The sequence below is a fragment of the Plectropomus leopardus genome, chromosome 17 (genome assembly GCF_026936395.1).
Source record: "Plectropomus leopardus strain MGB_pleo_1.0 chromosome 17, ASM2693639v1, whole genome shotgun sequence".
Lineage (NCBI taxonomy): Eukaryota > Metazoa > Chordata > Actinopteri > Perciformes > Serranidae > Plectropomus > Plectropomus leopardus.
The window spans coordinates 29848504-29992682 of NC_142192.1; the positions used below are offsets into that span (position 1 = coordinate 29848504).

At 38.2% G+C, this 144179-nt stretch overlaps 7 protein-coding genes and 3 pseudogenes across 11 annotated transcripts; 4 read left to right on the forward strand and 6 right to left on the reverse strand.

Annotated features, from left to right (window-relative positions):
• Positions 1-8060: 8060 nt before the first annotated feature.
• LOC148186709 (Ig kappa-b4 chain C region pseudogene) lies at positions 8061-8598 on the reverse strand (annotated as a pseudogene).
• Positions 8599-14229: 5631 nt separating this feature from the next.
• Positions 14230-14805, reverse strand: LOC148186710 (Ig kappa-b4 chain C region pseudogene; annotated as a pseudogene).
• An 8361-nt stretch (positions 14806-23166) lies between these two features.
• On the reverse strand, positions 23167-23570 carry LOC148186711 (Ig kappa-b4 chain C region pseudogene; annotated as a pseudogene).
• On the reverse strand, positions 23526-38327 carry LOC121957814 (major histocompatibility complex class I-related protein 1-like). 5 transcript variants are annotated; one of them, XM_088090298.1, is made up of 11 exons: positions 38199-38327; positions 36768-37037; positions 36158-36436; positions 34812-35114; positions 32365-32631; positions 30601-30879; positions 29289-29591; positions 28413-28523; positions 28100-28117; positions 27936-27987; positions 23526-23641 (listed from the first exon to the last, which is right to left on the reverse strand). In XM_088090298.1, the coding sequence occupies exons 1-10, from the start codon at positions 38245-38247 to the stop codon at positions 27941-27943; spliced, it is 1926 nt and encodes a 641-aa protein (XP_087946424.1). In that variant the 5' UTR covers positions 38248-38327; the 3' UTR covers positions 23526-23641; positions 27936-27940. The 5 variants fall into 5 exon arrangements, with proteins under 5 accessions (XP_087946424.1, XP_087946419.1, XP_087946420.1 ...); XM_088090293.1 differs by lacking the exons at positions 34812-35114; positions 36158-36436; positions 36768-37037; positions 38199-38327 and adding an exon at positions 32788-34285; XM_088090294.1 differs by lacking the exons at positions 23526-23641; positions 34812-35114; positions 36158-36436; positions 36768-37037; positions 38199-38327 and adding exons at positions 24953-25808; positions 32788-34285.
• A 3994-nt stretch (positions 38328-42321) lies between these two features.
• On the reverse strand, positions 42322-54792 carry LOC121958127 (uncharacterized). Its single transcript, XM_088090760.1, has 15 exons — positions 54607-54792; positions 53683-53949; positions 52889-53164; positions 51607-51936; positions 50798-50899; positions 50568-50585; positions 50370-50407; positions 47051-47148; positions 46835-46914; positions 45994-46260; positions 45197-45475; positions 44554-44856; positions 43538-43639; positions 42746-42763; positions 42322-42585 (listed from the first exon to the last, which is right to left on the reverse strand). The coding sequence occupies exons 1-15, from the start codon at positions 54653-54655 to the stop codon at positions 42542-42544; spliced, it is 2271 nt and encodes a 756-aa protein (XP_087946886.1). The 5' UTR covers positions 54656-54792; the 3' UTR covers positions 42322-42541.
• Positions 54793-58584: 3792 nt separating this feature from the next.
• Positions 58585-69304, forward strand: LOC121958227 (uncharacterized). Its single transcript, XM_088090375.1, has 6 exons — positions 58585-58887; positions 61239-61367; positions 62909-63088; positions 63200-63387; positions 64368-64483; positions 67570-69304. Exons 1-6 carry the CDS (start codon positions 58779-58781, stop codon positions 67748-67750), a joined length of 903 nt encoding a protein of 300 aa, XP_087946501.1. The 5' UTR covers positions 58585-58778; the 3' UTR covers positions 67751-69304.
• A 4796-nt stretch (positions 69305-74100) lies between these two features.
• Positions 74101-85925, forward strand: gnb3b (guanine nucleotide binding protein (G protein), beta polypeptide 3b). Its single transcript, XM_088090286.1, has 9 exons — positions 74101-74298; positions 77744-77861; positions 79612-79757; positions 80612-80675; positions 81441-81597; positions 81710-81776; positions 82994-83195; positions 83561-83777; positions 84888-85925. Exons 2-9 carry the CDS (start codon positions 77793-77795, stop codon positions 84992-84994), a joined length of 1029 nt encoding a protein of 342 aa, XP_087946412.1. The 5' UTR covers positions 74101-74298; positions 77744-77792; the 3' UTR covers positions 84995-85925.
• A 2328-nt stretch (positions 85926-88253) lies between these two features.
• On the forward strand, positions 88254-95856 carry LOC121958271 (triosephosphate isomerase). The gene is made up of 7 exons (XM_042507158.2): positions 88254-88535; positions 89887-90010; positions 90695-90794; positions 91001-91118; positions 91875-91960; positions 93653-93740; positions 94844-95856. The coding sequence occupies exons 1-7, from the start codon at positions 88424-88426 to the stop codon at positions 94960-94962; spliced, it is 747 nt and encodes a 248-aa protein (XP_042363092.2). The 5' UTR covers positions 88254-88423; the 3' UTR covers positions 94963-95856.
• Positions 95857-96783: 927 nt separating this feature from the next.
• LOC121958204 (gamma-enolase) lies at positions 96784-119877 on the reverse strand. The gene is made up of 13 exons (XM_042507075.2): positions 119742-119877; positions 108273-108358; positions 107044-107139; positions 106618-106676; positions 105718-105787; positions 104353-104486; positions 103992-104083; positions 103736-103866; positions 102723-102920; positions 102436-102637; positions 100252-100360; positions 99904-99962; positions 96784-97817 (listed from the first exon to the last, which is right to left on the reverse strand). Exons 2-13 carry the CDS (start codon positions 108355-108357, stop codon positions 97748-97750), a joined length of 1305 nt encoding a protein of 434 aa, XP_042363009.1. The 5' UTR covers position 108358; positions 119742-119877; the 3' UTR covers positions 96784-97747.
• Positions 119878-125168: 5291 nt separating this feature from the next.
• LOC121957557 (cell division control protein 42 homolog) lies at positions 125169-142123 on the forward strand. The gene is made up of 6 exons (XM_042506186.2): positions 125169-125268; positions 128557-128661; positions 135081-135153; positions 136090-136199; positions 136929-137126; positions 138314-142123. Exons 2-6 carry the CDS (start codon positions 128557-128559, stop codon positions 138401-138403), a joined length of 576 nt encoding a protein of 191 aa, XP_042362120.1. The 5' UTR covers positions 125169-125268; the 3' UTR covers positions 138404-142123.
• The last annotated feature ends 2056 nt before the right edge of the window (positions 142124-144179 follow it).

Genomic DNA, 144179 nt, shown 5'->3' on the forward strand with positions numbered 1-144179 from the left:
CATCAATATGGAATGTCAAGGGTGTTGATTATAAATACAGAAACAGTTTTTGTGATAAACCCAGTTTAAATAAAGTTTGACTTACTTCCAACATCCAGTCTGGTTCCTCCACCAAAAGTCAACCACAGTGATACAAAGTCATTGAGCCGCCGTACAAAAACCTCTGACTGCAGAGAGACACGGCTCTCTGACTTTGACACAAACAAACTCACCAGAATTCGTTTCTGTGTGGATGTATGATAAAATTCAAACTGAGAAAAACACAGCACTACAGATTTCCAGAATGTATTGTTTGAAAATGTATTTTTATTTAAAATGAAAATTAAAATAACTGAAATTGGACTGCAGAGATTACAAGGTACAAGGTAACTTCATTGTCATTTTTCTTCAATGTAGTTTAGGAAGAAATGAAATTCAAGGTGATCCTAAATCCTGCTACATCTTGTGGCGTCGAAGGAGGAGTCGAAGAGTTTCACAGCCCGGGAAAAGAAGCTGCTCTGTAGTCTGGTGGTTCTGCAGCAGAAACTGTATCTTTTTCCAGACTGTGTCTGGGGTGGCTGCTGTCTGTCAGTATCTTTTGGGCTCTGTGCAGTAACCTCACTTCACCGAGGTCACTGATGCTCTGGAGATGGGAATCTGTGATGTTCTGGGCAGTTTTAATCCCCCGCTGTAGAGCCTTCCTGTCCTTGACAATGCACGGACCATGCCAGCTGGTGATGTTTCCAGTCAGTATGCTTTCTATTGCATATATAAGCACACCAATTAAACAGAATATGCAGCATACAGAAACAATAGTGCAAATGGGAAAATAGCAGCAAATAAACTCTATAAATGATACAAGAAAGCAAAGCCTACAAAATAAAATTTCGGAAAAAATCAAAAATTCTGATGCAGATCTATGTTAAATGTCTCTGTGGCACAGAGAACAAAAAACTTCCTTTATATGACAAGAAAGACAAAATCAAACATTTAGAAGCAAAACTGGGCAAGAGGCCCATGTTGTTTCCAATTGGTCCTGCAAATTTCTAATCAGTATTGACAGATTCACTGATAAACAGCCTCATCAGAGTAATCCAAGTCCCTGTTGGAGTCAGTCAGAGCATTTCCATAGAGAGCCACTTTGCATCAGCAGCTCCATGCTCCAGTGCTCTGGGAGAGTTTATAGTCCTGAGAGTTGAGCTCTGGATGACTGACAGCTGTCCTTCATGACAACAGAAGACACAGAAATGGTCCTCATCAAAAACATGACTTTGACCTGCGTCCTCATCTGGACTCTCCTCTGCTGCTGCTTCACAGGTAAAGTCCAGAGAATCAAACTCCTCTCCTCTATGAACATCCGTCCCTCTGAAATGAAGCCGACAAAACCATGACGCTGCTTTATGTTTCTGTCTCTGTGTCCTCAGAGTCCAGAGGTCAGGTCACAGTGACTCAGCCTGGAGCAGTGAGATCTGCTGTGGGAGGCTCCGTCTCCATCACATGTAGGACCAGTCCGGATGTTTATAGCTCTAACCTTTTAGCCTGGTACCAACAGAGAGACGGAGAAACTCCTAAACTCCTCATTTACTATGCCAGCACTCGAGCATCAGGGATCCCAGATCGTTTTACGGGCAGAGGATCAAACTCTGACTTCACTCTGACCATCAGTGGAGTTCAGACTGAAGATGCAGCAGTTTATTACTGTCAGAGTTTTCATGTCATCAACAGTCAGTGGGTGTTCACACAGTGAAAAAGCGTCGTACAAAAACCTCCCTCAGTCAGACTGAACAGAAACTGAAGTGACAGCTGCAGCTGGAAGCTACTGCAGAGACTGATACACTTCACTGAGGACACACACACACACACACACACACACACACACACACGGTATATGTAGCATGCATTCATATCATCAAATAAAAAAAAAAACTATTTTATTATCTGACAACATCTTATAATACACCACAAAATCCACTTCTCTTCCTTCGGTAAATAATCAGAAGGTTGTTTAATTTGTCTGGCATCTCTTAATCCCAATTTCAGTTAGGAATCAGCAGTCAAATAAACTCAGAGAAAGTAATCTAAGCCAAGTTTTTTGCCTTCCCTAAAAGAAATGAAAGGTCATTTCAAAGTTTTGAATAATCTTTCCTTATTTCTGCCTTCATAAATACCTACAAAACTGTTCCTGTCTTTCCTAAAATTCACCTCTTCTTTGATATTACATCTGTCTTTTCTCTGTCAGACAGGCTCTTTTAATAACGTATTAATCAGTATTTGGTACTAATAAAAACACCTGCCTTCATATATAAATATTCAAAGGTTTTGGGGCCTTTTATATAATTTATTGTGGAATCTGTTGTCAACCAAAACAATATATAAACCTTGGTTTGTCATATTTCACAGTTCAAAAAAAAAAACGGACCCCAGAGCTTTAATGTGAAAACAAGCAGGCAACAAAAACTGAAGGAACGGACGCAAACAGAAACAAGTACAGGAGAAAAAATGGACTAGAGACAAAGCAGATGATGTGAGGAACATGAGAGACAAGAGACACCAGCTTCAAATGCAGATGATGTGACACTGCAAAAGAGAAAACACACACAGACTAAAGACACAAAGGGAGGAGGGTGTTAACGAGGGACAGGGGACAGCAAGGCTAATGAGGGACAGGTGAACCAAATCAGGACAGAAAACAAACTACAAACAAATCTAGCTGCTTGACATGGTTACTTATTCAAAGGTTTGTTTAAGAAGTCTAAAAAATGTTCAATACAACATAATTTTTAACAGCTTGGACATCAAAAAAAGACCATACTATGTAAACGTGTCGGTCCATGCTGTCAGCACTGAGGTTAAACAGCATGATATGTTGAGGACAGCTACAGCTCACTGACTCTGTGTGTTTGCATATGTGTCCTGCCTCTCTGCTCCCAGACGTTAAGAGGACAGTGTTGATCAGTGTCTGTCCAGACCTTTCAGAGACACTGAGACGCCGGCAGCACAATGATGATGTCACTGAGTCTACTGCTGGTCACCCTGGGGCTCCTTGTTCAGGGTGAGACTCTCTTCTGAAAACTTTGCTTCAGGATGCAACCAGGTTCACCTCAGTGATGTTCTGCTATGATGGAGAGACACTGAAACAAGCAGCAGTTACCTTCTTCCATCTATTCTCCGTGTTCAAGAAATGATGCTCTTCTGTTTGGATGTTGATCATCTTTCTCCTGTTTTTTATATTTTCCAGGTTCATCAGGAGAAATCATCCTGACTCAGTCTCCTGGATCTCAGTCTGCTGTAGCAGGACAGACTGTCTCTATCACATGTAAAGCCAGTACACTTATAGGTGATGACATTAACTGGTACCAACAGAAAGATGGAGAACCTCCTAAACTCCTGATTTATGATACTACAGAGCGGCAGTCTGGAGTTCCAGATCGTTTTAGTGCAACGGCACATCAGACTGACTTCACTTTGGTCATCAGAGGAGTTCAGACTGAAGATGCTGGAGTTTATTACTGTCAGCAGCATAACAGCTTCCCGTTCACACAGTGAAACAACGCTGTACAAAAACCTCCCTCAGCTAAAGAGGAACTGATCTGCTTCAACAGCTGCACACAATCTAAAAAAAAACTACATCTTATGACCAAAGAATATTTCATAATTACACCTAATTGTAATATTTTGCAGTGAAAAATGAAAACATGACAGAAACGATTAAAATCTTATTAACAATCTTCTCAGTCAAAATGTTACAAATCCACAGTCAAAGTTTGATTTCAACTGTTTTTAAAAATACGAGTTAATGCGGATGAGCATACATCAAATATTTTTTAATTTTTAGTTGTTTCTTGGGGTGTTAGGACATTCTTCTTCTCGTATATCTTAAAAACATGAACAATGTTGAACTGTATCAATAAATTTATACTAAGTTGTGCCAAATTTTCAATCCAGTTGTAAACATTAACATATGAGGTCTCTACTTTTTTCACCTTTTTATTTTGCCTGTCTGCTTGAGGTTTTGCAAAAACACATACATTTGAGTATTTTGGAAATAAAATTTCAGTTAAAAATGTTTAAGGTTGCTTTAATGTCATATTCCATTAAATGGATTATAGGATTGTTTTTGTACTGCTCTGCAACAACACTCAGGCTGTTGCAGTTGCATTAAATGTCTTTTTTTGTTTTTAAGATGATTTTTTTTGGTGCTTTATTGCCTTTAATAGACAGGACAGTTTAAGAGTGAAAGAGGGAGAGAGAGAAGGGGAGACATGCAGCAAAAGGCCAAGGCCTGAATCGAGCCCAAGGCCACCGCCGCGAGGTTACAACCTCTGCATATGGGGCGCTGCTCTCTCCACTGAGCCTCCAAACGCCCCATTAAATGTCAGTTGATGAATGTCACATGAAATTCACTCATCCTTTTTGCTTGCATAAATTCCACCTACTTTATTACACCAATGTCAAATAAGACGTGATGTATTGACAGAGAAATGGTTTTGATTTGTTTTGTTTTGTTTTACAAAATTGCATCCAACACATAAAAAATGTTGTCATGACACTAGCTTAATTTAATATCTGTGGATGTTAACAAGAATAAAATGTATGTTCAGGTCATTAAAGACTTTGTAGTTTTCAGCTTCATTATGAGCAAGAAAATATCAAGTCCCTGTTGGAGTCAGTCAGAGCATTTCCATAGAGAGCCACTTTGCATCAGCAGCTCCATGCTCCAGTGCTCTGGGAGAGTTTATAGTCCTGAGAGTTGAACTCTGGATGACTGACAGCTGTCCTTCATGACAACAGAAGACACAGAAATGGTCCTCATCAAAAACATGACTTTGACCTGCGTCCTCATCTGGACTCTCCTCTGCTGCTGCTTCACAGGTAAAGTCCAGAGAATCAAACTCCTCTCCTCTATGAACATCCGTCCCTCTGAAATGAAGCCGACAAAACCATGACGCTGCTTTATGTTTCTGTCTCTGTGTCCTCAGAGTCCAGAGGTCAGGTCACAGTGACTCAGCCTGGAGCAGTGAGATCTGCTGTGGGAGGCTCCGTCTCCATCACATGTAGGACCAGTCAGGATGTTTATGTGTGGAACAGCTACCATCTTTTAGCCTGGTACCAACAGAGAGACGGAGAAACTCCTAAACTCCTCATTTACTATGCCAGCACTCGAGCATCAGGGATCCCAGATCGTTTTACAGGCAGAGGATCAAACTCTGACTTCACTCTGACCATCAGTGGAGTTCAGACTGAAGATGCAGCAGTTTATTACTGTCAGAGTTTTCATGTCATCAACAGTCAGTATGTGTTCACACAGTGAAAAAGCGTCGTACAAAAACCTCCCTCAGTCAGACTGAACAGAAACTGAAGTGACAACTGCAGCTGGAAGCTACTGCAGAGACTGATACACTTCACTGAGGACACACACACACACACACACACACACAGTATATGTAGCATGCATTCATATCATCAAATAAAAAAAAAAACTATTTTATTATCTGACAACATCTTATAATACACCACAAAATAATCAGAAGGTTGTTTAATTTGTCTGGCATCTCTTAATCCCAATTTCAATTAGGAATCAGCAGTCAAATAAACTCAGAGAAAGTAATCTAAGCCAAGTTTTTTGCCTTCCCTAAAAGAAATGAAAGGTCATTTCAAAGTTTTGAATAATCTTTCCTTATTTCTGCCTTCATAAATACCTACAAAACTGTTCCTGTCTTTCCTAAAATTCACCTCTTCTTTGATATTACATCTGTCTTTTCTCTGTCAGACAGGCTCTTTTAATAATGTATTAATCAGTATTTGGTACTAATAAAACACCTGCCTTCATATATAAATATTCAAAGGTTTTGGGGCCTTTTATATAATTTATTGTGGAATCTGTTGTTGCAAAGAGACAAGAGACACCAGCTTCAAATGCAGATGATGTGACACTGCAAAAGAGAAAACACACACAGACTAAAGACACAAAGGGAGGAGGGTGTTAATGAGGGACAGGGGACAGCAAGGCTAATGAGGGACAGGTGAACCAAATCAGGACAGAAAACAAACTACAAACAAATCTAGCTGCTTGACATGGTTACTTATTCAAAGGTTTGTTTAAGAAGTCTAAAAAATGTTCAATACAACATAATTTTTAACAGCTTGGACATCAAAAAAAGACCATACTATGTAAACGTGTCGGTCCATGCTGTCAGCACTGAGGTTAAACAGCATGATATGTTGAGGACAGCTACAGCTCACTGACTCTGTGTGTTTGCATATGTGTCCTGCCTCTCTGCTCCCAGACGTTAAGAGGACAGTGTTGATCAGTGTCTGTCCAGACCTTTCAGAGACACTGAGACGCCGGCAGCACAATGATGATGTCACTGAGTCTACTGCTGGTCACCCTGGGGCTCCTTGTTCAGGGTGAGACTCTCTTCTGAAAACTTTGCTTCAGGATGCAACCAGGTTCACCTCAGTGATGTTCTGCTATGATGGAGAGACACTGAAACAAGCAGCAGTTACCTTCTTCCATCTATTCTCCGTGTTCAAGAAATGATGCTCTTCTGTTTGGATGTTGATCATCTTTCTCCTGTTTTTGATATTTTCCAGGTTCATCAGGAGAAATCATCCTGACTCAGTCTCCCGGATCTCAGTCTGCCGTAGCAGGACAGACTGTCTCTATCACATGTAAAGCCAGTACAAGTATAAGTAGCAACCTTCACTGGTACTTTCAGAAATCTGGAGAATCTCCCAAACTTTTGATTCGTTATGCTACAACTCGTCATTCTGGAGTTTCAGAGCGTTTCAGTGGGACAGGCTCTGGGACTGACTTCACTCTGACCATCAGAGGAGTTCAGACTGAAGACGAAGGAGATTATTATTGTCTGCAGAGGCACAGCTTGCCGTTCACACAGTGAAACAACGTCGTACAAAAACCTCCTCAGCTGGAGAGGAACTGATCTGACTTAACGGCTGCAATGAAACGGCAACACGAGACACATGGATATCAACAAAGTGCAAAACAAAAAGAAGTAGAGCAAAACTGTAACACAATCATACACAGTCATTCACATATAAAGTAATATATAATTTTATTGAAAGTTTTCTTCAGACAGAGTTTGAAACAGTTCATTCAAAGTCACCTGTGATGACTGTTTTTGTGTAAATGAGATACATACTCAAGCAGTAAGACAAGGTTATATTATTAGATATGGCTTCATGTTAAAACAAAATAATTAATACAATTATTTAAAAAATCTTTCTTTTGATTCTTTAAAAAAACATTTCTATAGTCGTTCAGCAACCTTACTAAGTTTTAAATTAAATGAAACAATTCTAAAGAAAAAAGTAACAATAATAATTCAACTTGTTACGATAAAATATTTAAAGTTATTTAATGAAACACGCCAAGAGGTTTCCAACAAACTAAGACTTTTTTCATAAATGCATAAAAACAGAAAGTTGTGCAGGAAGATAAAAGTGTTTCAGTCAGTATTATTTATCTCAGATTGCTTCATGTACAGTCAAAGTTCCTACATGAAGACTTTGCAAAATGTGACACCATGTTTTATCTTATTATTTTTTTTTATATTATTTATTTGTATAGATTTTTTACTGTGAAACCCTGAAATACCTTTCATTTACATATTTGTAGTTGTATTCACAAGATTGAGCATATTTCTTGATGAAGAAAGATATTCACAAAAAAGGCTCCTCATGTAAATCTGCAAAAGTGACATTAAGACTTTGATTTAAATATTTTATATCAGCTTATGCTGATGATACTCTGCAATTTCTTTCTAATCCCTCAAGCTGTATTAAGTATTTTTTTATAACACAGTTCAAAATAATGTAATCAAAGTGTCCCTGTTTCATTGATCCGGTTAGACCTTGGCTGCATCAGGACATTACTGTTAATAGGAGACACTGTCAGGAGAGCCTGACAGAGTTAGTGGATATGTGACATGATGTGATTCTGGAGTTCATGAATAAAATCGTCACCAGTGGGGAGACAATCTAACACTGATATGGGTTTTCATCTTGAACCTCTAAACACATGAGAGAGGGGATCTGTTGCAATAAAAAATATCCACACATTTATTTCACTTGACTTATGTTTTATTATACAGCATATAAGCATTATGACAACAATAAAAACATGACTATTTCTAATTGAAAACTGTTGTTAAGTGAGATGATAGAAAGAGAGACAGAGTGCAGATTGAGAGCAGTACAGTAGCAGAGTAAAACCAGTAGCAGAGTCCCAGTGAGTCAGGTCAGGACTAGGAACACTGGTCTCTCCTCAGTGTCTGAGAGAGTGGAGTCTGGGAGCCCTGGGTGGCCTCACAGGTCACAGAGCCCACCTTCCTCCACTGGTCTGCAGAGAGCCTCAGGGTGCTGCTCCAGCTGTAGCGGCCGTCCTTCTCCAGCACCCCGGGGCTCCTGCTCTCCTCCCAGCTGCTGCTGCTGCTGCTGCTGCTGCTGCTGCTGCCGTCCACCTTCCAGGACAGACTCCAGTCTGAGGGGAAGCCCTTGTTGGCCAGACACATGAGCGTGGCCTTCCCCTGCTCCAGCTCCTCACTGGAGGGGGGCAGCACCGTCAGGGAGGGACGGACGTCACCTAGGAGACAGCAATCAGCTTAGAGGACAGGGACCACACGGCTGTCAGTCGACCAGCAGACACTTGGACACATTTACTGTGTGAGAGCTGATTTAGTCCTTTAAGGAGTTTCTGTCAGATGGTTTTTCTGCTCCAGCAGTCACTCACTCACACATTGTTTCACTTCCCTTTAAGAAGCCTCTCATGCAAACCAGCACAGAGAGAATCATCATACAGAGCCACCCGAAATATATCAAACTACTCTGGAAATAAAATCTCAAAATTTAGACCAGTTTTCAAACTTTCTCATCCAAAACCTTAAACTCAATGTAACTTATCATGAACATATCTAGTGGAAACATAAATACATAAAATGAACTGATTACAATCAAAAAATCTTCATGCACTTTTCAATCACCATCAAAGATTTTTGAAATTTGAAACATTTAACACAATTGAAAGATTTTGCAGATTTCCAAATACCCATTTTGTTTTCACTCTGTTCAACTGAATTGGAATAACTGATTCATTCTGAATTTGTTTTAAAAACATTCATCATTTTGGTGCAAAATTGTAATTTGATCTTGAAAACATCAACAACAGGTTCACAGTTTTATCTCTTTGTACAACTAAAGCTTTTTAAATTGAAGTATCGTGAAAATTCGTGAAGAATCATTTGCTAAAGCTGCAGTGAGATTGCCTCCATGGTAACAGAGGAGAAATAAAAGCAGAAATATAAAAAAAAAAAAAAAATCCCAAGATAATTTAATATACTGAAGATATTACAAATTGAAATTTAAATCCTTCAAATATGTTATTTAATATTTGTGAAGAAACTTACTTCCAACATCCAGTCTGGTTCCTCCACCAAAAGTCCACCACAGTGATACAAAGTCATTGAGCCGCCGTACAAAAACCTCTGACTGCAGAGAGACACGGCTCTCTGACTTTGACACACTGAACTTAAACTACAAAACCTTCAAGGTGAAACTTTACCATGAAAGTTGGAGATAATTATTTATTATCTTACTGAGAATTTTTTTTTCATTTCAATGACATTTTGATTTTCTATTTCAAAGGCAATTATTGACTTTAAGTGCAAAATATTTCTGTAAAATTCTGCATAATTATGGAATGTCAAGGGTGTTGATTATAAATACAGAAACAGTTTTTGTGATAAACCCAGTTTAAATAAAGTTTGACTTACTTCCAACATCCAGTCTGGTTCCTCCACCAAAAGTCCACCACAGTGATACAAAGTCATTGAGCCGCCGTACAAAAACCTCTGACTGCAGAGAGACACGGCTCTCTGACTTTGACACAAACAAACTCACCAGAATTCGTTTCTGTGTGGATGTATGATAAAATTCAAACTGAAAAAAACACAGTACTACAGATTTCCAGAATGTATTGTTTGAAAATGTATTTTTATTTAAAATGAAAATTAAAATAACTGAAATTGGACTGCAGAGATTACAAGGTACAAGGTAACTTCATTGTCACTTTTCTTCAATGTAGTTTAGGAAGAAATGAAATTCAAGGTGATCCTAAATCCTGCTACATCTTGTGGCGTCGAAGGAGGAGTCGAAGAGTTTCACAGCCCGGGAAAAGAAGCTGCTCTGTAGTCTGGTGGTTCTGCAGCAGAAACTGTATCTTTTTCCAGACTGTGTCTGGGGTGGCTGCTGTCTGTCAGTATCTTTTGGGCTCTGTGCAGTAACCTTACTTCACCGAGGTCACTGATGCTCTGGAGATGGGAATCTGTGATGTTCTGGGCAGTTTTAATCCCCCGCTGTAGAGCCTTCCTGTCCTTGACAATGCACGGACCATGCCAGCTGGTGATGTTTCCAGTCAGTATGCTTTCTATTGCATATATAAGCACACCAATTAAACAGAATATGAAGCATACAGAAACAATAGTGCAAATGGGAAAATAGCAGCAAATAAACTCTATAAACAATACAAGAAAGCAAAGCCTACAAAATAAAATTTAAAAAAAAATCAAAAATTATGATGCAGATCTATGTTAAATGTCTCTGTGGCACAGAGAACAAAAAACTTCCTTTATATGTTCCAGTTGGCTGTTGAAAGATAAAATCAAACTTTTGGAAGCAAAACTTGGCAAGAGACCCATGTTGTTTCTGATTGGTCCTGCAAATTTCTAATCAGTATTGACAGATTCACTGATAAACAGCCTCATCAGAGTAATCCAAGTCCCTGTTGGAGTCAGTCAGAGCATTTCCATAGAGAGCCACTTTGCATCAGCAGCTCCATGCTCCAGTGCTCTGGGAGAGTTTATAGTCCTGAGAGTTGAACTCTGGATGACTGACAGCTGTCCTTCATGACAACAGAAGACACAGAAATGGTCCTCATCAAAAACATGACTTTGACCTGCGTCCTCATTTGGACTCTCCTCTGCTGCTGCTTCACAGGTAAAGTCCAGAGAATCAAACTCCTCTCCTCTATGAACATCCGTCCCTCTGAAATGAAGCCGACAAAACCATGGCGCTGCTTTATGTTTCTGTCTCTGTGTCCTCAGAGTCCAGAGGTCAGGTCACAGTGACTCAGCGTGGAGCAGTGAGATCTGCTGTGGGAGGCTCCGTCCCCATCACATGTAGGACCAGTCAGAATGTTTATAGCTCTAACCGTTTAGCCTGGTACCAACAGAGAGACGGAGAAACTCCTAAACTGCTCATTTACGAGGCCAGCACTCGAGCATCAGGGATCCCAGATCGTTTTTCAGGCAGAGGATCAAACTCTGACTTCACTCTGACCATCAGTGGAGTTCAGACTGAAGATGCAGCAGTTTATTACTGTCAGAGTTTTCATGTCATCAACAGTCAGTGGCTGTTCACACAGTGAAAAAGCGTCGTACAAAAACCTCCCTCAGTCAGACTGAACAGAAACTGAAGTGACAACTGCAGCTGGAAGCTACTGCAGAGACTGATACACTTCACTGAGGACACACACACACACACACACACACACACACACACACACACACACAGTATATGTAGCATGCATTCATATCATCAAAAAATAAAAAACAACTACATCTACATCTTATAATAAACCACAAAATCCACTTCTCTTCCTTGGTAAATAATCAGAAGGTTGTTTAATTTGTCTGGCATCTCTTAATCCCAATTTCAATTAGGAATCAGCAGTCAAATAAACTCAGAGAAAGTAATCTAAGCCAAGTTTTTTGCCTTCCCTAAAAGAAATGAAAGGTCATTTCAAAGTTTTGAATAATCTTTCCTTATTTCTGCCTTCATAAATACCTACAAAACTGTTCCTGTCTTTCCTAAAATTCCCCTCTTCTTTGATATTACATCTGTCTTTTCTCTGTCAGACAGGCTCTTTTAATAATGTATTAATCATTATTTGGTACTAATAAAAACACCTGCCTTCATATATAAATATTCAAAGGTTTTGGGGCCTTTTATATAATTTATTGTGGAATCTGTTGTTGCAAAGAGACAAGAGACACCAGCTTCAAATGCAGATGATGTGACACTGAAAAAGAGAAAACACACACAGACTAAAGACACAAAGGGAGGAGGGTGTTAACGAGGGACAGGGGACAGCAAGGCTAATGAGGGACAGGTGAACCAAATCAGGACAGAAAAACAACTACAAACAAATCTAGCTGCTTGACATGGTTACTTATTCAAAGGTTTGTTTAAGAAGTCTAAAAAATGTTCAATACAACATAATTTTTAACAGCTTGGACATCAAAAAAAGACCATACTATGTAAACGTGTCGGTCCATGCTGTCAGCACTGAGGTTAAACAGCATGATATGTTGAGGACAGCTACAGCTCACTGACTCTGTGTGTTTGCATATGTGTCCTGCCTCTCTGCTCCCAGACGTTAAGAGGACAGTGTTGATCAGTGTCTGTCCAGACCTTTCAGAGACACTGAGACGCCGGCAGCACAATGATGATGTCACTGAGTCTACTGCTGGTCACCCTGGGGCTCCTTGTTCAGGGTGAGACTCTCTTCTGAAAACTTTGCTTCAGGATGCAACCAGGTTCACCTCAGTGATGTTCTGCTATGATGGAGAGACACTGAAACAAGCAGCAGTTACCTTCTTCCATCTATTCTCCGTGTTCAAGAAATGATGCTCTTCTGTTTGGATGTTGATCATCTTTCTCCTGTTTTTTATATTTTCCAGGTTCATCAGGAGAAATCATCCTGACTCAGTCTCCTGGATCTCAGTCTGCTGTAGCAGGACAGACTGTCTCTATCACATGTAAAGCCAGTACAAGTATAAGTAGCAACCTTCACTGGTACTTTCAGAAATCTGGAGAATCTCCCAAACTTTTGATTCGTTATGCTACAACTCGTCATTCTGGAGTTTCAGAGCGTTTCAGTGGGACAGGCTCTGGGACTGACTTCACTCTGACCATCAGAGGAGTTCAGACTGAAGACGAAGGAGACTATTATTGTCTGCAGAGGCACAGCTTGCCGTTCACACAGTGAAACAACGTTGTACAAAAACCTCCTCAGCTGGAGAGGAACTGATCTGACTTAACGGCTGCAATGAAACGGCAACACGAGACACATGGATATTGACAAAGTGCAAAACGAAAAGAAGTACAGCAAAACTGTAACACAATCATACACAGTCATTCACATATAAAGTAATATATAATTTTATTGAAAGTTTTCTTCAGACAGAGTTTGAAACAGTTCATTCAAAGTCACCTGTGATGACTGTTTTTGTGTAAATGAGATACATACTCAAGCAGTAAGACAAGGTTATATTATTAGATATGGCTTCATGTTAAAACAAAATAATTAATACAATTATAAAAAAATGACATTTCTTTCTTTTGATTCTTTAAAAATCATTTTTATAGTCGTTCAGCAAACTTACTAAGTTTTAAGTTAAATGAAATAATTCTAAATAAAAAAGTAACAATAATAATTCAACTTGTTACGTTAAAATATTTAAAGTTATTTAATGAAACACACCAAGAGGTTTCCAACAAACTAAGACTTTTTTCATTAATGCATAAAAACAGAAAGTTGTGCAGGAAGATAAAAGTGTTTCAGTCAGTATTATTTATCTCAGATTGCTTCATGTACACTCAAAGTTCCTACATGAAGACTTTGCAAAATGTGACACCATGTTTTATCTTATTATTATTTTTTGTATTATTTATTTGTATAGATTTTTTACTGTGAAACCCTGAAATACTTTTCATTTACATATTTGTAGATGTATTCACAAGATTGAGCATATTTCTTGATGAAGAAAGATATTCACAAAAAAGGCTCCTCATGTAAATCTGCAAAAGTGACATTAATACTTAGATTTAAAAATTTTATATCATCTTATACTGATGATACTCTGCAATTTCTTTCTAATCCCTCAAGCTGTATTAAGTATTTTTTTTATAACACAGTTCAAAATAATGTAATCAAAGTGTCCCTGTTTCATTGATCCAGTTAGACCTTGGCTGCATCAGGACATTACTGTTAATAGGAGACACTGTCAGGAGAGCCTGACAGAGTTAGTGGATATGTGACATGATGTGATTCTGGAGTTCATGAATAAAATCGTCACCAGTGGGGAGACAATCTAACACTGATATGGGTTTTCATCTTGAACCTCTAAACACATGAGAGAGGGGATCTGTTGCAATAAAAATATCCACACATTTATTTCACTTGACTTATGTTTTATTATACAGCATATAAGCATTATGACAACAATAAAAACATGACTATTTCTAATTGAAAACTGTTGTTAAGTGAGATGATAGAAAGAGAGACAGAGTGCAGATTGAGAGCAGTAGCAGAGTAAAACCAGTAGCAGAGTCCCAGTGAGTCAGGTCAGGACTAGGAACACTGGTCTCTCCTCAGTGTCTGAGAGAGTGGAGTCTGGGAGCCCTGGGTGGCCTCACAGGTCACAGAGCCCACCTTCCTCCACTGGTCTGCAGAGAGCCTCAGGGTGCTGCTCCAGCTGTAGCGGCCGTCCTTCTCCAGCACCCCGGGGCTCCTGCTCTCCTCCCAGCTGCTGCTGCTGCTGCTGCTGCTGCTGCCGTCCACCTTCCAGGACAGACTCCAGTCTGAGGGGAAGCCCTTGTTGGCCAGACACATGAGCGTGGCCTTCCCCTGCTCCAGCTCCTCACTGGAGGGGGGCAGCACCGTCAGGGAGGGACGGACGTCACCTAGGAGACAGCAATCAGCTTAGAGGACAGGGACCACACGGCTGTCAGTCGACCAGCAGACACTTGGACACATTTACTGTGTGAGAGCTGATTTAGTCCTTTAAGGAGTTTCTGTCAGATGGTTTTTCTGCTCCCGCAGTCACTCACTCACACATTGTTTCACTTCCCTTTAAGAAGCCTCTCATGCAAACCAGCACAGAGAGAATCATCATACAGAGCCACCCGAAATATATCAAACTACTCTGGAAATAAAATCCCAAAATTTAGACCAATTTTCAAACTTTCTCATCCAAAACCTTAAACTGAACGTAACTTATCATTAACATATCTAGTGAAAACATAAATACAGAAAATGAACTGATTACAATCAAAAAATCTTCATGCACTTTTCAATCACCATCAAAGATTTTTGAAATTTGAAACATTTAACACAATTAAAAGATTTTGCAGATTTTCAAATTACCATATTGTCTTCACTCTGTTCAATTTTATTTGAATAATTGATTCTTTAGGAAATTTGTTTGAAAAAAACATCAATCATTTTAGTGCAAAATTGTAATCTAATCTCGGAAAACATTTTATGAAAAAGGTTTGCGGTTTTATCTTTTTAAAGTTTTTTTTTTTTTTAATTCTAGTATTGTGAAAAATTCGTAAAGAATCATTCGCTAAAGCTGCTGTGAGATTACCTCCATGGTAAAAGAGGAGAAATAAAAACATTAAAAAAAAACCAAGAGAAATAATTTAATGTACTGAAGATATTTTCCAATTCAAATTTAAATACTTCAAATCTGTTATTTAATATTTGTGAAGAAACTTACTTCCAACATCCAGTCTGGTTCCTCCACCAAAAGTCCACCACAGTGATACAAAGTCATTGAGCCGCCGTACAAAAACCTCTGACTGCAGAGAGACACGGCTCTCTGACTTTGACACAAACAAACTCACCAGAATTCGTTTCTGTGTGGATGTATGATAAAATTCAAACTGAGAAAAACACAGTACTACAGATTTCCAGAATGTATTGTTTGAAAATGTATTTTTATTTAAAATGAAAATTAAAATAATTGAAATTGGACTGCAGAGGTTACAAGGTACAAGGTAACTTCATTGTCACTTTTCTTCAATGTAGTTTAGGAAGAAATGAAATTCAAGGTGATCCTAAATCCTGCTACATCTTGTGGCGTCGAAGGAGGAGTCGAAGAGTTTCACAGCCCGGGAAAAGAAGCTGCTCTGTAGTCTGGTGGTTCTGCAGCAGAAACTGTATCTTTTTCCAGACTGTGTCTGGGGTGGCTGCTGTCTGTCAGTATCTTTTGGGCTCTGTGCAGTAACCTCACTTCACCGAGGTCACTGATGCTCTGGAGATGGGAATCTGTGATGTTCTGGGCAGTTTTAATCCCCCGCTGTAGAGCCTTCCTGTCCTTGACAATGCACGGACCATGTCAGCTGGTGATGTTTCCAGTCAGTATGCTTTCTATTGCATATATAAGCACACCAATTAAACAGAATATGAAGCATACAGAAACAATAGTGCAAATGGGAAAATAGCAGAAAATAAACTCTATAAATGATACAAGAAAGCAAAGCCTACAAAATAAAATTTAAAAAAAAAATCAAAAATTGTGATGCAGATCTATGTTAAATGTCTCTGTGGCACAGAGAACAAAAAACTTCCTTTATATGACAAGAAAGACAAAATCAAACATTTAGAAGCAAAACTGGGCAAGAGGCCCATGTTGTTTCTAATTGGTCCTGCAAATTTCTAATCAGTATTGACAGATTCACTGATAAACAGCCTCATCAGAGTAATCCAAGTCCCTGTTGGAGTCAGTCAGAGCATTTCCATAGAGAGCCACTTTGCATCAGCAGCTCCATGCTCCAGTGCTCTGGGAGAGTTTATAGTCCTGAGAGTTGAACTCTGGATGACTGACAGCTGTCCTTCATGACAACAGAAGACACAGAAATGGTCCTCATCAAAAACATGACTTTGACCTGCGTCCTCATCTGGACTCTCCTCTGCTGCTGCTTCACAGGTAAAGTCCAGAGAATCAAACTCCTCTCCTCTATGAACATCCGTCCGTCTGAAATGAAGCCGACAAAACCATGACGCTGCTTTATGTTTCTGTCTCTGTGTCCTCAGAGTCCAGAGGTCAGGTCACAGTGACTCAGCGTGGAGCAGTGAGATCTGCTGTGGGAGGCTCCGTCCCCATCACATGTAGGACCAGTCAGGATGTTCATGTGTGGAGCAACAACCATCTTTTAGCCTGGTACCAACAGAGAGACGGAGAAACTCCTAAACTGCTCATTTACGATGCCAGCACTCGAGCATCAGGGATCCCAGATCGTTTTACAGGCAGAGGATCAAACTCTGACTTCACTCTGACCATCAGTGGAGTTCAGACTGAAGATGCAGCAGTTTATTACTGTCAGAGTGAACATTATATCAACAGTCAGCATGTGTTCACACAGTGAAAAAGCGTCGTACAAAAACCTCCCTCAGTCAGACTGAACAGAAACTGAAGTGACAGCTGCAGCTGGAAGCTACTGCAGAGAGTGATACACTTCACTGACACACACACACACACACACACACACACGTATATGTAGCATGCATGCATATCATCAAATAAAAAAAAAAAACAACTATTTTATTATCTGACAACATCTTATAATACACCACAAAATCCACTTCTCTTCCTTCGGTAAATAATCAGAAGGTTGTTTAATTTGTCTGGCATCTCTTAATCCCAATTTCAATTAGGAATCAGCAGTCAAATAAACTCAGAGAAAGTAATCTAAGCCAAGTTTTTGCCTTCCTAAAAGAAATGAAAGGTCATTTCAAAGTTTTGAATAATCTTTCCTTATTTCTGCCTTCATAAATACCTACGAAACTGTTCCTGTCTTTCCTAAAATTCACCTCTTCTTTGATATTACATCTGTCTTTTCTCTGTCAGACAGGCTCTTTTAATAATGTATTAATCATTATTTGGTACTAATAAAAACACCTGCCTTCATATATAAATATTCAAAGGTTTTGGGGCCTTTTATATAATTTATTGTGGAATCTGTTGTCAACCAAAACAATGTATAAACCTTGGTTTGTCATATTTCACAGTTACAAAAAAGACAGACCCCAGAGCTTTAATGTGAAAACAAGCAGGCAACAAAAACTGAAGGAACGGACGCAAACAGAAACAAGTACAGGAGAAAAAATGAACTAGAGACAAAGCAGATGATGTGAGGAACATGAGAGACAAGAGACACCAGCTTCAAATGCAGATGATGTGACACTGCAAAAGAGAAAACACACACAGACTAAAGACACAAAGGGAGGAGGGTGTTAACGAGGGACAGGGGACAGCAAGGCTAATGAGGGACAGGTGAACCAAATCAGGACAGAAACACACAAAGACAGGAAGTTAAACAGGACATGACACATGAGGAGTGACTTTCAAGATAAAACATAAATCACATTACAAACAAACTTAGGTACTTGACATAGTTAGGTATTCAAAAGTTTGCTTAAGAAGTCTAAAAAATGTTCAATGTCACATAATTTTAAACTGCTTGGACATCAAAAAAAGCTGTTTCAACAGCTGCACAGACGCTAAAAAAACTACCTCATATGAAGAAAATATACTTTATAACTTCATCTTATTGTAACATTTTACACTAAAAAACAAAACATGAGGGAAAAAAAATATTATTTTAACAACAGTCTTCTTAGTCAAAATTTTACTAATGTTCAAGTTCAAAAGTTAAAAATGATCACTTTAATGTCGTTTCCATTAAGCCGATGAAAGGATTTTTTTTTGTAATGCTCCACAACTACATTCAGCCTTTGTAGATCCATTAAAAGTCATTTTAACATGAACTTTGCTCATACTTTTTACCCGCATTAATACTACCTACTTTATTACACCAATATTAAATAAAGATATGGTGTATTGACAGAAATATTTTTTTATTTTGTTTAGTTTTACAAAACTGCATCCAACACATAAAAATGTTGTCATGACACTCTAGTGTAATTTAATTTTTGGTAGATGTTTGCTAGAATAAAATGTATGTTCAGGTCATTAAAGACTTTGTAGTTTTCAGCTTCATTATGAGCAAGAAAATATCAAGTCCCTGTTGGAGTCAGTCAGAGCATTTCCATAGAGAGCCACTTTGCATCAGCAGCTCCATGCTCCAGTGCTCTGGGAGAGTTTATAGTCCTGAGAGTTGAACTCTGGATGACTGACAGCTGTCCTTCATGACAACAGAAGACACAGAAATGGTCCTCATCAAAAACATGACTTTGACCTGCGTCCTCATCTGGACTCTCCTCTGCTGCTGCTTCACAGGTAAAGTCCAGAGAATCAAACTCCTCTCCTCTATGAACATCCGTCCCTCTGAAATGAAGCCGACAAAACCATGACGCTGCTTTATGTTTCTGTCTCTGTGTCCTCAGAGTCCAGAGGTCAGGTCACAGTGACTCAGCCTGGAGCAGTGAGATCTGCTGTGGGAGGCTCCGTCTCCATCACATGTAGGACCAGTCAGGATGTTCTTGTGTGGAGCAACTACCATCTTTTAGCCTGGTACCAACAGAGAGACGGAGAAACTCCTAAACTCCTCATTTACTATGCCAGCACTCGAGCATCAGGGTGTCCAGATCGTTTTACAGGCAGAGGATCAAACTCTGACTTCACTCTGACCATCAGTGGAGTTCAGACTGAAGATGCAGCAGTTTATTACTGTCAGAGTCGTCATGATATCAACAGTCAAGCTGTGTTCACACAGTGAAAAAGCGTCGTACAAAAACCTCCCTCAGTCAGACTGAACAGAAACTGAAGTGACAGCTGCAGCTGGAAGCTACTGCAGAGACTGATACACTTCACTGAGGACACACACACACACACACACACACACACACAAATATAAATTCTTTACAAAACTGGGACAAAAGACACACTTCAGAATTGTTTCTGTCAATAAGGTGAAATCAAATGAAATTGATAACTGTCACCTGTTTTCTTGAGCTGTGTTGAGGTGTCTCTACAAGCTATTTAACCCCTGAAATTTGGGCAAACTGGTGTGATCTCTGTTGAAAACCACGAGGAAAAAGGCAATGAGCAACTTGGCAAGAAATGTCCAGCAAACTGGAAGAACTTCAGAAAAGGTGACAAGAAAATTACCTGAAAATTACTTTTGAGAAAGAGGAAACTTTTAAAAACTCGAGGGGAAACTCTCCAGAAAATTGTATGTATAATTACTGTAACCATTTATTTTAAGTTCATCACTTCACAAAATCTTTTTCATGTTTTTAGGAACTTTTTGGGGGAAATTTTCTTTTTTTTTTTCTTTTAATTTATTGTTTTTACTAATTTCCTGCAAATTGATGGGTCAAATCCTGTAAAGTTGCTCATTGCTTTCCATATTTGTGAATGGAGTCAAACCAATATGTTTCATTTTTTAGGGTTTGGGGCCTCTCAGAACATTTATTGTACAATCTGTGATCCAACAAAAAAAAAAAAAAAACTCTCACATGTCACATTTCACAATTCAGAACTGAAGGAACATGATGCAGAAAACCAGGAAGGTAAAGTCAGCAAACGTTTCAATGTAAAAACAAGCACACAATGAAAACTGAAGGAACAGGCCAAATAAAATAAAGTAAAGGGAAAATAAAACTAAACTAGAGACAAAGCAGATGATGTGAGGAACATGAGAGACAAGAGACACCAGCTTCAAATGCAGATGATGTGACACTGAAAAGAGAAAACACACACAGACTAAAGACACAAAGGGAGGAGGGTGTTAACGAGGGACAGGGGACAGCAAGGCTAATGAGGGACAGGTGAACCAAATCAGGACAGAAACACACAAAGACAGGAAGTTAAACAGGACATGACACATGAGGAGTGACTATCAAAATCAAACATAAATCACATTACAAACAAACTTAGGTACTTGACATAGTTAGGTATTCAAAAGTTTGCTTAAGAAGTCTAAAAAATGTTCAATATCACAAAATTTTAAACTGCTTGGACATCAAAAAAAGCTGTTTCAACAGCTGCACAGACGCTAAAAAAACTACCTCATATGAAGAAAATATACTTTAAAACTGCATCTTATTGTAACATTTTACACTTAAAAAACAAAACGAGGGAAAAAAATATTATTTTATTAACAGTTTTCTTCGTCAAAATGTTACTAAACCAAAGTCTGAGTTTGATTTCATCTGTTTTTAAACATACAGGTTAATGCAGATGAGCATACATCAACTTTTCTTTTTAAATTTTACTTGTTTCTGGGGGTGTTACCACATTCTTCTTTTAATCTATCTTAAAAACATGAACAATGTTGAACTGTATCAATACATTCATACTCAGTTGTGACAAATTAATTTATAATGTTAGGAGACATTTTCATTCCAGTTTCTGGTAAAATTTTACCATCCAGTTGTAAACATTAATATATGAGGTCTCTACTTTTTTCACCTTTTTGTTTTGCCTGTCTGCTTGAGGTTTTGCAAAAACACATGGATATGAATATTTTATGAATAATGTTCAAGTTCAAAAGTTAAAAATGATCACTTTAATGTTGTATTTCATTAAACCGATGATATTTTTTTAGATAGATTTTTTTGTAATGCTCCACAACTACATTCAGCCTTTGTAGATCCATTAAAAGTAATTTTAACATGAACTTCGCTCATCCTTTTTGCCCACATTAATACTACCTACTTTATTACACCAATATTAAATAAAGATATGGTGTATTGACAGAAATATCTTTTTAATTTGTTTTGTTTTACAAAATTGCATCCAACACATAAAAAATGTTGTCATGACACTCTAGTGTAACTTAATTTTGGTAGATGTTTGCCAGAATAAAATGTATGTTCAGGTCATTAAAGACTCTAGTTTTCAGCTTCATTATGAGCAAGAAAATATCAAGTCCCTGTTGGAGTCAGTCAGAGCATTTCCATAGAGAGCCACTTTGCATCAGCAGCTCCATGCTCCAGTGCTCTGGGAGAGTTTATAGTCCTGAGAGTTGAACTCTGGATGACTGACAGCTGTCCTTCATGACAACAGAAGACACAGAAATGGTCCTCATCAAAAACATGACTTTGACCTGCGTCCTCATCTGGACTCTCCTCTGCTGCTGCTTCACAGGTAAAGTCCAGAGAATCAAACTCCTCTCCTCTATGAACATCCGTCCCTCTGAAATGAAGCCAACAAAACCATGACGCTGCTTTATGTTTCTGTCTCTGTGTCCTCAGAGTCCAGAGGTCAGGTCACAGTGACTCAGTCTGGAGCAGTGAGATCTGCTGTGGGAGACTCCGTCTCCATCACATGTAGGACCAGTCATAGTGTAGAGGATGGAGAGGATCTATCCTGGTACCAACAGAGAGACGGAGAAACTCCTAAACCCCTCATTTACTGGGCTAGCACTCGAGAATCAGGGATCCCAGATCGTTTTTCAGGCAGAGGATCAAACTCTGACTTCACTCTGACCATCAGTGGAGTTCAGACTGAAGATGCAGCAGTTTACTACTGTATGGGTGAATTTTATGTGAACAGTCAGTGGCTGTTCACACAGTGAAAAAGCGTCGTACAAAAACCTCCCTCAGTCAGACTGAACAGAAACTGAAGTGACAGCTGCAGCTGGAAGCTACTGCAGAGACTGATACACTTCACTGAGGACACACACACACACACACACACGCACATTTAATGAGTTAATTTTAAACACTAAAGAGTTCACACAATATACCTTTACTATCAATACACATCCAGAGAAAGGGGCCACAAGAGATGCTCAACAGAGATTAAAATTGTTGCCATTATACATAATAAATGAAATAAGGTCACAGTGTGGCGTATCTGACAAATGTTATATATAGCCCTCTACAATTTTTTAAATGTTTATTGACAGAAACCATGACTTATCCGATGAATTGGTAATTGTTATTGACTCTTTCAGCAAGTCTTTTGGAGAATAATTGCTCAAAGATTTTACTTATTTTTGGAAAATAACAGGTGCATAATTTTGCATATCCCTGTATGTGGATGACATGCTGCTTCATATGTTGAATTCTAAAAATCGCTTTGCAACTTTTTTTCGGTCTTTTTCAATATTTGGGATGATTCCAAATTAATTCTTCTTAGATATGAGAAATACTGAAAATCAGAATTGAATGATAACAGATATTTAAGTGATTTTCTTTTAAAATGGTCTAAGTGTGTGAATTATAATCAAGTTCACAGATAAAACTATAGCACAACATTTTTCTCAGTCAAAATATATTGAAAACAATTAACTGACTTGGATTGACTTTGCGCACAACTGTTTATTGTGTTTCTAAACATAAACAGTAAATGGAAAAGCTGATAGAGTATAAAACATGATGCATTCACAACAATCTCATAGAAAGTGCTAATTTGATAAAATCTTTATTATTTCGATATCTTTGAACCATCAACATTAAGACAAGCAAAGAAGAGAGACTAAGACAGTGTTACAGAGTGCAGATTGAGAGCAGTAGCAGAGTAAAACCAGTAGCAGAGTCCCAGTCAGTCTGGTCAGGACTGGGAACACTGGTCTCTCCTCAGTGTCTGAGAGAGTGGAGTCTGGGAGCCCTGGGTGGCCTCACAGGTCACAGAGCCCACCTTCCTCCACTGGTCTGCAGAGAGCCTCAGGGTGCTGCTCCAGCTGTAGCGGCCGTCCTTCTCCAGCACCCCGGGGCTCCTGCTCTCCTCCCAGCTGCTGCTGCTGCTGCTGCTGCCGTCCACCTTCCAGGACAGACTCCAGTCTGAGGGGAAGCCCTTGTTGGCCAGACACATGAGCGTGGCCTTCCCCTGCTCCAGCTCCTCACTGGAGGGGGGCAGCACCGTCAGGGAGGGACGGACGTCACCTAGGAGACAGCAATCAGCTTAGAGGACAGGGACCACACGGCTGTCAGTCGACCAGCAGACACTTGGACACATTTACTGTGTGAGAGCTGATTTAGTCCTTTAAGGAGTTTCTGTCAGATGGTTTTTCTGCTCCAGCAGTCACTCACTCACACATTGTTTCACTTCCCTTTAAGAAGCCTTTCATGCAAACCAGCACAGAGAGAATCATCATACAGAGCCACCCGAAATATATCAAACTACTCTGGAATTAAAATGTCAAAATTTAGACCAATTTTCAAACTTTCTCATCCAAAACCTTAAACTGAATGTAACTTACCATTAACATATCTCATGGAAACATAAATACAGAAAATGAACTGATTACAATCAAAAAATCTTCATGCGGTTTTCAATCACCATCAAAGATTTTTGAAATATGAAACATTTAACATCATTAAAAGATTTTGCAGATTTTCAAATACCCATTTTGTTTTCACTCTGTTCAATTTTACTTGAATAATTGATTCTTTAGGAAATTTGTTTGAAAAAAACATCAATCATTTTAGTGCAAAATTGTCATCTAATCCTGGAAAACAATTTTTGAAAAAGGTTTGCAGTTTTATCTCTTTTCATAGTTAAAGCTTTTTAAATTCCAGTATTGTGAAAATTTTGAATGACACATTGGGTAAAGCTGCTGTGAGACTGCCTCCATGGTAAAAGAGGAGAAATAAAAACACAAATGAAAAAAAATAAACAAGATAATTTAACGTACTGAAGATATTACAAATTGGAATTTAAATACTTCAAATATGTTATTTAATATTTGTGAAGAAACTTACTTCCAACATCCAGTCTGGTTCCTCCACCGAACGTGTACCACAGTGATACAAAGTCATTGAGCCGCCGTACAAAAACCTCTGACTGCAGAGAGACACGGCTCTCTGACTTTGACACACTGAACTTAAACTACAAAAACTTCAAGATGCAACTTTATCATGAAAGTTGGAGATAATTATTTATTATCTTACTGAGAATTTTTTTTTCATTTCAATGACATTTTGATTTTCTATTTCAAAGGCAATCATTGACTTTAAGTGCAAAATATTTCTGTAAAATTATGCATCAATGTGGAAAGTGCTTAAAATAAATAAAGAAAAATAGTTCTTGTAATAAAACAGTTTTCTAAAAATTAGACTTACTTCCAACATCCAGTCTGGTTCCTCCACCGAACGTGTTCCACAGTGATACAAAGTCATTGAGCCGCCGTACAAAAACCTCTGACTGCAGAGAGACACGGCTCTCTGACTTTGACACAAACAAACTCAAACACATTCTTGGTTGATCTGGTTTTGTAAAACTTAGTGGACATTTTTAAAATTCACATGTGCCGATTCACAAACCGTGAACAAAGTTTATTATTGTTTTATTTATTTTAACATTTACTAAGTGAAATTTATTGTGAATGCATGTTTAAGGTAAGATGTTTAAATTTTTATTTAGAATTAAATTATATCAATTACTTTCTCATAATTAATTTCAATTAGACAAAGTAGATTTGAGTTGAGTTGAGTGCCTTAACTGTTCAGTAGAAATTTGTCTTGAGCTTCTAAAGTAGAGTAAAGGTACATCGATGCACATAACACAGCACATGACTGAAAACACACAGAATAAATACAATACAATATAAAGTAGTGCAGATGGGCAGGCAGCAGCAATATAAGTTTTCTGAGTAATACAAAAGAACAAATCTTAGTAAATATGTTTTCTCTGATCCAGTCATTTTCTGCTTTATGCCTGTACGGCAAAGGCAATAAAAGACTTCTTGTATATGTTCCCTTTGGACCCAAAATCAAACATGAACCAAATGTTGTCAGATAATCTTTCCTTTTTTAATGAACAGAGAACAGGAGCAGAGTAAAACCAGTAGCAGAGTCTCAGAGAATAATTTCCATAGAGAGCCACTTTGCATCAGCAGCTCCATGCTCCAGTGCTCTGGGAGAGTTTATAGTCCTGAGAGTTGAACTCTGGATGACTGATAGCTGTCCTTCATGACAACAGAAGACACAGAAATGGTCCTCATCAAAAACATGACTTTGACCTGCGTCCTCATCTGGACTCTCCTCTGCTGCTGCTTCACAGGTAAAGTCCAGAGAATCAAACTCCTCTCCTCTATGAACATCCGTCCCTCTGAAATGAAGCCGACAAAACCATGACGCTGCTTTATGTTTCTGTCTCTGTGTCCTCAGAGTCCAGAGGTCAGGTCACAGTGACTCAGTCTGGAGCAGTGAGATCTGCTGTGGGATGCTCTGTCTCCATCACATGTAGGACCAGTCAGGATATTTATGGTGGGAACTACTTTCACTGGTACCAACAGAGAGACGGAGAAGCCCCTAAAATGCTTATTTCTTATACCAGCACTCGAGTATCAGGGATTCCAGATCGTTTTTCAGGCAGAGGATCAAACTCTGACTTCACTCTGACCATCAGTGGAGTTCAGACTGAAGATGCAGCAGTTTATTACTGTCTGAGTGGTCATTATATCGGCAGTCAGTGGCTGTTCACACAGTGAAAAAGCGTCGTACAAAAACCTCCCTCAGTCAGACTGAACAGAAACTGAAGTGACAGCTGCAGCTGGAAGCTACTGCAGAGACTGATACACTTCACTGACACACACACACACACACACACACACACAAACACACACAACCACGCAAACCAATTGTTGGTTAAAACTAGATCATTCAGTCGATCCTTTGTGAAAAAATGGAATATATTTCAATACAGACATAATGAAAATGTTTACAGATATAGATGACTACTGTTTTTGTTGAATCCCTGATTGCAGCACAGATCTTTAAGAAAGAAATTAAAGTTTAAAATTTTTTTTTTTAATTTCTTGGTGTGTAAATGGATTCACACTAGACCAGTCTAATAGATAAGCTTCAGCGGGAGCCTGTCAAGAAAAATTAATAATTACAAAAACTGAATAAGAGATTAGATGCTTATTAGTGTTTAAACTAGACATCACTAACCATTATTTTGCAAGTAATTTGTCCGTTTCTGGACTTTATTCAAATGCTGTTTTGAGGTCCCTGCTTATCTCTATTTTATGTTACTTTAGACTTATATTCCAGTACATTTAAAAGGTAAACATATTTATATTTTTATATTTTTAACTTGCATACTACATTCATAAATTGCATTGTAGCATAAGGCACAGTGTTATATCTTACACACTTTACACACTCAGCACATTATCCATATTATAATTTCATTGTTCACATATTAGTGCTAATTGTCTATTACTGTATTTCTCACCTTATATTTTTACACACTTACATACTCAGCATACTAAACATACTGTATTTTAAATATTAAAATATTCACATACTGTGCTGCTTGTTTATTCTCACTGTATTTCCTTTTCCACTTTCTATTTTTATATACTTGTGCTGGTACTTATTTCTCTTTGCAATAATTCTCTAGTGCCGGAGCAACTGTAATGAACCACAATAAAGTATTTTTGATTCTGATACAGGTTGCACAAAAACATAACTCAGATTGAGGTCCAAACAAGTCAAAATATCCATTTTTTCACAATACTTTACTGTAAAAAGTAGTGAAACATAGCTCCATCTTTACTAATTCATCACTGGTAGTTACACTGATACATTAAAATTTATTCAGGTAGTTTCTACAGGTAGTTTTCTTTTTGAAAATTTAGGCTAATTTCTGATAATACATCTAGACTTGACTCCTACTTTACTCAAGTAGGGTTTTGAATCCAGGAGTTGAACTTGTAAAATGGTATTTTTACATTGTTGTGTTTGTACTTTGTGTCCTGATGCTGTCAGATTGGATTGAGTGGTAATGTAATAGACTATAGAGGCATTTAAGTTGCCTGTATTACTTAGTTTGTCTTTGGTTGCACTCTCCACAGAAATAAGACAGTGTTTTCAGCATGTTGGGGTTTCAGTGGGTTTTTTCCTCTCCTGTGCTCCTGTGCTGCCTCTCTCTTATTTACCCACCTGCACACCTGCGCTGCATCAGCCTCGTTAGTCCTTCCCTCACTTTTTCCCAGTCAGTCAGCTCCCTGCCTGCTCAGCTGCCTTATTCTCCTCCCCCAAACTTCTCTGCTCTTTTCTTCACCTTCACTTGATTTGCTTGTCAGACTACGTATTTTGATGTTTAAGAGGCTTATGCAGTTCCATCTGCTCCCACTGGGCTTATTGGGTCACACGCAGATATGCAAAATGTCTTTGTGAATTCTGAAACTTGCACATTATGTCATAGTTGAGCCAAAGACAAACTCACTTTCTTCAGTCAGATGCTGAAGTGTTGTCCGATGACGATGAAGAGTCTGAAACTAGAAACAGAAAATTAAATGAAATTTAATTGTAAAATGATAAGCCATAGCAGGTACATTAAATTTATAAAGATTAAAAAGTATATTTTAAATAAAAAAGAAGAAAACTCACTGTTTGCAGGTCTGAATCCTGAAATACACGAGATTGCAGTATTTAATGTTAAAGAAAGAAAGAAAGAAAGAAAGAAAGAAAGAAAGAAAGAAAGAAGGAAGGAAACAAAGAAAACACTTTTGCATTTTTTGAAGAATTCACCTATAAATTTCATACATTTTTTTGGCAGTAAAGTTACTGAACATTAGCCACCTCATACATTTTTTTTAACCTTTCAGAATAAATGCATTTTTTGTTTGGTTTTTGTTTCACATCTTGTCCTTGAGTTGAACCTGCATGTTATATCCAGCAGTACAGTAAAAAAATTTCTCACCATTTTTGTTCCTTCTCCACACAAAGAGTCCCGTGATGCAGAGTGCCACCACCAGCAGCAGTCCTGCAACAACTCCGAAAACAGGACCAGCAGGAACCTGTGTGGGAGAAACTGGAACCACAACAGAACATTCACACGTTGAGTCTTCTTCATTAAACATGAGAAGAACAAATCTGTGTGCAAACTCTTAACATGTGTTCCACCGTTCATCAGTATGTTGGTAGCTTTGATATTTTTTTAGTGCTTGTGTAAATACATGAGTACTACTTGTCATTATTAGAAATTTTAATTCGTATTGTGCTTTGTTATGTTCAGTTTTGGGCCCAAGCTCGATTGAATTTACACTGTAAAAATAGGCCTATATTATATTACATTTTATAGATAACAAATGTATCTTTTTTCATTTTAAAATATGTATGCAGTGATCCATGGTGATGCAGCCCATAGATTATGATTACCATGCTTTGCTGCATGTTACATACATGTTACGCGCTGTCAATCTATGATTGTCTGGCATTCATGAACACCTGTCCACAGATAAATGCGAGTTTTCCGCTGCGTTCCTGAATCTGGTGTAGGTTCTTAGGACCAAGGTGTTTTGTGTGCTAATCTAGTGACAGATTTACTTAAATTTCATGAATTTATCTTTTTTTTACAATACAGTATACAGACTTTGATGAGTACAATATTATCAGAACTGCTGTAAATAATGGCCAGAACCATGAGAGGAGATCATTCAGTCATCCTGTTAGCAAAAGGATGGGGACTGAGATTTAAAATTTGAGCGTTTAAATCCAGGTCTAGCTTTAGACAACAAATAACTCAAACAAACAGGTGAGTATGTTGAACTTCCATTACTTCTGATGTCAGTCTTACCCCAGTTGGTCCTGATTACTGCTTTGTCCAGTGTGGCGATGATGTCTTCCTTCACACCAGAGAGATGAAACACACAATCGTACCTCCTCCAGTCTTCAGGTGCGACCGAAGAAACGTTCAGGTCAACGCTCATCTGGAAGGATCCATCGTGGTTGGGGAGGATCTCTCCGAGGTCCACGTCCTCGTGAATCTCCTCTCCGTCTTTCCTCCAGAACACCATGGCTCTGTCGGGGTAGAAACCTGTAGCGTGGCAGCTGACTGGAGAGGAGGGAAACTTCTGGAGGAGAGACACTGAGGGGAGGTCTGGAGACAGGGAAGAAGTAGACACAATAGGACAGAGAGGGTGAGAGACAGAGAAAGGGGATGTAGATGAAAGGTAAACATGGTAAAAGAGGAGTCAAGAAATGCAAAGATGAGAGGATAAAGAATCGAGAAAAGAGAGTGAGAATAACAATAACAGAATGCTAATGTCATGTTGATGTTTTGCAGTTATGCTACAAAACGTTCTCATCCAAAGTCGTGACGTGTTGCCACTTTAACAGTGGACTTCTACACATTCATGCACGTCTTGATATCCTTCTGCGTCTGCTTTTGACATCCTGGGACGGTGCTGCTGTGATGTCAACGCAAGCACATGGTGGGATTATGCTGCATGTCATTATGTTTAGGCAACAAAAGCACAGAGCAACCACCGCCACGACATCAACAAATGCATATTCTGACACAGATGGTTAGGTTTAGGCAAAGGGAACATGGTAAGGTGTTGGAAAAAATGGGAAGTTCAGATGGGAAGTGAAAGTCCGCATGAAATTCGGGGGTTTTTTGGATCCAACCACTGCCCTCCCACAAGCCCAACAGGGACATTCAAGTTCCTTATTTTATGTTGTTAACTGCAGCATTTCACCCTGACCTTGATGAAACATCGGCGGGCCAAAGATTTTACAATTCATTCTTTGTGTACCGTGAAGGTGCACAACAAATTGCAATTACAATGAATCAAACAGTTGTAGAGATATTTCAGTTTGTACCAAAATGAAGGACCAACCAAATGACTGATAAACTGCATTGCCCTTAAACTGACCTCACTCGTGTTTACAGTGCCCCTGCTATCACAGATATGGAGAGGAATATCAGAAACATGCCAGTCTCTACTGATCGGTGAAGGCTAAGTAAATTCTGAGCACCACAGGAAACGGTAAAAAAGAAGATAGTGTCAGACTGATTGGAGTGATAACACAATGACAGTTGAGTTAGGGCAGACTGTATGAACAGTGTTGTGTCCATGAAACTACATCAGGTCATGTGAACTTACCCTTTCTCAGCAGAGAGCTCTTGCCATAGGTCAAGTACATCTTCAGCCACTCAGGTAAAACTTGAGTCAGTGCATGCTCGCTGTATTTTAATGTACTTTTGTCAGCGTTCCATCTCAGTTTGGTGATGACAGCCTGTGGTTTCGGAGCGATCCATGTCAGTGTCTTCAGGTCCAATGCTAGGAAGTCTTCTCCATCATAACCAAACTGCATGAAACCATTAACCTCTCCAGTCTCATCGTCCCACTCACAGCCACTCATCTCCTGTAAAACATGAACACCTGAGAGACAGAGACATCATTTTGATTAACAACGATGGACAGAGGTCATCTGCAGTGGAACAATGATCACTAAAAATGCAATACTATCCTCCCAGTCATTTTGTGTTGTCATGTTATCTGATTAAAATCAGATAATTGGTGCACTTTCTCTTTATATGGGTGATGGAACCCAGTTTTTATCATATTTTGGTGTTTTATCTTTATTCACAACACATGACAGAAGTCCTAAATGATTTATGCCCTTTTGTTTTTGTACTTCCTCCTCATGACATTGTTATTTCTCCATCCATCTTAAGCTGTTTTTTTTCTTCAGCAGGGTTATTATCAGTGGTAGAATACACTAATACTATTTTACATCACACCAGTGTAGATTACTCCGTACTATATTTTGGTGCTGAGCCACCGACTGATTTATAGAATAGCAGCAAGTTTTAAAATCAATTCTCTGAGTAACAGGAAGCCAGTGTGGGGATTTTAGAGCTGGACTAATGTGATCACATTTCCTGGTTTTTGTCAGGGCCCTTAGCAGCAGCATCCAAAATAAACAGAAGTTGCCTGACAGCTTGTTTTGAAAGGCCTATGAACAGACAGTTGCAGTAATCTCACCTATTAAAAATAAAGGCAATGGTGGCCCTTTCAATGTCTTGATTTGAAAGTAGAGTATAACATGTACACGCGGATGTTCAGCACCCCAGTCCAATTATCTGACAGGTCAACCAGTGTTTCCCACAGAATTTTCGGACACTTTGGTGTCCTGTGGTCACACTCTAATATCTAACGGTTTTTTTGCGGGTCCATGAAAGCAGCACAGCAGGTGGAGTTTCTTTTATCTCCATGGCAGCACAATTTCACTTGTGGGGTGAATAATTGATCTGTTGATACGTCCACAGCTGATCACATCGATAGGTTTTTGTAAGTGAAAGAGAGTTTTAGGCCAAGCAGAGTATACGGTTTAGTTTAACTTTTAATGCACCTGACGTTCGACTGCTCCTCTCTGCCACTACTGCTATAAATAACCCAACCGTGTTTTAATATCGCTCCTAATTAACAATCCAGCTCCATTAAGACTATGGCGGCACAAATTAGACTTTGGCGGCCAGCCACAGTTATTAATGGGAAACACTGGGTCAACAAAAGATAACTTTTCTTTTTCCAAAGCAAGGGTCGAAAAGACAGAGGGTATCTCTGCTGAACAGACTGTATATCCGCCTGAGGCAAATTTGTGATATATGATCATGGGCAATATAAATAAATTTGACTTGAAATGAGGGATATACTCCTGCTTTTGCTCCTCCTGTGCTGTGATGATATTTTTTCTATCAATAGATGTTTTAAATTCTGTTATTTCAGGATGTGAATCAGTGTTGTGTTTGCCAGGCCCAGCAAAAAGGCGTAACCAGCAGCTGGTTCATGGGAGCTGACTGTGGCTGCTGTAAGCATTGCAGGTTGAAAGAGGATTAAAATATAACAAAATATATACTGTACCTCCACTTTGGTTGAAGCGTTGCTTGAAACTGTTAATCATGGCTTTAAGACCGACAGGCCCAATCTCAAAACACCTTCGAGAGTACCACTCCAACTGCTGAGGATTGTCTTCGAATACTTTTTGCATCCAGTCCTGTTTTGGCTCGATGTGTTTGTTGCTGTCACAGTAACTCATCAGAAGTTCATCAACGACTGCAACAGCTGTAAGCTCTGGGAAGTTTGGGACTCCAGCAGATACAGTCACAAAAAACTTCAGAGTGTGTTTCACTGCAGGACAGGCAAGGATTTCACACTTAGTATAGATATACACACATATTCATCATTATACTCTAAGAAAAAGTGAAACTAAATGCAGCAGCAAATTACAAGGGTTAGTGGAAAATGAAGCATGGCCCAAAGTTATGTTTTAAAATGTTATCTTACCTGAAGAAGAAAAATGACAAAAGAGAAGCAATAAAGGTAACTTTTTCATCTTGTTTGGATTAAGATATGTGGGTTAAGAACTGAGCTGTTTTAACCTTTTGTCCTCTGGGCTTTTGCCTGGCAGTGAGAGGTGGGAGTGTCTCTGATTTCACACTGCCTGCATGACCAGCATGTGACCTTTGAGGAAACAGCTGTTTTTGTTTCCGCTGCCGATGTTAACGAGTTAGAGCAGCCACTCTGCCTGTGTGCGCAGCACTGGTCAGGCCTACCTCAGCTGCGTATCAGCCGCGGTACAGCAGAAACACACTGTTATGATAATTATATTGACTCTACACCACCTTTCACTGCAGTTTCAATGTTTTTGTCTGTCCCAGAAAAGAGGAAATACAAATACATCTCTTTTACTAATACTTTCCTGCTGCCATTTCAAAATAAAAGCCCTCCAACAACATCTCTGTTGACAGAACCCCAGCAGTTGTTAACACAAGGCACTTTATTGTGAAAACATTAACTCATTTAAAGTGCTTTATAGAAACAGGACATACTTGATTGCATCAAAGTAAAATGAGTGATAAAATAAAGATCCATAAAAAAATAAGACATTTGTAAAATAGAATTAAAGCATCATTGAAATTTGGGATGTAAATTATTCTTTTACATCAAACATTTAAATATCAAAATACTTCTTCATTTTATTGCAGGAAGCCCTCTCTTAGTCTCCTTTAGTTATAGCTGAAATATGACAAATGTACTTTGTTATCCCCCACTGAGTATGATGCCCTCTTCTGTTTACTTGAAATGAAAAATAAATCCCTTCATCCTTCTGTTTAGACCCTACTCCATTTACTTTATCTCTTCTCTACCACACCATTGTTGTTTAGTCACATTCTCATAACCATAGACTGTATATAAAGATGGACAACATCACAGTTCCCCCAAAGTGTAGCTTTTCAATCTTGATCGCCCCCTGGTGTCTGGCTGCAGTATAGGTCATAAAGCCTGCTACTTTATCTTAGTTAATGTGACATAAAACTAAAAAAGTACACCCAAATACATTTTTCTCCAAATACGTTTTTCTGTCACTGAAGGTAGGTTGTTTAAGTGTTTCCTTTTAAGTCTGGTTTTAATGAGTTACACTACACATTTACACATAAGGGGATTTTTTTCCATCGTGATTGCCATTTCTTACGCTCGCATTGGTTGAACGGGTGTGTTTTGGTGGGAACTCCCCCACCGCAGATATCAGTACTACGCAGAATCCAGCTCTCAATGACATCAACCTTGCAAGATGCCATCCTGTATCTCTGATATTTTAAACTCACCTCAGCGTAGAGGGGCTAAGTGTGGGCGTGTCGTCCATCTTTATATACAGTCTATGATCATGACGCAGAGGCTCTGAGTCTCACAGCAGTGACTGGTGGTTGCGTCATGGGATGCACGGAACTGATGTCTGTTGTAGTTCAATTCAGATGCAACCTGAATAAAATCATCAACTAAAAGACCAAAATTAAATTAACGGAAAGCCAGTTAAGCAGCTCTTCTTTTTGTAAACGATAATTCCAGTGACAACGATCAGGATGAGTGCAACCATTGCAGCAGTGATGGGGACAGTCATGTCACGGGGCGTCTCTGTTGAACAAAAAAAGAAAAAAAGAAGAGATCAGTACAGATAAAACGGGTCAGAACAGAAGTACATCGAGCCATCCTATGTTTCATTCATACGTACATGTGGGTTTGTTAATTTGAACTAAAACTGACTTGAAGTTGAGTCAACCCTTTGAAACCTGAGCAAACTTGAATTCTTTAAAAAACATGGGAAGAAAGCAATGCAACAAGCAAAGAAAGCATAATGTTTTTTCCATGACTATTTAAAACATATATCACAAATGAACTTTACAGTAAATTTTACTCCAAATGTTAAAAAAATATTTTTATATACTGTCCGCAGACACAGAAAACTAAAGGACTGCTAAACTAAATGCATCTTTCTCATATACAAATGTCACTTCTGATGTCAGTCTTACCCCAGTTGGTCCTGATCAAAGCTTTGTCCAGTTTGGTGACGATGTCATCTTTCACACCAGAGAGATGAAACACACAGTCGTACCTCCTCCAGTCTTCAGGTGTGACTGATGAAACGTTCAGATCAACACTCATCTGGAAGGATCCATCGTGGTTGGGGAGGATCTCTCCGAGGTCCACGTCCTCGTGAATCTCCTCTCCGTCTTTCCTCCAGAACATGACGGCTCTGTTGGGGTAGAAACCTGTAGCGTGGCAGCTGACGGGAGAGGATGGAGACTTCTGGAGGAGAGACACTGAGGGGAGGGCTAGAAAAAGAAGAAAAGTGGGAGAGAGAGGGATAGAAATGATATAGGGAGCAAAAGAAAGGACGGGGTAGAAACAGGATTCAAACAAAGAGTAATCCACAAATAAAAAGATTGCCCTGTAGCACACTAGTGGTCAAAGACCTACAGGGTTCCTTACAGCGAGCTCACAACACGTTCTCATCCCAAGTCATCACAAATTGCCGATTTGCAGTGAACTTTCATAGCTGTCAATCATGGCGTTAAATCCCCTTTTTGTATAATTTAATAACTCATTAAAACCAAACTTATCATAAAAATGATCACTTGAACAAACATCTTGGGGATGAGAACTACCTTCAGTGACAGAAACCATCTTTGGGAAAATTATATGGCGTGTACTTTGAGTTTTTACTTTGGCCTATGTCCCATTAACAAACATGGTGGGGTGGGTCTTATGACCTATACTGCAGACGGACACCAGGGCACGATACAGATGGAAAAGTTACACTTTGGGGGAGCTGTCAGGTAGTCCATTTTTATCCACAGTCTATGGTCCAGCCATGTTCTCAGATGGCGCCATCCAGTGAAGAATCACATGGATGCTTTTGGTTGAAATCAGTGCAAAGGTAGCAGATTTAACAACTCTGGAATAAGAACAAGCTGGAACTCAAGACACAACAGATCAGTTAAATTAATAACACGTTAACAACATGTACGGGCCCATACAACAATCTCATCAGCTTAAAAAACATACGACCGTGCTGCATAACAACCAATTTGCCACACAGTCACCATGTTGTCTGTAAAGAAACAGAGAAGGAAAGTACCGCATATCAAAGGAACTCACAGTCAGAGAGAAAGAATCTGACATTTCCTTTTATCGTTTGCAGCCAAGCAGTGAGTCACAGTGTCAATATTCAGAGGAACTACAGTGTGAAACACTGCAACTGTGATAACTGCCTGAAAGCATGATGAACGTACATTGGCTGTCACAGTCTCAAATTCATTCTGAGTAAACTTTATCAACATTGTTGTGTCCATAAAACAGCGTTATGTAATTATACCTGTTCTCAGCAGAGTGTTCTTGCCAAAGGCCAAATACTTCTTCAGCCACTCAGGACAAATTTGCATGAGGTAAATCTCATTGTATATTATTCTAGATCTCTCAGCATCCCATAACAGTTTGGTGAGGACAGCCTGTGGTTTCGGAGCGATCCATGTCAGTGTCTTCAGGTCCAATGCTAGGAAGTCTTCTCCATCATAACCGTACTGACTGAAACCATTAACCTCTCCGGTCTCGTCGTCCCACTCACAGCCATACATCTCCTGTAAAACGTGGACACCTGAGAGACAGAGACAGACAATTTAATTGATGCTGTACAGATAATATCTGCAATGGAAAGATGATCTGAAGCATATTGTGCATTGAGTGTGGGCGGAGGCCATAGCTGTTTTGAAACCATTAACCCAGGAGGTCTTAGATCACAAGGCTGTAACAACGGCCATCCTTGAACCTCTCTCAGTGCGAGACGTTGGACCACCGTTTTAGAGCCATGACCAAACATATCACCATGTCGTGTTTGTCATCTGTTGTCTGGGAAAACCCAAAATTATACATGTACATAAGACACAGAAGAGTTAAGTAAAACAAAAAGTGAAATATGACATACATACCTCCACTTTGGTTAAAACGCTGCTTCAAGTTTTCCATTTTGGCTCTGAAACGATGAGGCTGAATCTGAAAACACTGTCCATTGTGCCACTCGAAATGCTGAGGATCCTTTTCAAATAAATGTTTCACCCAGTCCTGTTTGGGTTCTGCTATCTTTTTGTTTATGTCGCAGTAAGCTGCCGGAAGTTCATCAACCATAGCAGCGCCCATGAACTCGGAAAAGTTCGGGACTCCAGAAGATGCGGTTAGGAAAAACTTCAGGGAGTGTCTCGCTGCAGGACAGACGAGGTTATCCATTCAGTTTAAATACACACACATCATCAGATTTAAGGGTGTGATCTAAGTGGAAAACTAATTTTATTAACAAAAAACAAAAAACTAGAATTATCACCTTGCAGTTGTATTCCTATATAGACAATGAATATTATTATGGAAATGAGAAACTACGCAAACATTTTGGAAATCCACATAAAAAGCTTAAAAATTGTCAAGTGTACCTATCATGGTGGAGCGTGGAGTGTAATTCAAACACAGTAAAAGGAGAAACATGTTGGAAAACTCAGCTCCAAGGGGCTCCATTTTCTATTTCTTAATGAAAATAAGTTTTAACTGAATTTCGTTTATACTGTCAATACAGTGCCAGAGTGCATAAAAAAACAAGTAGATCTCACCAAAAAAGTAGTGACAGAGGAGGATTTCACTGACCCCCAGACAGAGGATCGTCCTTAGATCACACCTCTGTTTACCCCTGGTAATTACATAAGGGGGGCCCTGTATAGTATCCCTGCCACAGGGTTTAATGCGATTTAAATTTTTATTTTTAATATATCTGCAATATTATGAAAGACATTTTTAAGTTCATTTTTACATACTATGTTACATATAAACATAGAAAAAATGTATTTTATTTTACTTTTGCACCTCACTGTGCATATTTTGCTTTATTGCACAACCCTTTTTGTTTTTGGGCCAAGTTTAGTCATTTACATGGTGGTCTGAACTGTGCCATCATATCATCATATATTACCTTAAATAAACATAACTTTCTTTTAAAAGGTGTCTGTCGAGTTTTTTTCTGTGATAACTTTGTATTTAAAAGCCTCTGTTGTTTGTATTACTTGTTGCTGTATTTTGCTGTATAAAATATTTTTGTTATGATCATCTATTTCATGAAGGTAACATCTGAAAATGTTGAAAAATGTAAAGCCTTTATAGCTTTGTGCCTGTTCAGCTGCGCCTCCTCCCACCTTTGGAATCATAATTCCACCCTGCTCATCGTTGGTTTGATGTTTTCAGTCTGATTTGTTGAAAGACATCAGGCTCATCAGCTGACATAAAAGTGAAACTAAGTGCAAACAAGTGTGTGTACCAGAGCTACAGAGTGGGCAAAAAGCAGAGTTTATGGAAAGTTTACATTTTAAATGTGAACTCACCTTGAGATGAAACATGACAAAAGAGAAGCAACAAAAGTAACTTTTTCATCTTGTTTTGATAAAGACGTGTGAGTAAAAGATTCGTCTGGTTCAGCTGTGTTGTCCTTGCAGTGGAAAGTGGGTGTGTCTCTGTTAAGACTCAACTCCTGACTGTGCAACTTTATTTTTGGAATGTGTGGGGGTGGGGAAAATCTCCTGTTTCGTTATATATACATATAAGGAAAAAGCATGATTAATGTCTTTGGATACCCTTTTGAGAAAAAGAACAGTAACCTCCCCCAACATCTCAAAAGAAGTCAATTCAACTCAATTTTATTTATAGAGACCATTAAAAATAAAAAATACAGTAAAGAACTCTTATTAGTATTAAATCAAAAATCATAGTTAAAAGCTGTTTCTTTTCACCTCATTCTTATTTTTACAGCGCATGGTTCAAGAAACTAAGTAATGCCATATGTTAAAGAGCAGCATTTAAATTCCGGCAAATGTCACTAATGATTAATTTTGTATGTAACAGAGCTTTAACGTGATAGTTTTGTGTTCAGCCTCCACCCTCATGTGTCATACATTTACTCAGGTGATTTTGTTACAAAACATCATTATAAAAGGAATTAAACAGCCAAGCAGGCAAAATTCTTGTCTCATTTATGGTCTGAAAGGCAGAGGGGGAGCAGGATGAATAAATCGAAGAGTGGGAAACACTGGGTTACTGTATGAAGCGCATGCATATGCAGGTGGTCACCCGGTGCAGCCCATTTTCACAACAAACTCGTCAAATAGCGCCTTTCTGTTAGTGCTTTTGACGTACGAATGTGACGCCAAAAGCCATCTTCGCAGTGCGAATAGACGGCATCAGATGAGAACGCTGTCAGACACAGCCAGTGGCACTGTAATTGTACTCTAATGGATGTTGGGAAGGCTTTATCTGTGTCCACATGCATGTGCACTTGAGAAAGCGGCAACTAGATAGCATGAATGTGATGATGCCAGACTTTGTATAGGTGTGTGAGTTTTTCTACACTTTACCATCCATCGTGGTTGTGTAGGATCTCTCCGTCTTTCCTCCAGAACATCACGGCTCTGTCGGGGTAGAAACCTGTAGCGTGGCAGCTGACTGGAGAGAAGGGAGACTTCTGGAGGAGAGACACTGAGGGGAGGTCTGAAGACTTACAAAATACAGTTTTAGATTTATTAAGTCACCTAATGGTGGAGGGAGAAGTTATAGTTGGGATGTTATGTTTAAAAATAAAATTAAATTTACATCACGCTGAGACTAACTGGAAACAGGCTGTCAAATTTGTCATATCCCTTGGTAGGCTTGGGTGCTATTACCATATTACAGTATACCAGGATATGAAGAAATCTTGAAGGCACAGTTTCCAAAATACAGGTGCTATTTTTTCTATTAAAGTCATTGTATGTAGTGCACAGCATGCACCACCAAGGCGCAGTCTCTGGTCTTTACTGGTGCAAATTGTGTTCCTTATTGTAGAGTGTTACATAATAATGGACATAGATACCTTAACGTCACCTTGTGGACTCCAATTTTGATGCCTCGAATTTGGCATTGTGGCCATCACCATTTTAAGCTGTTTTTATCGAAAGCTTTTGGTAAAGTACCTTTGTAACCAAAAGTAACACCTATGAAGAGGTACCTAGACCCGAGATCTGTGTATCATTTTCAGCACACAGGGAAGTACTGCTGTATATATATCTAATCCCCTATCTATGTCATTCTCCATCCACCTTTTTTTTAAATGATGTGACATTTTGGTAAAATTTGAAGGAACAGACAAAACATTTGTTACATGTGAATACTTGTGAAAATCAGACTTGAGTGATAACAGATAATTGGATGATTTTTGAATAAAATGGTCTAAATGTGGCTATTGTTAACAGAGGTCCTTAAAGAAGATAAAAATGAAGCCAATCAAAGAACATTTTACCCAGACACGACTTTGCACATGAATATTAATAATGTTTCTAAATGTATATATTATATAGCAACTCTTAAAACGTTATACATTGATAATAGTCTCATAAAGACTGCTGATTTGGTTAAATCTTTATTATTTTTAAAATTTTTAAAACCATCAACAACGAAGAAGCAAGCAATAAAGAGACTTTTTCACAATGCAGACTGAGAACAGGAGCAGAGTAAAACCAGTAGCAGAGTCTCAGAGAATAATTTCCATAGAGAGCCACTTTGCATCAGCAGCTCCATGCTCCAGTGCTCTGGGAGAGTTTATAGTCCTGAGAGTTGAACTCTGGATGACTGACAGCTGTCCTTCATGACAACAGAAGACACAGAAATGGTCCTCATCAAAAACATGACTTTGACCTGCGTCCTCATCTGGACTCTCCTCTGCTGCTGCTTCACAGGTAAAGTCCAGAGAATCAAACTCCTCTCCTCTATGAACATCCGTCCCTCTGAAATGAAGCCGACAAAACCATGACGCTGCTTTATGTTTCTGTCTCTGTGTCCTCAGAGTCCAGAGGTCAGGTCACAGTGACTCAGCCTGGAGCAGTGAGATCTGCTGTGGGAGGCTCCGTCTCCATCACATGTAGGACCAGTCAGGATGTTTATGTGTGGAACAACAACCATTATTTAGCCTGGTACCAACAGAGAGACGGAGAAACTCCTAAACTCCTCATTTACCAGGCCAGCACTCGAGTATCAGGGATCCCAGATCGTTTTACAGGCAGAGGATCAAACTCTGACTTCACTCTGACCATCAGTGGAGTTCAGACTGAAGATGCAGCAGTTTATTACTGTCAGAGTTATCATTATATCAACAGTCAGAGTGTGTTCACACAGTGAAAAAGTGTCGTACAAAAACCTCCCTCAGTCAGACTGAACAGAAACTGAAGTGACAGCTGCAGCTGGAAGCTACTGCAGAGACTGATACACTTCACTGAGGACACACACACACACACACACACATATATATACAGCATGTCTGGTATCATCTTATTTATACCATCTAAAAAAAATCTGATATGCCGATGACACCCTATTCTACAAGACAAAATCTTCATCCTTTCTTTTAGCTATCAGTGAGATCAGATTGTCTGGCTATTCTCAGTCACAACTGAATTGTACATGAAGTATTTTGTTTGGAATCCACCTTTCTCTTAAATGAAATAAAATAATTCAAACGAAATAATCCCACTACATGAAAGAATCGAAAGGTAATTTAGAAATTTGGATGCGTGTTTCCTCATCTCTTACTTGGTAGACATCTACAAAACTCATTACATCTGATTTTCCATAAAACAAAAAACTAGCTTGCATTTAGTGTAATGACGCAGGTTTGGCATTCACAAATGAAATCTGGAATAAAGACTGAATTTACCTGTATGGGTCACTTTACCCTTGCACTGATTTTTATTCTATTCTTTCAAAATATCAGGTGTATTTTAATTTCTTTTGTTTGTTCTTTTCCTTCAAATAATATATATCTGCACCTAACCTTTAACTTCAAGCATTTTTAGGTCCTTTACAAATTACATTTTTATAACTGAATAATATTGTGTATCTGACTACCAAAATTAAGTTTTTTAACCTACCAGACCATGTTGGATGAGTTGGTGCAGATAGGTGTGGAGAAACTGAAAAGGGAACAGAGATAACCTTCTGCACCACTAATGTTGGTGGTAGTTTCACTCTGTTGAACATATGAAGCTCATTTTTACCATCATGTCACTGGAGTTTTTCAGCTATTTAATGATGACGTCTTCTGGTTCAAAAGTAACATTGCACTCGATCAGGGCAAGCACTGATAACCACAGCAGCAGGACAGCTTTACATAAGACCAGAACTTGTAGAGTTTGAATATGAATACACATCCAGGGCTAATAACTGTAGCTGTTGGTGCTCAACAAAAAATGACAGAGTGTGAGTAGACAATAGCTGTGTCCGAAATTGTCCCCTATCACAGATATAGTGCACTATATAGTGTGTTTGCCATTTTGTAGTGGTGTCCGAATTCCCTGCAGTTAATTTCATCCACTATATAGTGCACAATAAAATTTGAGTGTACATACGATGTACACTACATTAAACTCCCGTCAACCACAATGCAATGCAGTCGTGTATTTCTGGGGAAAAAAAATTCCAACTCAGTGTCCGAAATCTTGTTTTGTTATTCTCTATATACTGCACTATTTAACACACACTACACAGTGAACAGTGAGTGAATAAATGAGGGGACAGTTTCAGTTTTTCAGTGAACTTTCCCTGTGTGGCATCTTGTGTAACTGGAGGTGTGAATACTTCTCGTCATAAAATTTAATGTTTTGATGTCGTGCATGATGTCACTGCGTGCAGGATGGTGCTTTTGTCAGACATTAAGTCTCACAGAGAGCTCAGAGCTGTCGCGTGGAGCTGTAAGGACAGAAACACACTGTTAGTCTTCTCATCCTGCATTAGACTACATCAGCTCACACTGAAAAGCTTCACCTACACAACTAAATTAAAACTCTTTTTAATCTTTCAGAGTGAGAGTCAGATCAGAGACATTTGAATAAAGATGAGCTCTACTCACGAGTTGGAGTGCGATTGGCTGAAATTAAAAGAAAAGAGAAATTTCAGTTGTTACATTTTCAAATGCCAGAAAATTTACATTCTCATTCTCTTTCATGTAAAATGATGGATAAAATCTTTGTATTTGTTTTTGTATTTTTAGATCTCTTTATATTTTGTGTTTTTCTATAGACTTACCCTGCGTACCCACCAAACGCGATGAAAATTATTTCATCGAGCCCGCCCAAACAACAACATTTCTTCCGCCATTTCATTCTCTCGTTGACCATGCCTGAGATAACCACGATCGCTGCACTGTACCTGCTCTGGAGAAGTTCCCAGCGTCGTCTGCGGGCTAGGCGCCGACGTCGGTTCTGGGTGCATGCTACCCTACGGAGGCGGCGTCACTGTCGTACAGCTCTGGGTGAGCGGTGACGGCGATGATAAGCTGCTCCTCCATTGTTTCTGGCGGTTTGATTAGATTTTGCGAGGGAACACCAGGACGTCCATACGTCAGCACGTTGATGACGATCTCAACGCTGATAGGCTGTCGCGGCGCGTCTTCACGCCTTTCAACTCGAGTGTTGGACGCGAGACGTTGGACGCGAGGCGAAATTCGCGTCCAACGCGCCGCGCAATCGCGTCCATCACGTCGCCCGGCAAAATGACGCGTCAAATCGCGTCTTTGCATTGACTTTGTATGTAATCTTGAGGCGCGATCATTTTTCATCGCGTTTGGTGGGTACACGGGCTAAAATTATACTCTTTTACAGTCTGTATAAGAGCATCAGCTCAGCTCCCCTGAGTCTCTCACCTTTCTTCTTTTTGTAAACAGTAAATCCAACAGCAGCAATGACGACAGCAGCAAGAACAACCACTGCAGCAGTAATTGGGACAGTTTTGTCACTGGGATCCTCTGCTCAAAGACAAACAACAACAAAAAAATGTTCACAGTGTGCAGATGACACAGTTTAGAACCAACGTAAATTCATCCATTTGAACATCACATACAGGGAGTGAACACAGCAAAATACATAATACAACAATGTGTGAGTGCAGAAATACACAGAATTTAAACTGTACAAGTCAGAGATTTGTGGAGGCCATCCACAGCCCCTCCCATTCACCCTGTAAGTACTCTCAAGCTCCATATATCACATTGTTACCAGCAGTGTTATTACCTGAAGCCGTGCGTGCACATTGCATGAGGACGCAGTTGGTGCCCCTCAGCCGTCTGATGCTGTATGATAACAGCGCCACCAGTTTTGCCCAGGTGCATTGTAATCTGACACCGTCCAGCAGCATTCCAGGTGGATGCAGAAGATGACTTTTAGTGTCATGCTGAGGTTGCAAATTCTGCCACTTTTGCAGTGTTTTCAGGGTAAAATCATCGTGCCAAAAGCCACCTTGCTTAAAGAGCAGGCGGGATGGCTGTTGGTTGGGTTTCAAAAACCCTGGACTTTCATGTGGGAGTCCAATGGTTGTTTCCTTTCTGAATGTGTTGGGTTTTTTTCTACACTGTAACATGTGCCTCTTTGCCCTAATCCTAACCATCCATAACAGCATGTGCATTCAGTTTAAGTGACAAGAAAGTGACAACAACAAAAAACAACTCACCTTTGTCTTTTGTAGACGCCACAAGCAAAGAAAGCATAATGTTTTTTCCATGACTATTTAAAACATATATCACAAATGAACTTTACAGTAAATTTTACTCCAAAGGTTAAAAAAATATCTTTATATACTGTCCGCAGACACATAAAACTAAAGGACTATTAAACTAAATGCATCTTTCTCATATACGAATGTCACTTCTGATGTCAGTCTTACCCCAGTTGGTCCTGATCAAAGCTTTGTCCAGTTTAGTGACGATGTCATCTTTCACACCAGAGAGATGAAACACACAGTCGTACCTCCTCCAGTCTTCAGGTGTGACTGATGAAACGTTCAGGTCAATGCTCATCTGGAAGGATCCATCGTGGTTGGGGAGGATCTCTCCGAGGTCCACGTCCTCATGAATCTCCTCTCCGTCTTTCCTCCAGAACATGACGGCTCTGTTGGGGAAGAAACCTGTAGCGTGGCAGCTGACTGGAGAGGAGGGAGACTTCTGGAGGAGAGACACTGAGGGGAGGTCTGAAGAGTTACAAAATACAGTTTTAGAATTATTAAGTCACCTAATGGTGACGGGAGAAGTTATAGCTGGGATGTTATGTTAAAAAATAAAATTAAATTAAATTTACATCATGCTGAGACGAACTAGAAACAGGCTGTCAAATTTGTCATATCCCTTGGGTTTGGGTGCTATTACCATATAACAGTAAACCAGGATATGAAGAAATCTTGAAGGCACAGCTCAAACCCTTTGCAACATGTGATTAATGATCAAAGAATGATCTAATTAAAGTTAAAAACATAAGACATAAGACACTTCACTTCATCGTCATTCAGAAAGCATCCGATTATGGGACTCTACCTTTTCTTTGCAGAAGATTCTTTCCATAGTTCAAAGACGTCTTCAGCCAAGCAACATACTCAGTCTTGAGGTGTCTTGTCCAAAACTCAGTAATAACTAAATTTTCATTCCACTCTTGTTTAATGATTTCAGCCTGCGGTTTCTCAGCGATCCATGACTTTGTCTCCCCGTCAAATGTGAGGAAGTTCTCTCCATTATAACCATAAAGGTCATACAAATGTACCTTTTCAGTTTCATCATCCCAATCACAACCTGCAATCTGCTGGGTAATTTGAACACCTGAGAGAGACAGAGACTGCAGTGAGATTCAAGCACACTCAGCTCGGGTTGATAACACAACTTTAGAAAGAATATTCTGTCATCACCTAATTATTGGACTAAACCGATGCTTTATTAGCACTCCATTTTCAGTAGCTTTGTTTTTGTGCAGATAAACTATCAGTGAGTGAGGCACCCTGCAGCTCCAACAACATGTTTAAATGATCACCAGGAAACATCCTCCAACAACCATGAACGTTTGTACAGAATTTTAATAATTCATCCAATAGATTTTGCAGTATGTCAGTCTTATGTAACCAATCATGTTCATCTTTTAGCTTTAGTTATAAAACTGTTGTATTACTTTGGTTTGGACTGAAGAGTAATTCTGATCTAATCTAACGGGAAAACAAATGATCCAGTAAAAATAATTACTCACTGAGGCTATGTTCAGACTGCAGGCTAATATGATTTGTTTCTTAAATCAGATCCTGAAGACAGACTGTCTGCACTGTCATTGCACTTTTCCTGTAACTTACCTCCAGATTGGTTCGATTGCTGTTTGAAACTGTCAGATACAGCTTTGAGGAGTGGCTGATGATCACGGTTGTCCTTATTCAATCTTTCCCAGAGTTGTGGTTCTTCTTTCATCAGTTTTCTTACCCAGTCTTGCCTGGGTTCAGGTGTTTCCATACTGCTGTTGTAGTAACCAATAATCACTTCCTCAGTTTCTGCCATGGCCATATAATCTGGGATGTTTGGGACTCCAGAAGACACCACGAAATAAAATCTCAGGGAGCGTTCCACTGTAGCACAAACAATTAATGAACTTATTATTTGTACATTATTTTTTAATAGTTTTCTGAAAGCCAAGAGAATATTTTTTTCATGAACCATGTGCCAACACTAGAAAACTATTCAATCGCCCAGTTTCTCATAGTTTTACTGTAGATTTGTGCCTACAAAAGCAACTATATTTGGCTGTCACCTTTCAAAAACGCTGTAAAAGGTAGTAATGACAGTTAACTACACACTTTAAAATGGTATTCCTGAAATTTGAACTCACCTGCACGTATACAGCAGTTACATGTGCTGTTCACGCAAAATATTTTCACAGTTTTAGTGTATAAATAGCCTACAGTTACAAAATCTAATGAATACATTTATCATGTCATTGTGCATCATTTTGATTAATCCATTTAATTTAGCCAAATCTGACTGAATACATCATCCAGGCTGTCTTTAGCTCGTGCAATTATTTCAATTCACTTGACAGCTGACACACAAGTATCTCTGAAAATATACAGTACCTATAAAATATATGCAGTACAAAAGCAAAGTATATCTATTTTTTTATCTTTACATGTATCATGACCTTACCTGCGGATGCAGCGTGACAGAAGAGGAGCAGCATCATCAGCGTCTTCATCTTGTTTGGAGAGAAGAGTGGTGCCGTGTGTCTGAGGAAAGTCAGTTTACCTTTCAGTCAATCAAAAGATCTTTGTTGGTTCTGGTTAAACTCCCTGAATATTTGAGATGTTTTGTATCTGTAAGTTACTTTCTGCAATGAACCATAACAGATTCAACTTAACTGACACAGTTGTTGTTAACAGTATTAGAGCATATTTCTGCAGTGCGTTCAAAAGAGACTTTTTCCTGTCTCTGGTTCCGTGTTGTAATTTGAGCCTCTGTTCCTATGTTTTGTTTTTTTTTTATGCAACAAATCATGAATCACACAAGACTTTGTCCTAGTGGACATGATGCAATATTTCCCCTGAAGTGCTAATAATAAAAACTTTATTTATAAAATCAGTGAATACAAAGTGCTTTACAAAAAATAATTATTTTTTAATGCATTCATTACAATCCCAGAACTGTGGAATTATAAAGGTCTGTGAAATTACACACAAACAAAAGTTTCTTAAGTTAGTGGGTACCGTTATCTCACACTGTGTCACAGCCTTCCTTGTAAAAACAAAACCAGAAAAAAATACAACCCAACCTGCTTAACCTACTTTTTAAGGTACATTGTGCTTCCTTATAGATTGTAAGATAAAATACTTTCAAATAAAAAACTTAAATTAAGTAGTGATCCTGAAGGAAAATCTGCAGAAGGTTTCATTGGAAATCCGCAGGCACAGAGTTCATGTGGGCCAAAAGATGATGCAGCTGTCTTGGCCTTCCCATGGAAAATAGATTACTCATCAGAAGAGCAAACAGGTCATGTATGTTTTAAGTGTGTAAAGTGCTAGACCCGAGATCTGTGTAGCGTTTTCAGCACACAGGGAAGTGCTGCTGTATATATCTATGTCATTCTCCATCTAATTTTTTTTTAAATGATGTGACATTTTGGTAAAATTTGAAGGAACAGACAAAACATTTGTGACATGTGAATACTTGTGAAAATCAGACTTGAGTGATAACAGATAATTGGATGATTTTTGAATAAAATGGTCTAAATGTGGCCATTGTTAACAGAGGTCCTTAAAGAAGATAAAAATGAAGACTATCAAAGAACATTTTACCCAGACACGACTTTGCACATGAATATTAATAATGTTTCTAAATGTATATATTATATAGCAAATCTTAAAACGTTATACATTGATAATAGTCTCATGAAGACTGCTGATTTGGTTAAATCTTTATTATTTTTAAAATTTTTAAAACCATCAACAACGAAGAAGCAAGCAATAAAGAGACTTTTTCACAATGCAGACTGAGAACAGGAGCAGAGTAAAACCAGTAGCAGAGTCTCAGAGAATAATTTCCATAGAGAGCCACTTTGCATCAGCAGCTCCATGCTCCAGTGCTCTGGGAGAGTTTATAGTCCTGAGAGTTGAACTCTGGATGACTGACAGCTGTCCTTCATGACAACAGAAGACACAGAAATGGTCCTCATCAAAAACATGACTTTGACCTGTGTCCTCATCTGGACTCTCCTCTGCTGCTGCTTCACAGGTAAAGTCCAGAGAATCAAACTCCTCTCCTCTATGAACATCCGTCCCTCTGAAATGAAGCCGACAAAACCATGACGCTGCTTTATGTTTCTGTCTCTGTGTCCTCAGAGTCCAGAGGTCAGGTCACAGTGACTCAGTCTGGAGCAGTGAGATCTGCTGTGGGAGGCTCCGTCTCCATCACATGTAGGACCAGTCATGATGTTTATGTGTGGGGCAACAACCATGATTTATCCTGGTACCAACAGAGAGACGGAGAAACTCCTAAACTGCTCATTTACTTTACTAGCACTCGAGCATCAGGGATCCCAGATCGTTTTACAGGCAGAGGATCAAACTCTGACTTCACTCTGACCATCAGTGGAGTTCAGACTGAAGATGCAGCAGTTTACTACTGTACGTTTGAACATTACATCAACAATCAGTGGCTGTTCACACAGTGAAAAAGCATCGTACAAAAACCTCCCTCAGTCAGACTGAACAGAAACTGAAGTGACAGCTGCAGCTGGAAGCTACTGCAGAGACTGATACACTTCACTGAGGACACACACACACACACACATATATATACAGCATGTCTGGTATCATCTTATTTATACTATCTAAAAAAAATCTGATATGCCGATGACACCCTATTCTACAAGACAAAATCTTCATCCTTTCTTTTAGCTATCAGCGAGATCAGATTGTCTGGCTATTCTCAGTCACAACTGAATTGTACATGAAGTATTTTGTTTGGAGTCCACCTTTCTCTTTAGTGAAATAAAATAATTCAAACAAAATAATTCCACTACGTAAAAGAATCGAAAGGTAATTTAGAAATTTGGATGCGTGTTTCCTCATCTCTTACTTGGTAGACATCTACAAAACTCATTACATCTGATTTTCCATAAAACAAAAAACTAGTTTGCATTTAGTGTAATGACGCAGGTTTGGCATTCACAAATGAAATCTGGAATAAAGACTGAATTTACCTGTATGGGTCACTTTACCCTTGCACTGATTTTTATTCTATTCTTTCAAAATATCAGGCGTATTTTAATTTCTTTTGTTTGTTCTTTTCCTTAAAATAATATATATCTCCACCTAACCTTTAACTTCAAGCATTTTTAGGTCCTTTACAAATGACATTTTTATAACTGAATAATATTGTGTATCTGACTGCCAAAATTAAGTTTTTTAACCTACCAGACCATGTTGGATGAGTTGGTGCAGATAGGTGTGGAGAAACTGAAAAAGGGAACAGAGATAACCTTCTGCACCACTAATGTTGGTGGTAGTTTCACTCTGTTGAACATATGAAGCTCATTTTTACCATCATGTCACTGGAGTTTTTCAGCTATTTAATGATGACATCTTCTGGTTCAAAGTAACATTGCACTCGATCAGGGCAAGCTCTGATAACCACAGCAGCAGGACAGCTTTACATAAGACCAGAACTTGTAGAGTTTGAATATGAATACACATCCAGGGCTAATAACTGTAGCTATTGGTGCTCAACAAAAATGACAGAGTGTGAGTAGACAATAGCTGTGTCCAAAATTGTCCCCTATCACAGATATAGTGCACTATATAGTGTGTTTGCCATTTTGTAGTGGTGTCCGAATTCCCTGCAGTTAATTTCATCCACTATATAGTGCATGAATAAATTTGAGTGTACATATGATGTACACTACATTAAACTCCCGTCAACCACAATGCAATGCAGTCGTGTATTTCTGGGGAAAAAAAATTTAGTGTCCGAAATCTCGTTTGGGTTCCCTATATACTGCACTATTTAATACACACTACATAGTGAACAGTGAGTGAATAAATGAGGGGACAGTTTCAGTTTTTCAGTGAACTTTCCCTGTGTGGCATCTTGTGTAACTGGAGGTGTGAATACTTCTCGTCATAACATTTAGTGTTTTGATGTCGTGCATGATGTCACTGCGTGCAGGATGGTGCTTTTGTCAGACATTCAGTCTCACAGAGAGCTCAGAGCTGTCGAGTGGAGCTGTAAAGTCAGAAACACACTGTTAGTCTTCTCATCCTGCATTAGACTACATCAGCTCACACTGAAAAGCTTCACCTACACAACTAAATTAAAACTCTTTTTCATCTTTCAGAGTGAGAGTCAGATCAGAGACATTAGAATAAAGATGAGCTCTACTCACGAGTTGGAGTGCGATTGGCTGAAATTAAAAGAAAAGAGAAATTTCACTTGTTACATTTTCAAATGCCAGAAAATTTACATTCTCATTCTCTTTCATGTCAAGTGATGGATAAAATCTTTGTATTTTTGTATTTTTAGATCTCTTTATATTTTGTGTTTTTCTATAGACTTAAATTACACTCTTTTACAGTCTGTATAAGAGCATCAGCTCAGCTCCCCTGAGTCTCTCACCTTTTTTCTTTTTGTAAACAGTAAATCCAACAGCAGCAATGACGACAGCAGCAAGAACAACCACTGCAGCAGTAATTGGGACAGTTTTGTCACTGGGATCCTCTGCTCAAAGACAAACAACAACAACAAAAAAAAAATGTTCACAGTGTGCAGATGACACAGTTTAGAACCAACGTAAATTCATCCATTTGAACATCACATACAGGGAGTGAACACAGCAAAATACATAATACAACAATGTGTGAGTGCAGAAATACACAGAATTTAAACTGTACAAGTCAGAGATTTGTGGAGGCCATCCACAGCCCCTCCCATTCACCCTGTAAGTACTCTCGAGCTCCATATATCACGTTGTTACCAGCAGTGTTTTTACCTGAAGCCGTGCGTGCACATTGCATGAGGACGCAGTTGGTGCCCCTCAGCCGTCTGATGCTGTATGATAACAGCGCCACCAGTTTTGCCCAGGTGCATTGTAATCTGACACCGTCCAGCAGCATTCCAGGTGGATGCAGAAGATGACTTTTAGTGTCATGCTGAGGTTGCAAATTCTGCCACTTTTGCAGTGTTTTCAGGGTAAAATCATGATGCCAAAAGCCACCTTGCTTAAAGAGCAGGCGGGATCGCTGTTGGTTGGGTTTCAAAAACCCTGGACTTTCATGTGGGAGTCCGATGGTTGTTTCCTTTCTGAATGTGTTGGGTTTTTTTCTACACCGTAACATGTGCCTCTTTGCCCTAATCCTAACCATCCATAACAGCATGTGCATTCAGTTTAAGTGACAAGAAAGTGACAACAACAAAAAACAACTCACCTTTGTCTTTTGTAGACGCCATTTTTCCCCAGTTGGTCCTGATCACTGCTTTGTCCAGTTTAGTGACGATGTCATCTTTCACACCAGAGAGATGAAACACACAGTCGTACCTCCTCCAGTCTTCAGGTGTGACTGATGAAACGTTCAGGTCAATGCTCATCTGGAAGGATCCATCGTGGTTGGGGAGGATCTCTCCGAGGTCCACGTCCTCATGAATCTCCTCTCTGTCTTTCCTCCAGAACATGACGGCTCTGTTGGGGAAGAAACCTGTAGCGTGGCAGCTGACTGGAGAGGAGGGAGACTTCTGGAGGAGAGACACTGAGGGGAGGTCTGAAGAGTTACAAAATACAGTTTTAGAATTATTAAGTCACTTAATGGTGAAGGGAGAAGTTATGTAAGTATGTCGTAAGTTGGGATGTTATGTTAAAAAATTAAATTAAATTAAATTTACATCATGCTGAGACGAACTAGAAACAGGCTGTCAAATTTGTCATATCCCTTGGTAGGCTTGGGTGCTATTACCATATAACAGTAAACCAGGATATGAAGAAGTCTTGAAGGCACAATTTCCAAAATACAGGTGCTATTTTTTCTATTAAACTCATTGTATGTAGTGCACAGCATGCACCACCAAGGCACAGTCTCTGGTCTTTACTGGTGGAACAAGAAGCTGAGCTGAAAGACACCAAGACACCTTGTGGTGGAGGAAGTTAAAGGACTGTAAACAGCCGGCAGCTAGCTGGCAGAAAGAGACTGTGGGGAATAACAGCAGGTTTTTTGCCTGTAACTTGGTGAATTAAGGATTTATTTCAACCAAACTGGAGCTGGTGGTTGCTGGAGCATTGGACTTACTAACTAGACTACTGGCGAGAGAGGGTGAGTTTTATTTTGTACTTTACTTCTTTTGGTGAAAGAAGTTGAACTCATAAGGTGTACAGATGAATTATCTGTTAAAGATGAAAAAAAGGTGTAAAAATATTATTTTTGTGAACATTTAATTGGTTTTTATTGCTTATTTCGTGTAAATGACGCACACTATTATTGTCATATACCCTGTGAGATTTCCGGAAAGTAATTAATATTAAATACCATGCAAGCCCACCCCTCAGCATCTGATAGCGACACACAGAGCACCCTTTATAGCATCTGTGTGACACACTGCTCAAACCCTTTGCAACATGTGATTAATGATCAAAGAATGATCTAATTGAAGTTAAAAACATAAAACATAAGACACTTCACTTCATCGTCATTCAGAAAGCATCCGATCATGGGACTCTACCTTTTCTTTGCAGATTCTTTCCATAGTTCAAAAACATCTTCAGCCGAGCAACACATTCTTTGTTGAGGTGTCTTGTCCAAGACTCAATATAAATTGTATTTTCATTCCACTCTTGTTTAATGATTTCAGCCTGCGGTTTCTCAGCAATCCATGACTTTGTCTCGCCGTCAAATGTGAGGAAGTTCTCTCCATTATAACCATAAAGGTTATACAAATGTACCTTTTCAGTTTCATCATCCCAATCACAACCTATAATCTGCTGGGTAATTTGAACACCTGAGAGAGACAGAGACTGCAGTGAGATTCAAGCACACTCAGCTGGGGTTGATAACACAACTTTAGCAAGAATACTCTGTCATCGCCTAATTATTGGACTAAACCGATGCTTTATTAGCACTCCATTTTCAGTAGCTTTGTTTTTGTGCAGATAAACTATCAGTGAGTGATGCACCCTGCAGCTCCAACAACATGTTTAAATGATCACCAGGAAACATCCTCCAACAACCATGAACGTTTGTACAGAATTTTAATAATTCATCCAATAGATTTTGCAGTATGTCAGTCTTATGTAACCAATCATGTTCATCTTTTAGCTTTAGTTATAAAACTGTTGTATTACTTTGGTTTGGACTGAAGAGTAATTCTGATCTAATCTAACGGGAAAATAAATGATCCAGTAAAAATAATTACTCACTGAGGCTATGTTCAGACTGCAGGCTAATATGATTTGTTTCTTAAATCAGATCCTGAAGACAGACTGTCTGCACTGTCATTGCACTTTTCCTGTAACTTACCTCCAGATTGGTTCGATTGCTGTTTGAAACTGTCAGAAAAAGCTTTGAGGAGTGGCTGATAATCACGGGTGTCCTTACTCAATCTTTCCCAGAGTTGTGGTTCTTCTTTCATCAGTTTTCTCGCCCAGTCTTGCCTGGGTTCAGCTGTTTCCATACTGCTGTTGTAGTAACGAATAATTACCTCCTCAGTTTCTGACATGGCCATATAATCTGGGATGTTTGGGACTCCAGAAGACACCATGATATAAAATCTCAGGGAGCGTTCCACTGTAGCACAAACAGGATATAACTGATATAAATTACTTCTTCTTTTTTTTTTCACATTATTCAGTTTGAGTAGTTCTCTGTAAGCCAAGAGAATTTTTTTCTTCCACCAGAAAAATGTGTGCTAACCCGATGTCTTTTAGTTTTATTGTAAATTTGTGCCTGTATGTAACTGTCTTTGGCTGTCACCTATCAAAAACGTTGTAAAAGGTAGTAATGACAGTTAGCTACACACTTTAAAATGGTATTCCTGAAATTTGAACTCACCTGCATGTACACAGCAGTTACATGTGCACTTTTGAAAGAAACATTTTGAAAAACATTTTGAAGGTTTTAGGGTGTAAATAGTCGACAGTTACTATCAATGAGAACAACTAATGAATATATTTATATTGCTGTTGTATATCCTTTATATTTATCCATTTAATTTAGCCACATTTGACTGAATACATAATCTAGGCTGTATTTAGCTCATGCTCTTGTATTTCACTTGACAGCTGACACACAAGTATCTCTGGACACATACAGTACCCTGCGGTACATTTGCCACAATTACAGCCATACCAGTAAAGCAAAGTATACATTTATATGTATATGTATATATATATATATATATATATATATATATATGTATAATCTTTGCCTGTATCATGACCTTACCTGCGGATGCAGTGTGACAGAAGAGGAGCAGCATCGTCAGCGTCTTCATCTTGTTTGGAGAGCAGAGTGGTGCCGTGTGTCTGAGAAAAGTCAGTTTTCGGCAGTTTCGTTTACATTCTCTGCATATTTCAGGTGTGTTCACCTGTAAGCCACTCCCCGAAAATGAACGATTACAGACTTCACTGCCACAATTGTTATTAATAGAATTAGAGCATAATTTCTCTGCAGTGCGTTCAACAGAGACTTTTTTCTTTTTCTGCTTCCGTGTTGTAATTTTATCCTCTGTTTCTTTTTGTTTTTTTACTTAAGCAACATATCATGAATCACACGAGACTTTGGCCCATTGACATGATGCAATTCTTCCCCTGAAGAGCTAATAACAAAAACTTTATTTATAAAACACTGTCATCAAAAGTCATCAGTGAATACAAAGTGCTTTACAAAAGGCAATGTCTGCAGCACAGCAGTACTTTACCAGATAACGATTACTTTTTAATATTTTCATTACAATCCAGAACTGTAGATCATAAAGGTCTGTCAAATTACACACAAACAAAAGTTGTTTTAGTTGGTGTGTACTTTTGTTTATCTCTCTCTCAATGACAAAGCGCCCTGTGTTAAAACAAAACAAAAAAAACTTGCTTAACCTGCTTTTTAAAAAATCTACATTGTACTTCCTCATAGATTATAAAAGAGTAGATAAATATTTTTTTTTTTAATGTAGCAAGAAAGGAACATCTTCATTTACTGCTGATGAGGAGACTCAAATAGAGTCTGTGGATATTGTTTTTACAGTTTTCAGTAGTGATCCTGAATGAAAATCTGCAGAGTATTTATTGAAGTATCCGTCAGTGCACCAGTGTGGGTCTGACATCTCATGGAAAATAGATTACTCATCGCAAGAATAAACAGGCTGTGAATGTTTTATTCGTGTAAAGTGCTCATAATTGCCCCAAAAATTAAAAAAAAATAATACTTCTAGTGTAGCAAATGTCTAGTCACACTACTCTTGGATTTCTGGCTATGTTTGTAGATCAAACAAACAGATATAATGTTAACCATTTTTGCCTCCTTAGTTCAGCATGATGGGACAAAACCTAGTACGAGGAACGATTCAGAACACACTGAATGGATTATATATCTCATATGGCCTGGAAACGCTTTGGGACCAACATGTTTTTGTGTTAATTTTCTCCAAACGAAGTTTAAACTGACACAAAGTTTGGTTGAAATTGATATATATTTTTTAAATGCTTAATGATGCATTTGTTACTAAAAGTGTTATCTGAGAAAGACCATAAAAACAGATCAAATACTCAAAGTTGTCATACTGACATTTAAGGTATGCTTGATGGATTCATGTCATTAAGCGTATGACGAGTAGAGAAGGAACAACACACGAACAAACATGAGAAACTTCCAAACATGTAGGCTGCAAAACATACTTCTTTAAATAAATGTCTGAGGGGCACCATGAAACGACATTTTCCAGGGGTATTGGTGCATAAATTATGGCTATAGTGCCTTTCTCTCTGTGAGTGTATGCAGCAGTTTGATTTACACACTTTACTGCATAATGAATGTCAGCAATAGCCCTTTAAATTCAGAGCCAACCAAGACATCTAAGTAACCTATTTGTGCAAGCTGAAAGTGTAGCACACCATAACACAGCTCAAAGTCCAAATGAAACAGGCTTTCAAGAGTACATAACTTCAGTGTTGTGGTGTATTTACATGTGAAATAGGATAGGCGGGGGGGGATATACTGTTGGAAGGAAATTTATTTAATCATTGCAAAGTGGGCACGTCATTACAGAGACATACCAACAGTGTAATGCTGATGGGATAGTACTATCGTCAGGGAAACAAAGTTAGTGACTGAATTCATTGTAAAATACCTGACAAATTATCTGTTTCTTTGAGGTAATTTTCTGTTGTTTAGACTCTTTTGTATTATGTGTGTCCTTGTGATTGTTTTGTATCTTCCTCTAGTTGTTTGGGTCTCTTCAAGGTAATTTTTAGTTTTTATAGTCATTTGGGATCTTTGTGAGGTTTTTTTGTCACTTTGTAGTTGTATTTGTTGTCATTTGGGTCTCCTTTTTATGTCTTTTTGGTCACTTTGTGGTCATTTTGTTACTACAGGTTTTTGTGAGTACACATTTTTTAGTGTTTTGTGTCTCTATGTATTCATTTTGGATGTTTTTTAGATCATTTGATCCTTTTGTTTCTATTTTGGTCACTTCTTATCCATTGTGTGTCTCCTTGTGGATGTTATGTTTTTTTTAATTGTTTAGGTCTCTTTCAGGTAATTTTGTGTAGGTACGGTCGATTTGTAGTCACTGTGTGTCTTCATGTAGTCTCTGTGTCATTTTTTGTCTCCTTGTAGTTATTTTATGTCTCCTTGTGGTTGTTTTCAGTCTTTTTGGATTTGTTTTGGTGTCTTTGAGGTAACTGTCTCTTGTCTACTTGTGGCTGTTTTATGTGTTTTTGTATTTGTTTGGGTCTTTCTGCAGTTCATTTACACGTTCTTTGTGGGTTTTTTTTTTTTATTTTTTATGGTTGTCTTGATTCTCTTCCTGGTCAGTTTGTGTTCATTTGAGTGACATTTTGCAAGTGAAGGAAAGGGAGGCCTCTGATACTGTTCCCAGAAGCCACATCCGGTAATCCATCAATGCATTCAGGAGACACTGTGACTTGTCCTGACAAGCACTGACAGACGAACACGAAATACTTTTGACCCACAAGTACTGGAAAGTGTTACACATTTTCCCATAGATCCCTCTAAAAGCTCACAGGACAGCAGGAGTCTGGCAGGGGTTTCATAGTGTGGCATAGTAAACATCAGAGTGCTTTGTCAAGACCAGCACAGCGAGACCAGAAAACAGACAAGTCTACCTTCAAAATAAAAGCCCTTATTTGTTTTACTATAATTTAACTCAGTTCAATTTTATTTATAAAGCCCACAAATCACATATTATCTCAGGGTTTTACAGTATATGACATCCCTCAGTTCTCCAACTCTCACCATGGATAAGGAAAAACTCCCCTCAAAAGACCCTTATGGGAAAGAATTACTAACTTTGACAAGCGACGAAAAAATACTTTCTTTTCTGCAGTCTTAAATGAAAAGTCTGTATTCTCCATGAAAACTAGTGTGTTTTGAATACAGGTATAGTGTGTTTGTATATTAATATCCATATTTGTTTTGGTTTGTGTTAAATAATTGTGGGAAACAACCATGGGCGGATTAGGGGACAATGGGCCCACCTCTACATAGGAGCAAGACACAGACCTTGTGGTGCTTTTGCCGCTTTTTCATTTAATATTTTGAGTCTTTTTATGATACCTTTGTGTCTGTATGTCATTTTGTGTCTTCTTGTGGGGTTTTTGTGTCTCATTATGTGTCTCATTGAGGGCATTTTGTGGGTTTTTTGGGGGGTAATTTTGTCTTGCTTTGTCTTTGTGGCTGATAGGCATAACTCTGTGTCTTGTCATTTTGTGCCTTCTTGTGGGTCTTCTGCACCTCACTGAATTAATTTAGTGTCTCTTATGGGTATTTTTTTCTTTTTTTGTTGATTTTGTGTTTCTTTGTGATTGCTTTGTTTCTCTTAATTCTGTGTCACTTTGGCTTAATTTTGTCTTTTAGTTGTGTTATGTCCCTCTTGGACATTTGTGTATTTTTGTGATAATTTTGTTTTCATAAGGACTTTTTGTGTCATTTTTGGTCATTCCATGTCTCTTTTGGTTGGTGTGTGTCTTTGTGGTTAATTGTGTCTCTTTTTAGTCATTTTTGTTGTATAGTTATAGTTGTGATTTCCATCCACTGTGTTTTCTTTAAGGATGAGTTTGTTATTTCGTTAGAATAACTTCTGCACTTATGGGGCTTTTATTTAGAAACATGTGACTGGAATGACTCTTCTCTAGGCTGCTTGACTATTGACTGTGAGACCGAAATGCCATTCAATAGTCAGTAAATTCATTGGAGAAGAGTGGGAGGATCCCTGTTTGGACTCAGGCCGGACCGCGGAGTGGATCAGGGACGGTTTATAAACAGAAGAAACAGAGATAAGGGCGCACGGGCTGACAGACTGCAGTTTGCACTGCATGTAGCTCGCTTTAAATCCACACTGAAACTCTCTAAACTTTTAAAATTTAAACTTCCCCACCGCTGTAATGACGACCACCGGGAGCTCTCCGCCCTACGAGGGGATGTACTCCAAACTTATAGACGACGAGGGCGCATATGACAAGCTGAACAGCAGGCCAGATGTGGGACTCAACGGTAAGAACTTTACATTATGCAGCTGGTTTGGACATATTTTGCCCGGACTGTATAATTTTAATAATCTCTTGTGAACACAGTTACCGTGGGAAATAGTAAATAGCCTATTTAGGTTGCAATCAGTAGTATTTTATAAATCACGCATTATTTGCTTATTTTGATGGCTGCCTGAAAATAATGACTCTTTTCATTCGGGAAAAGTCTGAAAACTATTTGCCCTGTTAATGGATCAATTGTTTGGTCTGTTTATATCAGAAAATAGTGTAATTGTACTCAAGTATTTGAGCATTTTTTTGTTAAGTAACATAAAACACAGATATTGATGTAGTAAAAATAGATCAGCTCTTTATTAAGATAAACTGTAGATTTGCAAAATATGTATTTTTTTTTTCATTTCATTGTGCTATTCATTTTTGTTTGTTTGTTTGTTTTCTGTTTTTTGGGGGTTTTTTTTGCAGAACAGTTGATAATATATTATTTTAGAAACTTAGTTTATTTTATGTATCTTTTTTTGCTAAACCTAGACTAACTAACTAACCAACTATTTTCCCTTGAAAATGACAGTTAATATGTTTTTTTTTTAATCAATTAATTAAACACTAGATCAAAATATATGACAGTCCCGCCCCCCCCCCCCACCCCAAAAACCAACAAAAAAACAAAACAAAAACAAAACCACGAAAAGCACAAAAAACCCACAAAATTAAATAACTACAAATGAAAGACTCCTACTGACAGACTACCAACATCATTACCAGTGGTAATAGTTTCTTGAATCTGTGTGGGAATAAATCTTTTCTGCGTCACATCCAAACAAGTCAAAGCACTTTCCCTCAAGGCTGTTTGCTTGATTTGATAAACGCAGTGCACGCAAGTTTCCCACATCCCAGAAACTGCTCCAACATGTTCGTTTTTCACATGTCTGAACAGAGCAGACTAGATTCCTTTGTGTCATTCATCTGTAAGTATTGAGGCATTGTATAAAACTATAACACAGAAAATAAATGAATCATTATAAAAAATTATGTCAACAGCTAATTTCATGTACCACAGCAGTTTCAGTTCCTGTAATGTTACAATACAGGAGTACAGTCATGTGTAGTAAAAAGTACAGGGATCACTGGAGAACATTTGTGTTTCTAAAATTTCACATCCATGATTAAGCAGTGGGAAAAGAAAAGTGTTAAAAGCAGATTAAAGATAAGTTAGGGGGGATAAATGTATATCATCTGCATAAAAATGGACATTGAAGTACTGATTAGTACATAATGTTATTTATATATAAATAGCTGATCCTTGATGTTGCAATGTTGCAATCTCAACAATTCATGCAAAATCATTCAGTCCCTGTGAATTCTATGCAGCCTTGCATCTCGGCAAGTTTGAATCATATTTGCCCAATAATGGTAGTTAAGTGTAAGTTTCACCAGTCATAGCAGTCCCCAGCATAACGTCACCAAACTTCTTGTTTCTGGTCAAAAATGTGCAACACTAACATTTCACATTAACTGATAAAAATGACTGCTAAAGACCATGCAAGGCAATGCCTTGATGTCCTGCACATAAGTTGGGGTAAACTGTTTTTCACCATGTTCAGAGTTATGGTGAAACACAAACAAAAGTCATCATTTGACAAACACTTCTCCACATCAAAAGTGAGTATTTGAGTTTATTTTCAGAGGTACAAGTTGCCTTCAATCTTTGATTAAATTATGCTAATAAAATTGCAAATATTTTTGGCAATTTTCACTTGCATCTGCAATTTTATTCCAAAAACATCACAAAACACAGCAACATGCATATTTATTCTTTAGAAAAGCTGGAGTGAAATCAATTTAGGCCTATAACAATCCCAAAAGAACATCAGCAAAAATCCTGGAGGGACTGTGTAACGCAAATAATAATGGACCAAGAATAGACCCCTGTGTAACCCCATTACTGATGCAAAGAGGACTTAACACCATCAGCTGCAGGTGCAAAACCCTGTGGATTTAAACAAGTTATTTTGTGTTTTATTACTTTTAACTTTATATTTGTATGAATAACAATGTGTTACTGTTTTGTTCAAAAAGCTTAATTTTAATATTCTCATTTAATGAGCTCAACATTGTAGTATTTAGCTTGAGGTTTTTAGGCACAAGCTTACTGACAAATGGCCTTTCACATAGAAAATATTTAAAATAAATCTGTTGTCAATTTAAAAAGAGCTGTACAGTGTTTAGTCAAAGTATTGACCAAGATAAGTTGGGGTGTTCTTAGTACAACGAAAATGTGCAGTATCAGTATGCAGTATACAGAAAACTTGGTTTATGATCTTAATCTTAACCATCTTGTCTTCTTTCTCTCTCCAGCTCACCCAGTATCACCAGTTAGACTGATCATCAGGCCGAGCGGCCCCGGGCCCTACCGCCTCGCCACCATCTGCCTGGCAACGCTGTGTGCCGTCCTTCTCATCTCCGTCATAGCCGTCGCTGCACACTGTGAGTACAGAAACTGATAAACACGACAGAAGACAATTTTCATTCAGTCATTTCTGTGTTAGGTTGTAAAAGTTTGTGTGTTTTTTTCTATTTGAATGCTAATAATCAAATAATCTGTTATTATTATCATTTGGAGATATTGAGTGAAGTCTTAAAAGTATGTGTATTCTGTTCTTTCTGCTGACCCCAAACATTTCAGGCAACAAAACAGGAACAAATGAAATAAATATGTGAGTAAGTGACAGTGTTTTGTTTTTTTTTAAAAATGCCAAATTAACAGTTTCAAGTAAAAAAAAGAAAAGAGGATCTAGTGGCTTGAGCCTTGCAACACCAACTTTTTTAGACAAACAATTTGAGAGGAATTTGTTTGCCTTATTTTTTGGTTCACATAGTGTGTACCAAAAAAGGCAAAATAGGCAAAGTGAAAATAAGATTGAAGAGATAATTTTAAATCAGACAAATGAACACATTTAAGATAGAAGTTCATTAAAAAAATATATACATACACATATAATTTTGTACATTTAGATAATTATCATGATTTTAGAATCTGCAATCAAAATGCAACTCTTTTAAGAGAAAAGTGCAGTGCAGATGATGTGATGATGTCTACTGTGTGGTAGGTGTTAGAACAAATGTGCATTCAACTGTACCTCATACAAGATCTGTGTCATTTATTATTTTGTTTGGTGTTTTGTTACATCCTTTCCAAAAAAAAACCAACCTAAAACAATATATAATAAACAGTATACTGGTAGGGGAACCACTGGTATACTGCTGCAACCCTAGTTGCAATATTGACACTATTTGACAACCTGAGACTAAACAATCAAGCACCTTTCAACATGGCTCAGTTTTAGATCTTTCTCAATACTTTGTCAACATTTTTTTCTACATTCAAGACAAGCTGACCTTAGCAGGTGAAAGTTTCTTAATATTGTCATCCTCCCCAGGCAGCCTCTGCAAGTGTTTACACCGGGTTTCCCACAAATTCAGTTATTTGTGGTTGGGTGCCACAAATAGATTTACTAGCACTAACTGAATATACATACCATGCAATTATTCATTGCACAGCAGAGCATACTGTTGTCACAGATGGAGCAGCAGAACACCAGGTGCAGTGAAAGTGAAACTTAACCATTTATGGTGCTGGGTGTACTGGGTCACTCTGCACTCAGCCTTTCCTGTCATCCACTGATGCTCAATTATCCACGTCACGACTCAACTGCCTCTGAGCAGTCAGAGCAGACTGGGCTTTTTTTTGTAGGGGGCCTAAAGAGACAAAAGAGTGATAAAATGGAGCGTCTCAAACAGCGGGTTAATACAAGTGTTCCAGCAGAGAAAACTGTGAGGAAAATAAGGTGTTTTTGAACATTAAGCATGTAAATATGTTGTAATAGAAATCCACATGTTGCATCTTACTCTTGGTGTCAGCCTGAACTTTTATACTTGTCTTTTTCCCAAGATGTTCATCCTTAATATTTTTTAACTGATCATGTTACTGTATTAAATTACGTAGTCCTCTTCCATATGTTTTACAGATAAGAACAAACCTCAGGGCGGTGGCGAAGTGACGTCAGAGGTGCATAAACAGACGCAAGGTGCAAATATTTCGGTTCTGACTGCCTCTATCAACAAACTGCAGCAGGAGAAAAACCAGCTGCAGAAAGAGAAGGACGACCTGCTCGCCAAACTGGCTAAGGTCAAGATGGCCACTAAAGGTAGTCGGCTCCATATTGATCACCAAGTGTCAACTTTTATCATCTTCTACTTCATCAGAGTGAAGTGTGTGTTTGAGCAAGAATGACAGTGTTCTTTCTGCATGTTATCAGCTCCTGAGGTGATCAAGTCAACGACCAAATCGACGACGGCGGCCCCCATCATCTGCCCTGCAGACTGGCATCTCTTCAACAACAGCTGTTACTTCATCTCCAGAAACTCAAGGGACTGGCCGGAGAGCCAGTCGTTCTGCCAGAGCCAAGGAGGTTACCTGGCTATCATCCTCACAGCCGAGGAGCAGGTACAGAACGATTAGCTGCTTGGTCGCAACATGACAATCTCAATACTGACATGTGTCCCGTTTGTGTCTGTTAGAGTTCATTTTGAGTGAATGTCTTCGAGAAGAAAGAGTGGCAAAGAGTCCTGTCTTACGCCTGGCACACAACTTAGAGCAACTGGCATTGCTAGTTTAAGACCAATGCAGGTTTAATTGCCGCGGCCATGTTGTGTAAAAAGCAAATGTATTTGAGCCCATCTATGACTCATTGGTGTGTAGGTCTTAAAATGAGGTGTGGTCAGGTGAATTGTTGGCACATTGCTATTTTACAGGGCAGTAGAAAGTGGTTGCACCGCTTACCAACAAAAACCTGGTCTAAAATCACAATAGCACAGTATATTCCTGCTATTAAAAGGGGACATTTTTTAGATAGTAAGATGCACCTACACAGGCGGATTCTACAAAAGAGAACACAGTGCTTGTTACACTAACAGGGAGGCTCATAATTTTGTTTATTGGTGAAATAATACACTGTTAAAAAGGAAAATATGAATGAATTTTTTAAAATGTGAACATAGCAGAGGTCAGAGCAGAGCTGCTGTCCAACTCAACATTAAGAGAGATGCTGTGCAAATTTACACATAAAGAGCAGCGTCATTTCATTGGATACGTCAAAAGCTAAAAGTTTAGTTCTGTTTCTTTTGTTAAGTTTCCAACTACAGTTTTTAATTTTGCTGCTTAAAAGTCCCACATTTGTTGCAGCGACTTTACTTCTTTAACTGTAATTACCTACAGAAAAGTTACGTGTGTTAGCCGATTAATTGCTTGACCGAAAAGTTGGGCTTTTGCAGAATCGTCCAGTATCAACATCCTGTCTTGTGATAGGGTTGCGATGAAAATCAGGCACTGAGCTGTCTCTCTATTGTACGAAAAACAATCAGTGATAAATTATTTCCTTGAATATACTTTAACTTGTGTTTTGTTGTGTGTGTGTTTCCGCTCAGACGTTTCTGTGGAATCTTCTTCCCAGAGGCCACTGGAACGCCTACTGGTTTGGGATCACTGACGAGCACACAGAGGATCAGTGGAAGTGGGTGGATGGCACCCCGCTGGTTGGCGGGTAGGTTTACTTCTTTCACAACTCTTCTGACTCCTGACAGTTCAGAAGTAAACTGCTACGACAGCTGAAGTTATGACGTCATGCTTTTTTTTCATTTCACAGCTTCTGTTCCTCAACAATCTCTTATTCAGCATTTCTGTCATTCGTCACTTTAAAAAAAGGAAGCGTGTGTACAGATTAACATCCACTAAAGCAGATGCTATTAGAACTCGTAACCCTTTTGAACAAGTTCAACAGTTAATTTGAGTCTTAGGCCATTGTAACTCTTCCCAAATGTAAAGAAAAGCTGCACTTTCAAAGCTGTGGTAGAGAGGGGAAGGAAGGGAAGAAAAGAGGAAAAGGAAGAGGAAAAGGGGAAAAAAAGGAAGGGGGAAGAAAGACAGAGAGGAAGAAAGGGGGAAAAGAGGGGGAAAGTAAGGAAAGAAAAAAGAAAAAAAAAAAAAACTGTTCATGTCTACCTCCTCTCAGTCGCACCTTATCAGTGAACTCTATGTTCCTTTATTACTGTAAAATTGTACATACAGACATTTTTTATTCTTATTGTATTTTTGTCTATAACAGTCACACACGCCACACAACATACATACACACAGCATACACGCAGACATACGCACACGCATACAGACAGACACACACACACATCTTACAATACACACACATGCACAGACAAACATACACACCACATGTACACACACACGCCACACGGACTTTCAAGCTGTGAAATTGTTTTTAAGCACAATTACCTCCTTTACATGCACCTTATTATTATTATTATTATATTATTATTATACTTTATTCACCTATATACTGTATATACACAAATATTTAAATTATCTTTATTTTGATTTCTATTTTTTCTCTCCTTCTTACTTTCATCTTTACCTTATTGCTTGTCATGCTGCTCTGTGTGCCTTGAATTGCCCCCTGGGGACAAATAAAGTTTTTTTGATTTGATTTGATTTGATTTGATTTGAGGGGAGAACTAGTCAGCATGTTTGTAGATTGTTTTCTTGTCACTTTTTTGGTTTGATATACAGAAGAACCTTTTAAAATGTTTTGAAAAAGATATCACACTGATAACGATTATTAACAATCCCAATTCCTCAGCCGCCGAAAAGTACTTAATTAACTTGATTATTATTTTAGCAAAATAAAATAAGCATAAATGATTCGGCTTTAAATACAACCACCCCCTTTTATATTTTTTAAGATATTGTTTAGATCACAGAGCAAACAAGGGTCAATTTTTTCTCCCCTTATCCTCCCAACCCAACCCGGGAGACCATAACAGAAATGAAAGCACTAATGAAAATCACACGAACGGCAAAAATCAATAGAAGTACTATTGAAACAATAAATTGGCGAAATCAGTTAGTGTATTTAGACTTTTCAGTTTTCATCAACTTGTTTAGCAGACCTCATACTTTTCCACAGCTTTTATAATGAAAATATAAATACATACATATATGCATACTCCATTTAATAAATGCAATTAATAAAGATACATTTAGAAAAAAAGAAAAAAAAAATTTAATCATTATAACTTGGTCTTGCCTATATCCATAAAATTCACCAAAGTCCTAATCAACTGTCTAGTTGTTATCTCTGTTTCCAGTCCAGAAATTATGTTCATTAATGGCCGCTAAAACAAATAAACAAAAAAAAATAAATTGAAGCTACCTCGAGCTACTTTAAAATGCAAAACATAAAAAACCCTAAAATAAACTTAAGTTTCTCAATCAGTATTTATTATGACAAACTTAACAAAGTATTCGAAAAGACGACACAGGACATAAAATGCAACTTTGAAGGAAATCGAGTCAGCAGCTTTGATACAAGTAAGAAAGGAAGTTCATTTCTGCCCAAACTGAGTTCACTCCTCGGACTCCAGACTGTCTGTGAAACACACATGCTTCGACAAACACCCACACAAAGATTTACTGACCATTGGACCTCCGTTGAACACTGACCTCTTGCATACCGTCAGACTTTGGCACAGGTTTTGGCCTGCACAGTGACGGTCGCTGGACTGGTTTACACTGAACAGATAAGAGTCAGGTGGCCAGAGGGAAGATGCAGCCAGCGGAGGGAGAGGAAGGGACTTAGACGAGAAGAACGGACACTGTAAAGTGCAAAATTTAACTCGATACTTCCCGTTTTATTGGAAAGTCTTCTCTGGGATGCAGAATATTTTCGGGAGGGAAGGAAGCAAATAAAGATTGCTTAATTTCCTGGAAAAGCATACTTCTACATAACTATTGTTGGTTTGAAACCAATGTGATCCTTATTTTTAGCCACTCTAGGTCATAAGTCAAACAGCCAGGAAACGCACACAGAAAACCTTTCTCATCTCAGATTTGGGGAAGAAACTGTGTGCAAACATTAACGGTATCTTTCTGAAAGGTTTCACATGTTCCAGATGTGAGATAGCAGCTGGAGGGAGGCCAGGATTGCGTCCCCCTGCTCTCACTGCAAACAGCAGCTCTTAGCAGTGTTATATAAGAGCTGTTAACCGGCACTGCAGGCAACCCTGACCTCTGACCTCTGACGAAAAAAAAAAAATCAGAGCCGAAGGGGGGAACTTTGTGGAATGAAAGTCTTTTATTTAAAATGCAACATGATCTTTGAAGTTTGTCCTAATATTTTGTCCACAGTGTCTTTTTTTTCTCTTAAGTTCCCCTTTTGTGCCAACTCAGCAGATTTTCTAATAATCATCTGATTTCTCTTCCTTCTTTGGAAAATGACTAAACTTTTGTCATTCCTCTTTTGCCCCTCACATTCCTTCTCTTCCTCTTTTCCTGCTGAGATGTTCCTTTTTTTCCCCTCATGTTTTTCTGGCTCGGCTCTGCTCACATGTTGCTCAGTGATTTAACCTTTAACCACTTTTTACACCGTCTGCAACTTTTGTGTTTATTTCCGGACAGAAATCAGTCGAATTAGTTTTAATTTTTTCTCATTGGTACTGCCTGGAAGTGAACTCTCCAGCATGAGCCGCATGAATATGAACATAATAACTCCTAAGTGTTAATGTTTATGGATGACTGCATATTGTATTTTTTCTCTTGCTGTCTTTTTACTAACTGTAGTTTTTGGGAGGTTGGCGAGCCCAACAACCACATCAACGAGGACTGTGGCTACATTGTGAAAACTCAAGTGTTGGAGCGAGTGCCGATTCGGAGCTGGTACGACGCCCCCTGCACCATGTACTGGCCCTTCATCTGTGAGAAAGAGATGGGCCCTGGACACAGCACCGCATTACCGCACTGACACGTCAGCTCTACTTATCGTCTGAGGGAAAACCAGCGGAACAAAACAACCAGTCTGTCGTTTGTCAGCTGCCTGAACGGCTGTTTTTTCTCCAAAAACCTGGAACTGAGGATGTTGACATTTCGCAAGTATAATTTAACCTTGCATTTAAATTCCCACATTACCTAAATCTGATATATGATATAAATTCATGTTTTATAGGATGAAAATGAAATATTTTATGTCTTCAAATGAACACATGGCATTTATGATAAAAGCATGAACACTGAACAAACATGTTTAAAGTTTTGTGTTAAAATGGGTTTACAGTCGTATGAAGAAAATGTAAGGTGACTGTACTCTGCAGCAGTTACTATACTTTTATTTTTGTGACTTTTTAACACGTTTTAGCCTTCAGATAGTTTGTAACTTTTTGCCACTGACTGTATGTTTGATATTTATGATTTATCTAGAGACATTTAAAATTAATGTCTCTGGATATATCATAAAAATAATAAAATAAAACAAATGGGGAAAAAAATGACATTTAAATAATATTAGATCACGCAACCCCACACTTTTCTATTATAGCTGTTAAAAAAAAACTAACAAAAAAAAACTTGAATATTGTGTAAGATTATGAAGTCATGCAGTTGTTTGCAAGTAGAATCTGGAAAAGAATTAATGAAATCACTTATTCACCCCAAAACATAGATTAAAGCTGAATTGGTGCAACATGCAGGTTATATACCAAGAAATATCTTATAAATAAGGACATTCTTGGTCTAATTTAATACAAAGTACAACTTATTGTTAGTGTACCAGAAAATAAAGTGCAACCAGTGTTGACAGAATAATGAGATTAATCCAACTTTACAAAGTGAAGCAAGCAGTTTTTTAGGTTAAAAAAATAAATCTCTGTCTTCATTTATAATGATGCAATAATCCTCCGAAAAGACACATTAATGAAAGATACGACAATGAAAACAAACGTTTTGAAGGAAATGCGAAAATCTATCATATATCACCAACTATCAGAACTATCAGGATATAATTTAAATGTTCATTTAAAATCAGCTAATTATAAATCATCTGTGTAGAGAGAATCTGTGCTGAGCTGGACGTCAGAAGCTGAAGCTTTGACTGTGGTGCTTCTACAGCTTTATGTTACCAAAGGTGTTGTTGTATGTATATCTGTGCCTTAAATCACATAAATAACATCACATTTTTATTTTTCATGATTCTGTTTTGTTTTTTTCCTTTTTTTGTTTTACATAGATCAGGGATTCAAGATTACTGTTAATGTTTTCTTTTTTTTTCTGTACATGTGAAGGAGGCTTTTTAGCAGTGAATAGTGTTGATAATTGAAAATAGAATTCTATTTTTACTATAATGCAAATGTCATGATGTTAATTATGTGTTACGTACTGTGTTTACTTCAGTGAGAATGGTCAGTTTGATGCACTTTTAATTGTCAAAGTTTTCATACCTTTTTGAACTGCAGGATAAATCAAATATTTTAAATCACACAGAAATCTTGTAAATAAATAATAAAGGTGATTGATTTCTTCTTTACTTTGTATCGTACTTGTACCAGTTTTCTTTATACCTCATTATGTATTTTATCCACTTAATTTTTTTTTCAACTTGTCTTTTTTATGTTGTGTTGGTTCTACTTTTTAAATAATTTATTTTTTCTTTATCTTAATTATTGTCAGTTTTGTACTATTATTATTTTGTGTATTATTAGTATTATTTTAGTTATTTATTCATTTAGTTGTTTGTTGTTTTTGTCGTTATTGAGGTTCCCCAGCAGGTGGCACCACCAACACAAGCAACATACAGTCAATCTGTATGCGATCTATACTAGAGTCTGCAGAACATATTTTAAGATATCAGAGTGGATGAGCAACTAAGGTTTATTTTCTTAAACTCTTCATAATGAATACATTCTTAGATGAGAAAGATTCAGTTTTGGTCTATGAAGGTAGAAAAGAGACCTTTTATGTATAAAGAAACGCTATTTTATTTTATATTAGATCCCAGTTTCCACAGGTTAAGTTAAAGACTTTTTAATGCACTCAATGGATGTATTTCTCTCAAATTTTGGTCACAAATTTGTCAAAATCTGTGTTTAGGAGCACTTTTCCAACATAACCCATGCACCTGACAGGTGAGGCAGGCCAAGGTGCGAATTAACAGCATCGTTACTCCTCAGGTGTGCGCTGGGATGGTCACAATAAAAGGCCACTCTAAACACAACGTCACAGGTGGAGCACTGCGGGAATGTCAATGCCAAAAACCAGAGCTGCTGCCCTTGAACTTACATCGTACATCCAACAGGCCTCACAACCACACAACCACACAACCACACAACGGACCTTCACATCCAGCAACAAAACAAACATTAGTAAAAGGTGACAAAAAATTACCTGAAAATTAGCTGGCAGGCATTATATATTACCAAAAAACTAGGGAGAATGTCAAGAAAACTGTATTCATAATTCCTTTAATTATAAATTTAAAACTACTTCAAAGAAAAATCTATATTTATCACTTTCATAAGGACTTTTTGTTTGTTTTTTGGTCATTCCTTTTTTCTTTCTTTATTTTTGTTCAGTTTCTTATCCCCCACTTCTCGTGTTTTTAAAAGAAATCAAGTCAATTTCCTAAAATGACATCATCAAGGGAAAAAAAAGAAACAATGAACAAACAAAGAAACAAAAAAATGACAAATTCAAAGGCAAAAGTGCAGAATGGCACCCAGAAATATTACAGTGCATGTTTTGTTATGCTTTGGTGGCTGTGGGACAAAAAAAAAATTTAATTTGAATGGGTTTCAATGGTGCATTTTTTGCACTTAATAGTATAAATTTATCAGTTTTGTTTACACAGTGTATTTTGGATTTATGTTGGAGCTCAGCTGGAAATTCCAACACGTAGTTGTGCTAAAATGTATGCCATATGCATGAACACAGCCAAAATTATATATATAAAAAAAAGATAAAGAATGAAAAGTGTGTAAAAATGTCCCTTAAGGATGATGCTTTATTTCTATTTTTTATGTTGTTTATGCTTTTTTCTTTTCTTTTGGGGGTCCTGAAATTGAAAATATGCTCCTGTTTTGATAAGTTGACGGGACATTTTTACCCGCTGTTAGCAGCCGGCGTGTTTCTCCTTCCCTCTTTCTCTCACTAAGTGTCGGCCTGTAATCCGGGTTAACGAACTGTGACAGAAGAGGCCTAGCTGACTTCCTGATAACTCCCCGTGGTAACGAGCTCAGGAGGCAAGAAGGAGTACAAACCGTGCACACAACCAAACTCCCCTCCACCTTTGGCTTCGTCATTAAGGGACGCTCTTAGCCCACTTTGACAGCAAGACGGGATGACATGAAAGACAGAATGTAGGTCTTTCAGTCCATAGAGGACGAGATGAAACCTCAGAGGGGGATTTATATGTGAGGGCCACATAAGACTCCATATGTAAAATGCATTAAAGAAAATGCAGCTGGTCCAATCAAAAAGGAACAACAGCAATTACAAAAAAAAGAGCTATCATTCTGGAGGCTATATGATGAAAAAACCTGCTCATGTACGTGATTCTACGATTTCGTCATGGGTAACCACTTGATAATCATCCAACCAAGTCTCCTGAAGAAAATCTTGGCATTGCAGGTTTCTGCAATCCATGGAATATTGTACATTTACATCAAAAACTAACACTTTTAGTGGACATAGATGAGCAGCGCAAACATCCCAAGATTGTTAAAATTGCAGCCTTTCTTTGCAGCTGCTGCACTCTTGCTCAATACTCGACCAAATTTCTAAATTTGTTGTTCCTGTAAACACAACAACTGGAAAACTAAGCTTTCTGGTTAAAGAGAGCATACGTAATGGACTCTGCTGGCATTAAGTCTGTTCATTTGACTTACGGATAAACCACACGGCAAACCAGGGCTGCGTAACAGTGATGCCGCCATATGATGTCACCAGGCTAGGGCTAGAAAACCTGCTGCATCAATTACTAAAAAAAGACGCAGTGCGAGGTGAGGCTTAATCTAAAAGTCCCCATTAGTGGAGGCCATCAAACATCACTGATGATCTCAGCGTAATACATGAAGGTACATGGTGGATTAGCAGGACGTTCAGCCAATGAGGACAAGATTTGTGTCTCAGAGCTGCAGTGTAGTAACTGGGCTACATTACCTGAGCCTGAGAGGTTAAAATTTCACACGTGAAGCAGACAAACAGCCACACCATCAAGAGAGCTCATCAGACAATTTCAGTTTTCTCTCTGAAAGTTCAATTCTTGGCTAAGGACCATGCTGGAGGTTTTAATGTCCTGACAAGCACAAACACAAAGCTGCAGAAACCCCTCTGTTCTTTGTATCACTTGACCTTGATGTGATTTGCTCAGCGAATGTCATTACACCCAAGGTTTCTAACCTGGCTTAAAATTAAATCCATTATTGTAAAAATACCGGTGTCTTTGAATAAAACATACATTTTTACCATATGTGCAGACAACACTGCTGGCTGCTGGAAAGACAGGAACTCGTCGATACAGAACATGTTTGGTGCATAAAAAGCAGCTGTAAAAAAGAGTGATAGGTTGCTACAAAACACGCAACTGGGGCATAAAAAGCTGTTGGAAAACAGTTACATTTCACTACAAACCCCCTATGTTTGGTGCTCAAAGTACATGCTGATCTATTAGAAATTGGTTGCTACAAAGAGCTCTAACAATATTGTGCCTAAAAACACAGTGACAGGTCGCTACAAAACAAGTTTGGTGCCTAAAAAGCTGTTGGAAAAAAGTGATGGGTTGCTTCAAACCCACATCTGGAGCCCTAAAACGCAGCTGGAAAAAGACTGACGGGTCGCTACAGAACATTAGTTAGTGCCTGAAAAGCCACTGAAAAGATAGCAATTACTTTCTAAATCACACCTAACTTTTCTGTTTGCTGGTCTTTAACAGTGGTCTGCATCTGGGCAGCTGTCCTAGGTGTCACTGTATCCACCTCCAGTTAATTACGTCAGCTCATGCATCACTTGCCTGTAGCAACATCGCATATGAAACATGAATTTGTGGTTTTCAGAAATGTACAAGGCCAACATTTTCTGCTGCTGTCTGGGCTGGTCTGGTCTGGTGTACAACGTTTCGCCTGATTATTACTCATACAGAGTTTCTTACCACCCAGCTTTCCAAAGAAAAGCCACAAGTCAGATTACAGGATGTCAAAGTGGGGCGGACCAAACGAGATCATCTCTCATTGTTGACCAATACCTGCTCTCCTTCCTGTAATGCTCAACCAAAGACCTACCTTCTGTCCCGCCTCACTGTCAGCATCCAAATATATCTCGCCTCCTGCGTGTGATCATTTCATTTGCCCATTCTGGAGAAGAAATTATGTCCAAAGTGCACATGATATGGTTTGTAAAGTTTAAAAAACACACTTCTTGAAGTTCAGCTATCTTTAAACTCTGAATTCTTTGTTTAAGGAGGAGTGGCTACGTTCCTTTAACAGCTACACCTCATTGATTTAGGCAAAACTCTGCATTTGACTCTTGATCCACTTGTTGTCCCGGCCTTCGCGGTGTGTCAGGTGTGACGCACGTTTAGCCTGACCTGCTCTAATTCCCTAACGAGATTGGCTGTCCCCGGATATCCCATTAGACCCTGATTAACCGGGCTCAGCTCATTAGCTCTGAAAAACCAATTCACCCATGTCAACCTCCGCCCCAGACTCCCCATCCCTGCACCCGGACTGAAAACATGCAGCGCTATGCCATGAATCTGAGTACAATGTCACCTCCTGGTTGTCATAGGAAACCGGTGATCTTAAAAAATAAAATAAACCAAAGAAAAGAAAAGAAAGTTTCATATCTATGAATAAGAGGATGCAAGTGAGGAATTACAAGTTGCTGGACTTAATTTTACTTTTTTAAATTTAGTTTACTATCGTTGCACCTAAAACTTGTGGTTAATGGCACAAAAGTATATTCTTTCATTTTTAACTATGTGCATGCCCATTGAGTCACTTTCCCTTCATTCAGTGCCTAACTTCCAGGCGCATCAGGTGTAATTTCTCTACAAACCTCCTCAATCATTTGTCGCCTCTCCAATATTCTCACATTTCATCTCCACCTGTTCCCTTTCTCTCCCTGCCACCTCCTTGCATTTCCTCACCTGCCCGTCTTTTGACCTCATAACCTCATTTTTGCCCTGCAATCGGTTTACCCACCTTCCTCTCGCCATGCTCCCTCTCCCTGTCTCTCTCTCCCTCTCCTTCCCTCTCTATTTCCATCTTTGAGCTTTATCCCTTCATCCCTTATCTCCTTCATCCCCTCCAATCCTCATCTGTTCTTCACCGTGGAGGAAGGGAGAGAGAAAGAGAGAGTTTCTCACAAGTAAGCTGCTAGCAGTCTGCCGGGGGAGAGCGTCCGAGGAGCCAGCGAGCAGGTTGTGCACCGGGGGATTGTGGGATCTAAAAAAGCTCGAAGGGCCGGAGGTGTCTGGAACCAGGACCTGCAGGAGAAGAAAAGGGACCACGTTGTGTGTGGAAACAGGTGAGTTTCATCTTTTATGCTTCTGTTCAGCTCTTTAGGTGCTTCTTCTTCTGCAGGTGGATATTTGGAGCTGTAGCAAAAAAATGCTCTGAAGCTTACTTTATTTTGTGAGGTTTTAAATGAAGGATTTTGCTTTTGTGGAAATTTAAAAAAACAAGATGTGGAGTTTTGTTTTTATATGCAAGATAGAAAATAAATGAAAAGGCTGTGTACATCAGAGGATTCATTGCTCATGGCCTCCTGCAGCTGCAACGCGTGCAGTGATTTCCAATGATTTTGGAGAAACTTTCTTCCAGTGTTTCCTTCTGGGTTTTTTTTTTTTATCAAATTTAGTGGCAAATTTTAATGCAAGAAGATGTCTGTGTTTTTTAAAGGCATCCTGAAGCCCTGATTTCTTAAGAATCATTTCCTTGTACATTTACGTCCAAAGTAATGATTCCTTAAACCATTTGAAGGTGATCTTTGGATTGTAGAGAAGCTGCCAAAGAGGATTGGTGCCTCAGGTGCGGCATCAGTAAGCTGGAGGCTGATCTATCGCACAAAAACTCATGCAGCTCATCTGCAGAATTCTGCACTGCAGATTTGCTTGTGCAAACAGGGCTTTGTTTCTCACCAAAATGCTTTCTTTTGATTGTTTTTGGAACACTGTTTTAGTATCTTTAGAAAATGGTTTCACCCAAGAGTAGAAACAGTTACATGTGAGAGCGCAAAGGCACCATAACTGCTGTTAACTAAGACACAGGGATGGAGGAGTAGCTGATTTTTGACTATAAAAGACCCTCCACATCTCCCACCATCCACGACGCCCTCCCTCTCTCTCTGATCCCGAGGTAAAGAGCAGTCAGTAATCGGATGACAGGAGATTTGACCGGTAAAGCTTCCCTTAAGATCTCCTGCCTGGGATTTAAAGCCGTGTAGCAACCCACCCTAACTCACTGGCACCACCAGCCCCTCCCATATCCTCCACCCTCCGTCCCACTTCCTGTCGCAGACTCAAGCTGCTACCTGTGCTGCACGTAGGCCACATCCTGAACCAACGCTTATACTAGGGCCGCAGCGTTTTGTTCATTCTTCCATTAATCGAATAAGTATTTAGTCTACGAAATGTCAGTGGTTAGTTACCAAATGCCCATCACAAAGTAAATTTGCTTGTTTTGCCCTCTTAACACTTATGTAAAATGATATAAAAAGTAAGGAAAAAGCTGCAAATTCTCACATTTGAGAAGCTAGAACTTGGGAATGTTTGGCATTTCAGCTTAAGTAATATCTATAAATAATTACATCAGTACTGTTTTGTTTTCTCATCTTTTCATCAATTTCTTTTAAAATATTTAATTTTTTCTGACTTGTCCCCACAAACTGCAGTGTTGCATCACTTACTGGTGCACATTAGTGCTATATAAACTGTAGTAATACGAGCAAGAGTCGAAGCTGTTGCATCGAGCATTTATAGCAACAAATGGTTAAAAGTTCCTAGTTAATTTTCTGTAACATACAGAATTTGTTCTTTGATTTTGTCACCCATGCCTTCCCTGCAGCCTTTCAAATTGTCATGCAATCAAGTTTTATAGAATTAAACTAAAGTTCCTGTTTAACATTAACAATTATATTTCCCTCTCTTGTGCAGCTTTATGCTCTTATTTTTTAAGAGATTTCTCCTGAGGTTGTTGAGCTTAAATGAGTCAGACGTCAGTATCCCATTACAGAGTATTAAGCACATACACTGAACTTCTGCACGCAGGGCTTGAAATTAAAAGGATGTGTCAAAGTAAAGTAACCAGTCAGGTAGAAAAGACAACAAGGACATTTCAAACAAGGAGTAAATTTTACATTAGATATTAGAAATACAGACATTTGACCCTTTATTCCTTGACTGTGATGTTGCTGGAGACTGTTATAGTGGAAAACTGTGTATATTGCTCCGTGTATGGTACTTCATGAATTAGTTTTTAGATAAAAGTTGAATTTAGTCTTGAAAATTCTGAACAAAATGTTTTAAATGTATACTGATTCTCTTGAGGATGCTCATAAACTTACTTGAATTTAAGAAATGTCAGAGACAGTTAATTAAAAAAAAAATCTACTCTAATCTCTGCTGATGAGAAATGTACTGATAAATTTCAGGAAGTGCTCTTAAATCACACTTTATGATGACACTCATTGATAAATAGTTAATTGAATGTATATTGAACTCAGTGTACTACATCATAGTTACTATTAACAAACAATGAAACAATAAGTAATTATGTTTATTAATTATTAGTGATGTGAAACTGTGTGTTACTTTAACAGTATATTACTTCACACATCATATTTTATGAATGATATTAAGTATTTGTTATTGTTAATAAAGGAAAGATTGCACAAAGAATATCAAAGTATATTTCACCTCCATACATAAAGTATGTAAGGGAATGTAGGAGAAACAAGACTGGAAAGAGAAGAAAAGACTATTTTATGAAGGAAAGAAACAAACCAAGTTTAGACTTTTCTCATGGTAAAAAAATGACATAATAATGGCCACTTAAATATTGTTTACAGATGTACTACACAGTATTTATTAACCGTTAACAAGGTAAGGTCATATTCAGCTGTTTTAAACCGTACAAATACCCCAAACAGTTTATATAATGTTAAGGCTAATATCTGCAACAATAAAAAAATGGCATAAATTACGGCACTACCAATAATAAATTAACATTATTAATTACTATTGTTATTTAGTTAGTTTCAGTTAATGAAGTCTAAACTAGGTTTGCTTCTTTCCTTTTTAAAATGTGATCTCTTCTTCTTTTCCAATCCTGTTTCTCTGACATTCTCCTACATGCTTTATGCATGTCAGGTAAACTTCTCCATCTCCTACATGCTTTAATATCCTATGTGCAATCTTTCCTAACAGCTTTTCTCTGTCTTTTATTTCTTTTGTTATTTGTCTTCTCTTTCAAGCCCTGTTTCACCTTTATTCTCCCACATACTTTATGATTTTTTTTCCTACATAGTTGTGCAATTTTTCATTTTGGCCTTTTTTTTTTAACCACGAATACGAATATGAATTTTTTTTCTCACTTTGCTCTTTCTATCTCTGTATATCACTTTTTCTCCTTTTCCTTTGCTGAATAGCTCAACCAGTATGAGAGTTAAAGGTATTACAACTTTGGTTTAGGGTGAGGGATTAAACCTGTCAGGTACATGTCTAATCTTTGCTCTAGACTTGATGGTGTAACAGCAACTCAAGTGTCCCAGATCAAGGAATCCGGGTCAGTGAGTGATGCACAGGTTGGTCAGTGGATCAGTGTTTACCCGTTACCTGTAGTGCAGGAGTTTGACAGCGGTGAACTGACATCCTAAATTCCTTCAGGAGTTGTTGTGCTGACATGCTGATACTTTACACAACTAACATTTTTTGTCCCTTTTTCTTCCTTTCTCTTTTTTCTGTCTTCTTCAGAGTGACAGTTTCTTCTTTCCATCAGTAACATCCCTTCGCAACCGTTGCCATGGCAGCTGAGAAAGCTGAAATGGATGCACTGAAAAAGGAGTGCGATGGCCTCCGCGCACAGATTGAGGTGAGCGACTTCCTGTGAAACACACAGTTCCTGAAGTTAAAATCTGTGGAAGTGGAAGGTTATTAAAATCTCTGGAAGCATCTTGATGCTCGATTACACAAAATGTTACAGTTGCCGGCTTGTGAAAACTGCATATCTCCAAAAACAGCCCTGTTTTCGCCTATCTAACAATGCACTTTTCGTTTTCTATCAGTTTTACGATAGTGACAATATATATAATATATATAAACATCACAATAAACAGCCTGGTACAAAAAAATGCTTTTGGTCTCTTCAGCTAATGTCAGCATCCATGACAACTGTGTAGGGCTGATTTTTTTTTTATAACTCACCCATTTACATTTTAATAAGGCCCAAAGTTGTGCATATTTAAGGATGGGGCTGCTTGAGTGGCAGACTGTCTGCAAGTCGTACCTACCGGTCGCCAGCGTCTGTGAGTTAGATCCAGCTCTCGATCCCAAATATCACCACTTCTGGCAATAAAACAAGATGACAACAGTCTGAAACCAATGTGTGATGTCACGGTAACTACATATATTATTTATACGGTTTATAGGCAGCACAACTGCTGTCTGTGATCCGGTTTCTCTGCAGCGATTGCTCACTGTCTATTGCTTGTCTTTTGACCCTGACATGTTAGGCCTTTGCTCCACCCCGAGGCTGACGAGGGCCCTTTACTTCTGCGCTATCCTAAGTTATAAAGAACCAGGCAACAAACACATGTAGTCAGGAGGTGTGGGAAAAACATCAATACAACATAGTATCACAATATCTTGTGAATACTTGTTATGAATTTTTGTATGTTGTATTAATTCACAGGTGCGATAATATCGATATTTTTTATGTTGACACATCATTTGAATTTAATTTATAGAAATTATTAAATTACAAATGCCAATGAAACTTTGGGTATCCTACGAGAACAATAAAATCAATCCATTTTTGTCAGTCCACTTTATACATTTTGCTGCAGTGAAAATAACTTTCTTACTGGATAAAACAGATCTTTACAAAGTTTTTCTTGGGGGACACAATTTTCAGTTGAAAAAGGTAATACATCACCATATATGTTATCCCAATGCTCAGTATGTTGCAAAATGTTTAATATTGTAATAATATTGTACCATTAGTTAAGTGTTTGGATAATATGGTGTCATGGGTGATTCCCACCCGTAGTTTTCAGATAGGCACGTCCTGATTGGCTGGTTGCATTTATGCAAATTTTAGTGGACAAATATGTGCTCATGATAAGGGGAGATAATCACCCATAAAATACAGTAGAGGTCTCCTCTGGTGCTAATAGAACAAGGGTTACAATATCGTGACCCTACATACTACAGGTGTGAGTACCAGTGCTCACTTTTAAAAACGCATTTTTATCAAAAGACAGTCCTATTATTTCTTCTTAAAGGATTATTTTATTAATATATTGTACATTACTCCTGAAATTGTACTTAAGTCTTGCACTGCACTGTTTTGATTTTAAATTCAACCACTGATTTTAAAATTCTCCTTTGTTGTATTTTTCGTTTCTTAAATTTTTTCCTGTGTGTTGTTCTGTATATTTCTTTGTGTTTTAATTTTTTTCCCCTGTGTTTGTCTTTTGTGATTTTAAGCATAAAGCACTTTGTAGTGTTGGTTTTAACTGTAGTTTAAATGCAGCAAATTAATTTAAAAAATAAAACAATCAAAAAGGAGTTCAAGCTCTGTTGTTTCTCCCCTAACATGTAATTCCCTGTGTGCCCACCAGGCGGCCCGTAAGGCCGTGAATGATGGCAGCATGTCAGCAGCATCGGGAGCAGCGTCTCCGGTGAGCCGTGTGCAGCTGAAGCTCAGGAAGACACTCAAGGGTCACCTGGCCAAAATCTATGCCATGCACTGGTCTGCTGACGCCAGGTGAGGATGAGGAGGTGCACAGGAATCTCACCACGAGAGCATATCGGGACTTTAGGACTTGTCCCAGCAGGAAAAGTAAAGACATCAGTGGCTCTGTTGTGTTCAAGTGTCCCCGTAAACCATGACAGTGTTTATGTTGTGCTTTTTCTGCTCTAACGTGCCAAAGAGCTGTTTTGTAAAATTTCTCTGAGGCTGAAATTATCCTGATGTTTCAGTGAAATCCCTCTATTCATAATTTTGGTAAAGATTTTGGTAAATCGCCCCAGTTTTCTGTCCTGCAGAGTTCTCTTTTAAGACCTCACCTTTGACAGTTTGCATATTTGCAACTTTGCAAACAGAGGTAAAGAAAAAAAAATAATAACATTTTCATTTCCTTTTATTTATTGGGCTAGACTACAGAAGCATAATGCATTCACTTGAGGAAAAAAAAAACAAACATTTGCCCTGTTTTTCTGAATTACTGAGACTGCTATAAAATTTGGTGAAAAGCTTTCAGGGAGAAGAAACTGGATTTTTTTCCTATGAAACCTTTTCTTAATCTTAAACCATTATTCATGTTAATTATCAACAATTCACAATTGATGGAGCTATAAATGCAGTGTACTAAATATACTAAATATTAGATTTCTGCTGTAAAATATTGTATTAATTTAAGTAACAAGAACAGGAAAGGCAAGTTTATTTGTATGGCACCTTCACATAAAAGGCATTAAGACATGATGATGATGATGATGATGATGATGATGATAAGCAGTGCTTGGAAATATCTGATTCAAGTATTTCTTAAAATCTTAATTAATATATATATATTTGAGTCATTTTCAGACACATTGACTCTGTCTTGTCTCTCACAGGCAAATGGTCAGCGCATCACAGGATGGCAAACTTCTCGTCTGGGACTGTTTCACAGGCAACAAGGTAAAATCAAAGTGTTATATTTTAAAGTCTGTATGACAAAGTCTTGCTGGTAGAGTTTATTGTTTGGAGACACACTGACATCCAGTGGTGTAGAAAGTATTTACATCCTAGTACTAATACCACACTGTAAAAACACTGGTACAAGTCCTGCATTGAAAATGTTACCTATGTACATATAAATATAAGTGAATATATAAAATATGTCAGTATTATCAGATACTTAATGTATTAAAAGTAATATACAGTAAACAATAAATTAAAAAATATTTAATTTCAGATGTTGACTTCACAGTACTCAATGCAGAAAAATGAATTACTACATTTTTAACAATAATTTGGTATTGTTAGAGTATTTGTTGCAACAAAAGTTCATATTTTTTAAAGCGAGTTTGGGACATTTCTGTTCAAATTATAATCAACAAATACACTTTTTAACAAGGGTGCAGCACACTTCAAGCTGTGTTTGTAGCAATCAAAGGGGTTTTTTTTTATTACGAGGATTTGGGACATGTCCAAGCAATTCTGTAACAACCAAACAAAGTGTTTTAAGCCAAAGCATGATTTTTTTCTTACCTTCACCAAGTGAAGTTTATGTGCCTAAACCTCACCACACATTAACTCCAAGATGCAATTTGAAACTGAAACATAAAGTTTTAGCATATCCGCTGCATACAAAACATGTAACATATCTGTGGTTTGCAGAAATGCCAAAATTTACTCTGGAAATTTGTTTGCAATCACTCAAACTAAATCTCTGCTCTGCAGTTGGTTGCCGTTCCTCTAAAGTCTGCTTGGGTGATGAGCGTCGCCTTCGCCCCCTCTGGTAACCTGGTGGCCAGCGGTGGTCTGGACAACATGTGCACAGTGTACAACATCAAGGCTGCCAGCCCCAAGACCCTCAGGGAGCTGGACGCACACACAGGTGAGAAAAAATGCACTCTGGGAAATATGGAAATGAAGTTTTGTATTACCTAAAAGCCGAAAGAGAAACAAGCTGGTGCATGGTCAGACTGAGATGCTGATTTTCCTCCCAGGTTACCTCTCTTGCTGCCGTTTCCTTAGCGACACTGAGATCCTGACAGCCTCTGGTGACACCACCTGGTGAGTTCATGATTTTGCCTTCAAATATTATCGAGCAGCATCCTCCGAGGTTACTAAAATAAAGTTATGTTGCGAAAGTGCCAAAAACTGCAGTTCCTCTAATGGCTACTTGGGGCTGGCTACAAAACAGAGTTAATCCCCAGAGACTCCTATGTTAAAATACCCAACTTTACAGCTGAAATGAACATGTTTACAGCCTGGTACAAAGACAGTTTTGGCCTTTATTGTTACTTTTAACATTCCTGACAACTGCACAGGGGGTGATTTATTATTATTATTATTATGCACCCATTTACATTTTATTAAGGTTTAAAACCTGGCATAATTAAGGGCGTGGTCATCTGAGGTGTCACCACAGTCCGTGAGTCACATCCTCCCCTCAGTCTCAACCCTAGCTCCACCATCTGGTCACTTCTTCTGTCTCCAAAACAACCAAAATGCCGAACAGGTGTCAAACAGGAGTCCACAAGCCGATGAGTGACATCACATTGGCCACGTCCATTATTCTTCTTATTATTGTTCTTAAGAGTCTATGGCTGCAATACATGGACTGCAATGCCAGTGGACAACTACATCTGACTTTAGGCATTACTGTACAGTTTCTTTGTCACCAAAATGGCACTGAAACGCACACGAAATCATAAACCATTTTTCAAACTCAATAAGACGAAGTCAGTGTTTGCTTGCAGAAAATCAAGGGTGTGTTCGTAAATCTCATGTGACGCTCCACACTGAAATAAAAGAGACGTTTGCCTCAAGTTACTCTACTGTAGTTTGCAGTTTGTTAGCCTGAAAAGTTGTATTTGTATTTTCTGCAAACCAGGTTACATACAGTATGTTACATTTGTACGTTATTATGTAGCAGATACATTGAAACTGCCTTAATGTTTTAACAGCACTTTGGTTAATGTGTATTTAGGTTTAGGCTTAAAACCACTTGGTTATGATAGAAAAGATCATGTTTTGGCTTAAAATACAAGGTTGTGGCATAATCCTACCTGGTAATGCAGTGATGTCTTTGTAAAGAGCAACTGAATTTTGTGACATTATTGACAATAAAAACACAGATATGGGTCATTAAAAAAACATGAATTTTTCATGGCTGAAACTGTTAACGGAAACACAGCATTTGCTGGTTAAAATACAACCTACCGATCCTTTCATTCTTTCCTTTCCTTGCACCCCCTCCTCTATATCGCTCCTCCTCTCCTCTGCAGCTGTCTGTGGGATCTGGAGACCGGCAAGCAGAAGATCATCTTCACCAACCACATTGGTGACTGCATGTCGCTGGCTCTCTCCCCCGACACGAACACCTTCATCTCTGGAGCCTGCGACTCTCTGGCCAAGCTGTGGGACCTGAGGGAAGGCGTCTGCAAGCAGACCTTCTCTGGACACACCAGCGACATCAACGCCATCGCTGTGAGGATAACACAACTTTTTTTTAACTTAGCCTTTATTCAACCAAGAGAGTCCCAATGAGATGAAGAATTTTATCTTAATTTTTAGCAACGACCCTTCAAAAGCTTTTCTTTTGCTGTGTTTAGATTTAATTTACATGTTTTTCAATTTATTGGTTAATTTTCGTTTTGCTTACTGCTACCTACTGCTTTTTAATGATTTTTACGGGGGGAATTGAAGTTAGTGGGCGAGTGACTTTGATCCCCAGAAGGGCAAACTGTATCTGGATATGTGAGGGTGAAGAGCAGCATTGTGGTTTTATTTTTTTAAATTATCCTTGCCCGTAAGAATAAACACCAGCTCTTTCTTTTCTCTCCTCGCCTCAGTTCTTCCCAAGCGGAAACTGCGTCATCACAGGCTCCGACGACTGCAGCTGCAAGATGTACGACCTGCGCGCCGACCAGGAGGTGATTGGCTACCAGGACACCACCCTGAACGCCGGCGTCACGTCTTTGGCCCTCTCCAACTCAGGCCGCCTTATCTTTGCCGGCTACGATGACTTCAACTGCCACATCTGGGACTCACTGAAGGGAGAGAAAGTTGGTGAGTCGACTTATTCAGAATTTCAAGATTTTAAAAAAACAAAATGAAAAATCTGTCTGAAGCCTAAAAACAAGTATTTGACTGATGGATAGACAGCCTTTTCATAGAATATTTGTGAAACTGATGCTACATAACTAGAAAAAAAGGGCAGCTATTTGCTTTTACTCAAGACGTAGAAAAACTACAACGACCAAAATGCACTGCACATTACCAGACCAATCACCACTCCCCCTGGCAGGTTACATAGTAGAGAGGAGAAGGGACGATGCATTTTTGTAGGCCAACCCGGTAGTTAGCATCTCGCTGGTTCTCTCGTCAAAAACCAAAGTGGGTTTATTGAATGGGATTTTTGAGAATCTCTGTGATAAATACAATATTTATGATTTATGATACATTTTGTTCAGCATGATCGTTTTCACAGATGAACACCACCTTTGTGTGTTTTGAAGAGTAAATTAAATTGCCGGAAGCAAAAAGCTATTGTTAGGCTGTAAACGAAATTACACTGTGGTTGCCCCAAATCGTTCAACTTGTGATTTGATTTAGCGCACACAATCGAAAAATATCATAAACATATAAATCTACGAGATGGAGAGCGACCTTTTCTGTAAAGCTGTAAAGGCAGGCCAGTGGGTTTAATGAGTTTTCATTTCCCCTCGAATTGCACAAATTAATTTCCTCATCTCTTGCCTCCTCTTCTCTGATTCCTCTTCCCCAAATTCAAATTGCAAACGTTAACACACCAAATGGAAAAGTTTTCATGCTCACATGAGGTGGTATTTTCAGGCCATTTAAAAAAGCCATTTTTTTTTATTTCACAAAACTGCAATGGAAACACTTTTTTTCAGTTTTATAGGTCACATTGTGGCTTTACTGCATCGTAAAACTCTTCAAAAGTTGAGCAGATCATCCAGAAGTTTTGAATCCACAATTAATCTGTGAAATCGTGGACTATCACCTGCTTTTCCTTCAATTTTCTCCTTTCCTTTTTTTCATTTTTTACATGACCTCTCCTCTCCTCTCCATGTAATTCTATATTTACTTCCTTTCTGCGCACTTTGTCCTTCTTTTCTTTCTTTAACACCCTCTCCTCTCTCCTCACTCTTCCAGGTGTGCTGTCTGGCCACGACAACAGGGTGAGCTGCACCGGCGTCCCCTCAGACGGTATGGGCGTGTGCACAGGATCCTGGGACAGCTTCCTCAAACTGTGGAACTGAGGCGTCCCGGACGAGGAAAACACCGAGCGAAGAGGAGGAGAGGAAGGGAGGGAAAGGGAGAGGAAAAGGTTGAAGAAGGGAGAGAGAAAAACAAAGTGAGGTTGGGAGATATTTGGCACCGAGCGTCCTCTCTTCCTCTCTCCCTCTCTGCCTCTTCCTCATCCATGTATGCAAAAATATGAGAGGTTGCAAGAGAGTCGAGTTGAATAAATGGCATCAGGTAAACAGTGCACGATGCATCCCGCTGTATGTGCAAGAGAGTTTTGTTGTTTTCGAGACGATTTAAAGAAAAAAATGTAAAAAATAGCACATTATTCAAAATGATCAGCGAGCAGGAGAGAAGCTCTTATTGAAAATATCAAATAAACACAAATAGATTTTTGACAATAAAAAAAGAAAGAACTCTTGAATATCAAAGACTGTAGGATTACAGATTTATTTTTATTGTCTTTGACCTGTAAAAGAGCCCTGCACTTATTTAGATAAAGTATTGATATGTACATTTATTTGGATTTTATAGATTGACATATTAGGACGGAGAGTTGATGTACAGTGTCTTTATTTTTTCTTTATTTATTTATTATTTTGGGGGCTGCACATATTCTGAGTATATGTGAATGGTAGAGCTGCCATCTCGGATCCCCCAATAACAACCAGATCCAAGAAGGCTGCTGCTGTTTCCCCATCTCACCGTGACAATCCGATGACCTAAACCCAGACGGATGAAGGTTGGATGGTGTAGCCGAGCGGTCGGGCTGAGAGACTGGCTGCCTGGCGGCGGTCTGACCTGTGAAACACTGTAAACTTCATTTTACTCCCCTGGGCTCAGCTGCATTTTGTAGTACTTTTACACTCGTGCAGTTCCTCTGTAAAAAGACCAAATGTTTGTTGAAAATCTTTCTAATAAACATAGAATTCTGCATTAACACCAGGTCAGAGTCTGTGTGTGTCGATGGCTGGGGATGACCTTAACCCTCTGAAACATCAGCAGGTTGGCTTGATTTCTTGCAGAAACATAGACAGAGGGTGACAAAAAAAGGCTCAAAACTGAAGAGGAATTGAAGAAATTAGTAAAAAGTAACAAGAAAATTACCTTGAATTTGAAACAAAAAAATAAAAATACAGTAATCTGATTCAAAGGTTTTTTTTCGGCTTTTATTCCCTTTAATGGACAGAAAGGTTTAGGTGTGAAAGGGGGAGAGAGAGCGGAGGCAACATGCAGCAAAGGGCCGAGGCCAGAATCGAACCCATGGCCACTGCAGCGAGGATGCAGCCTCTGCATATGGGGCACCGCTCTGTCCACTGAGCCAGCAGGGGCCCCCAGTAATGTAATTTTATAAAATATATAATTACAGTAATTATACATTTTCTTGATATTTTTCCCAAGTTAACTGATGATTTCCTCATGAGTCTCTCTCTTTTGTTAAGTTCAATTCCACATCCTTCTCTTTTCACCTTTTTTTTTGCAATTTTGATCAAAAAATTAGTAAAAAGTCACAAGAAAATTCCTTTAAATAAGAAACAAAACAATAAAGACAATTAGAATAACCAAAGCAGGAAAGGACCTTATAAAGGGCTAAATAATGATAATTATAACAATAATAATAATAGTACTAATGATAATAGTGGTAGTAGCAGTAATAAAACATTTTTTGTGAACTCATTTTAAACATAGAATTAGAGTAATCATACATTTTCTTGATATTTTTCCCAAGTTAATTGATGATTTTCCAATTATTCTTTTGTTTTTTAAGCTAAATTTCAAGTCATTCTCTTTTCACTTTTCATTGTTTTTTGCAGTTTGTTGGACTTTTCATGTCAAGTTGCTGGTTGCCTTTTTACCAAAGAAATCAAACTAATTTTCTCACATTTCAGTGGTGTAAATGCTTGTGAAAGACATCTAAAGCAGCACAAGAAAACTGGTGGTGATCCTGATTCCAAAGGGTTAAATATGATACAAAAGAATGACACTTATAATGAATTATAGTCTACAGGTACACATGGGAAACAGTAAATTTGCCCGTGCAGGTGCAGCTGCTGAGCTCTGGAGGACAAATTAGTCTGGAGGGAAGTTTCATCTGCAAGGTCAGCACGCATCAGCAGCGTGACTCACACCTGCACACAGCAGCAGCGAGGACACACAAATGTTCGTGCAAAATTGTGGCTACACCAACAAGAGAACAGCATTACAGCACCTCACAAAATATTCAAACCATTTGCCTCAACACTTGAAATAGACCTCCAGATGCATCCAGTTTCTCTGGATAACCTTTGAGATGTTTCTGCAGCTCGACTGGAGTCCAGCTGCTGTAGATTCAGTTTATTGGACCTGAACTGGAAAGACACCCGTCCATATAAGTTCTGACAGAGGACGAAAGGAGCAACGAGGTGGAAGGAAGTATCTGAAATGGACACAGAAAATTAATGCAGAGTTTCAGCATATGTCATTTAGTTTTAAGTAAAAATCCAAAGTGTAATTCAGTTCATGGATTCCAGTATTATTAGACATATTTTGAGTGTTCTTCCCAAAAACAACGTTTTTGGTTTTTATGTTGGTGAATAGATATTACAGACAATATAATTAAACAGTTAGCTGAATGCATAAAACATAAAATCTAAATAAACTAGTATCGAAACTTTATTTTTTGTTAACTTCTTGTTTTCTTTTTTGTTTGTTTGTTTGTTTGTTTGTTTGTTTGTTTGTTTTAGCAAACTTAGTTCTTGCTTACTTCAGGGTAATTTCTTCTTTTGTTGCTCATTACCTTCTTCCCATGTTTTTTTTTTTCATTTTTAATAAATATATGACTGTATTTCCCATATCTGGTGAACAACAGTTTTCTGTGAATTCTGTAAATTTAAAAAAAAAACAACAACAAGAAAATGACTATGGTACAGTGCTTGAAACATTACAGCAATTTTACTAAATAATTTTTACCCCGCCTGGCACATTTCGAAGTTGCTCGTTGCCTTTTTCCCATGTTTATGAAAAAAACAAAATTGTACCTATTTGTGACTTGTGAAAGGCATCTGAAAGAGACATGAGGTTTTTTTAAAAATTATTTTTTATTTGATTTGATTTATTTTAAACATGTATATAATGGAGAAATTCTACAAAAACAAACAAATAAAGTACTAGAAAAAAATCATAAATAAATAAAGAATAGAATAAAATAAAATAGTTAGTGTCAGTGCACGATTGGACCAACAGGTGGCGGTAATGCACCTGAAAGCTGTTTGAGTTTCTTTATAAACCCAAACAGGAAGAAGAGTGATGTTATTGCCGGTGTTTGGTGCACATATTTCCGACCGCACCTGACGTACATCAGCCGGCCGGAGTCCTCCTGCAGCTCAGCTGATCCTCCAGACCTCCTCATCCTCCTCCTCCTCCTCTGCTCCTCCTCACCGGGTATCAGCCTCCATCAGCCGGCCATGGCGCTCCGCACCTTCTTCGTGGGGGGAAACTGGAAGATGAACGGGAACAAGGAGAGTCTGGAGGAGCTGATGACCCACCTGAGCACCGCCAGCCTGGACGATCAGACCGGTGAGTGATCGATCACAGGCTGCAGATCGACCGCAGGGTGCAGGGAGATATTAAAGTAATCGATAAACAGGAAGGGAGGTGCCGCTGCTCAGATGACACGATGACATTGGGGGGTCATGTGATCAGGATGAGTTGCATAAAGGCCTCTGACGTCTCTGTTTTATCCTCGGAGGTGGACAGTGAGTAGGGGAGAGCGGGGTCATGTGGGACGGGGAGAAAGATCTGAAAACCTCAGTATTTAATGGCACCTGGGGTGACATCACTTTGCTTTCAGATGCCTTTTTTTGAAAGACGTGGGGAAAAAGGCAACAAGCCTCGTAGTAAAAATGTTTTTAAGAATTTACAAAAAATTGGTAGATTTAGAACAGTCTTTTTAAAAAGTTAGGGAACAAAATAGACAAAAAAGGGGGAAACTACACTTATTCTATATAGTTTTTCTTTCCCAGGTAATTTCTCAGTTGTTGTTTTTTAACTTTATTTTCTGTCTTTCTTTTTTTGGTGTTTTCTTGTGTTCATTTTCTTAATTTTTGGGTGATAATCTTGTTTGTTTTTTGTTTTGTTTTTTTTATTTATTTTTGGGGTCATTTCTTTTATTGCTCGTTGCCTCCTGCCCATGTTTTTGAAAGAAATCAAGACACTTTGTTCAGGTTTGAAAGGGTTAAGGAAATTTTTGTCTCTTTTCAGTTTTTCCTTTACCATACTGTTTTTTTAAATTATTTAGGAACAGACAAATATTGGTGTAAAGCTGATCAGTGGATGCTAGTGTTAGCCCGGCCTGGTTCTGGACTGCTTTGAATGGGGGGCCAGGAAGAGATGTTGGTGGGTTATACGAGTTATTCTTTATGTGCGTAATCTGAGCTGTTTTATGTTGTTATCCTAAGCTTTTTGACAAACAAGCTTAATTTTGTGCCTTTTCATTCACTATGGCAGTGATACTCAACTTATGGCCTGCAAGCCAAATCTGTTCTCCAATTTACAATGAAAATGCTTCTCCTCACCTTTCAGACTGAAGCTTTTGTATTCTAAATTTCCATGTAAACTTGCTCTTGACTTTTCATAATATTTCTTTTCAGGGCTTTAACTCCCAAAGTGACAATAGCATGAAGTGCTTTTAACCTAAACTTGCCGTGTCAGTGCTTTAAAATGAGCAAGTCATGCTCTTACAGCCACACTGCAGCTATCCGTGAAGGAGCTCCCCTGAAAATAAATGTAACCCGATTAAATGTAAATAATTTAAACTTTTCAGCTCAGAGCCATTCAACGTGGGACTGTTAAGAGAGTGCAAACACAAATATAAAAAGTCTCGGCTCAGATGAAGAGAAAATTTAAGTCACAGTGACCTGTTTTTCAGAGGTGGTGTGTGGAGCGCCCTCCATCTACCTGGACTTCGCTCGCTCCAAACTCGACCCCAGGATCGGAGTCGCCGCCCAGAACTGTTACAAGGTGGCCAAAGGGGCGTTCACAGGCGAGATCAGGTATCTCAGCGATGAATGAATACACTCATGAATTATTTTATACTGCAGTCTTATTCATTAACTCCGTTAAATCCCCCTCATCGCTGACATAGATCAGTTTTTTTGGGGGGGCAGGGGCTCTTTAGGTGGAGAAAACAGTATACAAAAAGTAAGAAAAAATAATAAACAGCATAATACGCCCCGTTTTATCAGACACATTAAGGGTATTGGAATAGAATTTTGTATAATTTTAAGACTTTTAAGAATTTGATTTCAATACGAACTTTCATCTATGTGCCAGTTTATAATAATAACAATAATAATAATATTTAATTAGACTCATTAAGGTTATTGGAATGGAATTTGATTTAATGTCACCAGTTAAATTATTTAATATGAACTTACATATCTGTACCTATAATTATGTATTTATTTATTTAAATATTATAACATGTTTTGTTTTATATTTTTAGCTTTCTATATTTTTAAAAAATTCAGTTTGTTGTGTTAGTCTTGTTTTTGCTTTTATTTTATGATTTGTGACTCCATTAAAAAATAATTTAATTAATTAATAATAATTTTAATTTTTGAAAAGAATCCTCACACTCAAAAAAACCATTCAGATTTTGTATTTATAATTTTTAAACATGTAAAATGATGCATCACATGACCAGTGTGTCTTTAACGTGTGTCTTCTCCCTCCAGTCCGGCCATGATAAAGGACTGCGGGGCAGACTGGGTGATACTAGGACACTCTGAGCGCCGTCACGTCTTTGGGGAAAGCGACGAGCTGATTGGTCAGAAGGTGAGACACTTGTGGTTCAGTCCATCGACAAGTGAAAGCACAGATATTTGAACTAATCACAATTGACAATCATCACCTTTAGTGTTCGGAGGTGGACATTACACATTAAAATCTTTAGTGAAATTAGCTTTTAAAAATAAATAATGCGTCTGTGCTTCAGATGTATCCATGTGGCTGCAGGGAGGTAAATACGCTGTGATTCTCAGGTGGCTCACGCTCTGGAGAGCGATCTGGGTGTGATCGCCTGCATCGGGGAGAAGCTGGAGGAGCGAGAGGCAGGCACCACAGAAGAAGTCGTCTACGCTCAGACGCAAGTCATTGCAGGTAAAAAAAAAGGACTAATGACATTTTTTTCACTGCGGACTAAATCTTTGTCCCATCTGGACCCGTGGCCAAAATACATAAACATATATAATATGTAAGAATAAGAACAGATTTTATTTACACACCAAAATATGTCTGTATTTTTCTCCCTTCTTTAGCTGAAACTCAAAATGTGAGGTGACCAACATGCACCAAAAACATTCTCATGTGTGGCAGTTTCTTCAGTTCCCATATATCTACAACAGATGACATTCATATTCTGCATCCACTCAGTCTGATATTAGTATAGAGATAGTAAGATTTGATTGATGCTTTTTTTTTCTGGTAACATCTTTGCCTCATGCAGCCTACTTCTATACCCAAAGTAGGCTACACGCTGATTTAAAATGCAAATAGGTCAGTGGTCTCTGCTGCTTCTTTAGTCGTCTCCTTCCTCTGTTATTGCACGATTTTCTCTTCTGAGAGCTCACAGAAAATGTGAGCTAAATTACAGAATTGATGGATGTTTGCAGCACAGCTCTCCTGCAGAATTCTCAATCTGAAATAAATATACCTTTTCTGTTGGCGTCCGACAATTAATTCATTTTTTTCCCTGAAACTGAAAAGACTGTCTAGATTCTCTCTTTTCTGTTGTTCTTTAGAAGAGTTTTTCAGTAATTTGGGGTGATTTAACCCCAGTGTCTGTGTTTGTATGGCAACATTATCATGTTAAATATAAGGAAATGTATTTTATGAATATGAGTTGATGTTTTCCAGAGAACGTGAAGGACTGGGGGAAAGTGGTGCTGGCGTATGAGCCTGTGTGGGCCATCGGCACAGGAAAGACGGCTTCACCTGAGCAGGTAACACCGACTCCTTCTTCTGTGATGTGAAACTTCAGCTTAATCTTCACTAAGATGAATATAGATATAACTTGATGAGCCTCGTTTGTCTTTACTTGCATATGTACGTTTTTACGACACAAATCTGATATGAGAAGCACGTGTGTGTGGACAGATGTTTTGTTATTGTTATTATTTTAGCAATTTTTTAAATTAATTTATTTGTTCCAACTACCTGCCCAGGGACTGCGGGAGGAAAATAGCAGCTTGGCTAAAATCTGATACATTGCTTCTCTCCTTGTTTTATATAAGGTTAATGTTTTTTTGTGCACCGTGCCTGTCTAAATAAAATTACATCACATTACAGAGACGCCCCAAAATCTTAAAGTAACATTTCAATCACTGAGCCTTAAACAGCAGAATCGTGTAATCGTGTCACCTTGGAGAAGAAAACTTTGTTGTGAAATTGTTGGTTCAGACTGTCGGGAGTCGGGAACATGATGAAGGTCTTCATCTTATCTGAACTGTCAGACATCTGGAGCAAAGATGAAGCGTGCCAAAGGTGAAGGACTTAGAAAAAACGCCTCTCAAGTTCATTATAATCAAAGCACAATTTTCTGTAACGCTCTGTTATGATGTGATATCACAGAAACAGGTGAAATGATCACAACCTCTGAGCGCTGCATTACGTGGTGGCATGTATGTGATGAAATTATGTGATGCAGTTCGGTTTCAGCTCCAAAACAAATTGTTTAGGCTTCAAAAAAGATTGTTTCCAGTTAGTATAACTGCGCTTATTTGAATATATCCAGTGGGCAGTCTGGTGTTGTTCGTCTTGCTTCTATTTGATTTTGTTCCCCTTCTTTATTTGGCATGTTCGAAATGGGTCTAATTAACTAAGTACATTGGAAATTGTGGTAATAAACAACATGAGAACAGCATCAGAAGGCAGTTAGCTTGTATCATTAAAAACAAGAATATTTTATCATTTGCTTTCATTTTGGCCCTTTTTAAGTATATTTTATGATTAAAAATGTTATTATTTATTGTTCATTGTAACAGATTGTCTACACAGGACAATACAGCACCAGTGAGGCCACGTTTAGGTTAGAAGGACCCAACTAAAAACAGAAAAGTCTTCCTTTTGAGTTTTTTAAAAAATCAGTGTTCATAAGATAACATTGTAAAAACTATCATCACAAAGGCTGTGCCCTTGCCTATTGAATAAAGGTAAAAGAAAAAGAAAGAAGTGTTTTCAGGACCCCAAAATGCCGTTGTTGTGTAACCAAAAGGCCAAACAAAAGTTTAACATTTCATACGAGAACCGTCGCCATGTAAACGGCCCCTGAGAGCTCTGACTCCTGCAGATCCAGTTTCTCCAGGAAAAACTCACCACACCAACAACACACTCACACCTGCAGGCTGCCAATCAGCTGATACCAGCTGGAAACATTGTTTCATGTCATCACATTTTATTGATTAAAGGTTTTTTAACAAACAAAAAAAATATAGGTGAAGGATGAATATTTAATGGCTTTGCTGATAGTATTTTGTCAATATGTCAATACAGTGATTAATTATTTACTTCTTAATTGTCCAGAAGTAACAACAGTGTGTGTGTGTGTGTGTGTGTGTGTGTGTGTGTGTGTGTGTGTGTGTGTGTGTGTGTGTGTGTGTGTGTGTGTGTGTGTGTGTGTGTGTGTGTGTTTCCAGGCCCAGGAGGTCCATGAGAAGTTGAGGGCGTGGCTCCGAGCCAGCGTCTCAGACGAAGTGGCCGATTCTGTGCGCATCATCTACGGAGGTCAGTGATGATTTCTGGCAGTTTTACCTTTAAAGAACTCCTGTGCAGGATTTGAGCTTTTTTTCGACTTGCTGACTCCTGGTTGTCGTATCATGTGTGCGTTTGGGAGGCAGGTTGATTTTTTTTTTTTTGCTAGTAATACCAGTACCAGAACCCTACTCCGGTACATTTTAAAAATTGAAGAAAAAACAGGCTTATGTAGTGAGTTTTAGCATTTTTCAAGGGTTGACAGGCCATTCACTAGAAGAACATTTTTAGGTTTTAAACGGGTTTTTTGCATTTTTGGCTTTTTGTGCCACCAATACTAACATATTAATGTATTTTAAGCCAAAAAGTGATGTTTTCCTAAATGTAACCACTTGTAAACCACTCCTTTGCTGTAATGTGACGTTTCAAAGTATCTGCTACATAATTATGTGCAAACAGAAGGTACTGTAATGTGGTTTGTAGAAACGTTCAGTGCCAACATTTATCCTGGCGGTGGGTTTGGGTGAAGGTGTGGTTTTAGAGGCTGAAGAACAAAATTTAGTCATGACTTTTTTAATAAAAAAGAAAAAGAAAAGAACTATCTGACATTGGCATTCATGCTCTCTTAACTCAAATTAAAATAACATTTAGTTTAATTTTTAGAGCCAATACTTAAAGATAAATAATGTTGCATCTTTGCATCAATAGAAAAGTTTCCTTTAACGGTTTATTTTGACTGATGTTTGATTCTTGTGTCGTTTTTAAGAAAAAAATATAAAATATTAAGATTATTTCCGATTGCCCCGACCCCACAGCTGTCTTTAGTTTTATTTGTCTTTATCAACATTTTGTTTCAAGACGTGTATAAAGCTCCCCTATATATCATCAAAAACTGCCAGCTTTTCTTTTGTGATGTATGCTATTTTTGTTTTCAAAGCCACACGTTGATAAATCTTTAATATATTGCTTCATAATTGCTTTGTTCACATGAAAATATTGTAACTATACAGTCAGAGCTCACTGTTACAGAGAGTTCACCAAACTCCAAACTGGGGGCAAACTGGTCATCATACCCTGACTTTTACTACCTTACCCTTTAAATTCCCACATTGTCGCGTCTTTTCTTCGTCCTCCAGGTTCAGTGACGGCAGCTAACTGCAGAGAGCTGGCGGCTCAGGGCGACGTGGACGGCTTCCTGGTGGGCGGAGCCTCTCTCAAACCAGAGTTTGTCGACATCATCAATGCACGCGCGTAACAAACACAACAAATGTCTCCATCGGGACGAATAAAAAACACTCGGCCCTTTAGATTGTCACAATGTGTCCTCAAACTGGGCTGACTGATCCGCAGGCAGACGTGTGTCGAAGTAGAAGTATTTTGTTGGATCAGGTAAACAGAGGGTACTAGAAGTAATTCAAAGTAAATATCAGCACTTTTTTGTCCTGTTTTGGTGTCATTTTTGGTCATTAATCTCTTCAGTCAAACTATTTCTATTTCTTTTTTCATTTAGTGTTCTATTAATGTTGGGTTACATTATCAAGTATTTTACAACTTTTCTGACTTCAATTCTGATGATGAGAAACTTTACAAAAGAGTGTCATATTTTCAGCTGATTTAATGACCTTTTTTGCAGATTAAATAAGTTCAGCACAGGTGAAAAGCGATAGAGTGTACAATCTTCTTTTGTCTGAAGACTTTTTCCTGTTTCACTTATTTGAGAGTTGGAAGTGGTGACAAACAAGATTTTAAATGTGATGCAAACAATACACTGTAAGTTTCATCGCCTCCGCAAAACAATAAAATATTCAAGTATGTGATTAATAGTTGCAGCTGCTAATTTGAGGTGAAGCGATGTTATTTCCAGCAGGTGATCAGTCACTCCAGGTTGTCCTGTGTCTTGTAATGTTGTATTAATGTTACACACTCTCTCACAAATTGTAAACTGTTACTTGAGGACAATAGGAGCTCTGGACCGAATGTACTTAAATATCTAATGCAGACAAAGTCTGTCCTTAGCTGTTACTAAGCTGTGAGAAGTTTGGACTTTTATTGTGAAGTTGTCACCAATAGGCACTTAAGAGTTAACACTGAACACTGCTGCTGTATGTTTAACACTGGACCTAAATAAATAAATAAAATGTGAATAGAGGTTTGTGTTTTTGTCTTGAGTGACATTAAAGGGGAAATATCCCACTTTTTATATGGATGTCCAATTAGTATTAATTGTCAATATAGTCGATGACAGAAGTATTGGAGACTTTTAACTTTTTTAACAAAACTTCCAGATAGATAGATAGATGCAAAACTGCAGAAGTAAATCATCAGGTTGTTATTAAGCAGCTTTAGGAGTTTATAACGAGTTGATGATTTGAATCGGCTGTGTTGGAGCAGTGAGTGATCTAAAACACGCATGACAATTGTTAGACTGCTCGAAGAGAGGTTTGGGAAACACTACTCTAAAAGGTCAAGTATTTCGTTTTTCGGTTAATACGTTTTGTTTGAAAGGTTTTAAGCTGGTTTCTAGTTAAAATGAGTACTAGGATTACCACACTTAACCATGGCTGTACGTGCAGCATGCTCACCAAGAGTTTTCTCCATCCTTTCCTCCAAATATGGTCACCTGTGGCTCCAAAAATCTAAAACCTGATGATGTGAGTTTGTGTTACTTATGCTACATTCATGGGGTGTCTGAAGGCGTAGTTTCTGAGGTCATCCACCAGTTATCAGGGGACAGTTTGTCCCTCAGATGTATTCAAGGATTGATTGATTTTTGAGACATTATTGTCATCTTTGCAGCCCGCAAGCATTTCATAGCATGTTCAGTTCAAAACCTCAAACACTTAAACGCAATGAGCTCTCTGAAAGTTAATGAGCTCTCTGAAAATTACTTTTTTTTACAGCTGACTTGCAATCTTAGTTTAATGCAGAAAAAAAATCAAATTTCTTTGAAAAGCACCTGCAAATTTAGTTATTTCAGGACATAAAAATTACGAAAATAATCACAATAACAATAATTTTCACAACAACTGAACTGAACAAGAAACACGGACACAAAAAAAGACAAAAAACGTTTAACTGTGATTGAAATTGTAAATTACCATCTTTTTATTTCACATATTTTCACGTTATTTTCGATGACAAGCATTCTTTTTTATTTTTCATTTCTAAATTATTATTTTCTTTCTTCTTTTTCAACACAGCATTCAGGGTTTTAGATTTTTTTTTTTTTTTTTCTCTTTAGGACAAAGGCGGGATTTCAAGCATAAAGGACAAATAATTATAATCACAACAGGGCGGGAACAAAAAGAGCGTTTTCCAAACTGAGAAACAGACACGACAAGAAGAAAAAGGAGACAAAAAGATTGAGGAGGACAGAAGTGTGCAGAGTGCAGGTACGTCAGTGTCCAGGTGAGAGTGACACATCTGAGTGTGTAAGTGTTCACGTGTTTGTGTAGTTTACTTGGTTTTTTTTTTCACTCAGTCCCTGAAACTGCTGTTTTGTGTTTCGTTCTGCGAGTGCATCGTCCTCTTTTGGTGCTGAAAGTTTTACTTTTTTCATCTCTTTCAGATGCGTGCGTCAGTCTACATTATTCTATAATATCTCTACCTATCGATCTCTCTGTTTTTACAACAATAATCTGTATTTTTGCAGGTCTGTCCTCCAGCTGTACATGAACTATTCCTTTAAAACTACAGTAACAGTGCATGTCTGGCTTAGAAATTTTATATTTTTATAGTATTCCCCTGCATGTGCATGAGCACATGTTGCATCTGCGTACTCTATGTGTGTGTGTGCATGTGTGCGTGTGTGTGTGCATACAGCATCATCTCTCTACCTATAAGTCCAGTGCATAATTTATTTTATTTATTTACTTATTTTTTTTTTTTTGCTTAGCTCTTTTGCTCGCATGTTTTTTTAGGAATCTTTGTGATCTTTCATTGTACATGGCTCGTTCCATGTGTGTCGAGTCTGTCAGTGTGTGTGTGTGTGTGTGTGTGTGTGTGTGTGTGTGTGCGTGTCATTCATCTGTCTGTCAGTTTCACAGGGCGCTGGGGTTCCTGAAGTTATGGCCTGCAAAGCGAGCCTGGTCGCCCAGCTCCTCTTCAATCCTGGAGAGAAGAAAAGAGAAAAGGAGAGAGCGGTGGTAAATTATTTTAAGCTGCAAAAATATTTATGTTTAAAAAAATACGTCTGTCTGGTGTTGCATTACCAGAGAAAAAGAGCATTTGCCCAAACCTACAGCTACCAGAATGCACTGCATCGCACCAGACCAATAAACACTCCCAATTGTGGGTGATGTTATTCGAACTGTTATTGTTATGTTATTCCTAGTTTTACCGTTCAACTGGATTTCTTTCCCAGTTGCAGAGAGAGAGAGAGAGAGGGGCGGGTCTGTCATTTGACTTGAAAACTCTTTGTGTCCGTGATGGCAGCATGATTGGCGGGCAACAAGAAAATGAGAAAGTACAGCCTGTAGTTCGAGCAACCAGCCTATACTCATTTCAAACTATACGTCAGCTCTGTCAGCGCTTTCAGGATGTGAAGCCAAAAGCCACCTTCCACGTCCAACAGGAATGCGGCTGGATGGCGTCAGGGGTTTGGATTAACAAATCACCTACAGCAAGAAACTAAAAGTCGGGATGTATCGGCCTCTCCTGCTTTTCACTTGTTTCTTACGAGTCCCTCAAATTTATGGAAATGCAACTCTAAATCTCTGGATTACTCCCTTAAAAATATCCAACATGTCTCTGTAGCTGCCACTGTGTGACAGCCGACTACAGTGTAAATGACTGATTTCTTTCCGGTGTCACTGTACGTGTGTGTGTGTGTGTGTGTGTGTGTGTGTGTGTGTGTGTGTGTGCATGCTTCACTGCACTGATTAGTATTTATCGCTGGTTAATGCCTCTGTAAGTCTCTCCACCCTCCACCTCTCCTGCGTCTCCTCGGCAGTCCGATGGGATTACAACGCTGAGCCGATCCCACCTCCTCCCTCCTCCTCCGCCCTGCTCCTCCTGCTCTTTACTGGCTCGGACACATGGGGTGACACCGGCGCTGCTGTCGCCTGTCATGTTGATTAGCTCTCTGATGCTAAGCGCTAAGACAAAGCGGGAACCGAAAGAGCCGTGTCATATAGTAACCCGCCTGCTGGAGCCAAAAGACGATACACTGAATACAAAAAAGTAAATATTAGATATTAAATTAAATATTGAAAGAGATGCTTAAAATATTAGGTTAGACTATTTAAGCAAGTTATTAATTATCATTAATTAATAGCTTTTTATACAGGTTCAAAAGGTTTTAATTAGTCCAGATCAAGCAGCAACCTCCAGAGCTAAAACATGAAGCAAACACGAGTGCGAAAAATCTGCAGTTCCTCTAATGTCCACTTGAGGCTCCAAGAGCGAGCCAATAGTAACAGCCCCCCCCCCATGTAAACATGTTCATTTATTCTAAATTACTGAATTAAACTACTTCGAAATAATTATAAATTACATTCTGTCCAGTTTTCCACCTCAGAATTCAAAACAGACATTCTTTCTCATTATTTTCATGTAATTTAATCAACTGTATTTATTTTTTCTTATTTCAATGCTTGACTGCTCTACTCTCCTGTGCACATGTGCTGTTTCTGAGTGAGTAATCAGGTCGACTGGTTGCACCTGAGAGTTGGGCGTGGCTGCAGGTATATAAGACCTGCTGCTCTCTCACATGTGTTTCCACCATCATGGATTTGTCTTAGGGTATGAGGACGTTGTCCTCTTTAAACAGCCTCCACATGGGTTTCCAAAATCTTTTGTTTGTCTTTACATGTGGTCAAAGCAGATTTAGACAGGTGAAATTTGTTTGAGTGCGGCATTCGTCCTTCTCTGCTGCTCCTTTTATTTTGCAAAGCAATACATTAACAAGACCTTGAACGAGAGGTCATTTAAACCAACTTGACACTGGAGTTTTGCACTTTTTGCAAGTCTAATCAGATTAAACTTTGTGCAAAGCATGCATTAATGAGCGAAGACAATCAAAAAGAGGAGACAGACAAGTTTTGTCAGAGGTGTACCAACTATTTTTAAAGGAAGTAAATTTTTTCTCCATGTTCCCAAAAATCTTAAGTCTTTACCTCTTTCAGGAAATAAATTTATTTAAACAAGAAAATACAATTTAAGTTTTTTTTTTCCTTTTTATTTCCAACACACTGACCTCATGAGTTGGTTGTACTTGGCCAGCCTCTCAGATCTGCAGGGGGCACCAGTCTTTATCTGCAACACAAAGACCACAAAGATTAGAATACAACAGAAAACATGTTAGTCTGAAACCCAAGTGACACACTTTGCATACATTATGCATGTAGTGGTTGCAGTAAGGGTTCAGGATAAAACGGGTTTATACTTAAGTCTGCATACATGCAAACCCCTATGGAGATACTATAAATTAAAACTTAACATACTGGCACCAACTAGTGTTTTGAAGATGTAACTGCTGAGCAACACAAACACTTGTGTGTGTGTGTGTGTGTGTGTGTGTGTGTGTGTGTGTGTTTGTGCGCACCTGTCCAGTGCAGAGTCCCACCACCAGGTCAGCGATGAAGGTGTCCTCTGTCTCCCCTGAGCGATGGCTGACCATCACACCCCAACCGTTTGCCTGAGCCAGTTTACACCTGAGAGACAGACACGAAGACACAGACAGACAGTTTTAATTCTAAACTGCAAGCTATTTAACCCTCTGAAATCTGAGCCACTGAGTTGGATATCTTTTGAAAACATTAGGGAAAAGGCAATGAACAACTTGTCAAAAAATGTCCTAAAAATTGCAAGAAATTATTAAATAATGACAAGAAAATGGCCTGAAAATTAGTTCTGAGGGGGAGGATTGCTAGAAATGTATTTTTTTTTTAAATAAAATAATAATAATGTATCTTATTTATAGGGCACTTTTGAAGGTTCTCAGACACTTGACAAAAGTAAAAAAAAAATCATAAAATAGAATGCAATAAAATACACAAAAAATACACACAACCTTAAAATTTACACAACATTAAGCTCATTATTGGGCCTTTTCTTGTTAAGTCTCTCATTTGAATGAATGAATGTAATGAGTGCAAATTGACTTGCTGTCCCTAAATGTCCAAAACTGACGCCTGGGTGCATCATATTTTGACACACAGGGCCACTGACTAAGCGACTGTATCTGACAACTTTAGCTATAATGTAATAGCTGTAGCCGTTGTACAGTTTTAAACCTTTTAACTTTGACCAGCCTCGGAGTATTTTGACACTGTGGCATGACGAAATATTCTCATGTAAAAGATCTGAAAACTTCCACCGCTGCACAACAGAACTGCTGACACACTGAGAGTTTGCAGATTGTGTGTGAAAGGAGATTCTTTTTACAAAATTGTGACTCTTTAACATTATCACTTCTAGAGTTAATCAATCAGATTTATGTGTGACTTCAGCGCATCTGACACATTAACCTGCTAACGACATGAAAATCAAGACAGCGTTGGTGCCTGGGGTCAAATTTGAGGTTTTGAAAATTGCTCCCGCTGGGTTTCACTTATCCTGCTGAGAATTTAGACGAATATATCAGATTAATGATGCTGGAAGCTTTTCATGTGACGGTCATACATCACGTTTGCTGTCATCTGCATCCTCCTCAGCTCCTCCTGCTGCAGCCACGCTGTCTATCTATGACTGATGGCTTCATAACCCTGAGTGACGTTTTGTTAAGTCTGAGATCGATGACACAAACATTTAAGACGGTAGTATACGCTCTCTCCACAAAGATATCAACAGAACAGTCAACACCAGAGCTGCATCAATATGTTTGACTGACAGCCAATCTTCATACTAAAAACCTCCTGTCACGTCCTGTCCTGCGTTTATCTCCTGTAAAGGTCGCTCCGCGGCTCCTCAAGGTCAACATGGCTGACAGGTAATGAGTGATGTGACTGCTGTGTGTGTTTCCACATGTGTGACTGATGGCGGAGCAGCTGGGTCTCCGTGTATCTCCCTATGGGCCCTCTGTCATCTCAGCCAAGATGGATGACCTTCTCTGGCCAGTTCAAGTTCAGCGGCCTGCCCGAGGCGGCCATATTAGTTTATGTTGACCCTGATAGAGTGCTGGGTGGGATCCCAACCATTTTCTAATTCACAATAAAACTAAAACAATTAACACTGGGAACTGTGTTTGTATGTTTAGTATGCATAAGGTGCCAGAGTGCATAAAGCAGCATAAAAAAGGTTGTTTATCAAAAAAAATACCAGTGGAGGATACCCCGCACCTCTGACAGAGGACCTAGCTAAGCCTCTATATCCTAAAATCCTAGAAATGTTCTGAAATCCTACAAACATCATCGTGGAAAGGTCCTAAAGTCCTGGAAACGTCCTAAAATCCCAGAAATGTCCTAAAATCCTAGAATTTTTCTAAAATCCTAAAAATGTTCTAAAATCCTAGAAATGTCCTAAACTCCTGTAAACATCCTAAAATCCTAAAATGTACTGAAATCCTAGAAACATACTAAAATCCTAGAAATGTCCAAAAATCTTAGAAACATCCTAAAATCCTAGAAATGTCCTAAAATCCTCAAAACATCCTAAAATCCTAGAAATATCCTATAATCAGAAACATATACACATGTACACCTAGCTATATTGTTTTGGCTTGGTAATCACTCCAAGAAAACATTATTAATAGAAATCTAAAAAGCTTTGTTAAATAAAGCAGACGTACGCCTGTATGGCCTCGGTGACGGAGCCGATCTGGTTGACTTTGAGCAGCAGGCAGTTGCAGGCTCGCTCCTCGGCAGCTTTCTCTATCCTCTTCGGGTTGGTCACCGTCAGGTCGTCCCCCACCACCTGGATCCCCACCTGCGCCGTCAGGCGGGACCAGGCCTCCCAGTCGTCCTGGTCAAACGGGTCCTCGATGGACACCACTGAGAAAGAGAGGAGAGGGGGAAAAGTGATTTAATAATATTTTGTCTCTGGCTAAAGATCAACAAATCGATGAACATAGCTGACCTGGGTAGTTGTTGACGAAGCCCTGGTAGATGTCAGCCAGCTCCTCTCCGGAGATGTGCCTCTCTGGATCTGGTGGAGATTTGAAGTCCAGGTCGTATTTCCCGTCACGGTAAAACTCTGAGGCGGCCACGTCCATCCCGACCACCACCTTGTCCGTGAAGCCGGCCTTCTCGATGGCCGTCTGCAGCAGATCCAGAGCTGAGGAGTGAAGGGAAGAGGTGGAGAGCAGGGAGCAGAGATAGAGACTTAAAAAATGTAAAGAAAGAAATAAAAAGCTGAACTAATGGTGAACTTTTTAACTTTTTTGCCTCTCAGGCTAAAAACAGGGGTCCCTAACACTCTAATTGGTGCAGCCTGAGAAACAGATCTGCAGACGCAACTGAGGACTAAAAAACTGATGCAACCTCCTCTACTTGTTTAATGGGTAAAAATATTAAATTTATATTTTCACCTAATGTTGACACTACCTAATCTATTATTCATTTATATTCCTAAAAGTAAAACTATATTTCAGTCTTAAAGGCTTTTTTCAATAACTGATATCATCATGCAAACTAATGTACTTCACATTTGTACTTCACATTTAATGGATTTTAAATCATTTTAAATTATCTTTTTATCTTTGAACTTCTCATCTGAACTTTTGATGTCTTTAGTGTTTTGAGGGGTTTTTTTTACATCTTATATCTTATCTTTGTACTCTTTGTTGTTAATCTGTATCCTATATAATTCTTTTTTTATTTTATTGCTCTGTAAAGCACTTTGAATTGCCGTGTTGTATGAAATGTTCTTTACAAATAAAGCTGCCTTGCCTTGCCTTAAGCAAAATAAATTTTCTGTTATAGTTCAGCAAAAAATGTCAAAATAAAAGTTCTGTTTCCAGCACCATGCACTCGTTTTATCCACATATGCAGCGTGTTCAGTGATCTAAATGGTGTAAATTAAACTTCATCACACAACAAATTGTGCAAGCACAGAGTATTACTGGTGATAATCTTCCTCATCTTCCTCACCCTCACTGTTCTCCAGGATGTTGGGAGCGAATCCTCCTTCATCTCCCACGTTGGTGGCATCCTGGCCGTATTTCTCCTGGATCACCCCCTTCAGCGTGTGGTACAGCTCCGCTCCTATCCTCAACGCCTCCCTGCGAGACAAAGAAAGACAAATAAATAATAATAAGTTAGGAAAGGTATTTAAAATAAAAAAAAACAGGAAAAAACAATAAAAATCTAGGAAAAATATGAATACTTCATGTTTAGAGTTTCTTACTTGAAAGATTCAGCTCCAACAGGAAGAACCATGAACTCCTGCATGGCCAGTTTGTTACCTGCATGGGAACCTCCATTTATCACATTAAAGGCCTGAGGAGGAGAGGAGGAAACAAGGAGACAACCAGAAGAAATTTGAGGAATTTAATAATAATTACAGCCGCATATATACAACTAAGAAGCATCTGTGAACATCTGCACGTGTATAATTGTAAACTCTACTGAGTGCACCTTTTTCAATTCAAAATGATGTTACATATTCAAAATCTGACATAGTCAAACTTTTTTAAGGCAAAATAATATAATAAATATGAATAAACTACATTTTTATTCAAAAAAACACAACTGAGTTTGTGTCTTACAGGAACGGGCAGCACCAGCTCTGTGTTTCCGGCCAGGTCGGCTATGTGGCGATACAGGGGGACGTCTTTCTCTGCTGCACCGGCCTTACAGATGGCTAGAGACACTCCCAGGATGGCGTTGGCCCCAAACTGAGCTGTTTGACAGGAAACAAAAACAGCAAATCAATTTTTTCTTTCACTGTCTGGACAATAACTCATCATAATGAATTTAGCGTTTGTGTTTTTATTTGAGGTGCAGTCAAATTTAACTTTTATTATAAATTAGATGTAGATTACATTTAGAGTCAGATTATTTATTTTTAGTTTTTTTAAGAAAAAACTTTAAAAATTAAGGAAAAAAAAGATTTGCACCTAAAGTTCAGCATTTATTCTGATTATTTCAAAGTAAATTTATTTCAGTATCATGACCCTAAAATACAGTTTTCAGCTCATTTTTTTTCAAATGTTTAATAACTTTTAAATCTACTTTGCATCTTGTAATTCTCCTTTAAGTTGAAGTAAGCACACCAACTTTCTCTATGCATGTGAAATCTTAAACTAGCAGTATTTTTTTAAGTAGTTACCCACTAAAATGCGGCTGCATTCACATTTGCACTTTTGATTTGTTTGCACAATTGTTTATTGTTATTGTCCGTTGTATGCGTTTCAAGTACATAAGCATTTCACTGTGCATTGTATGTGTATGATTGTGCATGTGGCAAATGAATTCAAAACTTGAAACTTGCATTGGGTAGTTTTCTTTTCCAATTCTCACCTATCAGCTGATTTAAAATCAGTGACTGTGACTGTGAAAAGAAGAGTGAACAACACAAACATGTAAAAAACAAGTCTTCTTGGTTTACATGTGAACACATACAATAGGCAGTTACTAGAAAATAAATTGTCTCTGTGACTTCAAAATGATCTAAACTCTTTTTATGCATGTAAGCATGGAAGTAATTGCGTATATTTCAACATGGACAGAAAGCCAATTAAAATCTTTTCAGCTGCAGTTTAGTCTGACAGGTTTTCTGCGCTGGCTGAAATTAATTCCTGCCAACACCATCACTTCCACTGCCGTTTACCTTCCTGCCTGAAATGATTAGTTGGCATGAATGTAAATTAAAATAAATGAAAAGTGAATTTATTTATTAAGGCTGTGAGTTTGCCAAACGGCTGTTTGGAGCAGGGATCCATTTGCTCTGTCTTGTTCCCGTCTGTATTTATTTCTCTCGTTGCCCACTTTGTGACAAATGTGCTTTTGGTAAAGACATTTTCTTAAATGTGTGCGACTTCTCACGAGCTGCTGAGCGAGGGCGATGTCCAGCTGGCTGCCGGACTCTGATGATGCCGTGTTTTAGACCATCACGACTTGTTTTGACTCACATTTGTTTTCTGTGCCGTCCATCTCGATCATCATGTTGTCCAGCTGCTCCTGCTCCACCACGCTGATGCCCTGCAGACAAGCAAAAACACGTTTCAGTGATAGCACAGGTGGGGTAACATACACCCCATATCATGAGACACATTACAGTTTTGGCCTTTATTGTTACATCAATTATAATTTCTGAGTTATTTATCATTATATTTATATATTTTATATTTTTATCACTTTGTTATATTATCATTTGATTCTTGTCCAAGTCCAAAGTGTTGATTTCAACAACAGTTGTTTGCATAGTATGATTCTTATCTTTAGACCAAATTAAAAGGGAAAATCTCAACACCCCAAGGTAAGAAAGGCAATGTCATATTCAATGTGATCTGCTCCATGTTTTTATTTTTTATTTCCTCATACACATCTACTTCAAATGTTTTCACTCAATTTAATCACCATTCAAGAGGCCGTAGTTATAATAACACGGGACCTTCACCCAGGAGACTGCGGTTGTGTCCCATGACAAACCAAAAGTCGATGTTGGCATATTTTAATTGACATACATAAGTTTGTCATGTTACGGTACTTTAAGCGACATCACATTAAGGTACGGGGCAAATGTAGTTATTTTAACCCAAATCATAGTCTTTTTTTCTAAATTTAACCACCTAGTATCTGTGCCTAAACCTACAGAAATGAAAGTGGAAAGTTGGTCATTTTTTCTGTGTTTTTGAAAGAAATCAAGCCAGTTTCAAAGGGTTAAAGTCCAACCTGCAAACACTCCAGTCACAATCACTCTGAAATTTATTGCTCTAACTTTGTACCAAACCTCTTTGGGAACTGAGTTGTTTTTTTAAACAGTTGTATCTTGAACTGAATCTGAGTCTGTGAACATTTTGGTGACTTACAGAGGCTATAAGGGCGGGACCCAGAGTATCGTTGATGTGCCCGACTGCCTTCAAAACACCTAGAAGAGAAGACAAACACAAGTGGGTCAGAAAAGGGGAAAAAGGTAGTTACTGATATAAATCTACTCTTTGTCTTAAGCAAAACCATGATTTCTTTGTTTCTAAATCTAACCACATGCTCGTGTTGCACAAGGAAATAACTATAAATGGAACGTGTTATACCAATATTATTGATTTTGAAAAAGACTGTATGCAAGTAAGAAGCAGAAACTGTGTATTTTACATGAAAACCAAGTGGGCTACATAAGAGATATTTTTCAATGCTTTGAAATCATTCTGCCCCATTGTGGTCAAATATCACATAATGGAGCTTTAACTTTTTTGCAGAATTTAATATGCATGCACACAGTCGATCTGTCCCTGTACCTTTGCCCTTGTAGCGACTCTTGTCTCCATCTCGGAGCTCCAGAGCTTCGTAGATCCCCGTGGATGCTCCGCTGGGCACCGCAGCCCTGAACAGACCTGAAAATCAAGAATCAAGAATTAAGTTTTTGTTTTGTTTTTTTCTTCATTATGCTAGGGTAGTAATTACCATATGACCACAGTGGAGTGCAGAGTGGGAGCAATTAGCTAGTCAGTATACAAACATGGACTCACATGCACTGACGTGAGACTGTCCTCCTCATATTTATTATTAGGCAGAGACCTAGTAGCTATGGTACTAATGACAGGAGCAAAGGAGGAAGTGAGGAGACGTGATTTAAAGAATTGGTGGATGGGAGGGCGGAGGATGCTTCAAACAAACACAAGATAAGACTAGTGTTTGTGTCGCCTGAGAAACCAAACGTCCACTTAGAGTTATTTTAGCTATTCAATGTGACGTAGTTTGTCACGTGGTGCATGTGTTGTAAAGCTTGTAATAAACGTAGCCTACTTATTTTAAACAAAATTTGGCTCCAAAAATGTTCTGAGAATACAATTCAACCAATGCACTGTTTAAGGAATGTTTTTAGCGGCAAGTTTTCTTTTAGTTCCCAAAATGTTCATTTTAAAGTTCGGGTAGCATTTTCTATAAAAAAAAAAATGTTTAAAAAAATGCTTTTTTGTTTGTTTGTTTGTTTGTTTTTTCTTTCTTTCTTTTTTGTTAACATATCACATTACAGGAATGTTGTCATAAAAAAATCTGATCTGTCACCTCTAAACACCACTAAAATATCATCTAAAATTTCATCTTAAATTGTTCATTGCCTTTTTACCATGGTTTTTAAAGAAATCAAACCAATTTGCTCAGGTTACAAAGGGTTAACTTGTGTCTTGAATGTTCTATATACAAAAAACTAAATAATTATTGAAAGATGATCTTGTATAACATTAAATTTGATTTGTTTATCTCAGTGGGATTATGAACGCATGCTTGTTCGGTCTACGAGAAGACTCTAAGCTTCAAACATCAGAACTGATTGATCTGGACGGAGGTCAAATGAAGGTCGTTTGATGTCAGAAACAATTTACGATTACAACAGAAACGCTGTTGCACTGCCAAATTCCTTAATGCTTTCTGGCTAATTTTTTGACATGACAAATCTGAGAAGACATCCATAACATTCATTTTTTTCCCCCATCTGATATTTGCAGACGTGCTCGTCGGCGGTCACCTTTCTCTGTGTTAAGGTCCACTTCCACAGTGGGGTTTCCTCGGGAGTCCAAGATCTCCCTGGCAACAATGCTGACGATCGACATCCTGAGAGGGAGGAGGAGAGAAAAGAGGCTGCGTTACAATCGGTTTAACTTGTAATGTGCTGTGCTGTGCATCCCGCTGGACATACAGTTAAATAGTGACAGTTAAATTGGTTATGGAGGCTGAGGAAGATTAGACTGAGGAAAAGGGAGAAAGAATAGGGGAAGGAGAGATCTCATGGGTGAAAAGATCTGTTTATACATAACACACACACACACACACACACACACACACACAAACACAAACAGAAGAACCTGTCAGGGGAGACGAGAAACAACATCACTGCAGATTCACTCTGAAAATCAAAGCTCACCACAGTCTCACGCACAGTTTCACACACACACACACACACACACACACACACACACACACACACACACACACACACATACAATGCAGTGTCTTTGGTGTTTCTGGAAGCAGGTTGAAGTCAAATTCTTTCACATCAGAGTAAATTATACATCCGCTGCTTTCAGACTGCAAAAAGATAAATAGATTTTTCACTGTGAGTTAATTGTTTGTGTATCCAAACTGTAATATGTGTTCTTCCTCTCAGCCATGGAGTTATTGCCATCCGAAAAACGAATAAAAAAGCGTCAATAAGCAGCACTGACATTGCTTTATTACCATGACCACACAATCTTATTTTGACTCAATCCCACACACCGTCCTGCTGCCATAAATACTGACTTAAACAACAAATGTGGATTAATCCGCTGCTGAAAATAGTCCCCAACAAATGCAAAAAAAAATAAAAATATCCTCATGTTTATATGATAACAAACTACAGTGTCCAGCTGTTGAAATAACTTACATATTAAACGATATATTTCAGAAATGTTTTTAAAGATTTATGTCTTCAGTAGGAACCAATGGGCTTTGTCGCTGAGAGTCACTGCTTAGAATAAAATTAGAAAAGAATTAGTAAAAAGAACAAGAAAATTACATGAAAATAAGCAAGAAAAAAACAACAAACAAACAAAAGAAATTAAAAAAAAAATTTTTAAGAAATAAAGCCAACAACAACAGAGAAATGACCTGAAAATATATATAAAAATGCATAACATTTCTGTAGAATAATTTTAAATATATAATTTTGATAATTAGAAATACTGGAAACCTTTAGGTTTTAATGGTGCAACCTTAATTTAGTAAATCATTAGTTTAACACTATTCAGTGGTTACTAAAAATTAAGACGGAGCATTACATATAAACTTAGGGATGGATTTATTTATGAAATCCTGCAGCACAGAGTGACATGAAGACATATTCAGGTCAGATAATCTCAAAAAGAAATCACATAAATTTACATTAAAGAGCAACTATGTCCAAAAGTACATCTTTGCAGTCCACTTTATTTCTAATCACCAACATGAAAAAACTCATTCTGTTCTGTTTGATGATGCATTTTAAATTTCCATGTCACCTTGACATCTTTATGAACCTAAAACACCAGGAGCTTGATGTCACAATCATCTGCGCTAATCTCCTGTGTGGGTGTTTCCCCTCTTTCTCCTCTTGATATTCGAGGCACGCAGCGCTGCAACGACATGTCAAAAAAAGCCCTTTTATGTCTTCCTTGTCTCCTTGCTGTATGAATACTTTATCGATCTGTGAGGAGCTAAAACTGGCTGCTAGTTTGCACAAACCTGTCACTGTAGAGGGTGTGTCAGCTCCTGTAGACACATATTTCCTCGCTGTGCCTCTTTAGTGTGCATTCATCAATGCAAAACTACACCGTGCTGCCAACAGGGAGACAGATATTCTATCATTCGAAGTCAGAAATTAGATTTTAGAGGGCACGGTGATTTAGAGCTTCTTTGCAGCAGACAGTTTAAGTTATCAGTAGGAAGTGCAGGTATAAATAATTACATTAATGATGGCTCGGCTCCATGAACGTTTTATAGCATCTGCAGTATTGGAGGAAGCACTGAAATATTTTAATAGAGTAAAAGGAATAATAATGTATCAGCATCCGACATCAGTGTTCTTCTGATGCTGTAAGACACATTTTAAAAGTATTTAAACCTTTGAACCCTGAGCAAACTGACTGTATTTCTTTCAAAAAACATGAGAAAAAGATAATGAGCAGGTTGGAAGGAAATGTTCCACAAACTGCAGGAAATTAGTAGATTTAGATTTTTTTTTTAATTGAGGGAAAAATGTCTGGGGTTAAAAAAAAAAGCTAAGGAAAAAAGATATACATAATTACATATTTAAAATTATGTTACAGAAATATTCATTCAATCATTCATTTTCCGTAACCGCTTGTTCTCTCAACGGTCGTGGGGGGGCTGGAGCCAAGTTACAGAAATATTTTTGATTTAATTTTTTTTTTTTATTTCCTTTTTTTATTTCTAATTTTCACTTAAATTTCTTGTACTTTTAAAGAATTTCTTGAAATTTTTAGGTTGTTTCTCTTTTCATTACTCATTGCCATCCCCATGTTTGTTTTGTGTTGAAATGTGTTTTTGAAAGAAATTGAGCCTGCTCAGGTTTCAGAGGGTTAAAGCACCAAAAGTAAAATTACTAATTTTGCAGAATGCCAATGGTAATAAAATAGTTTATTTTCTGCTCAGTAGCTTGTGTCACCAGGTGAAACGATTGCCAATCTGCAGACCGCTGTCCGAGACCAACAAACAACAAAACCGGCTGTGTTTTAGCGAGTCAATGCTGTGTTTCCGATGGCTTTTTAGCCACCAGTCATGGGTATTTTTTTGAAATCTGCTGTTGTGTCTCCTGCCGGGATAGTGCCATGAAATATTACTTTATATACAGCTCTATTACTTGTGACACCAGGGCAAGACGCCTGCCAAGCTGCAGACCACTGTTCATGACCAACAAACTACAAACTGGATGTTTTTTTTAAAGTGAGACATCAGCGGCATTTCCAGATGTGATTGTGTCACCAAAACTGGGTATTTTAAACCCAAACATCTTTTGTGAGATTCTTAATCTCAATTAGACCAACATGGTTAAATAAATAAAATAAAAAATAAACAGTTTAATAAATATAAATATGATAAACATCTAATCCCTGCTCATATTTGCCGCTGGGTCAGGAGCCCTAAGCATTATTTAAATGATCCTACTGGGTTAACGAGAATGCCGTTCCTCAGATGCGGACCATTATATCAATGTTGCCAAAATGAAAAGACAAAAAATGTCCATAAGCAGGCTAATTGTTTGAGCTAATTAAATCTCCACATCGCTGATAAATGAACATGTTCTGTTCTGTCGCACGTCTCAATATAACAGTTTCAACGTTGCAGAAATTGTGGGAGATAAACTTGTTATGACTCTACAGATTTATGCCGCATTACAGAGGAACATCACGGTCTCTGTCTTCTTCAATTACTCTTAGACATTCTTTTAAATCTCTGTCCCTGTCTGTAGTTTATTTCTGTTTTGTCATCTAAACATGTTTGATATCGCACATTCCTATTTCTGTCACTTTTTAATGTGAGAAAAAATGATGAATATCCTCCATTTCTTTTTGTTCCTACAATCTTCAAACCCATTTAAGTCCTTACTGAGTGAATGTACAGCAGTCTAAAATCTCAGGGTTTTTTTTTCCTTATGTAATATTTCCTTCTCCTTTTTTCTCTGTCTCTTAGGCATTTGTGGCAACACAGAAAATCTGAAAAAATAAAATGTATTTCTATGATAGGTATTTTTGCACAAAATGTCTCTTTCTTGGTTTGTTTTTTGTTGTCATGTTTATTCTATATTTTTCCTTCTGTATTTTAGCTGTGAGTCAGAAAAAAACCAAACACATGCTGTTTATGTAAAACCCTCCTGAAGACATTAAATGACACGAAACTCTTTTCTTTCGCTCTTCTCCCCGTCACCTTTCTCTCCCTCTGCTCTGGGACATAAACTCCCCCGTGTGCTGCTTTTAACCTGCAGAGAAATCACATCACTCCTCTTGTCTTTTCATCCTGTCCTCTGTCCTCATTGCTCAGCACTCTTCTATCCTACGTGATCCTTCTGGAATATTTCCATCAGCATGTCTGAACCCCTCACTGTGTGTTGATCACAACGTCGACGACCTCCTGGTTTATGCTTATTCAGGCCTTAAAAGCATCAGCCAAATGTGTAAAACGTATAAATGTTGCTCAGCATAAGAAAGAGCAGATAAGGTGTCTGAGTCGCCTGGAGCAGAGAGTCGAGGGGATTGATGCGTGGGTGATTTTCTCGACTGGCCTCGATTAGTTTCAGGGTTTTCGCTCTCTCCCTCTCTTTTTGTTGCTGTTTTGAAGCCCCACCCCAGAGTACTGCAGTTTCCCAAAGTTCCTCCTCAGGGTGGAGCAGCAGAATACAGGACGCCTGCCAACTGTTTGAGGCTCCTTCTTTTTCTTTTTTTTTTTTAACTGACAACATCCTCAAAGCATCAAAGCAGCTGATGAATATTTTACATATTCACTTATATTCTTATCCAAGTCAAATTTTAGTCAGCACGTCTAAAAATACCACCCGGACCTAAATGCTATGATACATTCAGTTCTTTTCTTATAGACTTTGTGGCTATGTTCACAAAACCCTGTCCCCAGAATAAATGCTGGCATTATACATTTCTGCAAACCATAACAGGGGCTCTATCAAGATTGCCAAACCAACATAATAAATGGATGTCTGTAGCTTTTGCTGTTTGCATAAAGTTTATTTTCTGTGAATGGAGAGATAGCAGTGGACTGATGCAATACATAAAAAGCTAAACTTGAAAAAATTGACAATGACAAGATGTCTCTGTAAAAAACATTTGTTTTTCATGGCACTACCAGGAAATGCAGCGGCAGGTCGATGAAAAACACGTTTGGTGGCTAAAAAGCCACCAGAAACACAGCGATGACTTCATGGTACTGTCACAGCTAAAACAATGTTTCAGTAAAACACAAATACTTTTTGGGGCACTATCTCAGCTAGAAATGTGCCAAAAAAAACAACTTTTTGTCCAGTAGGAAATGAAATGATGACTTCATAAATAACAACCCCTTTTCGTGACACTATCCCAGCAGAAAATCCAGTAATTTCTTGTGGCATTATCGCAGCAGGAAATGCAAAGATATCTTGGTATCTCTATCCTGACTTGAAACACTATTCTTTCTTGGTACAAAAAAGTAAAAATAATAATAATAATAGTTGTTTTGTGGCAATATCCCAGCAATGTCTCAGTGAAAAATAACTAGTTTTGGGGGCACTATTCCAGCTGGAAACATGTCGACGTCTTTGTCAAAAAGACAGGAAACCCAGCAATGTCTTGGTTAAAAAACTATTTCCAGGGCTGTCAGCAATTTCTTCATAAAAAATGATCGCAGCAGGAAACATAGCTAATATGTCTCAGAGAAAAACATCAGTTTTTGTGGCACTATTCCTGCTGGAAATGCAAAAAAACCCCTGCTTTTTGTGGCACAATCCTGTCAGGAAACAAAGAGACAGGTGGCATGTTTAATTGCTAAAAAGTCAGTTTTGTTGGTCTTGAACAGTCGTCTGCAGCTCAGCAGATGTCCCCAACATCTGATGTGTGGCTGAGAGAATTAGCATATGTAGAAAGTCAGATTTACTATGTCAAACAGGCAGAAACTCTTTCAGAAAATCTGGAAACTAATGATCAGAAAATTGAATTGAATAGTTAATGGTCTAACAGGTTAACTGGATCAGTGTGTCATATGTCAATCAACTGAACTCGTGATAACAAATGTGTCTTTTTTTTCTGGTCTGTGTTACCATCAGTGTCCTGTTTTATTTTTCTCTTTTCTTGATGTTTTTTTTTCTTTTTTTGTCTGATTTGTCTTTTTCTGCTTATGAAATTCTTGTTTTTTGTTTGTTTTCTGCTGTTGTTGTGTATTTGCTGTTAGTGTTTTTCTTTGTGTTATAAACTGCTCTATAAAATCAATAAATAGATGTTGAAATTCAAACTACATCACTTCAGAAATGTTGATAAAATACTTTTGAAACATATTCCAAACACAAGTGTTATTTCCTCTCCACAGTGTGTAAACTTGTGTGTATCCCGATAAACGAGTCTAATGTTGTGTTAATTCCCCATGAAAACAGACTGTGCGTTCTTTCATTTCCATTTTGACGTGATTTAAATGTCGGTCATGTGTACGCAACACCAGCATGCTGTTTGTCAATATTTGCTGCATACACTCATCTCATATCCATAAACACATGCTCCTCGTGTCACCACCTTAATGAGTATATCTCATTAACTCTTATCTCCCCTCTCTCTCCTCCGTCCCTGTCTGCGTGCAGTTTGTGCTGCCAGTTACGTAAGCTCTACAGCAGCAGCAGCAGCAGAGAGGGAGGACACCCATGAACGCACCACACCACACCTACCAGAGACTGCAGTGCTCAGCAGAAAATACACCAGCACTGAAAACACAACACGTGAGCGGGCGAGCCGGGGAGAGAGAGAATCAGGGAGAGAGGGATGAAGGCACGCGAGGAGACGGAGAACATGTATATATTCATTTTATATTATCTTTGTATGGAGAAAAAAAGATAAAGGCTGGGAGGATGAAACAGGGAGGAGTTAAAATCAAATCCAAATACAGAGAGAAGAGGAAGGTAGTGATCGATAAAGCAAGAAAGACAAAATGGGAAAAACGGTGGATCTCTGATCCCCTGATTCAATTCGCTTCGACTCCTGAAGATTAAAGAGGCAGATCATTTTACACGTCGTGAGGGGTATTACTGTTTATCGAATATGTACTTTGGCTCTTAAAGGGAGCTCTCTAAAGTCAGACAGATGATGTCATCAGCAGCTTAAGACACACTTTATAGCAGGAATCCTAACATACTGCAAACCTGAAAATGGCTTAATTTCTTTCAAAAACAAGGCTCCCTCGGGCATGATGCAGCAGCTGCAAGAGCAGTTACACTGCATTACGTTGCATCACATAACTCTTCAAAAGTTTAATGGATCATCCAGAAGTTTTGAATCCTAAATTCCTCTTTGAAATCGTGGACTATCACCACCAAGAAATTCCTCATACGTGGCTTCACCCACGTAAAAGGGGCTCGCCTTTCCATTATCACTGGCATAACACGCCTACGTCACCTTCTATTGGAGTTAATGACGGTTAGTGCAGTGACTGCAATAGAAATAAACCTGATAATGTTTTGAACATCCATCACCATGCTTTTTGGAATGTTATTGCCAGAGAAGAAGTTGCACAATATTACTAATGGAAAACACAGTCATCTCACAATTGTGTTTTATCGACATGTTGAAAATATTGCTTAAGGTTTATGCAAATCTGTAATGGAAACCTGCATAGTGTGGGCTACATTTGTAGTATTATGGGATGACCATAAGAAAGTAATCTGTCACAAGATGACGTCATCTGCTACTAAAAAATGCTGGAAACAGAGTATTCAGAACAGTCTGAAGCCTGAGGTTTTTACTCAAACACATTACTTTTACATATGTTTACCTCCTTTCTTGAAACTTTGGCCACATTTAATGTGAACATCTGAAATTGTAACATAAAATTTATAAAAGAAAATAAGAAACAACATAACAGTTATTTAAACCGTCTGTAAGAAAATATAAATATGTGCAGGAATAAAGTCACTGCAGCTGACAAAAACAATTTAACTAAAAAGCAGTAATTAATTGGAGCAGCAGTGTTGGTTAAACATATCGTCTGTGGTGAGAAAGGAAGCGATATGACGGTTAGCGGATGGAGGGAAAGAGACCAGTGAATAAAGGAAGAGAAAAAGACAGTAAGGAGGAACGAGTGATGAAGGATGGTTTTAAATAGAAATATATGCAAAGAGAAAGAGAGAAAAAATAGAGAACAGCCAGGAGGAAGAAGAGAGAGAGAGATGGAGGAAGGGAGCAATGGAGGACGAAATGGAGAATGAGTGGAAACGAAGCAGAGCGAAAGCGATAGAGTGATAAAGAGAGGAGGAGAGATAAATAATTAAATGACCCTGTTTGGCTGGAGAAGAGAGGAGAACTGGGGGGAGGAGAAAGGAGGAGGATGGAGAGGAAGAGGGGGAACAGAAGGCTGATCATCGCAGGTTTGGCACACACACACGCACACACACACACAGAGGAAGTGGAGCAGTCTCACACATACGTAATGCTGTTAATGTGTCCGCACTGACACACACACACACACACACATATATCTTCAACTTGTAATTATCACAAGTACTCCAACACACACTCACTTGATGTCCACCCACACACACAGAGCCACAAAGACATCACACACACGAATACCAACACACTCTCATCCCAACTTGACATATACTACTGTTAATATACGCCTAAATTTGACATGTAGGTACCCCCCGTGTCAGTTTTCGACATTCAGAGACGATATGTGAATTTACACTAAGTACATACATAAAGTCTTTTTGAAAATATTATCACAACATGAGTAAAACACGTTGTTTTATGGTTATCTCCTTAACTTACTAACTATGTTTTGAAAAAACAAAACATCCTGGTTCGGCTTAAAATTCACACGTGAAAAGAACATCGGGCTTCAAGTGAAAGTCCAAAGTTTGATCGATCCACCTTGCCTCCCACCAGCGCCATGCAGACTTTCTCGCTCTTTATATTATGACAGTATGGTATGTGGTGTTTCAAACTGTTGCGGCTCGTACATATCAGGCTTTTATGGAAGGAGCCTCTTTGTATTTGTGTCTGACCGATACAATGCATAAAAGAAGTGAAGCCAAAAGTGAAGCCAAAACATCTCGATCATCCCCTGGTGGCTGGTTGCAGTATAGGTCATAAACCCCGCCCCCTAAATGGCCCAAAAAATATATATACATATTTTTCAAACACACTGTCTCTCATTTTACATAGTTCTTGTCACCCTGGTGTTAGTTCAAGTGTTTGTTTTTTTATTAATTGATGCCTTAAAAAGTTGGTTTGTTGTTATGATTGACAGCTGTGTGAGAGAACTGTGTGCTTGCGTTCAATGGCGGAGATTGTGATTGGTCAAATTCTTCAAATATTGTTGCTTTGTCAGTGATTATGAACAAGATGCCGACACCAAAAGCCACTTTTAATGGAAGTGTAATACCCTGCCGAGTTGTGTCAGTCTGTAACATAGCCAGATATAACCTCTGATACTCTGCCAGTCAGCTGGAAGTCACCTGAAGCAGCAAAATGATATTCAGCATCAATTGATAGCACAGCAAACTGCAGCGGTTAATTGATATGCTGCTGGATGACATCAGGCAGACATGCTGTCAGTAAAGACATAATATATTGAGCTGGAAGATCCCTATAGGGTGAGTTGGAGGGGTGATGGATGGGTCCAACAAACCCTGGACTTTTACCTGAGAGGCCACTGTTCACTTCAAGGAAGAATGTTAAGCTGCTCCCAAAAGTTTTTCTTCTAGTGCAGATAATCTGGGCTCCAAGTCATGTTTGACCGGTAGATATTTACCTTTGCAACAGCGAAATCTTCTTTTTACCCGCAAACACTGTGAAATAGTAAAAAATGATGTAAACAGTACAAACACGAGCATTTGGTCAAATAAATCCACAAAACCTAAATGTATTGCCAGTGCACAATGAATATACAACCGATCACTGTTTTATAGTCATTTAATGTCCTTTCTAAAGCATCTGGCTGTTGTCTGTATCTCCTGGCAGCACATGCACTAGTAAATTGATCATGTGAACACTGCATGTTGCTATTGCACAATACCCAAGCTGACCAGTAGGTGTCACTGAGAAACCATAGTATTCACACTCATTTAAAACAAAGCATTTTTTCTGTAAAGACATTCAATCTCTACAAAGAAATATATCTTTCTGCGACAGCCACACTAACTACGTGCTTTTTTTGACATCCCGGCGGTAACATAGGAGGATACTTATGAATGAATGAAAGTCTATGGACAAAGTTGCGAGTTCAGAAAACTTGGGATGAGAAGCACCATATTTTGGCTTCATTTTTATATAGTGGGTGGAAGTGGAGATGCACCGTCCATCTTTATATACAATCTTCATCTGACACATCCACTAACAACATGATGGTGTTTGATGAGTTGGGTTGACTGACGCTCCCAGTACATACAATACCATTGCAAATGGTGCCTCTGTGCATCCACTGACAAAGCAGCAGTATTTGACAAGTTAGGAGTGAGAACGGGCTGCAAATACACACATTTCTGTGCCTTTCATGTTAGATATCAACCCTCTCAAGCACACTTGATGTACCAAGGAGTCGACCGTAATTGACTGCAAGATCACACAAACTGTGCACAATGTTCCTGCTGCCAAAACACACACATACACACTCAGAAAATCCCATAAAACACACACATTCCCACGCCTGCCATATTTACAAAAAAATGTGAACCATCAAACACACACTTATACTGGCAACTAGAGACCATAACTGACCGTGTGAGTGTTTCACATAATATTACCAAAGCCAAACCACACACACATTCTTGTACTTCTATTTCTATGAGGACATGCATTTTCTTAGCCCCATACAAGTAAACCCTAACCCTCAACCCTCAACCTTAACCGCTAACCTTAATGTAAACCTAAATCTTTAAACAAAGTCTTAACCCTCAAACAGACCAGCCAAAATGTCCTCAATTTCCTAAAATGTCCTCACTTTGTTGGTTAAAAACATGTTGGTGGTCCTCAGTATGTAGCAAGTACAAGAATGCACATACACACATAATATCCCTGCAGCCAAAACACACACCTGAACAAACACACAAAAATACACACACAAACAGCCATTTTCCAAGAAATCCAAGAGAAAATACACACACACAAAGCCTAATATTTCTGCAGCCAAAACACACACAAACAAACATTCGAACAAACACAAACACAATCCTTCTTCCAAAAAATGCATGGAGCAAAATCACACACACACATGTTCTTGTGCCTGCCATATTAAAACACATCAACCATCACACACACACAGACACACATACACACACTTGACTGCAGGATCCTCTTGTACACACATATAATGTTCCTGCTGCCAAAACACACACACACACACACACACACACACACATTTGACAGCCATGAAGCAAAATCACACATACAGACATGCACAGTAACACCTAAAATTGACACACATATGCGTTATATGCATACATATGTCCTGTCTCTTTTGACACATACACACACGAGTCGCCAGCTCTTTTCCAAGAAATCAGAAAAAAAATGCATGACACACACACACACACACACACACACACATACAGTAACACCTACAAGCATCTCTATCTCACACACCAGCAGCATCACTCAGCATCCTTTCTGCACTCAGCATTCGATCAATATGAAAGAAATACAAAAAACAATGGATGGAAAAACACAAAAAGCTCTTGAGTGGATGAAAAGAGGAAGAGAGGATTTCCTTCCTTTACCTGCTGCCTGTGTGTGTGCGTTCTGCCTTTCACGGCAACCGAGAAAATACTGGAGAGGCAGAGCAAGAGAGAGGGAGAGGAAAACAGGAGGGGAGGAGGAGAGAGAGGGGGGGTGAGATGTGTGACAGAGGGGGGAGGGGAGATGACTCAGAGGGAGATGGAGAGAGAGAGGAAGAGGAGGAGAAGAGGAGGGTTAATTAAAAAGGAGGAGATGGACGGAGGGGTGGGATGAAGGGATAAGGACGGGGTGCAGAGGCTCGACAGAGGAGGTAAAAATAGATGAAGGGAGGACCGGTTTTCTCTCTTTCTCTGTGTCTCCCTGTCTTTCTCTCTGGTGCTGCAGTGGGGTTCAGTTGCTGTATATACAGTTACATAATCCATCCTTCTGCAACACACTCAGACATGATGATGCTCCGAGCGTGTGTGTATGTGTGTGTGTGTGAGCATTTAAACACACAAACACTGAAAACAATGCAGCAGCAGAAATTCCTTTATAAGCAAGAGAGATGTCCAGCTATAACGCCGCCGAGTGAGCGATTTATTTTGGATCACCAGGCTGATCGGTTAGTCATATGATACTCGGTGTGCCCTTAAAGCAAGGTACTTAACCCAAAGGTGATGCAGGTGTACTACAAGGAACCTGTAACTGTGTCAGAGACAGTTTTATTGCTGTTTATTTCATATGTTTCAGTTATAAATTCATAATAATTTAAGTTCATAAAGTTGTTAAAAGGTCATTAAAAATGTGAAAAATAAGATGTTAAAATAGATAAAAATGTGTCTAAAAGATACTTTAAAATGTTTTTGTTTAAAATGTATTGCTCTTTATGTAAGGTCTTCACTTAATGCAGAAAGTAACACCGCCCCAGTGTAGTTAATGGCATTGTGGGAAATGTGATGTCATGAGGTGAGGTCATAGGTCAGTAGCATTGTGGGTAAGAGTAACATGGCTGCAGACGACAAACAAATGACTCCAGAGTAACGATATCCTACACACATGCTCTTTAAGATGCACACATTAATTGTTCTTTATTTTGTTTCATATTTATGTTTTATATTGCTAATTCTCATCTAATGTTTGGGTAAAAAGAAAAAAGAATTCATGGCACTATCTCAGCGGGAAACACAGTGACATGTTGGTAAAAATAGAAACACTGCAAGGTCTTGGTAAAGAGCAACCACTTTTCATGCACTATCCTGGCAGGAAATGCAGCAATTTCTCTTTTTAAAAAAAATTCCAGGTACAGCCTATAAAGCAGAAATGTCTTAGTAAAAATCAAAAGTAACGCAGCGCTGTCTCGGTAAAGAGCAACTGCGTTACATGGCATTATACCAGCAGGAAACAAAAAACTGTCCTGGTAAAAAAAAACAAATAAAAATTAAAAAAAGACTGCTCTTCATTGCGATGTTCAAGAAGGAAATGCTGAAAAGTGCTGAAAATTGAAAATGTTTGGGTTTTTTTTTTCTGTAAGATAATTTAAAATATAGAATTATTATAATTCTGAAAAAGGTTTTCTGGACATTTTTTTCTTTATTTTTATTTACCCCCCTTTTTAATAAAAAAAAAAATTCTGTATTTTTCCTCCTTTTAACATTTTTTTCCTTGCAATTTTTGTGACGTCTTGCCAAGTTGCTCACCGCCCTTTCCCCATGTTTTCAAAAGAAATCAAACCAGTTTTCTTGGATTCAAAATGTTAAACAGCTTGTCAAAGGCGTCTGAAGAAAAGTGACGTTGACCCAGGTTTCAAAGGGTTAACTCCCAGGTTGGCCAACAAAAAAAGCATCATGCCTGCAGCACTCTAGACTATGTTACATGAATTATAACTTTTAAAGAATCACTATAATGATTTATTGGTGGTAAAATGCTGAGCACCTTTCACAACTCATTCCAGGTGTACTAAAACTTTCAGTGTACCTAAAAATTCCTGCACATTCATCCTGTTTGGCAGCTCCAGTGTTTCAGATGACTGTGCAGCGGTGACTGGGTTACTTCCTGTGTTCACTGCAAAATCATGTTGTGCCGCGTCCTTCCTGCTCTAAAAACAGACTGGTGAAGATGTTAATGCCGACTGGAGGGTGACATTGATACACATTGACAGGGAAACAGGGTGAAGCCTGTGTGTGTGTGTGTGAGTGTGAGTGTGTTCATGTCTTTATGTGTTACCTCTGTGTATGATAAAAATGTTTCTGCATGAGTGAGTATCATCTTCGTACACCAGTTTCTGTGTTTATATGTGTGCAGAGGCAGATGCACCTGTGTGCACATCTTTGGGTGTGCAGCTGCGTGTGTGTGAGTGTGAGCGTGTGAGATAATCTATAATTAAATTCCTGAGTTTAATGGGATTATCTTTGGGAGACAAGCAGCACAACGTCCTTGACATCCATGCCTCCGGTTAGCCACGGGTGAGCGACCGATAGAGACACATACACAGAGAGGGAGAGGAAGATGAAGAGGAGGTGAGAGAGAAGAGAGGAAACCAAGAGGCAGCAAGAGAGAGGAGAAGCACAAAAAACAGCGAGGATCAATCAAAGTGCAAAGAAATGCTTGTGAAGTTAAACAGAGAAGCCATGAAAGGGAAGTGGTCATGGAGAAGTGCTTCGCATTGTAATTATCTTATTTTCTGCTGCGTTACCACTGAAGGTCAACTGGCCTTTTCTACAGACAGCACATCGCAACCAGCCAGGACACACTGTAACAAATTCCTATAAAAATAAAGCCTAACTGTAACAATAATGTACAGTTTTTGAAACACTGTAAATCCTAATACTCTTTGGACGCAAACTCTAACAATAAGTGATAGTAAAGTAATGCTAGCATTCTGGAAAACACATGCCACTCAGCAGAAATCTACACTGTAAAAAACTGCTGTAAAAATGTGGCAATTCTAACAGTTATGTATAGGTTCTTAAAAACACAGTTAAAGACTAAATCTTGATGCTTTTTGAGCCAATATTACATTGCAAACCTCAAATTCTACTGCAAAATACTCTAAAAAATTAACGGTAATATGATGTTGAAGTAATTTATGGTATTAATGCTGTAAAGAAACAGTAGGATGCTGGTAACTACAGTTGCCAGTAGTTTGCTGTGACTTTACAGGAAACTTTGTTACAGTGCAGTCTAAACAAACACCTAATTAACACATAAATAGAATGTTGTTATTACTTTCTCTTTACCTTTCACATTTTTCCAGTGATTTCAAAACTTATGTCTATCATTGTCCAGGCTAAATATGAAAATAAATCACTTGAGAAACTCACAAGATGAGATCTTTATTTGAGTTTTATGTCCTACAAAACACCAGACGCTATATTTGATGCTATCAAGAAATAAAATATGTAATATGTTTTGAAATTAAAACCACTGATTAATTAATAGAGTCAATAACAGCAAGTAAGCCTGACCAAAACCTAATGCTTAACTGTTTTTTCCCCCTGAAGAATCAAGTTTAAGGGGGACTCCAGTATTTTTCAGCCTGGACCCGAGTTTTGCACGTTTTTTGTATCTGAGTGACTCTTGGGAGCAACAGTTTTTCATTTGTCTGATACTGAGAGAGAGCTGCAGCTGGCAGCAGCCGTTGTCAAATATTACCGCTTGGCCAGTGATTTCGGCATCAGACACTGATACCAAAAGCCACCTGTTGCAGCACCATGACAGCCAGTGTCAGCGCCAGTTTATAATGGGTCAGACTGCATCATTTATGGCAGTATGATAAGCCGCCAGTCAGCCGGACAGCACCTGTCGCAGCAGTATGATGCGCCACTGAACGGCGACATTTAGAAACACTGCAGGTAATGCTGGAAAGTCCTATAGCGCAGGTGTGAAGGGCAGGGTGGGTCCAAAAACCCCTGGACTTTCACCCTCGAGTCCTCTGTTTGCTTCCCGTATGAATGTTAATCCGAACCAGTGATGTTTTTTTTCCAAACATAATCACATGCTTTTGTTGCACAACAAAGTAAACATATACACAATTTTATACTGATGTAAGTTTATTTTGAAAAATACCATACGCTCCTAATGAGCAAAATCTGTACATTTCCTGTGAAAGCGGCAGGGTATTTTTTAAAAGATGCAATGCATTTACCCCTTTGAAACCTGAATCAACATCAGCTGTCTTGTGCAGCTTTCAGAGCATTTTTACAAGCATCAAAACCTGCACAAACTCGTTAAAAATTCTTCTTTTAAAAATGTGAAGAAAAAAAAACGCTTTGTGCATTTTGGCAAGAAATGTTATAAGAAAATGTTATGAAAAAGAGAGAAATGCTGGATGCTGGAAGACGGTGGATCCCAGAAACCTGAGTTATTCCACAGCAGACACAGCGTTGTTCGGTATGGCAATATGTCATCTCTGCAGTTTTTTAGAGCATTCAGCTGCAGGTTCGTCCTCATGCTGGTGTTATGGAGACGTCTGAAGTAGATGATGAGGAGCAGAGCACACTGGGGACAGAGCTAACAGCAAAAAAAAAGTCATGTCACGGCCCTTAGGTGTTAAAGCATCTAAAATTACTCCTTACTGAGAGCAATACAGTAACCCTTTAAAACACCAAAAGTCTGTGCTTCATCTCCCTCTGGTGGTCACTGAGAAAAGATTTTTTTTTTGTCAGTAGTCCTCAATAGACACTGAGTTTGGAGTTATCACAGCCTGTGATATGTCAATGATTTGCAGCAACATAGTTTGTGACAGTGCACCTAATTGTGACAGTGCACCATATGCCACATATGGTTTCAAAAAAGATGTCATAAAGTGGAAAATAGTAAAAAATGACAAATTCCAAGGCAAAAGCCCAGAATGACACCCAGAAATAATACAATGCATGTTTTTTGTTTGTTTTTATAATTTGAGAGTTGTGGGATCAAAAATTGCAGTTGTAATGGGTTTCAACTGAGCTTTTTTTTTCTTTTTTTTTTTTTTTTTTTTTACATTTATCAGTATGAATGTAACAATTTTGTTCACATAGTGTCTTTTAGACTTATTGGAGCTGAGCTAATAATAATAATAAAACAAAAATATAGCACAAAAAGTATCAGTCACAGGAAATAACCTAAAAATTATCGCCAAAATTAAAGAAAAAAGATCAAGAGATGATTTTAATAATGCTCTTTTTCTGTAACCTAATTTTTAATATAAAAGTACACATTTTTCAATATAATTTCTGGACATTTTCCTCTATTTTTTGTTTCTCATCACTTTTTAATATTTTCTTTAGCAATTTGCAGGATATTTTATGCAAAGTTGCTGAATGCCTATTTTTGAAAGAAATCAAAACAATCTTCTCAGGTTTTAAAGCTTGTGAAAGGTGTCGAGACGCAGCACAAAGGGTTAACAACAAAATGTATGCCATGTGCATGGACACAGTCAAAATTATCAAAAAAAAGCGCTATAGAGTCCTTAAGGGTTAAGATAAACACCAATAAATCCAGCGGAACATGAACACACCACCAGTCATATTTCCGGCCGGAGGGAGTTTACGGGGAAGCACTTGAACGCAGCACAACGTTACACTCCAGCGGCGGAGAGGAGAAAAGGTAGTAACGCCAGCTGTCACTCTGTTTAACTGTGATTTACGGACTAAAAACACTGAAATATCAGCAGAGAAACAGCACTACACTTAAAACGACTCTTTATTTTGTAAAATATTTGCCTGTTAGCCCGCTAAAAGCTAACTATGCTAACCGGCAGCTGTCAAAACAAACGATTTCCTTTAGCTAACTGTGCTAGCTGTGCTGTTAAATCGCTACAGAAAAGTTTCCGGTTTTGTTAAACCAGAGCAACTATGTGTAAGTCTGTGAGTCTGCACTCGTGTAGCCCATTTAAAAGTGTCGTTTTGTTTGTTGTATTCATTTTAAACTAGTTTAAAACAGGCCATTTTGTTATGGGTGGGGGTCCGGCGGATGTAACTTCAAGTTAGCTGCCGACTAAACGCAGCTAGCTAAGCTAGGAGTAAACTTTTCAACATTTAGATAACTTTAACTGCTTTTAAACGCAGTAAACAAGTTATAACTTCATTCGTTAATAACTTTGATTTTGTACAAACGCGCATTTTGACGAGCTAACCTGCTTTAAAGACAATAACTAGGATTTTGTGTGTTATTTTCCACTTTTTTCTACGCGGAAGTGACTTAAAAAGCAGCAACGAATCAGTGAGATTAGACTGATATTTTATTACGTATAGCTTAAAATCTTTCATTTAAATAATTTTAAGTCGTCTGTGTTTGGTTGATGAACTACAAAAAATCCCACGTGATGTTTGAACTATGAAAACGCAGCAATAGGAGGAAACAAACAGCAAAGTACCTCACAGAAAATTGATCCATTCAAATTGACAATTGACATCATGTTTATTTCATCATTATATGTTTACTTAAAGGACTAAACGTTTGCTTTCATTGGATACCGGGAATATACACTTTCTGTTTTCATTGTCAGTGCTTTAAGGTTAATTATCTGTCAAGTGTGCATTCATTATCATCGTTAATTCTTAATTCTGTTGATCAATTAATCATTTATTTAATTGATTAATTTCATACATAAGGCTACATTTGGTTATATGTACATATATACATACATACAAAAAAATCTGGTCAGTTTTATTCTGTTCAGCTAGTTTTATTTTTATTTTTATTTTTTATTTTTATATTTATTTATTTTATATAATAACTCAATACTACAAATATTTTTAAGAAGCATAAAGTGTATGTAATTAAATTTTTAAAAAGTAAAGAGTCACACATATTGCAGTCTGTTAATCAAATAAGACAAAAAAAGAATGTAATCCTAGTTTTTAAAAAATGACCTGAGCTGCAACTAATGGATAGTGTCTCTAATATTAATTAATCAATCAGTGGATTTATTTATTATGAACTGCAGATTGTATAAAATGTCAGAAAACTGTGAAAAATCCAATAATCCAAAACCCAAAGATAAACATGATAAGCAGATAGTGAAAGTAGCAAGTTTTCTCACATTTGAGGTACTGAAAATGTTGAAAATTTTAACATTTTATATACTTGTGAGGATATGGGGTATTGTGTTTGGTTTGGTGTTTTTGCCAAACTGATTTAACACATGATCTTTTCAGTAGTCATCTTCTGGTGACTTGTGGGTCCCATAAAAATAATCTGTTGCTGCATCTCCAAAACAGCACCAACTTGATGCTCATAACAGCATGCAGAAGACACAACAGTGCATTTAAAAAATGTAGTTGCTAATAATCTCTGCATTTTTCCAGAATTGTCTGCATGTGTTTTGTGAAATCTCCCAGTAGAATGAATCGTGCAGACATAACTGGTGTCATCGTCCCAACAGATGACCAGTTAACTTGTCCCTGACTCATCAGAGTTCAGCTGAGTGCTGCCTCTGCCAAAAGGCCCAAACAAAGAGCCAGTGATGAAGTGGCAGCCCATTCCCCTTTACCATTGTCCCCCTTAATGAAGCGCCAGCCGGGGTGTGTGAGCTGCTCAGCATCTGGGTGGTCACAGGATCTCCAGCCAGTGTTTATTAAACACTGAGTCTCATAGCTACCGCTGCTTCTGTGTCTCACTCTGTCTGCTCACAGATGCTCATGGCATCAGTCAACCTGAAACATACATGCTGACAGCAGCAGGATTTTATCTTTCTGCCCACAGTTGTTAAGTTATTGTCGAAATTAGATCGTTTTAGTGTCCTGCTTTTGGCACCTGCCTTGGTGTGTTATTGCCGTAATCAGATTATTTTATTGATTAACTATTTAAAACATGGTTGGACAACAGTTTTGCCTTTCACAAGATTTTTAATCTTTTGAAACCTGAGCAAATGGTTTGATTTCTTTCAAAAGCATAGGTAAAAATGCAAGGACCATCTCTGCAAGAAATGTCCCACAAATGGCAATAAATTAGTAATAGGTGATGAAGAAAATGACCCAAAATAATTCCCTGAAAATGTAGTTTTATCAAAAAACTATGGAAAGCTGTCTAGAAAATATATTCAAAATCATTCTAATTACAATTATTTTACAGAAAAAAAGACATATTTTCTAGTTTTCTGCACTTTTTGGATCATTTTCCTTTGTAGCTTGATTTTTTTTTTTAATGACCAATTTGGCAAGACACTTGGCACATTGCAAGAAATTAGTTTAAGGTGACAAGAAAATTACCCCCCAAAAATATGAGTTATTAGAAAATCATCCCTATATATATATATATATATATATATATATATATATATATATATATATATATATATATATATATATATATATATATATATATAATGTTTTTGAAAAAAATTTGAATTATGTTACAAATATAAAAAATATATATATTGTATTAACTCTTAAGGTCATTTAATTGTTTGTTTGTCATGTAGTTGTTTTGCTATTTTTTTTTCCTATTTTCAGGTAATTTTCGTCTAACTTTTACTAATTAAGTTTACATGTTAAGTCCACTGCCTTCTTCTATAGGGCTGCTGTTTAAAATTGTAGTATTTCATTTGTCTAGATATGGAACTGAAAAATCACAAAACTTTGCATATATGAAGCTGTTTATTGTTGGTGTTTTGATATTGGTCAAGGATTTTCAATGACAAACATTTTTTTTTACATTTTACAGAGAGAAATTTAAAAGTTTAGATGTGTTTTTGAATAAGTGAGTTATATGACGCATATAGACATGATTGAAATTGAAAAACTTAATGGTTTAGTCACTGTGTGGGCAGCGTTTGTCTGTAATCTGTTCAAGTCTTAACTTCAGAAGTTGTTGCAGTGATCTTGTCACTAACCAAAGACTCCCTCTGTCTCACATTTTTCGCTCTTCTCCTCTTTATGTCCTCCTCCTCAGATGCAGACTATAAAGTGTGTGGTGGTGGGTGACGGAGCAGTAGGAAAGACTTGCCTGCTCATCTCCTACACCACCAACAAGTTTCCCTCTGAATACGTCCCCACGGTGAGTCACTTTGTTGACAAAAACACAACAACTGACACTCAAGGCGACACAAACGTACAGCAGCGAGGTTTTCCTCTCTCCGCTCTGAACAATCACTGCCTCTGTGGCTCTTTCCTGTCACACAGGAAGTGATGCTTGTTTACAGTTTGTTTGGATTAAACAGACATAAAAGGACAGTTGCTTACATGAGCAGTGATATGTCACCAAAACAAATTAAAGAAGGAAAGACATCACAATACGGACACTTCTGTATTAACAGTGTGCACATAGTTTTTCCACCTCGATGACAGATTATCACTGACATTGCAGGTGCGCTCACTTTTGGTTTTACCTTCAGATAAAACCTATTTATCTAACTTACATGACTGATGGGAGTGATTGTCAATAATACAAAAGAACGTAAAGTAGCGCTAATGTGTGTTGACGTGTGGGGTGAGAAAAACATAATTTGGGCCCTATTAAGTCATGGAAAAGTTTTGAAATTTTGTCCATGATGACGTGTGGGAACCGTGAACATTTCCCCAGAATGATGAACGATTTCTTTAATGTTACATCAAACCTGCACTTTGTGTTTTTGACATGCTCTGTTGGAATGCATGCATTCTTGAAACGCAGCAGAAAAAAATATGTTGCATTTTTGTATGCTGGTGATGGTGAAACTTCAAGTATCTGTACCATTTGAGTAGATTCTTAGGATTGCAGCCTTCTGTGTGTGTTTGTGTGTGTGTGTGTGTGTGGTTGCTTATTTTTATGTAACTGCAAGTTAGAGTATTTGAGATTCTTTGGAGTTTTTCTCTGTAAATTCTCGTTAGATTTTTTTAACCGTGTCCTGCTGAAGCAGCACGATGAGGAAGCGGCCTCTGCAGATATAAGATGTGGGCCACGCTAACACTTCAGCTTGACCGATTTGCAAACTCTGACTTTTTTGGTTTCTGACAGTCAGAAAACAGCTGACTGACTGTTGACAGGCAGCACTGTCCTACTGGAAATATCTTAAAACCTCCCTAATTGATGGGCAGCTGCACTGAATGCTGACTGCAATTTGTTGAGTAATTCCCTACTGCTTTCTATCAGGACCCCCTCTCTCTCTCCCTCCCCTCTCTCCCTCCCTCTCCCTCTCTCCCTCCTCCCCTCTCCCCCTCCCCCCCTTTCTCTCTCTCTCGCTGCTGTCAGTGGTCAGCACAGTTTGATCAGAGGTTTGCAGAACCAACAGTGCTGACTCAACTTGATCTTCCTCTTCCTGTCTGTCTGCCCCCCCATCCTCATATTTAACCATTTGCTTTGAATATTTCAGTAGCATCTTAACACCAAAATATGTTGCTCCTCTTCTGCGTATAGATAGTTGGGTATGTATTTGACCACCTACTGTCAGAATTAGGCAAAAATATGATATCACTCTTTGTGTCCTTTTATGATAATGTTAATATAGAGATATTTAAGAAAAATGTAACTCAAAGACAATATGGCAATACTCTGACGATAAACAAATATCTTTCATGTCAGTGTAAATCATTTTGGCTCAATATTCTGAAAATAGAGTCATAATAATTTGTGAATAACATTTAGTAGTCTGAGAATAATCCTTAGACAGTATTTTGAGAATTAAGTTGCAGATTTGTTTGTTGTGAAAATAAATAATATTTTCAGAATAAAGTTGGGATATTTTGAGAATAAAGTGGCGGTATTCGGAGAATAGATGTAATATTTTCAGAATAAAGTTGGGATATTTTGAGAATAAAGTGGAGGTTTTTGGAGAATAGATGTAATATTTTCAGAATAAAGTTGGGATATTTTGAGAATAAAGTGGCGGTATTCGGAGAATAGTAATATTTGTTGTAGTATTTTAAGAATAGAGTCAAAGTATTTTCAGAATACAGGCACTGTTATTTGAGAATAAAGGTGTGTTATGGAAACAAAGTGGTATTATAATGCCAGTTAAGTTGTAGTGTTATGAGAATATGGTCGCATTTGAGAAAAAAATTAGAATATTTATTTCAAGTTGTAACAAAAGTTATGTAATGTTGTTATTATCATGGTTTTAAGCTTTAATGCAATCAAACCATGACATTTTATTCTCCAAGTATAAAAAAATACAACTTAATTATCCTAATAAGACTTTTTATTTATTTACAGTATTTCCTTATACTCTGACATAGTTTGAAACAACTGTGAAGTTCAACCATATAATTAAACTAAGGATTACATACCTCCCACTCATCCAGGCTGCTTAACAGTTGGGTGAGTCAGAAACCTTTATGTAATTTTTTATTGTTTGTTGTCCCATTGTTTGTGAACTTTATTGTTTTTATTGCCTACGCAGCTTTCTGTGCCTTCAAGTAATAATTGATTATTTGATTTATTATCACAAAGCCCTCATATGTCACGTTATACCTGGAATTTGCTTGAAATTATAATATTTTAAGCATGATTTTGCAGACTCTGATCGCCCACTGCTTCCTCTCTTCACTTCAAGAATGAAATCAATCACGGCAAACATGCAGCAAACTTTCTGTTTCGTCTTCACTTTGTTATGTTTGTGTTGATCATTTCTACATCAGTGCTGCATCTTATTGAGCTGCTTCCTGTCAGTCAGCTGACAGCCACAAAAAATAAGAAGAAAAATCTGGAGAGAGGAAGTCTCCTCCAGGAAATAATCCCTCATAAATATGTCACCTTATCAAGACCTTAGTGTCACATCCATAACATTTTATCTGGAGCGTCTTTGTTAGGGAGTTCAGTTCAAGCTGATGTTTGGATCTCTATTAGATCTGAATACAGCTTGTGTTGCAGAATGAACGAGCAATTACAGAGAATAATAAAGTTATTGTAATAGTAAATTGCACAATCTCTAACTGGCCATTTCTCCATGTAGCTCCATGTGTCTGCGGCTCTTTCCCACAGTAACCAGTGTGCTGTCATCAGACTGTTTCTAGCAGCTTCTGCAGTCTGAGCTCTGTCCAAACACATCATCATCACAAACCTGTATATGCTCGTGTGTGTGTGTCTCTATGTGTTGATATGTGTGTGTGAACAATGAGCCAGTGTGTGTGTGTGTGTGTGTGTGTGTGTGTGTGTGTGTGTGTGTGTGTGTGTGTGTGTGTGTGTGTGTGTGTGTGTGTGTGCGTGCGTGCGTGCGTGCGTGCGTGTGTGTGGTTTGTATTTCATTGAAATAGTCCGTGTGTGTCTCCATGGATCATGCCTCAACAAATCACTCAGTGTTTCTGTTTCAACTTACACTGTGTGTGTGTGTGTGCGCGCGCGTGCATGTGTGCGTGCGTGTGTGTTTATCAGGTTGTCATAATACTAGCATTGTAATTATTGACACAATGCTAGCATAAATAATCATACTGCATACCTCTTTTTGTGTGGCTTTATATTTTTATTCGGTCTGCAGCTATTCCCGTCTTTGTAGCATCTTTGCCATCTATATGCAGTTAACATAGTTTCATGTGTTTTCTTCTATTGCAAGTTTAGCAGAAACTGTTTACATGCCTAAATATGCTTGTTTAAATTTGCATTGTATTTGGCCGGAGTTTTTTTGTGTTATGTTTTAGTTTTATATTCTGTTTTTCTTTTATTTTTGTTGTGGAAAAATTATTTTTGCCAAAGTTTTATTCATTTTTTTGGTTAAAATCAACATAAATTTGATTCTTTCAGTTAGGAATGCAGCTAACGATATTTTTTTTATTTGTTGATTAATCTGACTAATGTATTGATAATTCGAAAGATTATTATTTTTATCACTGGATTGACGTAAGAATTAATTCAAAAATAAATACTTTTTTCTAATTAATACTTCAATTCAATAATTTACCCCAAAACAATGAAAATAGGGGCTTTAAAAAAATAATCCAATTTATATCACTGCTGTGTTTTATAATAATAATAACATTAATTTATTATTATTATTATTTTAGACCCTATTTGTCATGTGCCTAATCAGAAAAATACTAGAACTCAAAATCATTGCTGTGACACATACTGTATATTAATTTAATCATAGTGTATCATAGCAGCCCTTTTGCTTTAACTGGAGAATCAGTGGGTTATTTTTTCTCAAGTACTGGACTAAAATCTTATATGGTTTTGACATGGACTTATTTCATCACTGGAGTAATTTATAATCACTGGCAGATGTATTTTTTTGCATCAGTGTGGAGCAGAGAAAGTAAATGTAACAATTTACAGTCTGTAACAGAAATCACACAATGTGACGACAGACTGTAAAGTTAGGTGTCATATGGTGTAACGTTAATGGCGGCACAGAAAGTTTAAGTAACGTTACTAAACAGAAACGCACTTCTTGTGTTGATAATCTTAGTATATCATGCTTTCATGAGGACAGAAAGTAAACAGGGAGGTGCTGACTCATTAATGTCCTGACAAAAGCGCTACAGGATGCTTTCGCTTCTCCTGAGCTTTACTTTCAGTACAGGTAGTTTTGATACCAGGTGCTACAGATATATTTTAATTAGTACTGAAAACATATTGAGGTTTGACGCAGCCTTAATGTAGGAGATATCCTGCAACAAGCATTTCCAGTCACCTGCTGTGAGCCTGCCTGTTTAAATAAAGACTAAACAGACGCAGGAGTAAACCTATGAATCCATGTTTGTAATACTTGCTGTGGCTTCCTCTCCTGCAGGCTACATCCTGCAGTTTATCTGGAACCTGTCTGAGCATATGGAGCTTCATTAAAAAGGAACCGTGTCTGCAGGCAGCGCCGGCAGGTTGACGTGTTGAAGCTGTGCCGTGTACTCAAGCATGGCACAGCGGCTATAAAACACTCCCTGTTTCAGCTCATTGCCACAGTCACAGAGCTGAGGTTAGCAGGCATGTTGGGACCGTGCTGCTTGTTATCGCACTTAGCAGCAGCCCGAAGGTACGACAGTGATGAAACAGGAGGTAGACGAGCTGACAGAGAGACTGTTCACCTGAACGGCAGAAAAACAAAACTCCCTTTAATGCAAGCACTCAGCTTGTTTCTGTCGGTTTCACATGATTTAAAGTTGCACTGTTTCTCTAAGACCTTGTTTCGACTAAGCAGCCAGGAGTCAACTGAGTTTGTAACACTTTAGAACGATTATTTTTGGGTTTCCATTGTCAAAAGTTGTGAAAAAAAACAATAGACTTTATTAAGCCTCTATCAGGGTACCAAGCACACTGATCCAAATTTAAAGCATGGAGCAAAAAACAGGCCATTGATTGGTTGAGTCAAGTCAATTTTATTCATAAAGCCCAAAATCACAAACCTTTTCCACAGCAGTTTGTTCCTTAGCTTTTGTGTTGTTTAGCAGGTTAGAGGAATATAGCTAATTTGGAAGATCAATAAAGTACCCAAATAATGAGTCCTAAATCCCAATAATTCGTTCATTTTAGCACCTGTGGTTCCCTTGTCTTAAAGTCATTGGATTTTTTAAATGGGTTTTTTGTAAGAAATAAGGTCTGTGGTTAACACAAGCTGAAGAGACTTTCGCATTTTTTGTTTTACGACATAAAATACATCAGTAAACTTTGACATTTTTAAGTGTCTTGATGGATGCTAACGAGTGTCTAAATGACACCACAGAACATCATTATGCCGAACACAGCTTCAGAGCTTCGTAGCGGTGGTGATGCGACTGTAGTGTAGTTTGTTTCAGTCTTAACATTAGTTGTTGACTTCTAGCAATGCATATAGGCTTAAAAAATCCTGGAAGTTTTTAGAAGATTATCTTGCTCTGTTTACCACAGAGCTTATTTTCTGCAATAATCCAAAATGCAATGGAAAAAATCCCAACTTTTTTACAAGGGAACCAGGGTGATGTTAACTTCCAGGAAAATACCACCCCCGGGCCACTCGGTAACACACAATTCTCAATATAATTATCATATTTATGTAGTTAAAAATGCCCACTTTGTTGCTTTCCCAGCTTAAGATTCTGCCTTGTTTACGCGAAAAACTAAGAGGAAACTAAGGGGAAACTTCCTCCTAAAATCACTGAAAGGCCTGCAATGATGTGAAACCTTCTCTGTATGATGTGTGTGCTCTTGTTCGTCTGCCAGTTTGAGTTTCAGACTTTGACAGGGACGACATTTTTGGAAAGTGAAGACATTTTTTGTCTAGTCTTCACTTCATAAAAAGAGCTTTTTGGTTTTAGAAGGAAATGTGAGGAATGTTTTATGGCAGCTGGGGTCCTTACAAATATAGTACAGTGTGTGTGTGTGTGTGTGTGTGTGTGTGTGTGTGTGTGTGTGCATGCGTGTCTTTTGTTGGACACTCACATGCCTTTTAAGGATGACAAGTATACTTCCTGTTTTGTTTTTAAAGAATGTCTGAGATCATATGGCTCTTTCACATGTGTACTTCCTGTCTTTGTGCTCCCCCTCTGTCTTCCTCCCTCACCCTTCATTCCTCACGCCTCTCACTTCTTCCTCAGGTTTTTGATAACTATGCAGTGACAGTGATGATCGGCGGGGAGCCGTACACTTTGGGACTGTTTGACACTGCAGGTAAAAAAGTTTGCATGTGGTAAAAATACTGTGTATGTTAATGTTGGTATTGTAAGGAGCAGCAATAACAACAACAACAGAAGTATTTTTTATTTCATATTTATATAGAGACAAGTATACTATGCAGCATACTACAGCATTTATAGCCTAATATAATTTGAAATGCTGATCCCTAGCTGGGCCTTTAAAAACAAATACATGACTCAACAACTACATAAAATACTGTACAAACACGATTTGACACAATTTGAAACACCAGCTATAATACAAAACAATTAACATCATAAACACAAATCAGTTTCCATTAACCCTCAAATTGTGCAAATTAAAACTGCGTATGTATAGTACGCAGTAATGGATCACAACAATTAAAAAAAACTCCCATTTATGGCAAAAAAAGCCATATTTTGCACAACTGCAATGACAACACTTTCTGCTTTTACCCTGTACTGTGCATAGGTAGCCAGTTTATAAATAGCTATGCGCTTGTCGGTAGGAACTGGCTCCGCCATGATGCAGCAGACGCTACATGAGGTGTTACTGCATCATATAACTCTTCAAAAGTTGAACGGATCATCTGGATGTTTTGAATCCATTATTTCTCTCTGAAATCGTTGTCTTTCCATTATTGCTTGCATTACACGCCTACATGGCCGTGGATTGGAAATAATGACAGCTAGTGCGGTGGCTGCAAAAGAAGTAAACCTGCTGATATTCTGAACGTCCATCACCATGCTTCTTGGAATGTTATTGCCAGAGAAGAAGTTGCATAACATCACAAAATTTTGCTTTGTCAACTTTTCAAAAATATCGCTGAGGTTTTGCGCAAATCTTTAATGGAAACCCACCTTTCGACAGCTGCCATGACACCATCTGCTATGTTTTTTTACATAGTGTTTGTTGTTGATCACAGTGTTTGTGTGTCTCACCCTGCAGGTCAGGAGGACTACGACAGGCTGCGACCCCTCAGCTACCCTCAGACCGACGTCTTCCTGGTCTGTTTCTCCGTCGTATCGCCTTCCTCTTTTGAGAACGTCAGAGAGAAGGTAAGCTGTGTGGTTGAGTCATTCAGTCAGTGTTTGTCATCTCCGGCCTGAGGTGAAAGGAAACCTGTTGTGCCTTTCCTTGTTTTCTATCTCATGGTGAGATGTTTATATCAAATGTGGCTGAAGGGATTTTTAAAAAATGAGGTAAGCACATGTAAAAGTAATCCCTTGGAGCAAAAATCTCAGGCTTTGGACTGTTTGTCTCTGTTTCCAACTTTTTTTTGTACTTTCTGGTAGGGTGATAAAATTATAACGATATTAATCATGAATAACTTTTCTTTGATTGAAATATAAGACATTTTTTCCAGCCATGTTTTGATGACAACATGAACAGCCAGTGATAATAAGAATATCGCTGCGGCGAACCAAATGCAGTGGATGACTTTGACTGTAGAACAGCTGAGTGTTTGACAGCCACAGCATTTCATTATCGCGGATCAAAGAAAACATGAAAACATGTTCTTGTAGAATCCCAAAATAAAACTCTGAACTTTAAAATTAGCACATTAGGTCCTCTTTAAGGTTATTTTGCTAGATGTTTTAACAACAGTCAATGAAAAGTTTTCCTTAAACAAAATATGAAAACATGCACTTAAGACAAACCTGTAGAAATATTTTCATTCAACAAAGACAAATTCCACTGTGATTTTGATCTTTCCGAGTGTTGAATCCAGACTCTGTTCTCTTAGATGAAACGCCTCATCCTCCTCTGTTCGTGTCTCTTCACAGTGGGTGCCAGAGATTTCACACCACTGCCCGCGGACGCCCTTCCTGCTGGTCGGGACTCAGGTGGATCTGAGAGACGACAGCAACACTCTGGAGAAACTGGCCAAGAACAAACAGCGAGCTCTGACCTGCGAGAGCGGAGAGAAGCTGGCTCGCGAGCTGAAAGCCGTCAAATATGTCGAGTGTTCAGCTCTTACACAGGTACGCAGAGAGAGGCATTTTGAGGTTTTTTTGAGAGAGATGGAAAAAATCATTCATTTGGAGGGAAAAAATAAAAGTATAGCTGCACAGAGTCAGTTCATGGATGTTTATTGTTTATGATACTGAAAAGCTGTTTCATGATAAAATCTTACTCACATCACAAAATGTTAGCAAACATTATTAAAGTGGCATTTGTTTTCAATTTGACAATGGAAATTAATCCTTCAGCTGAAGACTAGTTTGACTTTGAGTAATAATAAATAGTGGGCAGATGTTTATAACTAAAAAATAAAAGTAAGTCACAAAGCTAATAATGACCCCGGTTCAGTGTCATTCAGTACGTTTACATGCACAGTTTAAGCTTAATGAGGCCATTTGATTGGACTACTGTCCTTGTTCCAGTATATAAACACCGGTGGAGAATTGCCACCGTTGGTGGCAATAAGCTTCCTTTCAGCCTGTTACTATATAAAACTATATTATTTACATGGTCTATGACATCGATGGAATCACAACCATAACTGTTTATTTACAATAACTTCAGGGTAAAAAAACCACCACGTCACGTACATATAACAGAACAGCACTGAGTAAACTCTGCCTCGATTAGTTTTAAGCCACCTAAAAAAAAATTCAATAATTTTATGCTATATTTAGAATGTTTTCGCCCTGACCGACGGGGTTTTGAAGCCGTTTTATGAAAAACACCAGACCAACCCTAACTAACCCAAAACCTAACCCTACTATATTTAGGGTTAGGTTTAGTCCAAACATTTTGACTTTTTGGATTGTTCTTTTGAAATTCTACACCGAAAACTTCTTCAAAATACTATACTATGACTTTCTTTGACATTTGGAACGATTATTTTTTTGACCATTTTTTCCAGATACTATTGTATTGTAACATTTTAAATGTTGTCTTTTTTGGAGTATTCTTGTGAAATTCTGCACCAAAAATGTTTACTCTGCTGATCGGTGGAGTTGCTGCTCTACTGCTGCCTCCATCAGCTGTTGTTTTGGCAAATTTGAGAGTTAATTGAAACCTGCCTATTGTCAAATGTTACTTTTTATGATGTGTCACCTTTATGATATTTTGTCTTTTCAGTTTTTATTTTTGTGATCATCATACCTAAAAACTAAAAGAGAAGCAACTAATCAGTGTTTCTTTCTGCCTGTGTCTCTCTCAGAGGGGACTGAAGAACGTGTTCGATGAGGCCATCCTGGCAGCTCTGGAGCCTCCAGACACCAAACCCAAGAAGCGCTGCGTCCTGCTATAGATGCCACAAGAGAAGGACGTGAAGGAGGAGGTGAAGGTGAAGGAGGGGAGAGATGAACCCAGATGGGAGCAAAGGGGAGACAGCAGGGGGGAGGGTGTGGAGGTAGACACATGTTTAAACAGTGCCTTCAGCCGTAGTGACTTAACGGGGGTGTGGCGCTGGAAGAGACGGGCTTTATTTTCATCCTAGATACAAATGTAATATGACTAACACATGTGAGCAACACTTCTCACTAACACGGAACCGGGGTTTAAATTACAGGAGGAGGCGGGTTGAGCAATAGAGAGGGTTGCACCTCAGACGCCTTAAAGATACAAACAGTGGATGGAGTCACGGTTACAAACTGCCAACCACCTTCTGAAAATAATGACATTTCTTAAAAGATCTCCGCTCGAGTCACAAGTTCTCGAGATTGAGAGTTTTTGTTGGTCTATAAACAGTTTTCAGACTGTAACCTGACTTCATCCATTCTAAGAGATTCAGATCACTTTGTGCAGAATTAGAGTTTCAGAAGAGCTTTACTGACTTCTGCTTCGCAGTCTAAAAGACAACACACGCGCACACGCATGTGGAGGCAGCAGTTAACACCCTGAAACCCGGATGGACATCAGTTTTCTTGTGCTGCGTTTAGATGCTTTTCACAAGCATTTAAAACTTGAGCAAATTAGATTGATTTCTTTGGAAAAAGGCAATCAAGAATTTGGCATGAAATGTCCTGGAAAGAATTGAGAATCATTTTTTTTAAAAATATCAAATAACTAGGAAAAAAATATCAAGAAAACTCCATTTACAATTAGATATTTGAAATTAGTTACAGGAAAAAATAGATTATTTATAGATAGTTTTTGTTTTATTTTAGCACTTTTTTCAGGTCTTTTCCTTTTTCTTTTTGTTTTTTACCTCTTCTTTTTTTTTGCTAATATCAGGTATTTTTCTTGTGTAGGTTTCTCATTTCTTGCTTATTTTTGGGCCATTTCTTGTTAAGTTGCTCATTGCCTTCCTTCCATTTTTTAAAAAAATGTATCAAGCCACTTTGCTCAAAGGGTGAATGATGGCAACGTGCATTTTTGTAGTAATCTAACAACATGAGCGATAATCAAATTCGCAAACTTGATATCGCTTTTTTATTACGTTATTCCAAAGTTAAAGCTTCAAGTTAAAACATAAATAGGTTTGGATTCACAAGAAACATTTCCTCCAGACATCTGGCAACATGACAAACAGGGAATAATCACCAAATTCGGAGTCACGGGGTTTCCACCTGACGACAGAAACAACGTTAATAATGTTAATGTTCAAAAATGCTGCAGTCGAATCACACATATTTGCACACAATAATACTTTCTATTGTCATTGTGAAGTTTGCAGAAGTCCTTTCTCTGCAGTTACGCTGCCTTTTCTGTCCTGTCGTCTCACTGTGGACATCCTGAAGCAAACACTCAAACTCCCTGGAGAGTTTTTAAATTTCAAACCTCTTAAAAACTGCATACCACCTAATATAAAAGTGTAACATATTGAACTTAAACATCAGTAAATCAATATGACATTCATTTTTGGCGGCTCCAGAGCTGCATGTCCTGTTGTGAGCCAGTCGGTAAAATTTTGATCACTTTATGACACAAAACGGGAAAAAAACAAACAGAGCAACAGCTCTCAGATTTTCAGCTGAGGAAGGTGACTGACAACCCAGAATTAGGTACATAAAACATGTGGACTTACTGGGTTGGTTACTGGTTTACAGTAGTTTAACCCATGAGTCACAGGTAATGGGACACGCGGACAATGCTTCGGTCCTTCTGGGAAATCGTACTGTTAAAACAGTAAAAGTGGCTTTTTGTTGCACTAAAAAACTGCAAACGCCTTAATTGTACTGCAGCATCAAAACCACACTTCACCTCATTTATTCAATTATTTGTGTGTGTATTGAAACTTGATTTAGTCGACTGTAAATGCTTTAAAGGGGCAGTCCAACCCAAAATAAAAAAAAACAAACCTATTTTCCCTTTTACCTGTAGTGCTATTTAGCAATCTGAGTTGCCGATGCAAGTTTGTAAATATGTACAAATTATTTGTAGTTTTAGAGAATATATATATTATTTCCAATAAACTTTGTGCACAAAACATATCATAAAGGAGGATTCAAACTAACTTTGCTTTGAGAGGATGTGAGAAATGCAGATAGAAATAATCAGGTAATCGATGCACTGTGCTCTGCTCTTTGTGTATTCCTCTGCTTTTTTGTCCTTTGCTAATCATATGCTTGAATAATAATTTCCAGTTAAATAATAATTTGTTATTTTAATGACCAGGTGAAAAAAAGTGGATAATACAGTTAAACAATAAATAAAGTAGAAAAAAAAACATTAAATAAAAATAAATAAATAGATAAAAATGTTAGGCCCCGGTAGCATGTTGGATTTTACAATTCTCTTGCAACAGATATTTGCAGAGAAAACTATGTTTTTTTTGGAAAATAAAATTTCATCCTTGAAATTAAAGTGAGTGCTTGAAAATGTACTTGAAAGTCCTTGAATCTGACCTACTCGTCTGTACGAACGCTGCGTTATATTGGAGAGAAGGCAGACATCTCTACAGCCGATATCTCCAACACTCGGCAACTCACACCAGAACTATCTAGACTGATAAAAAGCACTACAGGTCAAAGAAAATGTGTGTTTTTGATTTTAGGGTGAACTGTCCGTTTAAAATATCTCTATTTTTATTCAATAACAGTTCTGCATTATTGCTCAAAACCAGTCAAATCCGAAAAAGTCATATTTTCAGATCCACACGGAGCAAACTTCAGGGGCGACGCCTCAAGTTAAGACTGTGTGAAATGCTCGTTTTTCCGCCTTAAATCTGTTAATTCAAGTTTTATAGGAAATTTTATATTTTAAAATTCACTAACGGCAAACAGCTTTCCTTCTTCTTCACACTGCTTCCTAATATTTGTGACCAACAGTCTGATTTTCAGACTAAACCTGTTGATTATTAATCTAAACTTTGATGCCTAATGCTGTTTATAGCAGACGTGACTTAACATTTCACTCCTCCGCGCGTCGTCTGCTCCTGCTTCGCTCTCTCTCTGGCCTGAACCTCAAGTGCTCGATTGGTGTGTTAGCACCTCCTGGAGGCCTTAAAGGGGAATACTTCTCAGTTTAAAGCTTGGACTGTGATCTCACTTTGACCAGCAGCAGACTCATTGCTGCTTTTGGACATCAAATCTCACTTGAACGCAGAAATAAGAAAACTTGAACTTATAACGTCAACAGTTAAACCTTGATGTCGTAAAGCAGCAGATGTGTTCGGGGGGTCGAAGGAATAACGATTAAAATCAATAAACTGAGAATATTCCCCATATAATGAACTAAAATTCCACTTTGCTTTTTTTAATGGCAGTTTATTCTGATAATGTATGGATGATTACAAGTATTATATATTTCTTTGCTGTTTATTGTTTCTTGGGGAACATTATTTTAGCAGTTTTTCGGACACTTGATTTTTGTTTTTTCTTTTTAGATATTTTACTTGACGGTTGGGTGCCAACGGTTTGAGAGAGTGTCACAAACTAAACAATCCTCATAATAAGCTTCTAATGGCAGAAAAACAACAACAGTACAGTAACAGCTGAAGCAATAATTACAGACGTGGGAAACTCTGTATGGAAAGATGAATGTTGGAACTGGTGGGTGTTTGGAAATAATAAAAACAGAACTTGAATGTTGTTTCACTTTGACTTGATATTATTTTCTTATTTTTTCTTCCTCTGCGCCGCTTTCCCCCCCTTTTTTAAAATGCACTTTTCTGACGGTTTAATTTTTTAAAAATTGCAATACTTTTTGAATTATTTTTTAATTTTAAAAAACATCTGAAATTATCTTGAAATTAATATGAAAAATATCTTACATTTTGTAGTCTTTTAAATGTAATGGTAAAATATCAAAATTTTTAAAATCCTTTTTTTTTTTTGGATAGAAATTACTACAATATGCAGTTACTCCAATTTGCAATTATTTTAAATTAAAGAGTCTTTTATTTGATGAGTTATGCATATGTCAGCTCCTACTAATAAACTCAATAAAAGCTGTTAATCAGATTATTAGATCCGATATTTTTTACCTTCTTAGAATTACCTTCGAATGAGTGCACAGCCAGTCTCCTATTATTTTAACCCCATTTGTCTGTTTAGGTATTTATAAAAATATAAAATTGTTTTTATGCCACATCTTAATTGATACTCTTCATATATATTAAATTCATTTTTCAAAAAATTTGAATCTTTGAAGCCTTTGCAGAACAATGTCACTGAGAACTTATAGTAATTTTTGGGGACTTTTTCTTTTCTTTATGCCTTTTTGAAGGTTTCATTCTTGTGTCTAATTGGTTGTTCCTTGTCTGAGCATTGTATATTAATTTAAAAAATATAAGTCAGCATAATTACTAAAACAATTATATACTATAAGTTCAATAAATAAAATATAAATGTTAGTTGAAATACCACATTTTAAAAGACAGCCTCAGCTACTCCATCTTTGTGTTAATGGCAAAAAAAATTATATACCTGATTATAATCAATAATTTAAAACTGTAAAATTACACTTGTGGCACATTTTCCATTCAGTCTGTTTTCTGTTATGTTGGAGCAGCAGTGCCCTGCTGTGAACACCAGGGGGCGCTGTGTCCCTGGTTTTAGCGCGGCCTCAGTACAGTATGTAAATGACCCGGGTTCATTTTGATTGGCAGACTAAAATGGATCCTTCAGACCGACGTGGCACGGAGGCTCCGAGCTGCTCGATCCTTTGTCTGACTGACGGCAGCAACACAAAAAACAAGACAAAAAAACTGTTAACTGTTTATTCATACCTGTGGCTCTTTAACCCATTTTACCCATCATCCCTCTGTCTTCTTCTCAGCGTCTTGGGTTTGAGGTTTGAGATTTGAGTCAGCCTCATTGTTCACTTCAACATGTTCACTGGCCTCTTTTCTGAACTCGTCTCTGCGTCGTGTGTTCATTTGGGAACATGTCTGTGGTACGGTTTCTCAAAAGTAAATAATCTGCCAGGTGACCCAAAAGTGTCGGCACTGAAGTAAAGAAATAAGGAGCTTTGGTTCCATTTAACAACCTTAAAATACATTTCTACAACAGAGTGACCCTCAAAGTAAACAAAACGACTGTAACATTTGACTTTATTTTCTGTAAATCCCCACTATTGTGGTCTAAAACACTGGTTTCCAACTGGTGGTTCGCAGTCCAGAAGTGGGTCGTGTGTCTGAATGGACTCGTGAGACACTTGTGAGAAAGTGGCTGTCTGAGTTTTGTTTTAGTCTGTTTTGTTTTGTTTTGTTTTGTTTTGTTTTGTTTTGTTTTGTTTTGTTTTGTTTTGTTTTGTTTTGTTTTGTTTTGTTTTGTTTTGTTTTGTTTTGTTTTGTTTTGTTTTGTTTTGTTTTGTTTTGTGGACCGTACCTGAAGCTTCAAATATTTTTCCTTGAGCCTCACTGGGTGACTTTGGTAAAATGCATGAAGTGATAATCCCAAGACCGTTGGAGATTTGAAAATCCAACAATAACATATATATGCTGGGGTTTTTTTTTTTTTACAGTTTCTGGCTGTGATGAATAATGGTGTTTTGGCGATTTTCACTTCAAGGGGGGCTGTAAATTCAAGGGCTTTCTTTTAAAACTGGCAAATAATTTTAGAGAAAAACAACAGCCAAAAAAAGGTAAATAAAAAAAAGTAAATCACCTAAACATTTTAAAAAAAAAAAAAAAAATCAAA

Bases quoted from the DNA above. Each gene is read 5' to 3' on its own strand.
- LOC121958204 (XM_042507075.2), bottom strand. From the start codon at position 108,357: ATGTCGATCGTCAGCATTGTTGCCAGGGAGATCTTGGACTCCCGAGGA. The intron at 102,638-102,722 runs GTCAGCTATGTT...TCTCTTTCTCAG, and splicing joins CTTCGTCAACAACTACCCAG to TGGTGTCCATCGAGGACCCG. The intron at 100,361-102,435 runs GTACGTCTGCTT...TCTGTCTCTCAG, and splicing joins GTCACCGAGGCCATACAGGC to GTGTAAACTGGCTCAGGCAA.
- LOC121957814 (XM_088090298.1), bottom strand. From the start codon at position 38,247: ATGAAAAAGTTACTTTTGTTGCTTCTCTTTTGTCATGTTTCATCTCAA. The intron at 35,115-36,157 runs GTATAATTACAT...TTCTTTTTCTAG, and splicing joins GAACACTCTGCTGAGAACAG to CCCTCCCCTCAGTGTCTCTC. The intron at 32,632-34,811 runs GTAAGACTGACA...CCTGTCCTGCAG, and splicing joins TTTGATCAGGACCAACTGGG to TGAAACACACTCTGAAGTTT.
- LOC121958227 (XM_088090375.1), top strand. From the start codon at position 58,779: ATGACGACCACCGGGAGCTCTCCGCCCTACGAGGGGATGTACTCCAAA. The intron at 58,888-61,238 runs GTAAGAACTTTA...TTCTCTCTCCAG, and splicing joins GCCAGATGTGGGACTCAACG to CTCACCCAGTATCACCAGTT. The intron at 63,089-63,199 runs GTAGTCGGCTCC...GCATGTTATCAG, and splicing joins GGTCAAGATGGCCACTAAAG to CTCCTGAGGTGATCAAGTCA.
- LOC121957557 (XM_042506186.2), top strand. From the start codon at position 128,557: ATGCAGACTATAAAGTGTGTGGTGGTGGGTGACGGAGCAGTAGGAAAG. The intron at 128,662-135,080 runs GTGAGTCACTTT...CTTCTTCCTCAG, and splicing joins CCTCTGAATACGTCCCCACG to GTTTTTGATAACTATGCAGT. The intron at 135,154-136,089 runs GTAAAAAAGTTT...CTCACCCTGCAG, and splicing joins GGGACTGTTTGACACTGCAG to GTCAGGAGGACTACGACAGG.
- gnb3b (XM_088090286.1), top strand. From the start codon at position 77,793: ATGGCAGCTGAGAAAGCTGAAATGGATGCACTGAAAAAGGAGTGCGAT. The intron at 81,598-81,709 runs GTGAGAAAAAAT...TTTTCCTCCCAG, and splicing joins GGAGCTGGACGCACACACAG to GTTACCTCTCTTGCTGCCGT. The intron at 83,778-84,887 runs GTGAGTCGACTT...TCACTCTTCCAG, and splicing joins ACTGAAGGGAGAGAAAGTTG to GTGTGCTGTCTGGCCACGAC.
- LOC121958271 (XM_042507158.2), top strand. From the start codon at position 88,424: ATGGCGCTCCGCACCTTCTTCGTGGGGGGAAACTGGAAGATGAACGGG. The intron at 88,536-89,886 runs GTGAGTGATCGA...CCTGTTTTTCAG, and splicing joins CAGCCTGGACGATCAGACCG to AGGTGGTGTGTGGAGCGCCC. The intron at 90,011-90,694 runs GTATCTCAGCGA...TTCTCCCTCCAG, and splicing joins GCGTTCACAGGCGAGATCAG to TCCGGCCATGATAAAGGACT.
- LOC121958127 (XM_088090760.1), bottom strand. From the start codon at position 54,655: ATGAAGACGCTGACGATGCTGCTCCTCTTCTGTCACACTGCATCCGCA. The intron at 53,950-54,606 runs GTAAGGTCATGA...TTTGTGCTACAG, and splicing joins CTGTCACACTGCATCCGCAG to TGGAACGCTCCCTGAGATTT. The intron at 44,857-45,196 runs GTAGAGTCCCAT...GTAACTCTTCAG, and splicing joins GAATCTTCTGCAAAGAAAAG to ACCTCCCCTCAGTGTCTCTC.